The sequence below is a fragment of the Bombyx mori genome, chromosome 18 (genome assembly GCF_030269925.1).
Source record: "Bombyx mori chromosome 18, ASM3026992v2".
NCBI lineage: Eukaryota > Metazoa > Arthropoda > Insecta > Lepidoptera > Bombycidae > Bombyx > Bombyx mori.
Window position 1 is genome coordinate 12,087,652 of NC_085124.1, and position 144,179 is coordinate 12,231,830.

The following is a 144,179-nucleotide window of genomic DNA, read 5'->3' on the forward strand; positions in this document are numbered from 1 at the left end:
CGTTCGATGCATTCGCATGTAGCGATGCACCGGTGTTCGAATCCCGCAGGCGGGTACCAATTTTTCTAATGAAATACGTACTCAACAAATGTTCACGATTGACTTCCACGGTGAAGGAATAACATCGTGTAATAAAAACCAAATCCGCAATATTCTCCGCATTCTCTCTATAACATGTCTTTATTATCTCTCATATGTGTCCGAATGTGGCACGATTCTAACAAACATTTAACTCTAAATTGCGTCCACTTCTGCATGTCTTACCAGTTTCCCTTCGAAAACAATAAGCGAAAAAGGAAACACTTTACATGCTGGCCTTACTGGTGGTAGGACCTCTTGTGAGTCCGCGCGGGTAGGTACCGCTGCCCTGCCTATTTCTGCCGTGAAGCAGTGATGCGTTTCGGAATGAAGGGTAGAGCAGCCGTTGTAACTGAGACTTTAGAACTTATATCTCAAGGGGGGTGGCGCATTTACGTTGTAGATGTCTATGGGCTCCAGTAACCACTTAACACCAGGTGGGCTGTGAGCTCGTCGACCCATCTAAGCAATAAAAAAAAATGCGATGCTTATATCCCATGGTAAACCAATCACATATTTTTTCATTTGCTTGCATACCTGCACAGCGGCTATAAGCGGCTTTTGTCATTAACAATGTTCATAGCCTACATTTCTATGTATGAGCGGATCGTCCTTCGTCAGACATCTTATCTTACCAACTACCAAATAACCGATGATCTTAGTAAATATTCGTATTTTTAAGAGGTTTAATGTAATTTCGCGAAAGTATCAATTTTACTAAAATCTCACAGTAAACTTAATACACGTGCATTAAGCATTTAAGCTTTTTGTGACAATACTATTCGCTCACATTGCACGTTCAAATATTATGTTGATTTAGTTTCAAAGCAAACCTTTTTCCTTCGTTGAAAAAGATATTTCGTAAAATTTAGTCTGCCACAACTTTTTACTATATTATACTGTATTTATTTCTAATTTGAGTAAATAAATGTCTAATTTCTTTTTCTAATAGTTTATTCAAAAAAGTTACTAATAAGAAATATTAAGTAGGTTATTAGAGAGTAAACTGATCTTGAATTGAGATCAAAGTTTGCTTAAAAGCTTTCGAAAATAGATTGGGGACTGGTGGAAAAATAATTACACGGATAAAATTGTTTACATACGAACCTTGATTTTTAGCATCGACATTTAATTAAAGCAGAAAAAAAAATTACCTGAAAGATTTTATCTTACGAAGCGGAAAAGTCAACTGGGAAAATTTCCCGAAGCGTCCTAGATAATTTTTAAGCCGGCCGGCTTTAGGAGCCTCTCATTCGAAATGTCTCCCGAATAACGCATTCACTTAATCTACAGAGGATTTTCCATTACATACAATTTATCTTTATAAATTCAATTTATCCTTAAACAATATATTCACAACAAACATCGATTCAGTTTTAGATTATTACTAGCTGACCCGGCAAACATTGTTTTGCCATATATAAGATTTCTAGGGAATTTCTAGTGTAGAAAAAAAACTAACTTATTGTAAGTGTGTAAGGATGTGGTAAATGAGTGAAAGAGGTATGTAGTGCTGTGAACGATGAGGGAATATATAATAAAAATAACAAAACCTCATTCAACCACATAATACCTCATCATAACAAAAACGTGTCCGAATAAAAAAAAAAATGTTAGGGGTGGACAACCCTAATCACTTAGGGGTATGAAAAATATGATAGTAGCCGATTCTCAGGCTTACTGAATATGCATACAAATTTCATTGATTTGAGTATCGGTCAAGCGGTTTCGGAGGAGTATGGGAACGAACATTGTGACACGAGAATTTTATATATTAGATTCAATGATAAAATTTTCCGATTTAATATTTGAGTTAGCGATAGGTATTTACACGTTTTTATTTTATTTTAAATCTAATATCACAAATACTATCATTTATATCAAAGTTTTTAGAGAAACAATAGCGGTAATGCGATCAAGAGCGAACGATGGTAGAGAAAGCTGCCGCCAGAGAATGCCTTAAGCCTTATCTCATTTTGCACGGGATGTCCGTACGATTCCTCTACCGACTGCAACAAATCTTTAGGGCACGGCAACGTATCTAATGGAATATCTAACAATTTGACGGCATTATTCGTTTTAAATTTATTCCTTTGGCCGTAGTCGTCGTTTCTGTCATAATAATCGTAATTCTCATCGGCCAAGACGTTATCTTTAGCGTTAGTCGCTTCGACGTGGTCGTTGAGATGTCTATCGCTCTCTGGATCCTGGATACACGAGACTTTTTCGAGGGCGTGTCGTAGAGTGCTCTCCTGGGTCTCGTTACGTAAAACGTATATCCAGGACAACCGGCAATTACAGTCGAGCGGATTACCTGAAATTAGAACAATAATTAGATTGCGTGTTTTGGTTTACGTTTTTTTTTTTTTTTCGAACGCGAGCCTTACAATTCAAAAGCGCTAAACATTACGCTTTTATAGTTGTTTCCTTACAATGCCCCTCTGATTTGTAACGCTCTATTGTTTTGTTGTTAATAAAACTAAAGTATAATTGTTATGCAGTCATGAAAAGTGTAGTAGTAGGACCTCTTATAAGTCTGCACGGGTAGGTACCACCACCCCGCCTATTTCTGCCGTGAAGCAGCAATGCGTTTCGGTTTGAAGGGTAGGGTAGCCGTTGTAACTATACTGAGACCTTAGAACTTATATCTCAAGGTGGGTGGCGCATTTACGTTGTAGATGTCTATGGGCTCCAGTGACCACTTAACACCAGATGAGCTATGAGCTCGTTCACCCATCTAAGCAAAAAAAAAAAGATGTGTGGTGTCGTGGGACACCGGATAGAAACGAAGTTCCTTATTATAAAAATATTAATTTTAAGTTCTATTCGAGGTATAAAGAAAATAAAACTGGAGGTTTCGCAACAACCCACGGTCATTCAGTAACGCGCGAACTTATTGTGGTACACTTCATTCACAGCTGTTTGCATAAGAGTTAGTGTATTGCGCAAACGAACGCTCTGAGATCGTGGTCAATGAAGGATAAAAAAATATGTTATTTTTTGTACGTTATTACAAAGTTAAGTCGTACACTGTGTGCATTACTAATTTGTACGTTATTACAAAGTTAAGTCGTAGCACAGTGTACTAATTACTAATAAAAATCTTACGTTACGGACGTTTTTTCCCGGTTAGGGTACCCCTCCGCATCGTCCCATAAGAAACTTCGTTCCAAAAAGCAGGCGGTAATTGTTTTGATTGCACGAACAATAACGGTAAAGTGTAATGCTTAAGTATGGCGGGCACGTTCATGCGATATCACACAGTGCTGATCCATTTTATTTGCATTCGCGCGGCGTCGGGATTATCAGAGAGTAGCCAGCAGCGCAACCTGCCGCGGGGAGATAGTTGGAGCTGGCGTGAACTAAGAAAAATGGCGTTTATCCGAACTTGGCACGTACTGGACACTTATTCTGCGCAAACCAGACCGCCGCTGTGCGGAATTAAGGATATTTCTCTAATCGGAGTTAATTTATTTTTATATTGATCGAGTCGATCGATTCAGTGAATTTTCCACTAAGTTTAGTTTGATTGGGTTTGTCGAAAATGATTTTCATAATAACGCGGCAAAGTTAAATTTTTCCTCGCTCCGTTAATAAAAAAGTCGAAATTTAAAGGCATATTTACCTACAATGTGACTGTAATTAAAAGATTGCATTAAGTAAGCCGATAACATGTAACATTAATTTTAACAGTATAATTGGTAAAGCAGATGTGTTTTAAAGGGAAAAGTATTATTTTAAAATGCAACAAAGCATCAGGTCGTTTTTCGAATGGATGAACGAGCTCAAGGCTCTCTGATATTAAGTGTTAACCCACCTTGAAAGATGAGGACAGAGTCCCATTTGTTATGCAAAACGGCTATCTCACCCCTCAAGCTAGAACTTGATTGGTGACAGCTTTGGGGCAGAAATAGGAGGGTTGGTTGCGCTTACAATATCCACACCATTAGCTATAACTGGTGACTAAATGTATTGATAATAGATTTAGTAGTAAAATGTTCTATTACGTTATCGTTCGTTTGTGGAATTTAAATTCAATAAATTTTCAGTTTCGGATAGCGTGGTATGGACATGTGATGCGTAGAGGGGAGATGCACGTGACTAGGAGATGTATGGAAATGGTAGGGGGGGAAGAAGGCATGGATGGAGTGTGTGAATTACGATATGAGAGAAAGAGGAGTGAGTGTAACGTCTGATAGAAGAGAATGGAATAGAAAAATTCGCTGTGCCGACCTCACCTAGTGGGACAGTGAAGGTCTTGGGTCGCGGGTTCGAATCCCGCCAAAGGAAGATATCTGTATGATAAATATAAAAATATCTTTTCCAGGTATATTAAATATATGTAAGTGTATAATAAAAATCTTACATTTATTTCCGTTATCTTGTACCTGTAACACAAGTTCTTTACGAACTTAGCACGGGACCAGTTAACGTGGCGTGATTGTTAGTAAATATTTATTATTATTATTATTGAAGGAGAATAAATTTTTCAGTGAATTTAAAGTATCTCAATAAACAAAGTCGGTTAAAGTCGGACTAAAATGAACGGGAAGACAAAAGATATCGAGTGGCGTATTCAGTTCTTCGGGACCTACCTATTACGTTCAATGAACGGCTAGCACAGTAAATAACATTATGTAACAAAATCAAATACCCAAAACTTGTAGGATAATTCGAAAGCTTTCATCAGCTCCGAACGGAAAGCGCAGTCCCCGTTTATTTATTTATTTTATTTATTACACTTCATGTAGAATTTACATTGGCGAACTTAATGCCTAAGGCATTCTCTACCAGTCAACCAAAGGTAGTGCAGAGTAAATAGTGGTAGGTGCAATGAAATTTATATTAAGTTAATAATACATACAAAAAAAGTATATATATACATATATACAAAATCACATATACATATACATACATATATACACACATGCATACATATAATAGATTATACAGTATTAAGAGGAATATATTAATAAATTTACTTAACAAATAACTTCATCTCAATAAGTTCATGACGATTCCGCTAACTTTTAGAAACCCGTTTAGAAAACAAATGATACTTTCAACTCACGATGGGTAGTGTTTCACAACAGATATGCCTTTAGCTTGTCTAAACTGGTGGTAGGACCTCTGTGAGTTCGCACGGGTAGGTACCACCACCCTGACTATTTCTGCCGTGAAGCAGTAATGCGTTTCGGTTTGAAGGGTGGGGCAGCCGTTGTAATACTGAGATCTTAGAACATATATCTCAAGGTAGGTGGTGCATTTACGTTGTACTTAACCCCAGGTGGGCTGTGAGCTCGTCCACCCAACAAAGCAATAAAAAAAAATAAAAAATATATATGAAGAACACAATTGTGTAACAACACATTTTGAATAAGCAGCTTAAGTTATCGATCGAGTGATCTTTATTGCTAATAGTCAACATTCGGAGATTAGCTATATTTATTCCTCTTTGATATGTGTGTTTCCGGTTACCATGACATAGGGAGATATCGTATCTAAAAAATAATAATGTTACGTTACAAAGAAAAGAATGTAACAAAGGAAAAAAAAATACTAAGACTAAACTAAACTAAACTAAACTCTCATGTTAGTGGCAGATATTAAATATTTGACGTAATATTATAAGAAATATTTGGTGTTACATTCAATAAGCTATAATTTAAGTCCAGGTTGGCTGTAAATCATGCTTCCTACGTCACAGTCTGGTTTGCGCTAGCGGGTTCACCGCTGAATCCATAATAAGTTTCTGAATACAATTTCGCTATGTAATTTTAAATTTTTAACACCACGCTCATACTTATCTACGTTCTTTTGTTTTATTTATGATTAGGTGACCCGAAATAAATAAATGGATAAATAAAAACAATGTTTTCGTTTATAGTTTAAAAAAATTTAAGGATTTATTCCTATTTACTGGTGGTAGGACCTCTTCTGGGTCCGCACGGGTAGGTACTACGACACCGTCTATTTCTGCCGTGAAGCAGTAATGCGTTTCGGCTTAAAGGGTGGGGCAGCCGTTGTAACTATTCTTGAGACCTTAGAACTTATATCTCAAGGTGGGTGGCGCATTTACGTTATAGATGGGCTCCAGTAACTACTTAATTACCAGGTTAATACCAATAATAGTTATTCTTTCCCGTAGTCAAATCGGTCCGGAAGAGTAATAAGTTATTATTTAAAAAAACGCTGTATATCTTAAGATAAGCTACACGCTAATAAATTGCAGGCTCAAGTGCCCATATTTCTACATCAATGAAAACGGATAGAATACGAAAATAGTCGTCTTTTGTTTTCATTTCATTTCACTCCGATTGGTACACCCAATTAGTTAGTCTAGACTAACTTATTTATCTTCTAATTATCTATTTCTCAATTTCGTCCGCGACTGTCCAATTTATCTCATTTTAAGACTCCTCATTGTAGTAAACCAGAGTTAGGGCAGAGAACATTATTAATAAGAGCATTCGTCGTGGCCTAAAGGATAAGACGTCCGGTGCATTCGTATGTAGCGATGCACCGGCGTTCGAATCCCGCAAGCGGGTACCAATTTTTCTAATGAAATACGTACTCAACAAATGTTCACGATTGACTTCCACGGTGAAGGAATAACATCGTGTAATAAAAACCAAACCCGCAAAATTATAATTTGCGTAATCACTGGTGGTAGGACCTCTTGTGAGTCCGCACGGGTAGGTACCACCACCCCGCCTATTTCCGCCGTGAAGCAGTAATGCGTTTCGGTTCGAAGGGTGGGGTAGCCGTTGTAACTATACTGAGACCTTAGAACTTATATCTCGAGGTGGGTGGCGCATTTACGTTGTAGATGTCTATGGGCTCCAGTAACCACTTAACACCAGGTGGGCTGTGAGCTCGTCCATCCACCTAAGCAATAAAAAAATAAAAAAAAAATTTAAATTCTAACGGAATCTATATATTAATACGTGACGCAAAAACTTTGTATCCCTTTTTACAAAAATTGCGCGGACGGAGGAGTATGAAATTTTCCACACTTATAGAGAATATAGAGAAGAAGCGCACAATGCTAATATTTTTTTAAAATAATGCATAAAAGATACATTAAATCAATAAAGAAAACATTACTAACACCACATACCATGTATTTGACGCACACACACATACATACTATTTACTGTCAAACTTTTGTTCTTGACGTCTGTGGTTAAATTGAGAATAGATTAAATATTGTTTGTCTTTATTAATATATTTTTATAGTGTAGCCTCAGCGAAATTTGTGATTATAGTATGTGTACAAACTTACAATTCCAATTAATTATAGTCGAATTTCGACTACTGTGGACCTCTAGTTCTTGTTAAAACGTAATTGAGGCTTGCCTTTATATAAGTTTCAAGAAAATTTCAGGTCACGGGCGTCCTTTAGTTCGAATAAATTTATTCCTTGGAAGCGCACTCTGTCAAACACAAGTTTCGAGGGGTCTAATTCACTTATTTAATATAAGGAGAAAATTAATATTATCTGATATCGCTCATCGCGTTTTCTGTGTAGGGTTGAACGGAAATATTCAACTGCAATACCGTTCGTAATAAATTGAATTAGCCGGGAACGCTGTAATTAAATTATCTAATTTCCAAGCTTTAATTTTATGTTCACTCGATTGGTGAAGTTTTATGGAAGCTTACCGTTTTTCAAGTGATTCAATTAGTTTCGCGGTTTTTGTTCCTCTTAATTCGTTGCCACTTGGCTATGTATAATCTACATATTTTTATAGTTTTTATGTTTTGAACAAATTTCTTTTGTCTATTAAAATAGTAAATATTATGTGTGTAAAGAAATACGTCTTCAGAAGAAATAATTCAATCTTACACAGTATTATAAATAATATTGTTTAAAATATAAATTTAAATAGAGATATTAAGGACTTTGGATGTTGTTTTCGTATTTATTTAAGTATAATACTTTTAATTTAATATTGTCAAGAAATTCGTATTTATATTAAATACAGGAAAGGCAGTTAGGTATTTTATTGTCTGAAGTATTGGATATCACTATATGACACTAAACCTTTTATTCAACATTTTAAATTATGGAATGTGCATTCTATATACAGAATTCGTTTTATTGTATTGTGTTATGTATACAAAAAACGCAAAACGTTTCCAACAACAAAGAAATTACAGCAAACGCAAACAAAAAAAAAAAAAAACAATATAGACTTGTAACATATTGCAAAAAGCGAGACAAACGCGACTCGATGAAAGTACAATTTTTCAGAACAACGCGCGTAACAGTCGTGAATAATCAAATGAGTATTGTGTAGGAAACAAAACGCGTTACAAACAGCGTAGGCATGTGGAAATAAAAACGGCTACTCCTCGACGAGAATGAGGGAGGGGAATTTTATCGGTCTCCTCAACAAAATATAGGTGCAGTCGTAGCGTACCGAACACGTGATTTATCGGCAATGTGCGCGAGATATAAACCGATTATTATACGTATCGAGTACCGGAATATCGAGTTTATCGACATATTAGCGTCGTTTGCAACCGACTCGGGATCCTTGACGGAGCCGAGGGCTTTGCACACATCGTTAGGCCATTGTTTGTACAATATCGAATTTGCTGAAATGTCTTCGGCTTCAGAGCCTCCCCTGACATGTGAATTCCGGTCTAACATTACTACGTATTCAAAATGTTATTGTTCAATTCATGTGTTTTCATAAAGGTAGCGTTGGGTTATTAGAAAAACTTTTAGATCGTTATTTCTTATGACCATGTTGTTTCTTTATATTAATATGATGATAGTCTTATCTTGTTTTCCATGGGAATATGTTTCGTAGGAAATAGTTTTGTAATTATATGTTTCCTTGCGGCTCTGATTGTTAATTTTATTTTTCAGTTTAAATGAATTTTTATATTTTAGATTTATTAATCGGAAATTATTAATTTCGATCGATGGAGAATATGTAGATTTCATATTTATAACATCTTAGTAGCAGCGTTATTAGTACATTTCATAGATGACCAAGGGCAACGCCAAAGACGAAATTGTAGTCCATTAAATTCAGAGTGATCACGACCGCCTACGAATGACGGTACAGTCACGATCGTACCTATAATAGAACTAAGGGGAATATAAACAATAGGGAAAATATACTATGAAAACGTGGGCTGCGTTTAACTTAGACAAACGTATTTTTCTGATTATTTTCTGAATAATAGCACTAACGCAAACATTTATATACTGCACCATCTTGAATTGGACTACGGAACTTATATGGAAATTTTTTTATTACCTAAATTTCGATAAACTGCTAATATGAATACATCTTTTTTTTTTTATTGCTTAGATGGGTGGACGAGCTCACAGCCCACCTGATGTTAAGTGGTTACTGGAGCCCATAGACATCTACAACGTAAATGCGCCACCCACCTTGAGATATAAGTTCTAAGGTTTCGAGTATAGTTACAACGGCTGCCCCACCGTTCAAACCGAAACGCATTACTGCTTCACGGCAGAAATAGGCAGGGTGGTGGTACCCACCCGCGCGGACTCACAAGAGGTCCTACTACCAGTAATTACGCAAATTATAATTTTGCGGGTTTCATTTTTATTACACGATGTTATTCCTTCACCGTGGAAGTCAATCGTGAAGATTTGTTGAGTACGTATTTCATTAGAAAAATTGGTACCTGCCTGAGATTCGAACACCGGTGTATCGCTCAACACGAATGCACCGGACGTCTTATCCGTTAGGCCACGACGACTTCAAACATCTGCTATGCTATATACGTTGAAATATCAAAATCATATCACACGTGCCCCATATATTTTAGCACATGCATTTTCCAATTTGCACATGCAATAGCTGGTACAGCTTAACAAATCCATCTCACACGACTCCCTCTTTAGATTTGAGTTGGACAAAAACGAATTTACATATCAATGACGTGAAAGTATTTATTAGCATCGTTCAAATACCTTTCTACTTGCAGGGTAATACTTAGTATGATTGATTGAATACGCTTCATATTTCTGTGAAGGCTCTTTGTACTTTGATTGATAAATAGCTGCGATTCTATTTACCTATGCAACGAAGTATAAATTATTTGCAGTTGTTTTCATTTTGTTTAGGGCAACCCTAAACATAATTTTTTTTAAGATGGTTTTTAAATCTGGGAACACAATAATAAGTATGGCAACACAGTTAGTTGCAGTTGCACGAAAAATTCTGGTTGTACGTGCACGTGTTTTACATCAAGAAATAAAAGTCCTTCGCACTTAATCTAGTTTTTATTGGAGCTGGTGGTAGGACTTCTTGTGAGTCCGCGCGGGTAGGTACCATCACCCTGCCTATTTCTGCCGTGAAGCAGTAATGCGTTTCGGTTTGAAGGGTGGAGCAGCCATTGTAAGTATACTTGAGACCTTAGAACTGATATCTCAAGGTGGGTGGCGCATTTACGTTGTAAATCTCTATGGGCTCCAGTAACCACTTAACACCAGGTGGGCTGTAAAGAAAAAAAAAGCTAGCACACAAAGATCACTCCACGCTCTAATCACATTTAACTGCACACGTTGAATTACTTGTGTCCGGTACTAACAGGGCCGCAGGCTACGGTCTGTGCTGCTATTAATTGTGACCTAGAACTTGGCCTTCTCAAACTACCACTGCAATTTCTCCAAAGTCGGTCCACGATAGATCAAATATATCAAGTCTTCACCATATTTTTGTAATATAAATTCTTCTATTGCTCTCTCTAAAGTTTAGCACCATTACTGTGAGCCATTCCACATGTAATTCCCCTAAAAGTATTTCAGATATGAACGTCTTATAGCCTTATTAACTTATATAGGCTGCTATACTTAGCAGCCTATACTTAGCCAATAATATACAGTACTGTACAGTGTGCACGTGTCCATAACAATGTATACTGTACGATATTGTTGTGCTATGAGCTACATACTATGTGCTATTATATTATAGCGTAGTCTGAAAACGGCTTAGCTGCTTGGGTTCTTTTGTCCATTTCTCGCATTTACCTACGCTTAAGACCATGGCTTTTAAACTTTATAAATATAAATATTTACTAACAATCACGCCACGTTAACTAGTCCTGTGATAAGTTCGTAAAGAACTTGTGTTACAGGTACCAGATAACGGATATAAATGTAAGATTTTTATTATACACATACATATATTTAATAGACATCCATAACCCTGGAAAAAACATTTATATTTATTATACAAATATCTTCCCTTGGCGGGATTCGAACCCGCGACCCCCTTGTGTAGTGACCATCACTACACCAGACGGCCGTTTTGGCCGGCTTGGTTCGTCGTGCGCTTTAGTGTTAGTAGCTATTCTCCCGTACCACGGCCGTCGTGAAATTATGTTAGTGACGTCACTCATTCCTGGATGGTGTGGTTGTAAGGGGTTGATGCGCTTACATTTTCAAGCAAAGCGAAGTTAAGTATACCAAGCGTAGTATGTACTCAATTGCAAAGTGCCGGTATGCGCAATGGAACCACGGTTCGATGAGTACTTCGGGGTATATTAACAACTTCCGATATATTTTTACTGCAATCAGTCTTGCGTTCTGATAAGCATATTATTCTGAGAAAATGTTCATTATTAGCATTGGCGTGACCCGTGAGCCCGACTGCTCATCTTGCGTAAAAAAAAGCTACCTTGACAGCAAATTTAATGGAAAAGCTTAAATATTTTTACCTTCATCTGAGACATTTAAAATTTATTATCTAAAACATTCATTTTACATGTCAGGACGTAACTAGATTCATTCGTTTAGTTTGATACTATGCATGATTACGTGGAACGACCCAGCTTTCTTGAACGTAATGGATAGTCTGTCAGAGGACCACTAATTTATGGTTCAGAGGTGAAGCAAGATGGTCACAGATTCGGCCAGTTTGATTTCGGAGGTTTGCGAAAATTCATCGGCGCTTCGCCCGAAAAGGGTTCCAGTATTGACAACGCGTAACAAGGGTACAAATATTCTGTTCAAGCTTTGTTTTTTCAGCTTTTCGTGTCATGTAGAGCTTTATTTAAGTGGTTTTATTCAGATTAACTCAATTTTTTTTGAAACTGACTTTGTTTACGAGACGCTTTTATTTATTTATTTTTTAATGCAGAATCACCGTCACTGACGAACGAACGCTATTTATTTAATAATTACAATTTTCTTTTGCAAAAATAAAATTTGAAATTGAAGTAATCTCTACGATAAACTTGCTGTTTACTTAAGAAAAAACTTTCTTTACAATCTAAATGATTTCACGAAAATAGCTTGTTTTAAAGAGACCTAAGGTATTCATTACACGTCAGTAATTTTTGGGGCATAGCTTTTTTTTTCTTCCTTTTTTATTGCTTAGATGAGTGGACGAGCTCATAGCCCACCTGTTGTTAAGTTGTTACTGGTGCCCATAGACATCTATAACGTAAATACGCCCACCCACCTTGAGATATAAGTTCTAAGGTCTCAAGTATAGTTACAATGGCTGCCCCACCCTTCAAACCGAAACGCATTACTGCTTCACGGCAGAAATAGGCGGGGTGGTGATACCTACCCGCGCAAATTCACAACAGGTCCTACCGCCACCAGTAATTACGCAAGTTATAAATTTGCGGGTTTGATTTTTATTACACGATGTTATTCCTTCACCGTGGAAGTCAAACGTGAACATTTGTTGAGTACGTATTTCATTAGAAAAATTGGTATCCGCCTCAGATTCGAACACCGGTGCATCGCTCACGGACGTCTTATCCTTTAGGCCACGACGACATCACAGCATTCCTAAGCCAGGGAAGTAGCCCTGAGAGGCTAAGCCAGCATGGTCTAACAAGTAGATGAGCTCTCAGGGCTCTAACCTGGGGGCGTTGCTAACACTAACTCTAGCAATGGCAGGTTTTCGCAGAATCTACCACCGGGTCCGAAACGCGACTCTCCGAGAAAACCCGGCGAGAAACTCAGTGGGCTGTGGCTATGGGAGGGGCATAGTTAAGCCGTTAGTCGCTACTGCTCAAAGACCTTTTTAAACCTCGTTTGAAGGGGAGGTCGTAGCGTTCGGTGAGCATTGGGGAAGGGGGGTCAGTTCCAGAGCCAGATAATTAATTAGCTACGACCTCTGAAAATGCTTTGTCAATGAGCACAATGGTTCCTGGTAACACAGATAAACTGTTCCAATAGTAGGTGGCGTAATAAATAGAAGAAAGGTAACTTCCTTATATTCCTTAGCGTAATTCCATGGAGTGGTATAATAAAATGAGAAAATCGAAGAGCCTCCATAAAATGTTGTAGATGTATATTAAGATCCATTTTGTTTAGTATTCGTATAAAAGGTTAGATATTTATAGGGTTGTCCCACGCAATCGTGGTTTATATCACATAAACTAGTAAATTTAGTGATTCTTTTTTTGTTCTACCTATTTTCAATGCTGTCGATGTGTAAACCAAACGATCCAAGTAGGATCAACTCACTGCGTGTTCTCCTTCCACCTCACGCACGTCCTCTCGGGACACGGCTGGTTCGGGAGTTACCTATGGAAGGTCTGCAAGAGAGAGCCGCATCCGGGCTGCCACCAGTGCGGGCATTTGGACGATGACGCTCAGCACACGCTTGAAGTGTCACCGCGTTGAGATCACTCGCGGCTAGTTCTCGAGTTCTCTTCTTTCTTAGTCGCCCGCATGTTAGAAGACCAGAGTTCCTGGGAGGCTACGATAGGTTTTGCGACCTGGTCATGCGCCCCGTGAGGCTGAGGAACGCAAAAGAGAGTGAGATCCCTCTCGGCTCCTCAGTGAAGAAAGCGAAGTAAACGGCGCAGGCGCGAAGGCCCCGTTCAGCTCCCGTAGGGGCAGACGGATGTCGGTCCAGTGGTGAGGCGGTCGCAAGGTGGCTCTTATATGCCGCTCACGGTGTGTCTCCTTAGATGACGTCCTGCGATTCCAATTCCGATTCCGATCCGGTAGTAGATTCATTCGCGAAGCAATTGCTCTTGAGTTGTTAGGTCTCCTTCGGAGGCGCTCGGGCAGCTGCTAGCTGAGCCCCCCTCCTGGCTGAGCCTTTGCTCGCCCATCTGTTCTGGTGAAACTGGAAAGGTCTCCGGGCCACTAGTAATCCTTCAATCATAAAATAAAACGACGTCTTGCGGGATCTTCCCGGAGATGAAATTTTGTCCTATTATCAGAATGGGTATCGGCGAAGGCGATGGGGCTTAGTCGATAGTCTGAATTGCGGGGTGGGTCTTGCGTAGCCCACGACACGCAGTGCTTCTTGAGGCGTAGTCTTTTAGAAGAAATTAGAAGAAGATACCTCAGTCTTACTCTTCTCCCTCTTCTTCTCTGGAGGCGCCGGAGTCCGACATAACCTGGTCTATTACCTCCCTCGATCGGGTATCGGTAAGCCTATTCCCAAGCGTTAAAAGGATCAACTGTAGACTGTAGCTCACGGAACTATTTAGGTAATAGCTTGTACATACTTTGTAATTGATTAAAATGATGATTAAATTATCTAATATCGTCAATTTAATTCCATTTGATATTCAAAGTAAAATTATGATTAAAGACACGCTACCACCACGCCTTTCTACATAGATTGGCTTACCGGCTTTATTGTGCTTCAGGGATACACAAACATTTGTGTTCACAAAAAAAAGGATTCATTATCAGTGCGATTCCTTGTTAATTCGACAGATCGTTTTAGTGAGGCAAATAAAAAGGGAAAGTGAAGGGAAAAGATTAGCAAACGCGTTCATACATACTATTTTATACGAGTATGCGCGTGAACTTTCATAACAATAATCACATGTTTTTTAGAATTGATATACACATAAGTTTTGTTATTAATTAGCTAACTCGGCAGACTTTATAGTGCCTCAATCGATAAATAAAAAACCTAAACTTGTGTATAAAATAAACTTAAAACAAACACAAGGAATCTGTCCGACGGGGGACACATCAAAGGATAAACTAAATTGTTCTTTTTATTTAATTCCGAGCATTTTAAATTTATCCTTTATCAATTTATTATTATTAACCTTTTAAACTTTCCCTGGACTTCCATAAATAATTCAAGACCAAAATTAGCCAAATCGGTCCAGCCGCTCTCGAGTTTTAGCGAGACTAACGAACAGCAATTCATTTTTATATATGAGTCCTCTATTATCAAAGGTGGAAATCTGTGCATTTGGACAAAAAAATGTTATTGATATGTCAATACAGATTGATTTGAATATAATCGTCTCCTTCAAAGAATACGGTTCAAAACCTGCATTAAATAAAGTATTAACTTAACCTGTTATTTATCTAAGATGTCGTTCAGAAGAGTTTTGTGACTGTCAATGGAATACAAAGTCAATAATTTGTTTTTCTGATTTACCAATAATTGTCCAAAAGTCACATTGCCGGCTTTGATAATAGTCGACTCATATATAGATAGAAGATAGATTTGAATGTAACTTCATTAAACTTACCCAATCTAACTTGTTTTAACATATATAAATTCACGAAGGTGCAAAATGTCTTAAGATATCGTGTCTAGAGGAGCCGGTACTAAAGTCACGAAGGCCGAAAAATTGTTTCCTGCACGTAAGTAGAAAATAATTTTTATACTATAATCTTCAATGCTTCTAGAATGTTGTTAATTGTAAATTTAAATAAAACGTTATAGAGTCAATGAATTTTTAGTTAAATAAGGCAATTTGCGTCACACAATCACATGTTGATCTGTATGATTTCCTATTCTCAATGTAGCTACGGATTGCGGATTTAAAATCTTGTCACAAAGCAAAACGCAAAAGGCAAATAATATCACGTCGACAATCCTCTCCGAACGGATCAAAAAGACCGTTCACATTGATTTTTTGTCACTGACAGAGAAATTTATAGCAACATTGATCCCTCCATTACCCATAAATCCCCCATACGTCATAGTATCTTTGTAGGGTGCAAATTGAATCCGTTTTATTACAGGAAAGAAACTATAAAACTCAGTAAATCGATCCACTTTATTTGTAAAGTATTGATGCGCTGGAAACAGAGGACGCGGAAGGAAGAACGGATAAAAGATAAAATAAAATAGGACGCTTTTTTGTTTCATTAAATCCCGGCAACAAGAAATCTCATCGTTTTTTTTTTGTTTTTTTTTCATTGCTTAGATGGGTGGACGAGCTCACAGCCCACCTTTTGTTAAGTGGTTACTGGAGCCCATAGACATCCACATCGGAAATACGCCACCCACCTTGAAATATAAGTTCTAAGGTCTCAAGTATAGTCACAATGGCTGCCCCGCCCTTCAAACCGAAACTCATTACTGCTTCACGGCAGAAATAGCCAGAGTGGTGGAACCTATCCGAGCGGACTCACAAGAGGTCCTACAACCAGTAAAAAGATACATACATACATACATAAATGAGCTTAGATTTATTATTGTCTTTCATTTGAGTCATTTTTCTATTGTCATTATAGGAAGAAAAGCATATGTTCACCTAACAGTGAATGATCACCATCGCTTAGGGGCACCAGCAAACCGTTGTTTATTCACGAGCAAAAAAGCTTCTAGAATGAAATCTGCTATTGATTGATCTAAAAGAGTAGCATTAGTAGATGAGCAACTTATAAGCTGACCACATGAAATTGCGAAAGACTACCTCGTGGCAGTAATAGGCTCTACCACCGGTAATAATGGAAATTTAATTTTTTTTCAGATTGAGTTTTTACTACACGACTTTTTTCCTTGACCGTGGAAGTTTTTCGTGAGGACACACGTTATGTACGTATTTCATTACAGTTATTGGTATCCGGTAACTTATCAATGTAGCCGCATTGCTTGCTGGTAAATTGCGCGTTTTTTTTTCTTTAGAGCGCAATGACTTTTGATTATTTTCAAAAAAGACTATCAACAGGGTGATACAGCGTATTTAACATGAGGCTACAGTCTTATTTTTACAAAAATAGGTTGGATCGAGTCATTGATTCTATTGCTGTCAGTTAATTGATTTAAATTACGAATAATATGACCGTAATATATTTACATAAAATTCCGTGTTTGGTTTATTATATAAGTATGTTTTTCCGGAAATATTCACATAGTTTTGCTCTGTCAGATAACAATTACTAATAACAGTAGTCATTAAATGAAATGTGTTTGGATCAGGACTAACAATAGCCATTGCCAATATTCCCACTGATCGTATTTGCCTTGAGTAATGTAAGCGAATTGGCTCTCCCTGTAATAGTTCATTCTAAATGGGCCGGATGTGGGTGAATGCTTTTGTTATTTCAGATTTAAAGTCAAACGTTTGAAAGCGCAGCCAAAATTGTTGTGTATTTGCCAAATTATTTAGGTTTATACATGAATAGGTGTTGATTGCCATTTCTTTTAATAATATCGGTGGGGATTTTTTTAAATATAAATTCACCTTGATTATTTTTCTGGAATTTTCTAAAGAACACGCATTTAGCTACAACACTTACACTAATAAGAAATACGATAAAAGATTCGTGTATCTTATTAAAGCCCTCAAAATTAATTAATTTGCGTTATTACTCGTGATAGGACACATTGTGAGTTTGCAAAGTGAGATACTATGATTTGATAATTTCGGTCGCGTAGACATCACGCGTTACAGTCTGAAGAGAAGTTCACGCCAATTACATAATCTATATATTAATACGTGAAGTAAAAACTTTGTACCTTTTTTTACGAAAATTGCGGGGACGGAGGAGTATGAAATTTTCCACACTTATAGAGAATATAGAGAAGGAGTCCAGATTGCTAATATTTTTTTGTAAATTATGCATTATAAATACATTAAATCGATAAAAAAAAACATTACACACTCTACCACATATTTGACACACACACACACACGCGCGCACATATGCTCTTTGTTTATTGTCAAACTTTTGCTATAGCTTAAAGTCTGTGGTCAAATTGAGAATATATATTGAATATTGTTTGTTAATATTTGTCTATATTTGTAGTATTGGCGAAATTTGTGATTATAGAAGTATAAATAGTCTGTAACAATAGAATCATAATAGTGTACAAATTTATAATTTCAATTAATTATAGTCGAATTTCGACTAGCAGGGCATCACTAGTAAATGAGAATTATACCTCATATCTTAAGGTACGGCAATAACGTTGAAAACTCTATAGATTTATTTAACCATTTCATGCATCTGTCGGTAGACGGGACCTTGTTGTAGACAACAATAAAAATTCAATGTTCAGGAGTTCGTTTATGACTTTTTTGAACTAAGCTCGACGATGTTATCGCAATGTTAGTTTAAGAGTTTTTTTTTTATTGCTTACATGGATGGACGAGCTCACAGCCCACCTGGTGTTAAGTGGTTACTGGAGCCCATAGACATCTACAACGTAAATGCGCCACCCACCTCGAGATATAAGTTCTAAGATCTCAGTATAGTTACAACGGCTACCCCACCTTTCGAACCGAAACGCGTTACTGCTTCACGGTAGAAATAGACGGGGCGGTGGTACCTACCCGTGCGGACTCCCAAGAGGTCCTACCACCAGTGATTATGCAAATTATAATTTTGCGGGTTTGATTTTTATTACACGATGTTATTCCTTCACCGTGGAAGTCAATCGTGAACATTTGTTGAGTACGTATTTCATGAGACCCGCCTGCGGGATTCGAACACCGGTGCATCGCTACATACGAATGCTCCGAACGTCTTATCCTTTAGGCCACAACGACTTCGAACTATGCAAAGATTATATATTAAAATCACTTAAGCTAAACTGAACATAAGCCATACACTATTACGTAACATATTCTGGAACATTACGTGAACAGTATATTGAGGTTTCGACGAAAAGGGTAACATGACGCCCGGACAACAACTTATTCTGTACAAAGCACAGGTTCCGCCTAGCGCGCAGAACTTTTCCAATCTTTGGGCCGGCGCTTCTAAGTAATAGCTACTTCTCTATGACTTCACAGAGAAAGAGGCCATTCGGATGGTCAATAATTCTGATCTTAGTGCTTGATTAGAAACCAGAAGAATTTTCGTTCTCTCTCTCTCTCTCTCTGAAGGTTTTTTTGGAGAACGGGTGTGGTATCTTAGTAGAGGCAGTTCTTTAGTTGCTCTTGGTTGACGTACCAGCCCAATTAACAACGCGTTTGCGTATTAATTGGACAATTATGTTCGTCAGCAAATGCTTGTTAAATAAATTCACGAAAAAATACAAAAGGGACCTACACTTCTAGCTATCCAACGGAAGATCGAACGATACGGAAAAGGGACTAAAGGTTCTAACAGCGACCATGGTAGACTATCCACTTCGACTGTTCCAATTAGTAGCTATAACGCGTGGGCATTGTATAAAGAGATGTCTCTAGAAAAGCGCCGGCAATTTAACTCAAAGTCCGCAAACTTAATTTCTTTTTGAAACAAAAAATATTTTAATTGTAGTGCTTACCTAAAGCGTTCTAATTCTATTTTAACTTTTGTAATTAGAGGTAGTTAAGCATTCACAAATATGTTTTAGTTCGAGTTTTTGATCTTGTTCTATTTAGAAAAAAAATTTTAGACTCTTTTAGAAAATCAGCTCACGGAAGTATTTAGATAAGACTTCAAATTCACAAAAAGACCTTTTAAATAATTTTGCTTCTAGAAATCGGTCTAGGTAAAACTGTACACTAATTTAGGTCTCATATGATACTATGAAGTTAGTGTATGCTGTTACTGCAACCTGGAGACGTCATTCAAAGATTAATTTCCTTGGCAAAAATGTCCACCCTTCAAACTCGAACACAATTTTGCTTCATGTTAATTTTTATCAGGATATAGAATTGTACGAATTCAAATCATGTCTATTACCAGATATTTGTCCAAAACATTGTTTTTTTTTATTCCTTAGATGGGGACGAACTCACAGCCCACCTGATATTAAGTGGTTACTGAAGCCCATAGACATCTACAACGTAAATGTGTCACCCACCTTGTGATATAAGTTCTATAGTATAGTTACAACGGCTGCCTCACCCTGTATAATGAAACACATTACTGCTTCACGGCAGAAGTAGGCGGGGTGGTGGTACCCACCCGTGCAGACTCACAAGAGGTCCTACCACCAGTCAATGGTTTATATTAAAATGGTTTCATTCTCCTTAAGTCATAATAAACTGTAAGAAGTAAGGTCTATCTATCTATCTACGTATAAACAATGAAAATAATGAGTAATACACAATTAAATATTGAGCGGTATAAACGAACGTTATAAGTTATAGTTTGAGTATTGCAACTCACCCTCTAAGTAGACTGCAGCCGAACTTGATTTAACATTCTCGACCAGTGGTCGAATCGCCTCGTAAGATATCGTTTCCAACAGATTATTTCTTAAATCCAACACTACCAGACTCCGCATATCTTCGAGAGCGTCCTCGTAAAATGTCGTCAACCTATTCCCCGATAGCCACAATTTTCTCAATTGAGCCAGACCGCCAAAAGCTCTCTCCGATATGTATTCTATAGCATTGTTATCGAGCATCAGCTCTTTCAGGCCCCACAGTTCAGTGAACGCCAAATTTCCGATCATCGTTAACTTATTGTGTCTCAAGTTCAATTTCGAGAGGTTTTCCAGTCCCTCGAACATCTCCCGCGTCACTACTGATATGTAGTTGTAATCTAGTCTTAATTCTATTAAGTTGTTCAGGTGTTTGAAGCAGCCTTCGTGTATCAAACTAATGTTATTGTTCGACAAGTGGAGTATGTGTAAATTCGGTAGGTTGTAGAACGATTCTCGTTTCAATTCCTCTATTTGATTGTCATCCAAACTCAGGTTTGACAGCATCATCAGCCGCGAGAAAGCGTGCTTCTCGAGTTTCGTTATCTTCGTTGATTTCAATACAATCTGTCGTAATGTTGATGAATTTGTGAAAGCGTACGGTGGAATACGTTTGATAGTACCGAACTGTATGGTTACATGTTTTAGTTTATCTAATCTGACAATGGCTTTCGCTGGAATAAAGGTGAGAGCGTCATCAGATCTAGCGTTGAAGATAAGATGCTCCAATTCGCTTTGTGAGGAAAAATTAGGCCATATTGGATCATCTTCAGTTATTCCGCCTCCAAACACCCAGCAGTCGGCTCGAGTGGCCATTTTAGGTTTGTTGTTATCGCAGTAGCAATGCACTTTGGATCTGCGGTCTTCTATATCACAGATGTTAACAAACATGGGCACGTGAAAGTACCTTCTATCTATTCTGGGCTTGGTATCATTCTTACTTTCGGTAACAGTAAGCTTAACAGTCATCACGGAAGCTATGATGATCAGGTACTTGGTGACTTGTTCCATTATTTCTTAAATTTATACCTGCAACAAAGAAACAAAACCGAGTAAGTCTAAATTCATATACACAGTCGTAATATTTGTGTGGAAGAACATTTAGTATTTTCGCATTTTGAGATTGCTATTGTAATACTTCGGTGGACCTTAATTTCGAAGGCATCGTGGCTTGACAGGTGTCTCAATGTCTTGTAAGTTGGACATGACACGTAATTATTTCAAACTTGTCCAATTTGTTAGCGTGAAAATAGATATTTCGAGGGCGTCCCGCAGTTGCGTGACAGCTTCGCCCCGAACTATTCACAAAAGTCAAAGTGGAATAGACAAGATGCTAAAGTTCACTATATAAAAGATCTACTTAATGTCTGAAGTTTTCAGCAAACTATCACAACCATTTTTCAAGCTCTAATGATTCTTTTGACGTTATTCTTGGTGAACGATAAAAATATCGTGGCTGGTAGCTTAATAGTCGTTATTTTAACAGCTTTTCTATGTTTTATTACTACAAATGGTATTATTTTTTAGTGCCTTTGTTTGATTTCTTTAGCTTACAAAGAAAAATAAATGTGTACTGTTTTAACATTAATTTAAGTAGAAGCGGTCTACAATAAAACATTCTAAGGATTAATTGCTCTACGTGACCAAAAAATAAAAGATTACCTTGATCTAAAAAAATAATTATGAAAACATTTTTATCTAGTGTAATATTTTTCGGAGTTTAACCCCAGAAGTCTGTTTTTCCACCCTTCTGATGTATGACCCTCATAAATATTCGTAAGCGTACATTTTCACACATATTCGAGTCACGAAATGCTTAAAAATTAGCCTCCATTAATTAGTTTTAACCTAATTAACCGAAATGTTTTGTATCCGTTTACATGAGCCGTAATATAAATGTTAATATGACTTGAAATAAAAAAAATTCACTAAATTTAGTTCATTTTAACGGCTTTTAGTTTTAACGGCCGTCTGGTGTAGTGGTAAGTGACATGGTCACTACACAAGGGGGTCGCGGGTTCGAATCCCGCCAAGGGAAGATATTTGTATGATAAATATAAATGTATTTCCAGGGTTATGGATGTGTATTAAATATATGTATGTGTATAATAAAAATCTTATATTTATTTCCGTTATCTGGTACCTGTAACACAAGTTCTTTACGAACTTATCACGGGACCAGTTAACGTGGCGTGATTGTTAGTAAATATTTATATATTTATTTATATATATATATATTATTTCTACTCGGCGTTTTTTTCTTACATTATTGTGTTTTACTCTGATATTTTATGATTGTTCAGGGAAAATTTGGTACTAATTTACTCCTTCGATGTGTAATGCCGCTTTGATATCTTAATCGCCAAAAAACCCTGTTTTGTTCGAACCCTCTTTACACCTTTAAATGAAACTTTATCATTACATTCAAGCTGTTTTTTTGGTCTATCTAGATTGTAGACGACGTTAAATCAATAGTGGTACAAATATCCGAACATGATAAAACGTAAAAAGGCTACCATTTAACATCTTAATAATAAAGCATTACTTTGCAATTACAATGACTGTGGCGTGGCCTAAAATAGCATCACCCCATCTCTTCCAGTGCGTGTCGTAAAAGTCGTCAAAGGGATTCACAGGAGAATAGTCGGTAGCGTTCTCTGAGTATTTATTATACCATTACCCTTTTGTACCATGTACCAATAAAAATTAGGAAATAAATTGTTATCGCACAAAAGCGCTGTAATAGCACATGGTGAGTTTTGTCCATTTCTTCAAGAAAAATCTGAAGGAGTCATAAAGATTAGCCGAAATATTTCCGTATCAACAGATAGTACAAAGTTATAACGTCCAGTATTTATTAGTGCTATAACGAACTCACCAGATTTGCAGCCTGCTCCGTGTATAAAACTATAAAGTAACTTTTAGGACAAACTTCGGCTGGCGGATTAAAAGTTAAGCTTGGAGTTTCATAGTTGAAACTATTTTTAAAGCCGTTGCAGTGTTTTCGTTAAAGCTTTTTATGGTTATGAACTTGCAGTTTAATTTTTATCAGCGGTACCCTGAAATCGATTTTGAATAGCTTGTTCATTAATATTTACGTATAAAGGCTAAAAAATGCATTTAAAAAAACAAATCAAAATTACGCGCTGGGGTTTGGGACAAATAAAAATTATACCAAAGTGTAAATTAAGACTGTATTAACCCTTAGAAACTTATTATTAACGAGCACTTTAAAATTCTTAATTCGTTTCTTCCGCTTCGCTTCAGGTTATTCATTCGATGTTTCGCTTCGAGTAGTTTCGATTACTAACTGACTTCGTGCTATCTCTGCAACGCTTTTATAGACGATACGACATCCCTAGAATTATCGGGAACATTCCTCGCAAGTCGAGTATTTTCGATATGCGTTCCCGCCATTTGACAACAGATGGCGTTGTAGTTTTCGAACGTTCTTGATCTCACTAGATCTTTTGATATTCTTCTCTGCTATTCGGGGATAGATGGCGTTACTCTAACCGGCGTAACATTATTATAGTAGTACATATATTATACTGACTATCTGATAGTTTGTTTCATTTGATTGTTTGCTTATAACACGAATTTTTGTTATTTGATTATCAATAAAATAAATTAATAAAAATCGAGGATGGAAGTCCAAACAAAGTAGATGATATTTTTGGCAAGTTCAATTTTCAACTGTAGAATAGCAAAAATAAAAAATGTGCCGACCTATTCGATCAAAATCGAACAACCTTAGCCACGAATTGATATGTATACTTTAATTTAGGTAAAAACTAGTTTGTACCCGGAGGCCATAAACCAAATGGAAGAACACAGTAATAAAGTTATACAAATGATTTTCCATCCGAAAACCTTATTAAAGACAAACGTTGGGCATGGGTGGGCAAGAAAACGCTCATATGATAGATTATAACGCTCCGGGACTCTTCGTGTTATCTTAACATTATCATATATCAAATGTGATTTTTGTACATTTTCTTGTAAAATCGAAACGCTCTACCGATTCAGCGTTTTCATGTACTTCTGCAAGGGGTCACAATGAATATGGTTCTTAGCAGCCTTAATTTTTTTGGGATGGTGGAATTGCGGTTGGCACGGAAACCTTTTCCAATTAATTAGTCAGGGTGAGAGGGTTGGCTAAAAATTACCCAAGTGCCCTTGAAATAGACCTATTAAAAGCCCGTTGCTATACGAGCGCATGTACCACCGGATCAGACCGACCTCAACAATTACGACTATTGCTTTGCTTTGCTAGCGTTAGTGCGATAACACAGTGAAGCATTTGTCTAGAAAAAAGGTCTTCCACCTTCAGACCGGAATTAATGCCTGCTTCACGATATAACCAGACAAGATCTTTAGACGTGCAGAAAACCATTCAGTTAGCCACTAATTTGATATACATTGAAGGATCCTATACTAAATTTGTAACTGTATTATGGGTGTCGAAAACCGAACAATTGGACCCAAAACTCGGAGATCGATCATTCGCTAAGATACTCCAAACTTCGTTAATGGCCAAGTTCCCCAATTTACCAATGACCTAGCCTGTCGTCATAAACGTGATACCTGTCCTGTTAAAATAAGCACTCCTCACAACACACCGCGCCATCAAATATACACGAATTATCGTGGCTTGTAAACTAGGCTATAAAGTTTGGACAAAGGCGGTACATAGTTAAAATAATGCAGGCCTTATTTGAAGCGGTCTGTCATCATGTCCGAAATGAACCGTCCAATAAAACCGAATGCGAGTCGTGCCCCGAAAGTTCTTTTGAAAGCAAATTTTCCGGTTCTGGTACGTGAACTAAATAATCCGACAGGTAATATTTTTTTGTGAAACGTTTCGGGCAGACAATACTGACCTCTCGGGACGTACGGATGTACTGTCGACCTGTCGGAGCATCAGATTCACCCACATCAACGCAAATGCAGGACCGCATTTAGGGTGTAACGAAACTATAGAACGGATTGCCATTTTCTGTGATCATTGGGCGTTATCAGATGTGTATCTGGCATCAAAATTCGGGAAGATTTTCGAATAACGACAATAAAAGCAGCTCAATCCATCAACTGCTTTCCAAGATTTGCAGACAGACAAAGTCATAGTAGTTTAACTGTATATTATAGAATTTTTGTATTTTCATATGTATGTAAGTTTATTCCTTAAAAATATTTCTATATAAAATACATAATAATATAATATCGCAAACGACTATCCTTTCTGCGATAGTTTAATTATATGCTTAAAGACTAAAGTGTTTATACGAAAATCGAGGTCATTAGTTTAGTGAAAGGAAAAATAAGGATTAGTAATAACCAGCATGCTCCAAGACGTATTCATCACTTGTGGCATCGATTTCTGGCTCATAAGCTGGTTAGTAGAAATTCGCAGATACTAATAATATGAGATACTATTAAAATTCGAGAAGCTGACTTCAGCATCAGCCCTGCAGCTCTGCGGTCTTTGGTAAAAAATTGCATTAAGCTAAGCAAATACTTATCTGAGCAATGTTTTCTTACTTCTCACAATTAAAGCATTTGATCCTAGCTAGTTCGTATTTCGTAAAGTCACAAAGTTTTCCTGTTAAGATTACGTAGATGTAGTTTTATGTTTGTATATTTTGAAAGGTTCAACTTTTTTAGCTGAAATATTCTTGTATCCCCCCATCCATTAGCTAGTAAAGTCTCGAAAATCTTCCAAAAATCACTCAATGTGTTCAATCAATGTGAGTCCTTTCTACAACTCTTATGACGACAATTGTCTCTCTTCTTCAACCCGTGTCCACCCAATGCTGAGTGTAGGTCTTTTCGAATGCACCCTATTCTCTTCGGTCTCTTGCCTTTTTCATACAGTCCCTATAAGCTACTTTGGACAGGTCATCGGTCACCTCGTTGGCTGTCAGCCCACGTTACGACGTCCAGTGCGAGGTCCTCCCTCCAGTACTGTTGTACCCCACCGATTGTCAGTGCGACGGCACATGTGGCCGACCCACTTCCGACTTCCAAGGACAATTGAGTTACTAGTAAATAAAACCATTACATGCAATAAAATAATATTTTTTATTCCCAAAAATGGAATGGAATATGTAAAATAAAATATATATATATGTATATATATAATAATAATAATAATATATATTCTAAACTAATTTAATACTGGCCACACTCGAAATACCCTTTAATGTGATTAGAGATGTGATTGTTCAAAATAACATTAATAAGATAGCAAAATCCACTTAACCCATTTATTCCTGACCACACTCCTGCTATAAATACGAATAACATGTCAGACTTCCGAAAACGTATTAAAACTTATCCCCTACTGTTTATTGGACAATATTTCTGTTATTATCGGCGCTCAGAGATTTGTGATCTGATTTCGATAATGGTTTAAAGCTCAATCGATAGATGTGATCACAATCGATACAAATAGTCTCTGCATAATGTAGAAATTATTTTGAATCTTATTAGTTTAAAAAATTATTTGAAGAACTTTTTCGTGAATCCTACTACGGGACTATTTCATTTTATTTCAATGTAACAATTTGCTGTATACCATTATTGGAGCTTTCTGTATGAACTAAAATAACATGAAAGAGGTTAAAGTATGAAATTGCCGATTCGTACTAAAAAATTGAAATTAGTTTTTTTTTCATTTACCTAGCATACTTATATAGATTTAATCAAAATATCTACCATTATTATCTATACATTGCTGCCATCTAATAGGAAGGTCATTTATGCCTTTGCGATAGAACTCTGGTGATCTAGATCCTACAAACTGTGTGAAAGCATTTTCTACTGCCGCCTGGGAAAACATTAGAACAATAAAGACTCACTCAACTCAAAGGCTCTGCATCGAATATTACGTATAAGAACACCCGAGTCTTTACTCAAGAAAATTTTCTAGTGATGAAAAAGCAGAAATTCGATATTCCTATGTAACGATCGGCGTTTGTCGCAGATTGTGAGCTGAGTTAGTAATTTGTACTTGAAATGTTCGGCCTGATTCTGTAAACACAGTGCGAACTAAGCTTTAAATATTGCTACATCAGCTATTTCATTTGAGTAAGGTTTGTCTGGTCTAGAAACGGCAACCTTAATTTGATGTTTTTGTGATTTCATGGTTTTCAACAACTTGGACATTGTAAGCCTGTTTTTAAGAAACTTAAAAAAATATTATGCTTTAAATTTCGAAGGTCGAAGATCAGATTTGACCTTGTTACTTTCCAATTATACTTTTCATACATCGTTGAGGTGATTTTATCACTGTCTATAGACAATAATAGAAATATTGTCTATAGGTAGTATCACTATAGTAAGACGCATCTTTTAATGGGATATTTATAGGCGAAGCACGAAGTGAATGTGAATTACAAGGCATGTGAATTACTTTATTACAAAACAAATTGGTTCAACAAACAAAGCAAAGTAGGCTCTTCAGAAAATCCATAGAATATTCAGTAAATTCTCACCCTTTTACTGAGAGCTTATTATTTCATTTCATCTCATCCAACATCTACGCTATTGTCTAATGTCACGTTATTTAATTCCATTTTATTTCATACCCTATTATTTCCACAATCAGTTTTCATACTTTCATACAAAGGATTTAGCTTTTAGGGCTTCCCTTTAGTTGTCCTATGGATGTTTTTTTTTCCCTACCTATGCTGATAGATTTGAGAGGCTATTTCAGCTTCATCCTAACGTTCGTAGGTGAGCTCATGAGGTTCAAACCGGAGAGTTGCTAACACTGACCCTAGCAAGAGCAGTGCTCCGCAGAATCTACCACCGGATCGGAAACGCGACCCACTGAGAAGATCCGGCGAGAAACTCAGTGGGCTGTGTCTATGGGTTAATTCGCTCTACGAGCCCTTCGTCGCAAGCGACGGTTTCGACGAGGACGGTGACCGGCCCTATGGATGAAGGACACAAAAAAAAGTACGTAGTTCAAACTAGTTACGCGTTGCTCTTAAATAATGTTGTGATTGGAATGTAGGTGTTTTGGTTTATCGAGGTGAAGTAGAGGGTCGTCCCAGTAGGCCGTTTAGAAAACCCGGATCAGAAGGCTTAAAAATTACTCCAAAGTATATTTGTGGAAAACGTAACTAATGGATTTTATCTTTGTTAAGAATGTCTTCAAATTTTGAAAATTCAAATTTTAATTTAGAAGATTCCTACTACAAAGTGCTGTTACGGTACATTTTATGGGTCGGGCAGTTCTGCGACCCCGCTTTGCTTTACTTTATTATTTTAGTCGCAGAACCTGTCCCTTATTATCTAAACCTCATTTCTTCGGCTTAATTTTGCCTGTTTTGTCCACTAGCGCAGTTTGGTATAGTTTTCTAAATTCCTAACGATTGAATATTTTATGCGAGGCTGTTTTGGGGAATTAAGACCCCTTCTGTCCTATTAACGGTGTAGTTAGGGGAAGGGGAGCTTGTGTACTCTTTTCCTGTAGCTATAACTGCTGATACCACTTAGCTTCAGTTATTTATAATGTAAAATGAAAAGGTTGGTAACATAGATGCTGATGACGTTATAGAATGATTATTTTAACGAATACAGATGTGGCGGTAGTCATCATACAACACAAAATATTTGAGAGATGCCTGAATTTCGCTTACGACATTTTCAAGATACACTTGCATATATACAAGTTCCAAATAAAAACATTCGGGCTGGCGAGCTAAATTAAGTTATTTATTGTCTTAGAGGGCAAACGAATATATGTCCCATTTGATCTCATGGTCCTTATCAATACCAGGCATGGTCTTTAGCAATACTTAGTGTGCGGTTGAATCTAGTTTGAAAAAAGGCAGACAGATTACATCCAAGAAGGAAAAAATCTCAGGAAACATTTTACAATGGAGTGTCGTCATTGTGACAATAACAAACACAGTCTGGCTAGAAGGCCCACATATAATTCGATCAGTTAACCATTCTGGCCATGAGAATAAATATAGATAAGACGTGGTTCCGCAGCCAAGACATCACTTTCATTGAATGGAATAATAAATTATGTTACGTAAAGACTATACGTTAGGGACTGCTTACTCTTCAATTTATTTATATTGTTTGATTTAAGGGGTATGTTTAACATGTGGAATTATCCGGTTTTAGTTGTGGCTTGATAAGAGATTGGCTATAAAGCAGTGACTAAGTTACATTTTTCTGAAAAAGATACCAACGTCGGCCCATCAAAATTATGACCTGGTTATGGATGTCGAAAAAATTACGCGTGACTGGAAATAATTGTTTCTGATTTCATAGGAGCTGGAATAGTTGTCGTCTGGTCCTAGTTTTAATCGATTCGATTATGATATATGGTTTTATTTAGAGCATTTCAAAATATACTCTAAATGTTATTATAAAGCATATCATAAGATTGGTATTAACTATTTTTCCCATGGAGAATGTGCGTTTTCCAATCGAGAACTGATTACAACGTTTAAAGGATTGTATTCAAGGAGATAATTTTGTTTGAGATTAAAAAATTTTTTTAAAGTTAATACAATATGCTACTAGGCTAAAACGTCCACCTTGCTGACCGATCTTGGATTTGGAATTTCAAAGAATCACCCCTTAAGCAAATTTAGGAAGGAAGATTTCCAAAAAAATCATCGAAATCGCTACAATTGTGTAGGAGTCTACAGGGAAAATATTATTATATTCAAACAAACATACGCTTTAATATATTTAGATTATTATTAAATAAACTAACGAATACTATAATAGTTTATTGTGGAATCGAAAAAAAAAATCGTTGTAATAATTTTATGTTAAGACTAAATATTAATCTTTGTATGTGAAAAAGCTTTCAAAAGTACTTAAGTTCACACAGGCACAATCTTGTAGGATAAAAGCACGAAAATAGTCTCTTGTCAGTCATATATCACGACGTCAATTATAATAACAGAGAGAGAAGTGAATATTCGTGTATATTTTTTCACGTTATTTTGATAGAACTGTAAACACGAAGATGCGTGTGCATCTTTCGCATATACCTAGATTCAGAAGCTTTGGTGTGTTCTATATATTATATAAGAGACAACGCCATTAGGGGAAATCTGCATGATAATAAGTTCACTAATGTAAACGTAATATAATTAATTTATTAAGCCCACATCAATACTGTTTTAGTTGGTCAGTTTTGATCTATCGATGTTAATATTTTGATATATCTTTGATATTATATTCATGTTTTTTATGGTTCGAATGTAGGAGCAACAATGCCAGTCGGGTCAGAGTGTGTATCATGATGACTTTAATGACGTCATTCCTCTCCAACCTGTTTCCTGTTCTTTTTCTTAGGGGTTGCTTTTGCGCCTATCTTCACGGACGACCTCTACAATGACGGAATAACATAATGTGATAAAAATTGTACACTCAAGATCTATTAATTTGCAGAATTCACTATCTAAGCCGAACGGTGAGTACCATCATACTTCCTATTTCAAGAGCAATCATATGGTTCAGTTTGAAGGGTGTTTGAATTTGGAACGTCAAAAGTGTCAACGAGCGACGTCCGCTATCACGCTTTACCCCTTTTCATTTCCAACCGCCAAGGGCGACACATCTATTTAATATTTCTTATATTCATTAATTTTAAATTCTTTGCCACTTATGAAACAATAAAAATATCAAACTAATAATACAGTCCACTCTCATTCACCGCAACGCAACATATGGTCCTTCGAGCCGCCAAGGGTGACACATCTATTTCATATTTCTTATATTCATTAATTTTAAATTCTTTGTCACTTATAAACCAATAAAAATATTAAACTAATAATACAGTCCACTTTTATTCATCACAACGCAATAAAGGGTGAAACAATTGTTATACGATTGAGACTTCGAACTCACGTCTCGAGGTGGATGACGGCGTTGGAATGCCAAGAGATGATGCTTATGATCTCCGGTAACCACTTAAAACTTAGTGGGGTAACTCGTTTGCCTTTTAACGCTATAGAAAAAAAAATTAACAAGAAAAATAAAGCGAACGTAGATTGTGTAAATTAGAGTATTAATATGATAATAACATTCAGTGTTTATTCAGGAGAAAGAGTCAAAGGCTGTAATTATCCATTCATAATATTAATCTAGTTTCTATATATTTTTTACCATCTATCAAACTTCGGTCGTAATTCCGTTTTTTTTTTCTCTCCATAATACACAAACCGGATCAAATATTAAACTAGTTGGTCTTGGGTAAGGAAAAATATTCTTCGGACCATTACAAAGTTTTGCGTTCAGATATGTTTCGCGTATAACCGAACTCAATTTATTGCTTACAAAAGTTTCGATGTTCGGAGATTTTTATCAGCGTCTGGTATAACGGACTACAAATATATATATACAATCTATACATTATATCCAAACTATGTATTAATAAGAACAGAAAAGTTCAGTACATTTTCACTAAGCGATTTCATAATTATTTTGGTTCAGTACCTATTGACGAATTTTATTGTTATAAAACAAATTAGCGATGAATTTTGAGAAGGAATGCCTAATCTTTTTTACTATTTATTTTTTGGTTAAATGTCACACACTAATATATTTGTGGCTTTGATGGTGGTTAATAATTATGAAACATTAAACATATAAAAATCCGTATCTATAAATGAAAAAAAATCATTCATTCATGATGAACAAAGATTGCGTTAATAGTGTAGGTAACTCTCGATTATATATGCTGGAAATTATGTTCAAATTAGATCAAATTACTAGATCACTTAGGTCGTTTTCGAAGACAATCATTCTAATTTTACCTCTATAATATCCGAAATCAATGTGCTTAGTACGAGTTTTTTAACGTTCTCGATAGCGTAGAAGTTAACTCATATTTGTATGGAATGGGATCGTCTGCCTACGTTTGCCGCTAGGGGCGCTGTTCGAACTGCATACAAAATTGAGTTGAGCACACAGAACTCATTTCCTTCACTCATTTCGTCTTCAGTTCCTTCACTTTTATTCAATCAATGTCATCAAACTCCACTCCATAAAGTCTTGGCTTTGCAGATTGTAGATCAAGAGGAGTTTAAAGAGCGTTCTTATTTATTTAGCTTTTGTTCTCCTTATTGATGCACTATATGTATAGTCATACATAGAGTACATACTCAGTCTAGGTATTGGGTATCTCGGTATAGGACAAAACTTATCTGTGCATAATGTGCGAAACAATAATTCGTCATAAGTCTGTGGACTGCTTTAACTCTTCATTACACGGGAGCATTGAATACCGCAACGACGCACGTGACCGTGTTCCTCAAATAAACGAGCGACTATAACACTAGTGATGTTGAGAGCATCGTTAATTTTATCGATGTTCTCAAACATTGCTGACGTAATCAGTACTTCTTAGCCATCTGAAGTTGATGCAAGTTGACTCACTCTTTTGCTTTTATCATCAAGCTCTCCATCTAATATCGTTAGTAGAAATCAATTTAAAATTAACACGGTAAAAAAAAAATAACTGCAGCTAAAATGGTGGTGTATGACGTAACCACTAGTGCGGGTGCGAGAGAGATAACGATAATATGATTGTTATTCCCATTTCATATGTTGTAATAGTTATATGATTTTATTATTTTCAACTTATTATTGATACAAATGATTTAATAAAAGTAATACTGTGTACTGCGTATTGTGTTAGTATACTAGTAAGTAATAAAATAATAATAAAAAAAACATTCTAATTATGGGACGCATAACAATTTCTGTTAAGTTAGTTGAGATGCTTTTTTTTAATCAGAGATTCCCAAAGGCGTCTATTTCTGCCATTTACATTTACGATAACTTAACCACCGCATAATAACCGAAAAGTTTTAAATTATTAAGCAATAATTGAAAATCAGGAGCGTAAAGCTAGAGATAGGATTTTTAAAGCAATTTGATTAAGGAGGTCTGAGGTTTCAGTTAATTTCGGACGAGAAGACTCTTCCCGAAATAGTTTGGGAATCGCTGCCGTAGACAGTGGGAAGAGGGATCTATTGTCATCAGTCGGAATTTAAGTGAAACTTTGGCCTTATGTTTCGAGGTGGGTGACAATATTCACGTTGTGTTATCTATGTCACGTTGTGTTATTTCGGTAACCATTTAGAATCACGTTTACCCTATTATGGAACAAAAAAGTATTAGTGAGAAAGTTAAGTTACAAAAGGTCTTCAGATAATTATATCAAAAATATTGGAATGTCATAATAAAGACGATTTAAAAATAATTATCAAAATTATTATATAATCAATTATAAAATAATAATCAATACCAGTGTCCCGGGCGCCATTAAGTAGGCCGAATGCAGGCAGCATTGGAGGAAGCTGGTGCAAAAACTGGACCAAGGTGGTCACGACCCTCAGTAATGAGGAAACGACAAAGAAGAAGAAGAAGAATCAAAATTCATATCTTAATACTGACAAAGATATTTTATTATAATGAATTTAATATAATGAAGCGAAACAATTCGGAACTCGAGTCGCGAAACATTAATGAATTAATGGCGAACGCTGTTAAAGTTATCGGTAATGTATCGATAACGGCGGCACGTGCCAGCGACTTGCCGATAAATTATTCCGTGAGAGAGCTTGTCTTTGCTTTTAGTATAAGCGTTGTTACTTAAGCACGTGTGACGTCACATATGAACTCGCCTCGTTCTGAAATGTGAAAGTTATGAGGAGTTATATTTTTAACTTTAGTGGTTCGGTAATTTTGTTTTCCTACCTATGCTGATAGCCTTGAGAGGCTATATCAGCTTCTCCTTAACGTCTAGGTGAGCTCATGGGGCTCAAACCGAGTGTGTTGCTAACACTGGCCCTAGCAAGAGCAGTGCTTCGCAGAATCTACCACCAGATCGGAAACGCGACCCACTGAGAAGATCCGGCGAGAAACTCAGTGGGCAGTGTCTATGGCTTAATTCACTCGTCGAGCCCTTCGTCGCAAGCGACGGGTTCGACGAGGACGGTGATCGGTGCCTGTGGTACTTAAAAGCAACGTTTATGGATCGGGAGGATCCGTAATGACTTGTTTAAGGCGACGGCGACAGGTTCGGTAATGATTCGGCATGTATGTCATGCCAGAAGTTTTTGCCGTTGAAAATTCAGTCTATAGACAGCCAGCAAGAACATATTTTTCTATCTACAGAAATAATAAAATCATCTAGACTTGGTATAATTATTCGTAAATATAAACAAAAAGTCTCTTTGAGTTCGCTGTTAAGTCACTCCGTCTTCGTATAAACGAAATATTGTTTCAGACATTTATATAAAACTGTTTGTATTTAATGTCAACATTGTCAAAGAGAAGATAGGTACAGCTGTAAAGCTCTTTGTACAATAATTGAAAAATATTAGTACGAGTATATTTGTAGCTACAGACATGAAACGTGACTCAAAAAGAATTATTGATAGCGAAACAAAAACTAATAACTAAACTAAATACTACCAATTTGGCTAATTTTGGTCTTTAATTATTTGTGGTAGTCCAGAAAAGGTTTAAAAGGTAGATAAATATGAAAATGCTCGGAATTACATAAAAATAACAATTTTGTTTTTCCTTTGATGTGTCCCCCGTCGGACGGATTGCTTTTGTTTGTTTTAAGTGTATTTTATACAAAAATTTAGGTTTTTTATTAATCGATATTAAGGCACTACGAAGTCTGCCGGGTCAGCTAGTCACTAATAAAGATATATTTATAGATCTATGCGGACAATGAATGACGATCAGTTTATTATTCACTGACACTGCGTCAGCACATGCTACGTATAAGTTACTGGATCCTCGGAATGTCATACAAAATACATACATCATAGAGGTATTTTTAATCTGCATAAGCTTTGAGAATGCAGACCCTCCGATGTTGAGGCAACAAGCTAAATATTTTAATATAATAAATGTAAAAAGGTATCCATTAGCAGGGCTCACTACTTCAACTTGATAAAAGGAAAACAATCCATCATTTCAGTCTTTTCAACGAATAATGGATTATTTTGGCTTCTTTGTGCCTTGGACCTTGGCTCGTGAAATGTTTCAGTTCAGTTTTGCGTTTTTCTTAATGTCTTGAATTTTTTCGATTTATGTACCTTAAATTACGGTGAGGATGAGCCATCGAATTCATCTTAGTCAAAGGGAATGGATCTGATGAAATGCAGGAGACAAGTCTTAAGTAAGATAAACAGGAAAGTAAACTTCCATATACCTACATAGTTCTTTAGAGATTTTATGATGTGTTTCGATTTTCAGGATGAGACGGCTATTAAACAATCCAGTTTTAAACCTTACGCCTCAAGGCTTGATATGTCAGGTGACATGACCCAGTGTTATGAGTTTCGTTTTTATTCCACGACTAGCTTTTGCCCGCGACTTCGTCCGTGTGGTATAGTTACTTTGGCATAACGCTAAATTTTAGTCGCGACTTCATTTACATAGAAAGTCATTGATGTAGGGTTTTTATATATCAATGTACAAAGTGAAAATATTTTTGAACAAAAGAGTGTTAAGGTGTTATTTAAGTAACCAAAATCACGCTTTTTAACCGACTTCAAAAGAGAGGGTTATCAATTCGGAGTAAAAATCCCCGATTTTGAACATTCTTTATTGGTGCTTTGCTTTTGTATTGGTCTTAACGTGATGTTATATAGCTTATAGCTTTCCTCAATAAATAGGCTATATAACACTGTATGAATTTTTCAAATCGGACCAGTAGTTCCTGAGGTTAGTGCGTTCAACCAAACGAACTCTTCACCTTTATAATATTAACTAGAGGTCACGCAGTAGTCGAAATTCGACTATAATTAATTGGGATTGTAAGTTTGTACACTATTATGATTGTATTTTATACTTCTATAATCACAAATTTCGCCAAGACTACACTATAAATAATATTAACAAAGACAAACAATATTTAATCTATTCTCAATTTGACAACGGACGTCAAGAACAAAAGTTTGACAATAAATAGTATGCATGTGTGTGTGCGTCAAATACATGGCATGTAGTGTGTGTAATGTTTTCTTTATTAATTTAACGTCTCTTTTATGCATGATTTAAAAAAAATATTAGTATTGTGCACTTCTTCTCTATATTCTCTATAAGTGTCGAAAATTTCATACTCCTCCGTCCGCGCAATTTTCGTAAAAAGGGATACAAAGTTTTTGCTTCACGTATTAATATATAGATAAGTATAGATAGTGTTTTCATTGGTCTCCAGACCAAAGCATTTGACAAATAATACTGAGCGTTTTACCGATCACGTCACGGACGTTAATTTACATTATAGTGTTTTCGATTTATACCCGCTCGATCGGCAAGTTTTGTAACGCTAAGTCAAAATGTAGCACCAGGAATCGTGTCAAACAAGTTTGTTGCTACAAAATGTATGTCTAGTCAACTTTGTGTTGCTCGCGTGCCAATCGGCACTGTAAGTTTCAGTTAAGCTTTCTATCTAACGCTGAGAGCTTTTTTTTGTTTCAATTTGAGCTGGTTCGCGTGCGAACCAACGCTTTAGGTTGTTAAGCTCGCACCTCGTTCACGATCTGAAGATAATTTCTGCAAACGCTACAGTTGAAGTGGTACAATTTATCCAATATTGAAGGCTGTCTCTAAATTTCTAGAATAAATTAAGTCTGAGAAAAATATTTCATCAAAATGCTCTATATTGCTGCAGTATTCATATTTTGTTATTTTTTATCGAAGGAGACGTCTTTATGTTATCTAGTGTTCTAATCTAGAATTATAGATACTCCAGCGTGACTGTCTCCAATCTTCAGACACAGGGTGACATTGTCCATTGTATTGAATTGACTGATAAAGACCAGACGATGCTACCAAACTCGTGCGCCCTGAATCCATTCTGCCATTAGTATTGTATAATTTGAATCTGTTTATCTGAAGTCCGAACTCAAGTACATCGCTCAAGAAACTCGGTTGCAACTTTTTTAAATTTCACGCCCTTTGATTAATTAGAACCAAATATTTTAGCTTTCACAACTACGAGTCATTATGAGTCGTGCTTAAACATTATCCTTGAATTATATTAGGCGAGGCGACAATGATGCAGAGCGTCAGGCTGCGTAATAAGGCACTGAGAAGGCTCAGCTCTGGTGTCATTTAACGGTTTATCTCCGGCGGGACGATTCAGCAGATGTCTAGCTCGGGCTGCAGAAATGTCGGGCTCTGGTGTAATGGAAAAGATATAGCGGTGGTAGAATAATTTTAATTTACTTATTTATACTTATTTATTTATTTATACTTATTGCACACAAAAAGTAAATACAATAAAAACAGATTTAAAGAATGTCTAAATACTATGTACAAAGGCGAGCTTAAGTCATTCATGAGTTTTCTTCTAGCAAACCATTAGCAGAGAGAAATACGATGTATAAGAGGGGAATGGTGTACAATATTAAAGGTATTAGAGTATAACTGTTAAACTAAGCTTAAAAAAAAAGTCTTAAATAAAAGTCTTAAAAGCTTAAATAAAATGAAAAATACATATAAATAAACATACATAAAACAATAACTTTAATGCAATTAAATTTACTTTTTATTTTTATGTATTTAACAAAGGGAAATTCTGATTTTGGTAGTGGATGGACAGCAGAACTAAAAGCCCACTGCAATGTGAATGTCATATCTAACATAATATGCGAAAATACGTTCTGCCGCCCCAGTTGTAAAGAAGCGTCAGAATGAAATAATAAACAGATGTGTCGGAACATCTTTTGATAGCTTGCAGGATCATAATTATAATAGAGCATTATAATAATATTTAAATGAAACTATTATCCATAGAATTAATATAGTTTTTTAATTTCTAGGAAATTGTTTTATTGAAAAGTTTAAACAAAGTAGATAAAAGCACACTCTCGAATCGGTCGACTTTCTCAAATGGGAGGAACTCGACTTGACTTGCATAGGACCATAAGCACCGCAAGCTACCCGTGTGAAGTCGTCGTGGCCTGAAGGATAAGACGTCCGGTGCCGAATGCACCTAGTGAATACATCAAGTGATGCAACGGTGTTCGAATCCCGCAGGCGGATACCAATTTTTTTAATGAAATAGGGAACTTAACAAATGTTCACGATTGACTTCCACGGTGAAGGAATAACATCGTGTAATAAAAATCAAACCCGCAAAATTATAATTTGCGTAATTACTGGTGGTAGGACTTCTTGTGAGTCCGCACGGGTAGGTACCACCACCTCGCCTATTTCTGCCGTGAAGCAGTAATGCGTTTCGGTTTGAAGGGCGGGGCGGCCGTTGTAACCATACTGAGACCTTAGAACTTATATCTCAAGGTGGGTGGCGCATTTACGTTGTAGATGCCTATAGGTTCCAGTAACCACTTAACACCGGGTGGGCTGTGAGCTTGTTCATCAATTAAAGCAATAAAAAAAATGAAAACACTATGCTTAAGAATGAAAACCTTATTACCATACAACGGCAGGTTACTAGTCGTAAGTAGGTTAATACTGATTTCAAACAAAAATCAGAAATCGAATCCGAAACGAACGAGGTCAAGATTAGCTAATTTGGAACGAGAATTGAAAACGAAAAACTTCGATTGAACTTGTTTATTTTTCTATACGAAAGCAAAAAAAAACTTTTCAATATTCGTTTCTTTTTTAAAGAAAAATCTAGAACTTTAGATGTAAATTCAAAAACTTCCATTCAATACTATTATGAGCATGCAAACTTATTAAGTTAGCGATGACATCAAAAAGTGGAAAAACATTACTAATGCATTGTAATGTATCAGCGCCTCTGCCATTAGAATTATTTTGATTAGATCTTAAAACATTAGCCATTGAATTTACAATCCTTAATATTAGAACCGTAATTTCAGAGCATAAGTAGTATGTTTAAAAATTTTATTGCTGTGAATTTAATTCGTGAATAGACATCAAAGCGTATCAGTAGATACGATTTTTTTTAAATAAGTCATCTAAATTTATAACTCTCTGCATATTTAAAAATTTTAAAAGAACAAAAGAATATTTATGGACAAGGCAAACAGAAGAATAAGAGATAAGATAAGAGAAGAATAAGCTTAAGAAGTCGTCGTGGCCTAACGGATAAGACGTCCGATGTATTCGTGTTGAGCGATGCACCGGTGTTCGAATCTCAGGCGGGTACCAATTTTTCTAATGAAATACGTACTCAACAATTGTTTACGATTGATTTTCACGGTGAAGGAATAACATCGTGTAATAAAAATCAAACCCGCAAAATTATAATTTGCGTAATTACTGGTGGTAGGACCTCTTGTGAGTCCGCGCGGATGGGTACCACCACCCTGCCTATTTCTGCCGTGAAGCAGTAATGCGTTTCGGTTTGAAGGGTAGGGCAGCCGTTGTAACTATACTTGAGACCTTAGAACTTATATCTCAAGGTGGGTGGCGCATTTACGTTGTAGATGTCTATGGGCTCCAGTAACCACTTAACACCAGGTGGGCTGTGAGCTCGTCCACCCATCGAAGCAATAAAAAAAAAAAAAAAAAGAATAAAAGCGTTAATAACTATATTATTGTTGACTTTATTAAAACGTGGTGTTAAACTTCAGATTGTATGTTCAATTCAACCACTGAAAAAAAGAAAGAAAATAAAACACATCGCTTACTAATATTACACTAGATGATGATTTTTTGATAACGCCATCTTATTGTGTCTTTAAAAGCAGCTAGTTGTTGTATTATTATTCGCCAATAGATGGCGGGAAGAGTTGATTATTGAAAACATGAATAAAACAATATTTTCTGAAAATAAATCGTAGCTAGATCGATTTATCGCCCCCGAAATCCCCTGTATACTAAATTTTATGAAAATCGTTGGAGCCGTTTCCGAGATTCAGATTATATATATTATATATTAATATACAAGATTTGCTCGTTTAAAGGTATAAAATTACTAATCATAAAAGCTCACTAATCTTAAACAAGTGATTCCCCAACACACATTGAGGAAGAATTTCCTAATTTTAAAGTAATTATTAAATGTCTTAGTCTCAACAATATTGTTAGTATAACCTTTGGCCGCCTCTCCAAAATCAAAGGTCTGTTTGTGTTTGATAAAATACCGCACGCTCTATAATCTTTATCCATTAAAGCATGTTTTTAAATTGGTCGTCATGGTCACGTTACACCACAGAAGATTTAACATAACGTCTGTTTGATTTTCAAGGGCCTCTATCAGAGAAACATTTGCTGTAACTTCCCCTGTAGCTTGTACTACTCCTAACCAGCTCTTAGCTCAACTCAACCACTCTATGCATTATTCACGTCGTTGCTGTTCGGTTAAATACATTACTTCCCACAGCTGGCCTCACACACGGCTAACTTCGCCAAGCGAACTGGTTACATTAGACCGCCTGTTTGTTCTCATATGAGCTAATCCGTAAGAATTTTAATTGTTGTAACCTTTTTACAGTCCAGTCGATCAGAGCGTTCTATGGCATATTAGAATTAGTAGAAGCCAAGTCAAAGAGTTGTTCTCATATAGTCTAATCCGTAAGAATTTTAATTGTTGCAACCTTTTTACAGTTCAGTCGATTAGAGCGTTCTATGGCGTATTAGAATTAGTAGAAGCCAAGTCAAAGAGTTGTTCTCATATTATAGTCTAATCCGTAAGAATTTTGATTGTTGTAACCTTTTTACAGTCCAGTCGATCAGAGCGTTCTATGGCATATTAGAATTAGTAGAAGCCAAGTCAAAGAGTTGTTCTCATATAGTCTAATCCGTAAGAATTTTAATTGTTGTAACCTTTTTACTGTCCAGTCGATCAGAGCGTTCTATGGCGTATTAGAATTAGTAGAAGCCAAGTCAAAGAGTTGTTCTCTGGTCTAATCCGTATATCCGTATATCTGGTCCTGGTGTATATGGTCTAATCCGTAAGAATATTAATTGTTGTAACCTTTTTACAGTCCAGTCGATTAGAGCGTTCTATGGCGTATTACAATTAGTAGACGCGTAGTCAAAGAGTTGTTCTCATATGGTTTAATCCGTAATAATTTTAATTGTTGTAATCTTTTTACAGTCCAATCGATCAGAGCTTTCTATGGCGTATTAGAATTAGGGGAGGCGTAGTCAAAGAGTTTTATAGCAGATGAGTTATAAATCCTTACATTGGGCTCCACCAAAACGTCAAAAATTTAAGACTGAAGGGTGGGGCAGCCGTTGTAACTATACTTGAGACCTTAGAACTTATATCTCGAGGTGGGTGGCGCATTTACGTTGTAGATGATTATGGGCTCCAGTAACCACTTAACATCAGGTGGGTTGTGAGCTCGTCCACCCATCTACGCAAATAAAAATAAAAAAATGACTTGAATTTGTTCAAACACATTATAATGACTCTTTGGTACTTTATGTTCGGAGGGTGCTTAGTCGTAAGTTAAAATACTCACTTTGGCAAAACGATTGTTCGTAAAAACCACTTACCTTTGTAACCAGAAATGCTCAAATCCAAAGAGTATCTTTTTAGAAGATACTTATTGCTATAAAACCAACAAAGAAAAAACTTATGAGTCTTAAATTTGAAGTCATCAAAAATGTTTCTATTTGGAGTAATACGGATTTCTTTCATTGCTTGATCATTTTTTATTCAGTTTATTCAGCTCATATGTTATATGTTTTTGTATTTCATAGTCTATTTTATAGATAATTTACATTTTCTGCTATGTTTGGTAATAGAGTAGTTTTGTCCTAAGATAAATCCGTTGTAACTATACTGAGACCTTAGAACTTATATCTCGAGGTGGGTGGCGCATTTACGTTGTAGATGTCTATGGGTTCCAGTAACCACTTAACACCAGGTGGGCTGTGAGCTCGTCCACCCATCTAAGCAATAAAAAAAATTAAACGTTAGTGTTCGGTAAGCTTAGCACCGAAATCTGTGAATATCACAACATCTCTTAATAACGCCACCAACAGAGACTTAATGATATTCTAGTTACGTTTTGAATAATCAGACTGAATTCTCAAGAGCGGTGAATTCCGTGAAAGCCAACCAGACCTATCATTATGTATCCATTTCAATGACTGTTTCAAGGTTGTTTCAGCACCCTGTTTATGATAAGCTGACAAGTAAGTACTTACTTGGTCTTGTTTTGCGAAGGCTGAGCTTTTCATAAAGCCAAGTGCGTAGAAATGATAATTATGGTTCGAGGAGTTTTCAGATCACGGAATCTAAATGATAATGTTGTGTATAATTAATATTTAAGTATGCGACTCGAGATTCTTCGAGCTTATGCAACAATTAACTTGTCATCTGACCTTCGTTGTGGAGTTGCATTTTATGGCACAAGATATTCAAACGAGGATTCAGCTGATGTTGTTATTTTAATCCACAGACGCGTTGGCTGTTGAGCTCAGAAAAACTTGTTGACAAAATTAGTTGAAAAAATTTAAGCTGCTTTCAGACACGGATGACTACGATGTCACTCGCCGGCATTTAAAGATCGTGTTAGCTACTGTTTTTTTTTTTAATTTGATAAACTCTGAATGGTCGTACTATTATTGGATAACTGAATTACGTGAAACCAAAAACACTTCGACCACATTAAGCCGGCTTATACTAAGAGTAACAAACAATATAGCCACACATTAGCCTTGCTTGACCACATGTTTAACCATGTTAGCTAACTCGTAGCTTATACAAGTGTACTCAGAGAATTACCGAATAAAATTTACCTACTAACGGTATACGCCAAGTGTCCATTAAGCTTAGCTGGGAAATTTGAGTGGAGCTGAGAGTAGCGTTTCTATGCAGGATGGTAGTGAGGATAAAAGTTTGGGGGACTATTTGTACGAATATAATAATTTGTTAAATCGATTTTCGTGTTTGTTTCGGTTCGAAGGGTTGCTGACTTTGATTGGAATCGAATTTTAACCATAGGCCAAATCAATTTGGTTACTAGGCTCTGGACCCATGAAACTATTGAGGCCCATGGGTCGTCAGCAAACACTCTCTATAAAAAAAATGGAATCAACAAATATGTACGACGAATAGAAATAATACTTTTTTTTTCTAAAGTCAACGCATGACGCTCTCCCTAATCACAAATATTATAAAATTTAAGAATACGGTAGAATTGCTCACTAAATACAAAATATTTATGATTATTTTAATAGTTATTTTCCATTAATAAATTTAATATAACGCAAAATTAATAAAATAAATTCGTTTGGACAAAGAGGTCTCTTTTTACAAAATTAAAGAAAATAGTTCTTATTATGATGTTATTGAATTCATACTCGCGACCTTGCAATATCCAGCACACCTCGATACCTAATTTTTCTGTTTTATTCGACTCGTCTAGACTGGAATCCGTCTACACAATGAGGTCTATAATTTAATAAAAACAAAACAAAATGAAATATGGTCCCATTAAATACATGCTTGTGACTTTGCCATATTCAGGGTACCTCGAATGCCAGTTGAGGGTTCAGTCGCTCAACGTTTGTGATCTCATGTTTTTGTCCAAGTTCCCGGGGAGGTATTAGCGACGGTAATGCGTGTTCGTATTCGATCTTACATAAGCCTGCGGCAAATCTTTTCTGTGTTCCAGTCTGAAGGGTAGGATAACCGTACTGATGCGATTGATGATACTGATGTGACATCCACCTCATGGTATCAGACGGTGGCGGCATTTTCTTTATGATCTCCTGCAGTAACCTTTTAGCATTACTTATGCAATCTTAAAAAACTAATGCATTTCTGCATGAGCGTAAGCAATTAGCCTATTATTGTATTCTTTATCGAAAAAAAATATCCCAATAAAATGCACTGTAATTTTTAATATCCTGCCGAGAAATTCGTGTTCAATTAACCTTAAAGCATAAAAGCAGTTTTCACGCTAATCTAATCAATAGCGGTAACTATAAATCTGGAAAAGCCTTTTTGCAGTAAATTCCTGAATAAATTTGAGGAAAAGTGGTTCAAACAGGAAGGAGTATTTAAAGAATGGGTATCTAACCCAACGATTTTTTTTTTCTGTTTGTCTGTTTGTTCTTGTACGTCTCTGGAACTAATAAGCGGATTTTCGTTTAGATTTTAGTGCTAGAAGAAGATTAAATTGTTTCAGCAAAATCGGATGTTGCAGAAAGGTAGCGGTTTTTCAAAAATTGTTGGAATCCACTATAGTATTGTTGAATGTTAGAAATTACATGGCATAAAATAATATTGGGTATTTTTTGTCTTCCCGCCTTTACAGAATTGACTTTTTGTAAACAGAAATATAAACTCATGTTCTTTATAAACATTTGTTATTGTTGAAATTTATGTTCAATTAACTTTAAAGCAATAAAGAACTTTCCAGGCTAATCTAATACAAACTAATAACTATACATCTGGATAGATACGGTGCTGCGAACCTTGAAACATGTCAATGGTACATGTCAATTTTTTATTTTTACTTTTTGCTTAGACGGGTGGACGAGCTCACAGCCCACCTGGTGTTAAGTGGTTACTGGAGCCCATAGACATCCACAACGTAAATGCGCCACCCACCTTGAGATATAAGTTCTAAGGTCTCACGTATAGTTACAACGGCTGCCCCACCCTTCAAACCGAAACGCATTACTGCTTCACGGCAGAAATAGGCATATTAAAGGAATATACATCGTTGTCACTGTTCCAGTAGCTGTCTTGGATTTTAATTAAATTTGTTAAGTTAAACAACAAAAGGAAATTAATAAACAAACAACGCAACTTCGATCAATAATACTATTATTGATCGAAGCAACGCAACGAAATTTTATTTGAATACGAATAATTAATTTTTAATTCAAGTGTATGTATTTACATGTTTAATTTAGTATTTGCTTACTTTATTTTATTATTTGAGTCGACTATTATCAAAGCCGGCAATGTGACTTTTGGACAATTATTGGTAAATCAGAAAAACGAATTATTGACTTTGTATTCCATTGGCAGTCACAAAACTCTTCTGAACGACATCTTAGATAAATAACAGGTTAAGTATTAACCTTTATTTGATGCAGGTTTTGAACCGTATTCTTTGAAGGAGACGATTATATTCAAATCAATCTGTATGGACATATCAATAACATTTTTTTGTCCAAATGCACAGATTGCCACCTTTGATAATAGACGACTCATTTGAATGTTTTTATATCGCATACATATGTAAACTAAAATAACTTAACTGATTTGTCATTGAGAGACCCAGACGTACATCTTAAACTGGTAATTAGAGATTTACGGGTCAGGAGGAATAATTACTCGAGGACCCTAGAGGTTCACTCAATAGAACTTCGGTTCTTAAAGGAATTATAACGATGGGCAATTTAGCGTGACGTAACCTTTTTGTATGTTACGATGATAGTAATTACATAAATTAAAGTCATCTTGGTCAAAAGGATAAGATGAGAGTTGTACTTGTAAAGATCGATGCAAAACACTGGTATTTAATTTATTCTCTATATATAAAAATTAATTGCTGTTCGTTAGTCTCGCTAAAACTCGAGAACGGCTGGACCGATTTGGCTAATTTTGGTCTTGAATTATTTGTGGAAGTCTAGAGAACGTTTAAAAGGTGGGTAAATATGAAAATGCTCGGAATTAAACAGAAATAACAATTTTGTTTTTCCTTTGATCTGTCCTCCGTCGGACGCATTCCTTTTGTTTGTTTTAAGTTTATTTTATACAAAAGTTTAGGTATTTTATTTATCGATTGAGGCACAACGAAGTATGCTGGGTCAGCTAGTTTCTAATAAAACATGTACTTAATGACTTCCGCCGATGAAGTAATAATATTGCGTAATAAAACAAAACTCACATTTCAAAAATACCTTCTGATACATATGAAAATGCCTTCTGGCGTGTAACGTAGCAGATAATAAGTAAAAAAGTAATAATAGCAAAATTCATAATTTTCGTAAAACACAAAATAACTTACCTCTTTGCATTTATAATGAATATCATTCGTTTGAAAATATTCTAATTCTAAAAACAAATTTTGTGAAGTTACGACCTAACTTTTTTGTTTCTTGAAATTTCATTCGCCGTAATGATATCAAACTTTACTAGTTAGGGCCTGAGATATCGTTTATCTGAATGCTTTTGTTGCTTTCTCTCGTGAAAATAGAAAATCATTATTTTCTTTGTTTTGTTTTCGGTAAAGGATGAAAGCCTGCAGAGTATCAAAGCCTGCATTTAATAACAGGAGGGCGTGCCCATTTCGCTTTTTTAGCTTTACTTTTCACTACTTGTACTCGTAATACAAGCGTCGACTTTTCTTTGTGTTAGCTAGGCGACTGTTAATTAAAAAAAATGTAATATGCATTTTTTTTAATTTCAACAGCATATTGTTCAATCATATTGTTTTTGATGAATGTTTTTAATGCACGTTTTTTTTATTGCTTAGATTGGTGGATAAGCTGACAGCCCACCTGGTGTTAAGTTGTTACTGGAGCCCATAGACATCTACAACGTAAATGCCGCCACCCACCTTGAGATGTGAGTTCTAAGATCTCAAGTATAGTTACAACGGCTGCTCTACCCTTCAAACCGAAACGCATTACTGCTTCACGGCAAAAACAAGCGGGGTGGTGGTACCTACCAGTGCGGACTCACAAGAGGTCCCACCACCAGTTTATTGTAGCACTTGTAGGTAGGCGAGCATACGGCCCACCTGATGGTGAATGGTTACCGTCGCTCATGGATGTTAAGAATGCTAGGGGCACAACCAAAGTGCCCGCTTATAAATAGTAATGTAGCATCTGTTTTTGTAGATTTAATTATGCCAAATACCTAATGGCTAGTTGTTAACGCCTACGAAATTATAAGGAGCAATATTGAAATTTTTATTTATGTTTACCTACACCATTCATTACCTACACACTTCATTAAAAATCGCCGTGCCAAGCTAACTTGTTCGCAACGTAAAAATTAAGAAATAGCCTGTATAAAGAAAATACAAGCTCCAGATCGATTTGGAAGTTTTATTCAAGAAACCCAAGCATCCAACACTAGTAGAAGCATTGAGTTGGAATTTGCGTTATGAGAGTCTAGCATTTATTATGAATTTGCTTTATGGTTTACATAAACGAAATATCAATTTTAGAAAGGTCGCAAAAATATGTAACTTAGAATTTTTATTAAAAAATCACCTTCAGATACCGTATTTCTAATAACAGTTAAATATAGGACACTGTTTATTAAAGCTACGATACGAATTAGCTATAATTATAAGTTAGTTATAATTATAACTAACTCGTGCTTTTGTAATGTTGGCAACCCCCAAATACATCATATGTAACAGCTGTCAAATTTTAAGAAATAAACATTGTTGCCAGCATCCCCATTTACCTAAGCAATACATAACAAATACAGTTACGTATTTAAGACATTATTGGTTATGAACTGGCAAACTTAAAAACAGAATTTATTAAGATTTTAACCAAAACAAAGCCGGAGTGTTTTCTGGATAATTCCCTGTTTACATTCGGAAGCTCAATTTTACGTCAATTAAACTTTACGAACGAGCTTTCTCTAGAATGTTTGAATGCGCTGAGCTTATTAAATTTCTCTTTAGCGGTGAACGGGTCATCCAAATCTGAAATACGCTTGCCTTCAGGAGCCTAATGCGGTAGACTGGGAGTCGCTTTTTCATGGCAACACCTGTTGATTTTAAATTTCATTGTGTTCGACACTATTGAACATAAATTAAAGGTACAATCGATTTTTATATATGGTGAGGCATTTAATAGCGCAGGCAAAGTATATCACGCATAGAACAGAAGGTCGCTAGAGCTAAAACATTTTTTGAGTGGCGACGCTGCTGGAAATGCAGGGAAAATTCTCCCGCAAAGAGGACATCAGATTGTATGTCTGATGTTAACTTTTTTTATATGATTGAGAGATTACTGGTGGCCCGAAGGCCTATCCAGTTTCACCAGGACAGGTGGGCGAGCAAGGGCTCAGCCAGGAGGGGTGGGATTTGCTAACAGCTGCCCGAGCGCCTCCGAAGGAGACTTAACAGCTCAAGAGTAGCTGCTTCGCGAATGAATCTACTACCGGATCGGAATCACGACCCGCTGAGAAGATCCGGCGAGAAACTCACCGAGCTGATTCATGGGTTAGGTTGCACGGCGAACTCTTTGTCGAGTTCGACGAGTACGGTTACCGAGGTCCCTAAGCCTGCTCCTAGTGTTAGAGCTGAAGGCGTCTAATGCAAAGGTTATTGGACACATCTGATGTTAACTGCGAACACGGCAGCAATGGTCATTGTGAACAACCTTGAGGAAGCCCACCCACATACAGGTCCTCGTCCTTGTATCAGCTTGCAGTGCTAGGGGTCATGACCTTTACGGAGTACTTTTGTAGACTTATTTTCTCATTGTAGACAATATCAAAACATAGCATAGTATAATTTTATTTATAGTTTACTAGCGACCCGCCCTCGCTTCGCTTCGGAAACTGTAGTTTATTATTGATTTCTCCACTGTTTAATGGATGTTATTATACATATAAACCATCCCCTTCAATCACTTTATCTACTAAAAAAAAACACATCAAAATCCGCTGCGTAGTTTTAAAGGTTTAAGCATTCACAGGGATATAGGGACGGAGAAAGCGACTTTGTTTTATACTATGTAGTGAAAAGCTAACTTTTTTTTGAGTTCTCTGGATTATTGCTCTGTTGGTGTTGAAAGCTGCTTGCATTAGAAAATTATAACTGCACTAGACGAGATGCATAGATACCATGGATGCATACTTTGATTGTTTCATTCGCGAAGCAACTACTATTGAGTTGTTATGTCTCCTTTGAAGGCGCTTGGGTAGTTGTTAGCAAATCGCACCCGTCCTCGCTGAACCTTTGCTCGCCCTCCTAGTGTCCTGTCCTAGTGAAACTGGAAAGGCCTCTAGGCCAACAGTGATCCCTCAAAAACTTTGTTACAAATAACAGAACATTTATAAAGAAAATGAGTCACACTCGAAGCAGTAATGCGTTTCGGTTTGAAGGGTGGGGCAGCCGTTGTGACTATACTGAGATCCTAGAACTTATATCTCAAGGTGGGTGGCACATTTGCGTCGTAGATCTCTATGGGCTCCAGTAACCACTTAACACCAGGTGGACTGTGAACTCGTCCACCTATCTAAGCAATAAAAAAAAAAAACATTCTGTTCATAAAAAGGCAATTCTGTAAAGGCGGAAAGATTAAAAAGATCTAATATTTTATGCCATATAATTTCTAACATTCAACAGTACAATAGTGAATTCCAACAATTTTTGAAAAACGGCTACTTTTTGCAACATTCGATTTCACTGAAACAATTTAATCTCCTTCTAGCACGAAAATTTAAACGAATGTCCGCTTATTCGTTCCTGAGACGTGCGCGAACAAACAGACATACAGAAAAAAAGAAATCCTTGGGTTAGGTACCCATTCTTTAGATACTCCTTCCTGTCTGAACTACTTTTCTTCAAACTTTACTCAGGAATTTACTGCAAAAAGATTTTTCCAGATTTCTAGTTACCGCTATTGATTAGATTAGCGTGAAAAGTGCTTTTTTGCTTTAAGGTTAATTGAACGCAAATTTCTCGGCAGGATATTAAAAATTACGGTCCGTTTTACTGGGTGTTATTTTTTTCGATGAATAATACAGTAATAGGCTCATGCTGAAATGCATTCGCTTTTTGGGATTTCCTAAGTAATGCTAAAAGGTTGCCGGAATTCGAGGAGATCACAAAGAAAACGCCGCTACCGTCTGATGTCATGAGGTGGATGTCACATCAGTATCATTAGTCGCATCCAGTACGGCTATCGTACCCTTCAGATACAGGAATAATTTGCTGCAGAAATAGGCAGGATCGAATATGAACACGCATTACCGTCGCTAATACCTCCCCGGGAACTTGGACAAAAACATGAGATCACAAACGTCGAGCGACTGAACCCTCAGGTGACATTCGAGGTGCCTTGAATATGGCAAAGTCACAAGAATGGGACCATATTTCATTTTGTTTTGTTTTTGCTAAAATATAGACCTCATTGTGTAGACGGATTCCAGTCTAGACGAGTCGAAAAAAAAAACAGAAAAATTAGGGAGAATTAAAAAAATGTCTTTGTTGTTAGTCGAGCAGAGTTTATTTATTTTTATAAAAATAAACATATTTTAATTGTAACTTTATTTAATTGATTTATAGTATTAATGTAATATATTTAATACTTTAATTACTTAGCTTTAAGCTTAGATAGGCCGCAGATCGACCAGGCAATTGTGGTTAAGCATGTGGTCCAGCATAGCTTAATTTGGGCGAAGCATTTCTGATTTCACGTAATTTAATTATTATTACCACTATTCCCATTAATTATTACCAGAAGCCATACTCGCGTACTCCATTACCACACCGCTAATTACAAATTGAATAAGCTAATTATTATCAGTAAAATGTACAGCCATTGAAATTAAGCATGATTGCAATTCTAATTGTCAGATATTTTGTGAAATACATACATACATCTATAATATTTCATATACCTTATATCTCAATAAATGTTTTAGTAGAAAAATCTAGAAATAATGAATAACGTTAAGATCTAAAAATATATTTAGGTGGTTTCTTTCAAGGATTTTTTCTCCTTTATACGTTTATAAAAGTTCTTAAAAAAAAATTTTCTTCATGACTTTTTACTTTTAAACTTTGATTTTACAATAATAAAGTAAAAAGTCTAATTTTATCAGACTATCAGACTACTTTGAACCTCCTAAAGAATGACTACTGAACCTCGTTAACCCTGACCTTGAAATATAAGGTCGAATACTTAATTGTCAGTAACATCAAAACCAAGACTTCAGTGATAGTAGCAGTTTTCCTAGTAAATTCGTTAGCGTGTACAAAGTAATTCTTTAAATTGAATCTTTCTTGTGGTTTGTTTGTGTTTTATGCTTATCATTGTCGTTTTTTCGAGTTGATTCTTTTATAGTTGTTGGTGACACTTCGTGTAAGTTTTTTATCAGAGCTACAATAACTTACCGTGTTTAGTGTGGGAGTTATAAAATGTTTTGAAGGTCATACATTAGGCGGTAGCTACAGTAAGAGCACGGCATGAATTCACTAGTCTATCTATATATATATATATAAAAATGAATTGCTGTTCGTTAGTCTCGCTAAACCGAATTGGCTAATTTTGGTCTTGAATTATTTGTGTAAGACCAGAGAAGGTTTAAAAGGTCGATAAATATGCTGGGAAATAAATAAAAATAACAATTTTGTTTTTCCTTTGATGTGTCCCCTGTCGGACGGATTCCTTTTGTTTGTTTTAAGTTTATTTTATACAAAAGTTTAGCTCTTTTATATATCGATTAAGGCACTACGAAGTCTGCCGGGTCAGCTAGTACTAATATATAAATCTACAGTGGTTTTTATGGATGTTCCGTTATAACTACTGAACCATGCATCCGATTGACTTGAAACTTGGTATCCATGTAGAAAACACATGTACTTAATGGATAGGCTAATATTTATATGAGTGTTGGACTCCCTACACCAGTTGCGGGAGCGTTAATGATGAGAATCTTTGTGGGGGTGAGAAATAATAATGTTAATTTTAAACGCCCAGCGAAGCGGACGGGTACGGCTAGTCAATTATAAAATTAAAATTTGAGTTCTTTAACCTACATTACCTACCTTGAGCAAGCAGGTTTTACTTGGTTCAATTTCCATATATGTATGTTACCAGGTGTCAGGAGTTTTCTGCGAGCCACAAAAAAATATAAAAAACACTTTCATATCGTATAGCGAAAATCTCAATCGAAACCTAATATGTATCATTGTATTGAGGTGTATTGTAGTATAACACTGCCCCATCATTGCCCCATTACGTGGGTGGTGTGAAAATTAACTATAGGAGTTCTTTGAATATTATGCCACAGTATTGCGATTATAAACCGGCATTTACTCGTGGTGAAGCATACAATGGGCCCCCAGAGATGGGCACCACTATTTTACCGAATTCTGTCGCAAAGCAATAAATACATTCAGGTTCAAAGGGTGCGACAGTCGTTATACAATATAATCGAGATCATATGAGCTACGGAAATGCATTTGAATGAATTGGGCATGAGTTTCTCCATCATACACCACAAAAAAACTTCTTTTTATTTTTTGAGTTTGAGAATTTTCGTATCTAGCACTCAAAAAATAAGGTTTCCAACATAAAGTCAAATTATTAGTCAGCCAGTGCTCGCCTCGGTACTTACAATCTAGGCTACGTCTCAGGTAATCCCGTTGACGGTGTTGTAAAAATGAAATAAAATAAATACGATCTGTCCAGTTTATACCTGAACAAGTGGGCTTCAGAAATGAGGGTAAGTAAGATTTGTGACGTGAGAATTATGTGAGGGTTCATGTTTACGAGTGTGAATCATGTTAGCCAGTTCTGCGGAAAACAGGACTGGGAAAATATGTAAATGTTAGATTAGGTTCTTAATTTTAATGGGCTGGATGGTACCACACAATCTGGCTGGGAAGCGATCCTGAGATCTGGGATAGCGCAGGGACTCCCCTCTTGATTTTGACTATCATGGCGACCTACAAGAGATGAACTCACGATAATCTCATCGAGGCGACCTGTGAAACGTTAATTCACTACCTGGTACATTTCCCATGAAAGTCAAGGGTGGTAGATAGCGGTTGTTAGCCAATACAACAATTTGGTCACCCATCATAACCACAGTGTGCAGAGCGAAATCGAATTGTCTTTGTGGTCCTCTCTTACCAGTCCAAAGTTCGAATAGACTGACTGAAACAGTGCTACAATTAAAACAACAGGGCGGGAGCCAGGCGAAATCCTGATTCTTTCCCTAGCTCTGTGATAGCAGTGAACGGAAACGATAACAGAGAAAATGTTACAATTTTGTGATGCTTAGTCTTCTTTTTCAGCAATCGTTGTCTTCTAGAACCCGTCACTGTCAAGCGTCTAGTATTGAATTCGCCAGTGAGAAAACATTTCCTTATTGTACGTGATCACAATTTGTCTTTATCCCGCAAATAAGCGATCATCCCGCAAATACAATTTTCTTATTATTTAAAGCAATAAAAAATTGATCGCATCTATGTATCTATGTATCTATCTATCTACGTTCGAGTCTATGATTCAGTACGACACTTTTGAGCTCAGTGTCATTTGAGTATTTTCTCGGGACTGTAGCAATAGGGTTGGTTTTAGGCGTACTTTTTCTTGTTGGCTTGTATATTCCTCACGCTAACAAGATAAGAAATCCTATCTTAAAGCAATTTAACGTCGAATGTTTAATCTCAACTTCAATTACGAAAGTGCCTGCTTTTAAAGGGTTAGATTGGACACCTTCACACACAACTTTAGACACCTTCTATCCTAATGAAATTTAAACTTCCACAGTATGTTTCAGGGTGGTATGTTTCATCCTGAGACTTTGACTTTGCTGTTTAATATGGTAGTTATTTATTTAGTCATTTTAGTCTATTTAATCTTTGTCTTCATCCTTAAAATGTTGAGAAATAGGCGACAGATATGTGATAAATCAGAGATTATTTTGGAAATAGAAAGTACATACTGCAAGTAAAATTTTCAGATCCTAACTAGTTAAAGCTTGGAACGAGGTTCTTTGCATCTCAAGAACACAAATCACTTCCACCATCTTTGGTGGACCAATTTTTCGCTTAAAAAGTCGTGCTTTATTATATACTAAGTTATCAATGGAAACATCAAAACATCTAACTCCGCCTCCTCAACTAAAGCCAAATCGACCTTAACTAAATGGACACTTAAGAACGCCTGGGCGTAAATTCTTAGGACGCGTACAAGTACATAGAGTGCGCAGTTAAGTAAATATTTAATGTGCCGGGTCTAATTTACATATTACGTGGTCTCTAGGCAAAAGGCCTTTGGATCCCTGTTGCTTTGCTCGACATTAATAGGTAATGGCTCCAAAGTAGGAAGAGCTTTACGTTCACCAATGTTATATGTCAACTTGATAGATATTCGCATTATACTTGCCATATGAGACTCTGTAAGAAGATCTGGTTAGTGTCAAAAAGCCTCCTGTGTGCGTATTTTTGCGAAATGAGAAATAACGTTGAGAATAATGTAAGTTGATTATCTGGATATCTTATACCTTAAACGACTCGGAAACGGCTCCAACGATTTTCATAAAATTTAGTATACAGGAGATTAAATTTAGTATACAGGAGATTTCGGGGGCGATAAATCGATCTAGCTACGATTTATTTTCAGAAAATGTTGTTTTATTCAATAATCAACTTTATCGATAATCAACTTTACTCTTCCCGACATCTATTGGCTAATAATAATACTATTTTTCTTAATTGAAGGCAAATAACCGCTTTAAAGACAAAAAAGATGGCGTTATCAAAAAAAAAAAAATAACCGGTCATCGTCTAGTGGTATTAAAATGTTCTTGTTACATTTATTACTGAACGATAAGAAAGAATTTCTGTCCCACGGTTTCACTGCACGTAAATTATGAAGACCTTGATATTTTTGGAATGCGAGCTGCGTACGTGCGATACTGCATTGTTTTTATCACTTAGGTGGGCTCCCTCCTTGAGAATTCAGTTCTATGTCTCAGTTTTATATAATAGTACAACGGCTGCCTCGACCTTCAAATCGAAACGCATTACTAATTCATGGCAGAAATAGATAGGGTGATGGTGGTGTCTACCCGTGCGGGCTAACAAAACGCCCAATCACCAGTATTTAACCTAATTATATGTTATGTGGGTTTGATTTAAAAAAACACGATGTTATTCTTACGTCGTTGGAGCCTTTCGTAGGCATTTGTTAAGTACGTATAATAATACATTAGAAATCTTGGTACCTGCTTGCGGGATTCGAACATCGGTACAGTTGCATCGCTTGATATGAATAAACCAGGCGTCTTATCCTTTAAGCCACGAAAATTTAAAAATTATAGATTCTCTTTTCAAATTATAATTTTCATCACTTGCTCCATTGTTACGCAAAAGATGCAGACCAAACATTAACAGCGTTGTAACATTTGTGATTATGATAATTTCAATTATAAAATTAAATTTTATTCAATTTAATTTGGAATTTGTGAAAATAATTTTCAACTTTTTGCAAAGCATTTTCAACGGAAACTTTGCATATTTTCAGTAGTTAGACTAAATTTGGAATACATAATGAATTGCTTTGAGCTAAAATTAAATCACATTTATCAATTTGTGAAATTTTGTCAATTCTCTGTAATTTTATCAATCAAACCCAACTAATCCGGTACGAAGCCCCTTTCACATGTGTCGTTATCATAATAGTGGCTTAACAATTGTTCCTAACAAAGGGGACATCGCGTGGGTGTCACACGGTGACTCACAAACTTTATAATTATGCCTCCCTTTCAGTCCTCTAGTTAAGGAAATTTAGTAAAACTTAATTTTTTTATCAGCTTAGAGTCGTCAGCTGTTATTAAATGGCTTAAAAATACTATAAAGCGATTGACACTCCCCATCTCGTGACGTGGGATTGAGAAAAATTTGAATTACATTGGTGAATTACAACTATTTTTCTGCCCTTCAAAATGGAACGTATGCTTACTTTTTTATTTTTTTATTGCTTAGATGGGTGGAGGAGCTCACAGCCTACCTGGTGTTAAATGGTTACTGGAGCCTATAGACATCTACAACGTAAATGCGCTATCCACCTTGAGGTATAAGGTCTAAGATCTCAGTATAGTTACAACGGCTGCCCCACCCTTCAGACCGAAACGCATTACTGCTTCACGTCAGAAATAGGCAGGGCGGTGGTACCTACCCGCGCGAACTTACAAGATGTCCTTCCACCAGTAAAAGTTACTGTAAACCTATAAGACTTGACAAAGTAATCTTATTCCTATCTTATCCTATTCTATATATCCTAGCGAACTATATTTGAATTCCAATCGGCATGGCAGGATTGCCATATCGAAATATTACAAAGACGTGCTATATTTCATATAATGTTTTAAAGTTGTTTCAAGATTTTTCCAGAATAGGCTCTGATAACTATTTAAGACGCGTCAAAAAAAAAGCCCATAAATTCAATAGAAAATGCCTGTGGGTTTTGAAATCTCCGGCGCATAGCAGCCAGAAAAGAATGTAAGAACACAATCTTACCCAGATAACATACTTGGACCTTTAAGTTGAAACTATGCTTAAATAAAATCATCCATTCGCTACTAAATTTAAACGAGTTTGTATTTCTAATTCCCTTTTAAAACTTGAGAATTCGTGTGTGTATTTGTAACACTGCGGCTTTCAAACTTTACAAGTCCCCTACTTGATTTAATGTGAGTTCTTATGTAGATTGTTTGTGTTGAGGAAAGGATCAAGTTAATTAGATTTTCATTTACGATTGAAGTTAGGACTCTTGAGTTTCCGTTTGTATAAGACAGAAGTGGAATAAGATAGTTGTTGTTGTCGTAAAGTTGACACTTCGCTGCGTTTGTTTTATGATTTCTATAGGCCCCAATATACACGGAAAACGAGGTAAGATCTATGAGTTCATCCACTCATATTTTTTTATTAGCACACTAAAAATTATTATAACATGCGTGCTTACGGTCGTGTATGAATGGTGTTATGGGATTTTTTTTCCCTAAAGACAATAAGTGAACAAATTTTAAGTGAATAAACCCATAAATATAATAAACAAGCGACCACATAGAACATGAGAAAACAAATACACAAATGGATTGATAAATGTCTTTATTTTAAAGTGTAACAGGAGTGTATCTGTTTATCAGAGTAATAAGGGTGGCTACGTTTATTTAAGCTTTTTGGGAAAATTAAAGATTTTATTATTGAAATACGGACGAAGCTATCATGAAGAAAAGCTACCGAAAACTTATATGAGAGAACATTCCGTTCTCATTTGTCGGGAATCAAATCATCGAAGTCACAGATATTTTTTTCCTACCTATGCCGATAGCCGATTGAGAGGCTATTTCAGCTTCACCCTAGCGTGTGTAGGTAAGCTCACGGGGCTCAAACCGGAGTGTTGCTAACATTAACTGTAGCAAGAGCAGTGCTTCGCAGAATCTACCACCGGATCGGAAACGCGACCCACTGAGAAGACCCGGCGAGAAACTCAGTGGGCTAGTCACAGAAGAATGAATCGAAGAATTCGTGAGTATTTCTTAAAGTAAGACAGCTTAAGAACGCTTCTTCGAGAAGGAAGCACATCACGATAATCCAATCATCGGTAGATGCCGAAAACTATTGACCCAGATGACGTTACTAGTTCTTTTCTCTCGATTCACTCGGAGGGCTTTTAAACATTTCAAGCACCAATTACCAGTCGATGAGCAACTTAATCTTTTTTTTTATTGCTTTAATGGGTGGACGAGCTCACAGCCCACCTGGTGTTAAGTAGTTACTGGAGCCCATGGACATCTACGACGTAAATGCGCCACCCACCTTGAGATATAAGTTCTAAGGTCTCAAGTATAGTTACAACGGCTGCCCCACCTTTCAAACCGAAACGCATTACTGCTTCACGGCAGAAATAGGCAGGGTGTTTGTACCTACCTGCGCGGACTCACAAGACGTCCTACCACCAGTTATTACGCAAATTATAATTTTGTGGGTTTGATTGTTATTTAGAAAATAATGATTAATATTAATTTTTGGAATTCGTTTATAAATCTATTTTTGAACATGAATATTTATGATAAAATTTAAAAATAATCATAATATGATGTCGCTCAAATGACACGAGCCCCGGCTACAAAATAAGGTACGATGACGCTTATGAAATCGTTAAAACACTTTTGATATGGATAAAGTTCAAGCTACGGTAAAAGATTGAGTAACATACCTGAAATGTATGAAGAACAGTAAAACGTTCTTTGAGACTATCGAGCGGTGAACAAACACTAGTACATATAAAACAAAGGAACGATTATATTAAACCTGCCTTTGTACCGACTCACTTCTGTGTAAGGATATACTGTTTGTACTTCAAACGTGTGCAAATACATAATATATATTTAAAGTATTTTCATTGGTACATTCTTGTAACAAAGATTGCGACTAAAACGATTGAGGCATACATTTATTGAGCAATAATCTTTTTGTCGAATAACCTAATGTTATACATATTATATAACTGAAGTCGTCGTGGCCTATAAGATAAGACGTCCGGTGCATTCGTGTTGAAGCGATGCAATGGTGTACGAATCCCGCAGGCGGGTACCAATTTTTCTAATGAAATACGTACTCAACAAATGTTCACGATTGACTTCCACGGTGAAGGAATAACATCGTGTAATAAAAGTGAAACCCGCAAAATTATAATTTGCGTAATTACTGGTGGTAGGACCTGTTGTGAGTCCGCGCGGGTAGGTACCACCGCCCTGCCTATTTCTGCCGTGAAGCAGTAATGCGTTTCGGTTTGAAGGGTGCGGCAGCCGTTGTAACTATACTGAGACCTTACAACTTATATCTCAAGGTGGGTGGCGCATTTACGTTGTAGATGTCTATGGGCTCCAATAACCACTTAACACAAGGTGGGCTGTGAGCTCGTCAACCCATCTAAGCAATAAAAAATAAATTAAAAAAAGTAGTTACCTAACGAAATGACACTAAAAATCATATTTTGTATTTTAATTAAAACAAAACGCGATTATATTTCTAATCCGGTATAAATAACTGCTTCGCGGTAAAAACAGGCAGGTGGGTGTTAAAAACCCACATGGATACGATGTACGGGCTTTCAATACCCTACCCAATACTAAATAAATTGCCACTATCAGTAAACAAATAAAACGGATGCTGAAATGCAACCGTCGCCAGTATCATTCGCAATCTAAAATTTCCAAGATATAGCCCACCATGAATATCATATACATATGCATGTATACTATGTATGTACGAGTACATGACGAAGCGAGTAGCGCCACGTTGTTGTTAAAAATGATTGAATGATTATCTTCATTGTTATCATTGATTTTTATAGTGACAGTTATTAAGACTCACTTTTCCAATGAATTCCATTTATTGCGTTTTAAGTGTACAACAATAACAACAAATAGCTTCACCCCTCTCGGTTTCTCGAGCCGAAAGTATGCGGTTATTTTCCTATCTAAGCTGATAGCCTTGAGAGGCTTTGTAAACGTAACCTTAAGGTGCAGGTGAGCGCTCCGGACTCAAACCAGGAGGCGTTGCTAACACTAGCCCTATAATAGCAAGAACAGTGCTTCTCAAAATCTACCAGTGAATCTAAAACGCGACCCACTGAGAAGATCAGGCGACATTAATCATTCGTATTTACAATAGAAAAATGGCGGTAGTTTAGTCATTAATTCTCTTGAATACGTCTTAAACAATTGTTTACACGCGTTGGACTTAAAATGGTTAAGCAACAATGTCAACATTAAAAGAGTAATTAACTTTAACTAATCTTAGTTAACTAAATGGTAATGTTACGCCGATATACCTAATATTTAAAATGTGCCACAAAAAGTCTTGCAAAAGACGCATCTAGTCAAATACTTCCACGAATTTTCACAAGAGGCACGCGTGATTTCACCACATTCGCAATAACTCTAATTTAATAACGAAAGTCACATTAGCACGAATCTCGAAATAGGTGACCCCGTAATTTGAGAATCGTCGGCTCAGTTAAATGTGTACTTAGGTGATTTATTACGCCAAAGGAAGTAGCGGGAATTAGACACAATTGCGTTCAAGATTAATGACTACAAGAGGATACAACAAATTTTAAGCTTAAGGTCTTCTACGACGGTTTAGGGTCAGCAACTTTCAATGGACGCCCAAACGCTGCCGCTGTGTTAAATGGAGCGGTGAAGCGTGAAATGAAAATCGTTCCAAAGGCTGAGAAAATAGTTTACGATAATGCCGAAGGAAATGTTATGAGTGTTCGTCGAGAGATGATTTTAGGATTTGTTATATCCTGTGTTAGTTGGTTTGAAATCTCTGTGAGCTCATAGTGATTTTTGTTGTGTTGTGTTGCAGTTTCTCGTGAATATTGAATACCAATAAACAGATCTTATGTAGCATGTACCGGTTTTATTTCAATTTATTGAGTGCATATAATAAATTCTCGTTTTTACCATCGCACCGCCCGCCACCGGAGTGGAGTTCATCCATACTACCTGGAGCCACTGCGGTCATCCACAGTGCGTTTCCAGAGATCTTTTTTGCCACGTACCATCCGGCTATGGAACGAGCTCCCCTCCACGGTGTTTCCCGAGCGCTATGACATGTCCTTCTTCAAACGAGGCTTGTGGAGAGTATTAAGCGGTAGGCAGCGGCTTGGCTCAGCCCCTGGCATTGCTGAAGTTCATGGGCGACGGTAACCACTCACCATTAGGTGGGCCGTATGCTCGTCTGCCTAAAAGGGAAATAAAAAAAAAATCTCAGTACAAAGTTCAGTTAAAGTTTTTCATTAAATCTAAAAGCTATTAATAGCTTCAAGCTTCTGAGGTCATTTCTATAAATCGCACACGTGATTATTTAAACGCTTTCGTTACATAATTCAACGGGAATTTTTTAAGCGATAGTGGACAAACCATTTCATTACTCACTTGGCATTAAAATAATGCTGGGGTCCGTGTATTAGTAAATTTTTATTTTTTAATGTGGAACGCCATTATGAACGTCATTTAGGTGATAAAATATTTATAAATTTTTGAATGGGCCTTAACGTTTCAGAATCTCAGGCGAAATATCAACAAAAATTAAAAAGTCAAATCTAGCTATCCCTCAAATGTTCAGATTGCTACTGAGCGGTAGGCAGCGGCTTGGCTCTGCCCCTGGCATTGCTGAAGTCCATGGGCGACGGTAACCACTCACCATCAGCCGTATGTATGCTCGTCTTCTTACACGGGCAATAGTAAAAAAAAGCAACATAGACAGACAATGTAGACTGCTACAGAGCGTGCTATAAGGAAAACTATAAATTGACCGACATTACCATATTACAAAAAATTCGGGGCAGTTGGATAAAGATATAATCATAAAACATACAGTAAGTCCATTGTGATGCGGACACTTTTTTGTAACTGTTTTTATAATAATAGTACTATTGATATTGCCAAATACAAGTAGTACTGGATGAGTGCCTTGGTAAGATCAACACAGTTTTGAATTTAAAGTTTAGACGCATGTGACGTCGTCTCTTCGGGATCCAGTGAAACCTCTTTGAAGGCATAAGAATTTAAACAATGCATCACCAAAATGTGATTTTGAATTTCAAGGAACTCAGGAACGTATCTTCATATGCTTTTCCGCTATTTTACGCGCAACACGCAATATAGATCTAAATTGAAACCGATTTTTACACCACTATCGCACCATACCAGAACTGTCTATAATGCTGTGAAGTGTCCGCCTTCTATTCGCCGCTGAGAAATTACGGAATCCTACCGACTTGGAGAACATTAGGTGAGAAATGAGTTTGTATTCTCACATTTTTTATTTATTGCTTAGATGGGTTTTTTTTTTTTTTTTTTATTGCTTAGATGAGTGGACGAGCTCACAGCCCACCTGGTGTTAAGTGGTTACTGGAGCCCATAGACATCTAAAACGTACATGCGCCACTCACTCAGTATAGTTACAACGGCTGTCCCACCCTTCAAACCGAAGCGAATAGGCAGAGTGGTGGTACCTACCCGTGCGGACTCATAAGAGGCCCTACCACTAGTAGCTCCTACCACATTCAGACAGTGTGTCACAACTTCGACGCACGGCTGAAATATCCGTACCACGTGTGCATCAGATAACGTAATTAGGACCATTTTCCAATCGCAAACAAGATGCATCACGCCACACCAAGTACTTATTACCATAAAAGTAATTTAAAACTCAACCAATATGATAAACTTTAATCCACATTAAATCATAATTGTTATGCAGCGTTCGAAGTGTTAATAAATGTTACTGTATTTCCGACACAAAGTTCACTCGATCACATTTAACTTCGGGGTCCAATGTTGATTGAAATTAAATTTAATTTCTGCTCCATAATGCGTTATTACGGGGTTTATCATATTGCGGCAGGATCCTCGTTGTATAAGGTCGGAGCTTTTTTCGTAGCGATAAATGAAATGGAGCAAATGACGAGTTTATTTATTTTTTAATTATTAATAAATAAATAAAGGGTACTGTGGCGGGTAGCCAACATACAACGCAAGATAATTGACAGATGCCTGAATCTCGCTTACGACATTTTTAAGATAAAGCGCTTATATACAAGTTCCGGACAATAACATTCGGACCGTCGGTCTACCGAGCAATATCATCCGCTCGGTGGAAGATCTTCCCTTTGTCGTATATCTCTACAGTACTATTAAAGTAAGGAGAAAATTATCAACATAACCGGAAAACAACCTTGATTTGCTAAGTCAATAAGGTTGCAATGCAAGAGTTTGTGCCTTATTCCCAGCTTTACGTTAATTAGTTCGTTGACCGGAAAAGACAGCTTAATACTATGCGTGCCGCGAATATGATTAACGCTTATGTGATACTTATTTTTACTATTACTACATAATTATATTTTTTTATTTTTTTTTTATTGCCTTGGTAGGCAGACGAGCATACAGCCCACCTGATGGTGAGTGGTTACCGTCGCCCATGGACTTCAGCAATGCCAAGGGCAGAGCCAAGCCGCTGCCTACCGCTTAATACTCTCCACAAGCCTCGTTTGAAGAAGGATATATATATACATATTATGTATACTGATAAACCGATTATTCACTTGTCCGATTTCCGCATTTCTTTTCTTAAATTTCTGATTTTCGAATAATTTGTACTTTCCGTCGATAATATATAAATAGTATAACAAATTCACAAGCTATAATATATTAAAATAAGGACTTCAATACGGCACTGAGCAATAAAAACAGTTTAAAAGTTATATCTCGCATATTTTTCTGAAATCCATGTATGTGTTCGTCAGGGTCAGTTCATAAATGCTCACGGGCAGCTTCTAAATGTGCAAAATTTCCAGATTGAAAACGCTTAAACCAAATTTGTGCTACTCTTACAGACACTGCACTAGTCTTTGAAGTCGTCGTGGCCTAAAGGATAAGACGTCCAGTGCATTCGTATCTAACAATGCAGCGATGTTCGAATCCCGCAGGCGGGTACCAATTTTCCTAATGAAATACGTACTTAACAAATGTTCACGATTGACTTCCACGGTGAAGGAATAACATCGTGTAATAAAAATCAAACCCGCAAAATTATAATTTGCGTAATTACTGGTGGTAGGACCTCTTGTGAGTCCGCACGGGTGGGTATCACCGCCCTGCCTATTTCTGCCGTGAAACAGTAATGCGTTTCGGTTTGAAGGGTGGGGTAGCCGTTGTAACTATACTGAGACCTTAGAACTTATATCTCAAGGTGTGTGGCGCATTTACGTTGTAGATGTATATGGGCTCCAGTAACCACTTAACACCAGGTGGGATGTGAGCTCATCCACACATCTAAGCAAAAAAAAATAGGTCCATAAACATCGCAAATTTTTTTGTACTAAAAGTATAAAATGTATCGAATTTCTTCATTAGATTCACTCATCTTCACAGTACGAAAAATAGATAAAAATCACACATTTTCCTAATTTGAATTTGGAATTGTCTTCTTTACAATTTAAACTTTTAATGATAGCAAAACCAGCCAGATACTAATAGTATAGCCAAAGAGATTTTATTACAAGTTCTTACATACTATAATGGGAAAAGACTTTTTCCCCAACCTTTATTATATACTTTATAGCATTAGTATGCAAACGATCACTCGTTCCATCTGGTGAATGGTGGTCGTTCATGGACGTCAGGAATTCCAGGGGCACAGCCAAGCCGCTGCTCACCGCTGAGTACTATCCACTAAAGATGTGTAGCTCTTGAATGAGTGATATAAAAGCTATATATCACTCACACCAATATAATGTATCACTACCTCCAAATGTATCAGTAACTCAGTTCTACCTCACTAGATCACTAACTCATTTGTCTCACGACATGTATCTTGAATTGCTGAGTGAACCAACAGTTACAAACTGAACTGACTATTGTAAATATTCCAAGAATATTCCAAAAAATACAAAGTGAGTGATATAATAAATGAGCTTAATGATCAAGACGAAGAAATGAATTAATTGAGAGACCAATCAATTGAATTAGATTGAACTGAAATGAAAAATGAACTGAAATGAAAAAACTGAACTGAAAAGAAATCAATTGAACCGAACTAGTGATTTAAATGAGATAGAGAGCTAAATGAGTGATATTTATGTTTAGGGCGAAATGATATGTATCTATATTTTCAGCTCAGTGATACATTTTGCGCATCACTACTCTTCACAAACCTGTTTTGAAAAAGGATATATCATAGCGCGCAGGACCCCTTTGTCCAAGCCTGAAGTACCTTTTCGCTTTAGCAAAGACTACCAACATTTTAAATACCAACTTAGGTCTAAAATATTAAAACGACATTGAATTCATTTCATTGAAAGTGGCCTAAACGCTAATAATGATTCACGTAAATTATAACGTGGCGTACGAAATTTCGAAGCATTAACAACGCCTCCAATCTTGTTAACAATCAATTAACATTTTGATGTCACTCACCAAACGAGTTTTGGGTTCCTAACCTAAATTTAATAAGTCGCGTCTCAAGTGATTTTCGGGTTTTTACAAGTGTATATTGTCGAACGCTTTTACGAAACCGCGTCCCGGGAACACGTTTTGCGTTGCCGAAAAACCAATTTACACATATAAGAGGTATTATGTATGTATCGTGTCAACTCAAATTTCATTAATTTACGAAATAAGGAAAAAAAACGTGTACGTAACATATGTTGCAATACATATACGCAAACATATTTTTATGAAATAAAACTTTCAGCCGTGAAGCAGTAATGCGTTTCGGTTTGAAGGGTGGGACAGCCGTTGTAACTATACTGAGATCTTAGAACTTATATCTCAAGGTGGGTGGCGCATTTACGTTGTAGATGTCCATGGGCTCCAGTAACCACTTAACACCAGGTGGGCTGTGAGCTCGCCCACCCATCGAAGCAATAAAAAAAAAGATAAAATTGGGTTTTTCTGTTTTGTAAAATTTCGTACAATAACGTTGAATTATCAATAGGTTTGTAAAGTACCTACCCTGGCTACCCTACTTATCATCATCATCATCATTTTAGGCTTTACAGCTCGGGGTGGGCCTTAGCCTGATCTAGTATGTCTCTCCAGACTGCTCTGCTTAAAACTTTCTCCTTCCAGTTCTTGACACCGATAGCTTTGAGGTCCTGCTCTACACCGTTCCTATACATCTACTTTATATCTCTCTATACCCTACTCCCTCCTTTAAATTGGCATTACCGCTCCATTGGCGACATGGATGGATAAAAGAATAATTTTCATGAGTGTGGTTTCACGATACGACCCACCACACGATTTAGATGCCTTTTTGAAATATACGTCTTAACACGAGTCGAATTTACTTTGTATTATCTATCCAACTATCAGAAGATACCGGCATGCAACTTCTGCCCCTTGAAGATTCATGCTAATAGTATCCTCATTATATTTTTCTACCTCGTCTAAGTCGTCGTGGCCTAATGGATAAGACGTCCGGTGCATTCGTTGTTGCGATGTACCGGTGTTCGAATCCCGCAGGCGGGTACCAATTTTTCTAATGAAATACGTACTTAATAAATGTTCACGATTGACTTCCACGGTGAAGGAATAATATCGTGTAATAAAAATCAAACCCGCAAAATTATAATTTGCGTAATCACTGGTGGTAGGACCTATTGTGAGTCCGCACGGGTAGATACCACCGCCCTGCCTATTTCTGCCGTGAAGCAGTAATGCGTTTCGGTTTGAAGGGTGGGGTAGCCGTTGTAACTATACTGAGACCTTAGAACTCTTTTTTTTTTTTATTGCCCTTGTAGGCAGACAAGCATACGGCCCACCTGATGGTGAGTGGTTACCGTCGCCCATGGACTTCAGCAATGCCAGGGGCAGAGCCAAGCCGCTGCCTACCGCTTAATACTCTCCACAAGCCTCGTTTGAAGAAGAACATGTCATATCTCAAGGTGGGTGGCGCATTTACGTTGTAGATGTCTATGGGCTCCAGTAACCACTTAACACCAGGTGGGCTGTGAGCTCGTCCACCCATCTAAGCAATAAAAAAAAAAAACCTAATGCCCCCTATTTTTGACGGAACACGAGACGAGGTTCGTGTGTAAATTCATTTACGCCGACAAAAGATAAGTAAATAAAGTAACAAAGTAACCAATTACTTAGCGCGACACGAAAAGTGTTAAGTAACATCTTTCCCAAATCGTAAACAGGTCATTCGAATGTTTGTTGTATTCGTGAATTTAACTCAATTACTCTTTTACGCTACGGATCTGTTCGTACCTAATCCCCCTTCTGTTTGTGGCCGACATCTCCATCAATCGCTAAACAAATTTTAACTCGATTTTTCCACAGTAAAAGACGTTTACGACGCCCCAGGGAAGAATTCAGGATTCCCGGCTTTTTTTTTGTTGCTAGAATCCACACGGGACTTGTTGATCCTCAGTCTAATTTGATCGCCGGTTTATTTATTGACAGACCGAATTTGACTAGGAACGCATTTGTTGGTCTCGAATCTATATAATGAACAGGCGAAGTCTGAAATGTTCTTTTGACGCTACTTTCTCAGCAATAAACATGTTTTGCTACGGCGATAATCTTTTGTATAAAGATTATGCGCTTGGGAGCATTCGTTTTACCGTCGTCCGCCATTTCTATTTCGGATTTCCCTTTTGATTTCTCGAATACTTTTCAAAATGTCAAAGTGAAGATTTGTTATGAAAACAGTCTTTGTGATTAATCTCAGGGGAGAGATGTTTATATTTCTTTCAGGAATTTAGTACTGTAATCCTTAAATTCACGATACAGTCAACAAATTTTATATTATACATATGTTTTTTTTATTGCTTAGATGGATGGATGAGCTCACAGCCCACATGATGTTAAGTGGTTACTTGAGCCTATAGACATATACAACGTAAATGCGCCACCCAACTTGAGATATAAGTTCTAAGGTCTCAAATATAGTTACAACGGCTGCCCCACCCTTCAAACCGAAACGCATTACTACTTCACGGCAGAAATAAGCAGGGCGGTGGTACCTACCCGCGCGGACTCACAACAGGTCCTACCACCAATACCACCAGTAATATGTGCATAGCTGAAGTAGAATGTTTGGTATAAAAAGTGCGTGCTAGATTGATTGCTAGAAACCCTAATCAGTAAATCAAATATGCATAGCTGCCCTTGTCATCTATGGTCTAATATTGTTGATTAATTAAATTATTAGTTTAGAAACACTGAGCTAATGTTTATATATTATTAACAGATAGTTAAACAAATAAAATTTTATTGCGGAGTGTATCATGTTTTTTATATTATATATAAAGTAAAAATAAAATACATACTATAATACATTTAATTTTATAAGGCACGGCAATAAAATAATCTTTTATATAAATCATGAGTATACAAAAGAATAGAGTTTTATTCATAGAATTGTGTGGCGACTGAATAGGCCGTAACATTTGCCCGGAGCTAAATCCTCTTAAGAGATATTAAAATTTAAGTGTAACAAATTACACAAAAGGTTCTATACTTGTATTTATTTATCCTATGAGTTTTTTTGTGAATCAAGAAATATAGTGTTTTTATAAGTTAATAATCTAATATATAAAATTCTCGTGTCACAATGTTCGTTCCCATACTCCTCCGAAACCGCTCGACCGATTCTCATGAAATTTTTTATGCATATTCAGTAAGCCTGAGAATCGGCTACTATCTATTTTTCATACCCCTAAGTGATTAGGGCTGTCCACCCCTAACATATTTTTTTTTATTTGGACATTTTTTTTTGTTATAATGAGGTATTATGTGGTTGAATGAGGTTTTGTTATTTTTATTATATATTCCCTCATCGTTCACAGCACTACATACCTCTTTCACTCATTTACCACATCCTTACACACTTACAATAAGTTAGTTTTTTTTCTACACTAGAAATTCCCTAGAAATCTTATATAAGGCAAAACAATGTTTGCCGGGTCAGCTAGTATTATTATATAAATAGTACTTGTGGTTTGTAAATATAAATGATTTAATCTTTCATGTTCCATTCAGATCTAAAGACGGTAAATTTTATGACTGGATATTTACTAGTTGGAAAACATGAATGTTACTCTGAATGAAATGTAGCAAATTCTTGTTGAATTTCAGTAATATATAAAATATGACTGATAAATAAAAATTGTTACTTTGTCGCACCCGCTGAAGAAAAGATATTTGAATCGCGTTCAGGGTATTGTCAAGAATAGTTTGCAAATAATATAAGAGGTGAACATCAGCTTGCGAAGAGTACAGCCGCGGTTTTCCGAAGGATGATCTCGATGAGGAACACCTTCCGCATCAGGCGAAGAAACCTCAGTCCCCCTGATCTTAGGCCCATCAATAACCCGGAAAAGGAAGGTCAAGTATGTGTTTATCAGGATATATCCATGAAAACTCCTTCCGTGACCTTTCTGCGTATTTTCTCGGCCTATTTTATAATCTGTAAGCGGAGTAAAATTTGCCTTCGTAGCTGGTGGTAGGTGAGAGCTGTTGCAGCGTCGTACGTGAGGAATATTTTTATGACGATCTTGGTCTTAAATTTATTCATAAATGTATAAAAAAGCGCGCAGCAGTCAAACATCGTCAACTTCAGTCCGCTGAGATTTTCTTCAGATCTACGCAGCGAGTTGATATTCTGAACCGGTAGTAGATACACTAGCGAAGCAATTATCTTTGAGGCTGCCCTTGTTAGGTCTCCTTCAGAGCCGTTCGGGCTGTTAGCAAATCCACCCACCCCTCCTGGCTGAGCCCTTAAGTCCACTTATTCATGCCAAATAAGGGGTTTGGTCTTAGAACTATTCCGAAAAAAGTTCTCAACCCGGCAGATAATGTAGACTGTCGTTGGCCCAAACATTATATCCAGAGGTATAGAGCGCGGCGGTCATTTCATAAATTTTGTTCGGAACATATCGACAATATAAAACATACATATTTATTTGACATTCTCGTCACCTTGACACAGTTTTTAGTCAGATTTATATATTCATTAGTGTATAATGCGACACGCGGATTATTACAATGCGATCTTTCCTTTCACGCAAGTTGAAACTCTGAATAGGACTCCCTCCTCCTCCCTCCCTCCCGGAGCGCTACGACATTAAATGAGGCTTAAGAAGAGTACTTTATGGTAGGCAGCGGCACAGCGGTGCTCCTAGCGTTGCTAGTGCCCATATACACCATTGACCACTTTCTATGACGATTTGGCTACTAAAACAATAAAATATATACTTTGAAGTTCTGGACCTAGCCAACTTTTTATTTATTTTAGAAGTCATTCACTGTCCACTCTTTTAGATAGATAACTCACGCGCAAATTATCGTTGATATACGTTGATGGGTACCATGCATAAAATTTTAACGTATATATACTTATCATTTATGATTATGATTTATGTTCAGTTTTAGAGAGTACGGCTTGCTCTAAACGCCATGATAATTTGGAGTCCCTAAAACAATCCGTACGATTGGCAGTGAAAAATTTTCCCATGGAAAGAGTGCGTGCTTCTATTGATAACTGGCCTCAACGTTTAAAGTACTGTATTGCAGCCAATGGAGACCACTTCGAATAAGCTTTTTGTACTTTAAATTGTTTTATATTTATGTATTAAACTAACACACAAAGTAATAAATGCTATTTGCAATAGATTTTTTTTCCTTTGTCTCAGTATTTATGGCAAGACTAGGTATAATAACTAATATTATAAAACTGAAGAGTTTGTTTGTTTGTTTGTTTGAACGCACTAATCTCAGGAACTACTGCTCCGATTTGAAAAAATCTTTCAGTGTCAGATAGCTCATTTATTGAGGAAGACTATAGGTTATATAACATCACGCTAAGATCAATACAAGCGGAGCACATCGGGTCCCATCATAAGGTCTTAATGATTATAGGACAATTCGGGAAGTCTACCCTTTCGAACAAAAAACAGAAAAGAGAATTATCAGAATCGGTTCAAGCATTCTCGAGAAATCGGTGAACATACATAGATAAAAAATGGTGGTCGAATTGATAGCCTTCTCTTTTGAAGTCGATTAAAAAGCGTAATTTTGGTACCATAAATAGCTTTAACATTCCATTACTCAAAAATATTTTCACTTTCTACGTAAATGAAGAGGCGGGTAAAATTTAGCGGTATGCCAAAGTAGCTATTCCACGCGGACGAAGACGCGGCCAAAAGCTAGTGTATAAAACAAGTAATAATTTAAAAAGATTTGAACAATGTGGCAGGCCATGAAATACGAACCAACAAACATTGATTGTTATCTTCTACATAATAGCAGATGAATTTGAAATCTTGATAAGAACTTATGACAGCGGTCCGTGAACCTCTATAATATTATTAGTACAATCGTATCATTTGCCTAAATCGCTACATACTATAAACCAAAGTCGCTTTCTCTGTCCCTATATCCCTATGTATGCTTAAATCTTTAAAACTACGCAACGGATTTTGATTCGGTTTTTTTTACTAGATAGATTGATTGAAGAGGAAGGTTTATATGTATAATAATATCCATTAAATAGTGGAGAAATCAATAATAAATTACAGTTTCCGAAGCGAAGCGAGGGCGGGTCGCTAGTAAATAAAAAATTGCTTAAACCTCGTTGAAAGAAAGATGTATGATAAGTCATAGTGTACGGCGAATAATGCGAAAGAATGAAAGCTTTCCAATACTCCAAAATGAAATCTTAATCAACTTGTAGACAACTTGTCAGAAAATGCCAATATTAAAACAGTCATAAACCACACTCGTGTTATTTCCGCCGTGAAGCAGTAATGCGTTTCGGTTCGAAGGGTGGGGCAGCCGTTGTAACTATACTGAGACCTTAGAACTTACATCTCGAGGTGGGTGGCGCATTTACGTTGTAGATGTCTATGGGCTCCAGTAACCACTTAACACCAGGTGGGCTGTGAGCTCGTCCACCCATCTAAGCAATAAAAAAAATAAAAATTTACGATATTTATTTTGCAGGGGAACATCAATGAGTTCTACCAATAGTCTTAAGACTTTGACGTCACGTATCGGCCATTATCATTGTGATGTCACAACTTTGTTAGATACTGGCTTCCTGTAACATTCTTCTAGCAGTAAAATTCGATATGCTTAGTAATCATCGGTTAGTAAGATCGGTATAAGATTTTTTATTGTGTGTGCGGTTTAAGTCTTTGATTTAAACACTTTTCTCTATCACAGATTCCAAATCTGAATTACTTTCTTTTATACCTATCAAATGTGAAAACCCAATTTGGTGTAGATAATTTTACGTAACCCGTGCAATTTATCTTCTGAAAAGTGTTATTACTGTTGTGAATAGATTAATAATGTTTTCAATAATGTTAAACTCAATAAAAGCTTGACAATGGAAAGGTTAAGTTTGCCAACACTTGATGCAATGCACTAATTAGGGTTTTCGAGCTTTTAATTAAAAATATATATGCTGTCAAACAACAATAATAAATAGGAACAATAATAAATGAAATGTTCAAGTATTGTTGGAACAATGTTCTTGCTAATGGACCTCTGATATATCGCGCGAGAGGCAGATACAACAATGACAGGTAGATGAGCGTGTTTATAGAAAAAAAATCATTTAAATTACTGACGAATAAATATATATTTTTTTATTGCCCCATGTAGGCAGACGAGCATACGGCCCACCTGATGGTTTTTTTTTTTCTTAAGTGGGTGGACGAGGTCACAGCCCACCTGGTGTTGAGTAGTTACTGGAGCCCATAGACATCTACAACGTAAATGCGCCACCCACCTTGAGACATAAGTTCTAAGGTCTCAGTATAGTTACAACGGCTGCCCCACCCTTCAAACCGAAACGCATTATTGCTTCACGGCAGAAATAGGCGGGGCGGTGGTACCTACCCATGCGGACTCACAACAGGTCCTACCACCAGTAGAAGTGAGTGGTTACCGTCGCCCATGGACTTCAGCAATGCCAGGGGCAGAGCCAAGCCGCTGCCTACCGTTTAATACTCTCCACAAGCCTCGTTTGAAGAAGGACATGTCATAGCGCTCGGGAAAAACCGTGGAGGGGAGCTCATACCATAGCCGGATGGTACGTGGCAAAAAAGTCCTCTGGAAACGCACTGTGGATGACCGCAGTGGCTCCAGGTATTATGGATGAACTCTACGCCGGTGGCGGGCGGTGCGATGGTAAAAACGAGATGCCGGTATTATCTCGAACAATTCCTCAGAGCACTCCCTCCTAATCGTCTTTATATTATATTATTTTTTCTAAATGAATTTATTTTTTATTATTAATTAATCACTCTAGGTTTGTAAGTAAGAATTTAATGCTCATTTCTTTTTGGGTATTTACCAAAGTCCTTAGATAACACAGCGCGAACCATGTCGCTCACTTTTCACATAAACTAGAATACTTCCTATCTAATTCGCAGTCACGAACAGACGCTTTGAACCAAAAAAAGTATATAATTAATTATGTATTTTAATGCTTGCTCTTTTTTCTTCGTAAAATATTTCAATTTGAATTTAACCTAAATGTAAGTTAGTATTGAATTTCCCAAACTTATATAAGTAAGTGCCATTTAAACAACACACAATACGACACATTAACTACGACATTTTATTTCAGACAAAATCTTAAAACTGACATTTTCAACAGTAGGGGGGAAGGTAAGACTAATAACAAAGTACATACTCATTGGAATCAAATGTTTTTCAATTCAAAGGCTTTAATTGAAGGCACTCAATTAGGATCTCAATTTAGATGGATGAAACCGCGCTGTATCTAGTCTGTGCCACTTCAAGATGGAAAGATGGAATCGTAACTGTGTTGGTACAAATATAATTCGATTTTTTTTTAATTAGATAATTAATATTTTTTCATATTAAAAAAAATACATGCTGAAAATATTTAGAAATAAATGTAGAAAATATGTATGTTTATATTATCATTTTTATGCCGACTAACTATACCAAAAAAAAGTTGGCATATCAACGGATTAAAAACAGATTTTACTTATCTAATTCAGTTATTTATTTTAAAAGTATTTGCTTAGGTTTAGAAATTAACAATTTAGTTAAAATAAATATACCTAAATGTATATTATTGTTTGCAAATTATTAAATAATACATAAAAATACGTACCTTATAAGAAACAAGATGATGAACAAAATAATCACTGCAAGAAAATTCCGAGATTAGTTTTTTCCGTAACACTGACGGGCAAAGGAAACTTCCCCACGAGGCCTCGAGGGCGCGTCTTGTTTCCACGAAGCCTCCAAACCGACTGAATTTGAGGCATTTCAGGAATATTATCTGTTGCACCGCGGTATATACATGCGCAAAACAATACGTTATTCCGAAACTGTTCGAAGTCCATTTCTCGTTATTCTCACAATCACAGAACTATTGTAGTACAAAAAACACATTGGATGATTTACTAAAATTTTGCATCGAGTATTTCAAGTTAAATTAAATTATTTTTCGCTTTGTTGTCGTATATTTCGTGTAAAAGAGTTTATGCTTTCTTTGACAAGAGGCGCCTTTTGAAATATTACTTCTTAGTATTTCAAGTTTGTGGGAGTGATGGTGGGAAGAGTTCTGTGCTTAGTTAGATGTGTATTCTGGTGAATTTTCTAATTTCATTATTTTAAAATGTATATTTATAGATTTATATTAAATTTATTCAATCTAATTTAGTCTTTTGTTCTTGTTCAAGTATTATAAAGTACTGAAGTTTAGGTCTTTTTTGAGGCACTACGAAGTCTGCCGGGTCAGCTGGTATCTATATATTAATACGTGAAGCAAAAACTTTGTATCCCTTTTTACGAAAATTGCGCGGACGGAGGAGTATGAAATTTTCCACACTTATAGAGAATATAGAGAAGAAGTGCACAATGCAATTTTTTTTTTAAAATAATGCATAAAAGATACATTAAATCAATAAAGAAAACATTACACATACTACATACCATGTATTTGACGCACACACGCATGCATACTATTTATTGTCAAACTTTTGTTCTTGACGTCTGTTGTCAAATTGAGAATAGAATATGATTTGTCTTTGTTAATATTTTTTATAGTGTAGTCTTGGCGAAATTTGTGATTATAGAAGTATAAAATACAATCATAATAGTGTACAAACTTACATTCCAATAAATTATAGACGAATTTCGACTACTGCGGGACCTCTAGTCTTTATAAATGTATTTCTTCAGTGCGTGTGTTTGTCACTGAACTCCTAAACGGCTGGACCGATTTGAATAATTTCTTTTATATGCGTATGGGTGGCACCCTTGATGCTTCAAATTCACAAATCAGCCCGGAAGATGGCGCTGCAGTCGGTATCTAGGTTATTTATCTTTCCTAGAAATATTTTATATGGCAAAACAACGTTTGCCGGGTCAGCTAGTCCCGTTATATTTATAAAGCGTAATTACTGATGGTAAGGAGTACTATAAGCTCACACGGATAGATACTACCCTCTCTCAGTCACCCTCTTCGGCCTACCTATACCCTGGGCCAGGAAGATAAAGTACCTGGGAGTCACCATGGATGAATCCATGACATTCCGCCCGCATATAAAAACAGTCCGCGATCGTGCCACATTTATTCTCGGCAGACTCTACCCCATGATCTGTAAGCGGAGTAAAATGTCCCTTCGGAACAAGGTGACACTTTACAAAACTTGCATAAGGCCCGTCATGACTTACGCGAGTGTGGTGTTCGCTCACGCGGCTCGCACATACATAGACACCCTCCAATCCCTACAATCCCGCTTTTGCAGGTTAGCTGTCGGGGCTCGGTGGTTCGTGAGGAACGCTGACCTACAAGACGACCTGGGCCTCGAATCAATTCGAAAATACATGAAGTCAGCGTCGGAACGGTACTTCGATAAGACTATATGCGTCATGATAATCGCCTTATCGTTGCCGCCGCTGACTACTTCCCGAATCCTGATCATGCAGGAGCTAGTCACCGTCGACGCCCTAGATGCGTCCTTACGGATCCATCAGATCCAATAACCTTTGCATTAGACGCCTCCAACTCTAATACTAGGAGCAGGCTTAGGGACCCCGGTAACCGTACTCGTCGAACTCGACAAAGAGGTCGACGTGCAACCTAACCCATGCATCAGCCCGCTGAGTTTCTCGCCGGATCTTCTCAGCGGGTTGCGATTTCGATCCGGTAGTAAATTCATTCGCGAAGCAATTGCTCTTGAGTTGTTAGGTCTCCTTCGGAGGCGCTCGGGCAGTTGTTAGCAAATCCCAATCCCTCCTGGCTGAGCCTTTGCTCGCCCACCTGTCCTGATGAAACTGGAAAGGCCTTCGGGCAACCAGTAATCTTTCAATCATAAAAAAAAACTACCCTCTTGTTTATTTATTTATTTATAACTATAGGCAAAACTCATTCTTTTTACGTGTTGGTGGTGACCTCAACAGACTTGGCAGGTTCTTAGATATTGACCCATTTTATTCCTCTATCACAGGACTTGGACGTCAGCTTAGTGCCCGATTTTTCGTGGGCGATGAGGGGGCAGAGGGTGCGGGGTCATGTGCCGGTGATGTGTAGCACAACAGTTTTTAATTAATTTGTGACATTTATACATAAGTGTACATTTAAATTAGTCTGGTGTTTTCCTCCATTCCTTATGTTGTTTCTTGCTTGCTGATTGTTTTTAATATATTTTTTTTGTTTCTATGCTTTTGTTTCTCTAGTGTTTTTAATTTGTTTATATTGGTGAGAACCTTTAATTGGCTTTTTGTTTCTATTATTTGTTATATTATTATACTTTGTTAGTTGGCTGTTGGTTCTCCTTGTATTAAATAAATAAATAAATAAATAAATAAACTTCTTATACTATAAAGTATAAAGGCGGACTTAATGCCATAGGCATTCTCTAACAGTCTACCTTAGGGGAGTGCAGAGATGAAGCTTGGTAGGTGTAGTGTGAAGGTGATATTATTGAAACATAATAATATGTGTATATATAACATACATAATATTTATAGATACAAATACTCGTACTTAAATAAATACATATACATAAATATATAGATATACATAAATATATACATATACGTATCATAAATATATACATATAAAAACATATATAAACAAATATTATCAATTAAATGACTCTGCTAACTCTCTGAGAAACAGTTCTCGAACCTTCGTCTTAAACGCTTCACGTGTAGTGGCCGACCTTATTTTGAGTGGGAGCGCATTCCATAGAAGAATAGACTGAATAGTGAATGAAGAGTGTAAAAAGTCAGAACTATGTGGAGGACAGCGAAGAAGAAGATGTTTATGTCTGCCACGGAGCAGTCATTTTTTTTGGACGTAAGAAACCAGACAGACAGTCCATCTCAGGTTGAATAATGACGTTTTCAGAAGAACGCAGGTTCAAATATAAAAAAATCTATTGACTATAAATTACAAAGGTAGGCAACGTCTTGGCTGTGCCTCTGACATTGTTAAAATCGTCTGCCTATACAAAAAAATCTTCGGTCACAACTTAGCTCAGTTGAGACTTATGGGAGATTTGATTTCACGAATAAATATATTGGTACATTGATACTATCGAATAGAATTGTGTATGTAGCTTAAAATCAGAAAGACGTGGCGTGGGTAGGCCTCCCACAAGATGGACTGATTTGAAGTTCACGGGGATCCGTTGGATGCAAGCAGCGTAGGACTGATCATTGTGGTGAGGCTTGGGGGAGGCCTATTTCCGTTCGTGGGCAGATAGAAGATTTAGTTTAATATCTAAAAACACGCTCAAAAAGCAAACCAAACTAACAATTAATTTCATCTAAATTTTTTTGTATCCCGTTAATATTGGTCAGCCAATTAAAGTGAAGGTATAAAATTATCGTATTGTAATTCGTGTCTAAATTGTCAAACGAAGTCTTTCGACGTACAAACAATCTTAAAATATATACACAGCTAATGAGATCGTTTTAAAAACAACATACTCACACCTCACACGTTTGTCTACACAATTAAAACATCGCATGGAAACATAGTCGTTGAATAGTGCCCACCGTTCCGTGATGGCGTCGTGAAAACGAAATCAGCCCTAATTAATTCTATGCTAATTAAATAATTACGGTAATTAGTGCGGGAATACGAAGTACTGAACGGGGGTCTCCGGGGGTGCGAGGTTCGGTTTCACGTTCGGAGCGCGACACCTAATCCTCTGAACGTGGTAATTCTCAAAGTCCAAGAGAATGAGGTCAAATCCTTACATGTATTTACTTCTAACTAATCATTCCCGTAAGCCGAGCGCCGAGCTCCTTGTCGCACCACATATAAGTAACAGAGGACAAATGGAGCTCACGGTGAATAATTTAAATAGACAATTTGAAGTAAATAGAATACATCATTCATACTGCGCTGCGTTCATCCACAGTACGTTTCCAGAGATATTTTCTGTCACTTATCGTCCGGCTCTAGAATTAACTCCCCTCCAGTGTTTCTCGAGCGTTATTTTTTTCCTCACCTAAGGCTACCTATACACTGGAGCGGAGTGAGGCAGTGGAGCGAAGAAACGGAGAAATATTAACCAATAAGATTGCACAAAATCATTTTGAAAATGATTGAAACAATAAGATTGCACAAAATCATTTTGAAATGATTTTGAAAATGATTGAACCAATAGTGATTAATATTTCTCCATTTCTCCGCTCCGCTGCCTCGCTCCGCTCCGGTGGACAGGCACCTTAATCACTGGTAACCTAAGGGACTATTCCAGTTATTTACGGATTAGAGAACGCTCTGTCATCCTTCTTCAAACCAGACTTAAACTGTACTCATCGTAGGCAGTGGCTTGGTTTATCCCCTGGCATTGCTGATTTCTATGAACGACGGTAATCACTCAACCGGTACCATATATTTGCCTGCTCATAAGAGCAATAAAAATTAGATTCTCTCATTCAGGTGATCATTTTTATGGCAATGTTAAATTATTACAACGTAATTAACTTTCAAGTCACCTGGGACGTTTAAATATTGTTAATATCTATTGCGTAATATTATTTTTTTATGGAATAGCGTAATAAAATGTTTACGATTCAAGATTAATACTAACATACTATAGCGGGTCAAATGACCCATTTTGAACTTTTGCATTGAAAATGCACGTATCATCATCTTATTGCCTTTGCACATCTAACTTCAAGAATTTTTATTACCAATTAATCTAAGATTTGTTTTGTGTATTCTGAGTAATACTTGTCTTATACCGTTATCTGTCCGCTATGGTAGAAATAGGTACCAGTATATTATGATTAGTGTTAACATATTAGTATTACAATTTTTTTAAGACACTCGCGAGTTTACATAATACAAAAACAAATATAAATATATTCCCCAATACCACTGATAGCGTACATTAAGAAGACTTTTTATCAGACACCCTTCTACTTTATGGCCTCATTCAAGATGTTTCGTACAGTAATCATACGTACTGTGCGTATATTTGAGTAACATTCAATCATCATCACACCCTTGTACAAGCATATCGACGCTTGAAAGGCAAAGTGACTAAGCGACAATAACTGCTTTGTACATAAATGATAGGCAATAACCGTATTCGATGCGCAAAAAATATATATTTCTAGGTCTATTAAAATCATTTCAATCCTACAGCTAGATTCGTTAAAATAGATTTTTTTTTCAGTTATTTCAACTTTAAATTAGTCTACTGTAAAGTTCACGCATTGTCGCTTAGTCATGTTTGCCTTTCAAGCGTCGATATGCATATTTGAATTTGATTCGTAAAACATTTACTCATTATTTTTAATACTACAGTTTCTCATATATTAGGGGTTTAAAGTATGGAATTGCCGATTGGTACTGAAAATTTGATATTCGTTTTCATTTTCATTTAACATCTTTATTTAATCAAAATATCTACCATTATTATCTACACATTGCTGCCATCTAATAGAAAGTTATCTTATGCCTTTGCGATAGAACTCTGGTGATCTAGATTCTGCAAGCTGTGTGAAAGCATTGTTCTGCCTCCTGGGAAGAACACTTTTTATCACGTAGAAAATTGTCGAAATCACGAAAAAATTGTAGTCCGTTGGAGCAAGGTCTGGCGAATACGGAGGGTGATGAATGGTTTCTAATTGCAGTTCCTGTAGAATTAAAACCGTTTCTGGTCTCGCGTTATCATGGAGTAATAATGGTGTAGATCGATTCACAAAATTGAATTAAAAATAGTGTAAGAAAAAATGATTTTATTGTAAAAAAAGCGTTTTAGTTTTTTTAAACTATTATTTATTTTTCATTTTTAGTTGACTTTAAATTTTTTCTTTTTAAATATTGAATTGTCATCGGTCCTTATTAAGTATGCCAAATTTCTAGTAAATCCGACGTTTTGAAGGGGGTCAAAATCATGTTCAAAAATTTCGTTACATACTAACATACATACGTCTGAAGCTAATAAAAGCGTATTAAAAAGGAAAGGGTCTGGTTATGTGTAAAGCAGGTTTGTTTCTGAATTCGTTGACCTTCTTGACTTCCGTGATTTGTCCCTTCAGAAATAATTAAAACTTACTTTCTTCGATTGGAAGTCTTGAATGACAATAAAAAACGCAGAATAAAATCATAAAAAAAAATATTACTTAAAAACTTTATTTGCGTGTTCATTGTAGTGGTACCAATATTTTGTTAATAATAAAAACAATATATTTCTTAAAATCTATCATTTAACATATAATACTAATTACAATTTAAGCAATAAATAAAGAGCTTATAATAACAACAATTCACCGGTTGCTGCGGCTCTAGATAAACCTCACTTTACACGCCGTATCACAACCGTTTTTTGTACCGGCCACTTAATCCAGCCGGATAGCGAAAGCTTCTAAAGGTATCGGTCCAAGCTTTTCGTTGCCAATCGTTCATCGACATATTGGAAATATGATTAATGTAACATGCCACGTGGTGGTATCTAAATAAATAAACAATGACATTATCTTTTTTTAATAGTCGGATCTCACTACTCATCTGAAGTTAAGTTGCCATTCGAGGCCATTAATAAATCAACGTGAATTTCACCGTTGAGTTTGAAATATCGTCTAAGTCTTTGCGGTATAATATAACGCCCTTTATTACTCTACAAAATAGAACACATTACTGCTTCGCAGCAGAAATAAGCAGGGCAGTGGTACCTCAGTGGTGCGGGCTAACCTAACTTAATAAAAGCAGATCTTTTCAAACCAAGCTACCTTAGCTAGCATAGATAAGTCAATATAGCTTTTGGTGTTACCATCACGTATAAATCTACTTTCGACGTAATCCCAAATATATACTTAGTCTGGCCATAAATACTGTTACAATTAAAAATAAACAAAATATTACATTTGAATTTGGAATCTGTAATTTTTATATGATTGCTCATTGAGTTTTCTCATTTTGGCGCCAATAGTTTAAAGGACTGTATTGCAGCCAATGTAGACCACTTCGAATAAGCTTTTTATACTTTAAATTGTTGTTTATGTATTAAACTAACACAGTGTAAAAGTAATAAATGTTATCTGCAATATAAATAATTTTTTCTTCTTTTGTCTCAGTATTTATGGCAAGACTAGGTATATGCGAAAGATGCACACGCATCTTCGTGTTTACAGTTCTATCAAAATAACGTGAAAATATATACACGAATATTCAACACAATGTGTATAACATAATGTTTATATAAGCAGTTCTACATGGGTGGTGCTAGAATTTTGAGATTAAAATTCAAAATAGGTAAGAAAGGCCTTAGATTCAATTACTTTGCTACTGAAGAAATTACCTACCGTTCTAATTTATTCTACTTCAGCAAATGGCTCATTTGTATTACGCGGCTTATTTGTTCACGAGATTAAAGTGGGAGTTTGTCTTAAACAATTGGCAAATCCCGAATCAGCTTCTAACGCGTTGAAAATAATTTGAACAGGGCATTCGGCTTCCGGGCAAAAATGACTTGATCCGTTGTAAAAAAAATGTTCCGTTTGCATTTGGGCTCTCACGAAAGTATCATTTCGTTAGAGATCACGTGTTAATAATTGTCAGTACGAAGATTAGGTAGGGAAGTGTAAATGGCAGAAGAGCCATTGTTTTAATTGGGCCTTCGACTTTCTGTTGAGCATTGGTGTTGGAGGAATTGTTCGAGATGATACCAGCATCTCGTTTTAACCATCGCACCACCCGCTACCGGAGTAGAGTTGATCCATACTACCTGGAGCCACTGCGGTCATCCACAGTGCGTTTCCAGAGGTCTATTTTGCCACGTACCATCCGGCTATGGAATGAGCTCCCCTCCACGGTGTTTCCCGAGGGCTATGACATGTCCTTCTTCAAACGAGGCTTGTGGAGAGTTTTAAGCGGTAGGCAGCGGCTTGGCTCTGCCCCTGGCATTGCTGAAGTCCATGGACGACGGTTACCACTCACCAACAGGTGGGCCGTATGCTCGTCTGTGTACAAAGGCAATAAAAAAAAATTATGTCTACCGAGTGCATTCGCAATTTAACTCAAGGAAGACGATCTGAGCATATCTATCTATTATAAGTACTTTGATGTTAGTTCATTTAAATTTACATTCCAAAGTTATGTAACAAAATTTAAATGAATTTTTTTAAAGCGGTACGGAAGCACGCTGCTTCGCCGCGAAATTTATAATGCAATTTGAAAATTTACTAGGATACCTGGTAAGCTTAAAATTTTACGTGTAGTTTCCTTAATTAAATTCGTATTTAATTAAGACCGGCGACTCTAGGTTTGTGGTTGCACTTCGTTTTAAATTCCGAAGACATCTCGCAATGAGTTTATTTTCTGTAAGCCACTAACTAAAATCGGTTAAGCTTTGCTGTGACTGTCGTGCCATATTAGAACACATTTGTTGACATTTCGCGCGTCACAACAGTGCTAGCCTGGTCTATCAATGCATAGAACACGTACATAAGTTAATTTAGAAAGCCGAGTACGTTTCTTCAATAAGCTATTACTGTCGGAGGTATATTAAAAAGAAATTTGCTTAATACTAATGCGCTATCTATTGCTCGTTGAGGGCACTGGTGAAGTCCTATGTTTTTTTTCTACACATAATTAATTATACATAGCCCGGAACAACTAGATATGCTTGTATATAAATGATACCTATAGATAAGTTTCAACAGAATACAAGATAGGTCAAATCTATAGCGGTGTTAAAATGGTAATTTTTTCGTTGGAATGCTTAATCTAAATTGTATATTTGTAGTTTCTACAGACGCTGCTTTGAAACAACTTTTTGCCAACAATAAATACATAAAGTTTTTTTTTTATTTGTCAATTACACTTCGCTCTAGATGAAAAAAAAATGGTTATGTGAAAGATAATTTAAGCTCAGTCGGTAGCGCGTACAAATGGCGGCAAATATCCTAAAATTTGTGCCATATATTATAGAACACATATTTTAAAGCCTTAATGATTCACTCCAAATTATGTAGTGTTGTCCATGCACTTCATATGGTTACGCGACCATTTTAATACACCGTTTAATAACAATGTAAGCGTACTGTACATGTAGGATCCTACTACACATATTGTAGTAATCTATAATTAACATAGTATACTTAGCAAATAATATATTATGTCCCTATAAGAGTTTGGATCTATGAGTATATCAGAGGAAGAGTTAAAGTAGCCCCGGTAATTTACAAAATAGGGAGTGGACAGTTAGCATGGTATGGCCAGTTGATGGACATGTGATGCGTAGAGAAAAGATGCATTTGACTAGGAGATGTATGGAAATGGTAGTGCAAGGTAGAGGGGGAAGAGGTTGACCGAAGAAGACATGGATGGAGGGTGTGAATGACGATATGAGAGAGAGAGAGAGAGGAGTGAGTGTTGAGCTGACAACTGATAGAAGAGAATGGAAGAGAAAAATTAGCTGTGCCAACCCCGCCTCAGTTGAAGAAAAAGAAGAAGAATAGTTTGAATCTATTTGCATTTCATTTTTTTAAGTACAATACCCTGTAATTTGTCTCCCCATCCTTTTTTCATAACTACCTTTTTTTGTCTCACGGTTTTTACGAATACATTGCTTTGAGCGATTTTTCTCCTACCTATTTGCTGGTAGTGTAAAGGATTTTCAGCTATACAAGGACGTATAGGTGAGCTCACGGGTTCAACCTGAGAGAATTTTCTAACATTAGCCCTAGCAAGAGCAGTGCTTCACAGAATCTACCACCGGATCGAAAACGCGACCCACTGAGAAGAACCGGCGAGAAACTCAGTGGGCTCTGTCTGTGGGTTAGTTCACTCATCGAGCTTTTTGTCATAATCGACGAGTTTGACGAGCACGGTGATTGGTGCTTTAAGAGCCTAAAGGTATCGATTTTCCAGCAATCTACATTAATCTGAGTTTAATGTATTGATATGTTTTCAAGAACAGAGCACACCTAAATACATCACTCAATTATTTTTTGTACAAAATCCACATTAATTATTCTATTATTTATAGCGACCTTGACATGTTTTTGATAGCCGGTCGTTCTCCCTCACACGAAAATCTAGTTACAACATAATATAATTAAGTTAAGCTGAGTCATCTATTTGTTAGGCAAATAGTATTAACATTATGCGAGGCGGCAAAGCAATTAGTTAATAAGATTATATTTTGTAAGGAATAAATTTCGTTAAACAATCTTATTTCGCTGTGTGTGTGTGTGTGTGTGTGTGTGTGTGTGTTTATTGCTTATGTAATTTATGTATATATACATGAATCTGCATTCATATCTGCATTTATATATATATATATATATATTTTTATGACGCAGTTAAAAACGATTCAATTTTCCAATTGAATTAGTTGTTTTAGCTAACTTGGTATTTACGTGGCATCTTCAGAAATCAGGATGCAAATCTCGATTGCATCGAACTCGCTGCCATACGAAAAAAACAGCTTTATTGTGAATGTCTCGAAGCGTATTCTCTCACTAAATTCCTTAAGATAGGAATTAGGAGGAGCACGAAGTCTATTCGGTTAGTAATTGAAGGTAAAGATAAAATTACTGTTCATGAAAGATTTGCTTTTGAAAACAGATCAGCATGGTTATAAGTTTCCATACTCTCTAATTTTCCTGATGAAATACGTATTTGGCAATTGTTCACGAATTACTTCAACGGTAAAGGGATAACATAAGGAATAACAAATCAAACCTGTAAACATTTTATTTTGCATAATTGCTGGTGGTACCTCCCTATATATTTTTGTCATGAAGCAGTAATGCGTTCTGGTACGGAGGGCTGGGCAGCCGTTCTACTCTAAATAATAAGACACATGGCATTTTCGTTGTTGATGAGCTCGGGTGATCACTTAATATCAGATGGGCCGTGAGCTCGTCCACTTATCTAAGCAGTTAAAAACATTAAAATATTAACTATTTCAACTGTAAACAGAAGCGCGATCACATCAAACTCAGTGCTCACAACTAACTCACTGACTAAATCAGCGGCTGTTGCCGGAATATTCTCGGTAATCAAAAAAACGAACTTCTTACATTAAACTTTGCAAAAGTTTCCAGAACGTTCCAACTACAGCTCGATAAATTGGATTTAACTTCCTTACTATCTGTTTTGTTGCGGGAAATATCGGCTTGTCACCCCCCTGAATACGAGGGTCTCACTCAGTACGTAATGTATACTGCAGACAGTCGATGCGTGCAGTGCAGAGTCGGGCGGTCTGATGTGCTACCGTCTTTGAAGACATCGCCCAGTAAATACATCTACCTACCTACTTTATTTCGAGGCTGCAATCCATAGCTCCGACCTTCGGGAATCCCAAACATTCTTACTACCTACTTCCTTTACTCTCGATTATTAATAATAATAATAAAGCTATTCTGAATAAACCTTTTCTAGAGAATTGAACATGCATACAAAAAAATATAATTTGAACATAAATTTCTTTTTCCTCTTTTTTTTTATTGCTTACCCATCTAAGCAATAAAAAAAAACACGAGGACGAGCTCACAGCCCACCTGGTGTTAAGTGGTTACTGGAGCCCATAGACATCTACAACGTAAATGCGCCACCAACTTGAGATACAAGTTCTAAGGTCTCAAGTATAGTAACATTATTTGAATAAACATACATTAATTGATTAAAAGTTAGTTTATTATATTCATTTATTATTGGTTATTATCGATCTCGATCATTACAAAGGTATGCAATGAAATACTCCTCTAACATTTTTTGTCAAAAATCTGACGATTCACATGTTCTGAATCTATTATCCCCGTTGGCTGATTTTTTCCATCACGTCCAGATTTTTTGATATGTTTTTTTTTATTTCTACAAAGTATCGAATTCAAAATACTTATGGAATATTTATGCTGATTTAAAAGTTGTCGCTATACTCACTGGATTACAAGGAGGATACACAAAGTTTCGCTGTTTTCTTTGTGAGTGGGACAGTCGCGCAAAAGAAAAAACATTACAGAATAAAAACTTGGCCACTAAGAAAAAGTTTAACTCCTAGGCTTAAAAATGTGTTTCAGAAACCTTTAGTGTCAAGTGAGAAAATTTTTCTGCCACCACTTCACATAAAGTTACTCATAAGGGACTCAAGAAAAACTGTACCTAAAATCAATATCAATCAATAATTTCAATATCTAAAAACAAAATTTCCTCGAATCAGTGACGCAAAATTGAAAGAAGGAATTTTTGTAAGTCCGCAGATACGTGAGCTAATGAAAGAAGAAGCTTTTGATTCGAAGTTGAGCAAAGCAGAAAAAAGAGCTTGGGTGGCTTTTGTGGAAGTTTGTCATAATTTTCTTGGGAATACAAAAAGTGAAAACTACCGACACATCATTCGGGAGCTTCTTTTTGCTCTTTAGGATGCATTCATTTTTTTGATTCTTATTTAGATTTCTTTCCTGGAAATCTTGGAGCCGTATCATTTGACTCACTGTTTTCCTACCTAAGACAAACATTGGGAGTATTTCTGAGCGGAAAACTTTACTATAGTAATGCTCCTGTGGAAGGAAGATGGCGAAGTGCTAACTTTATTTTCTTATTAACGGAACAAATTAATCATGATTTAAGGTCCTCTAGTAATTCAATCTAAATGTCACAAAATTATAATTATCAAACTAAATAAATATGCCTTTTTAGATCGACGTGTTTGGTATCTCATTTTTATCTCATAAAATTCAAGAAATACGTCTACCCTTATTCAGGTCGCGTTATCAGATTTTTAATTGAATCCATCATGCGGCCAATATACTCGCGGAGTATAATTAAGTGCGCGCAGAGTGACGTCACGGAGCGTCGTGCCGGTACAAAAGGGATCTTGTGTGGTTGTTTTAAAGAGACACTGCTTCCTGGGTCTCTCCACGTGAATGTTTGGAGTACGAACTGCAAGAGGCTAGCGATATTGTGTCGACGAGCTCTCATTGACTCGGTTTTGTTTTACTCCATATCAACTTAATTATTGTAGTTGGAATCGAAATTTCGATGATTATTCAGAGATAAAAAAATATGAGAAAATAATTCTGATTTATTTTTGAAACGTTTTCAATTTCATATTAAATCTCTTGTGTATAAATGAACGGTCAAAGCCATTAAATTAGCGTTACTAACGTAAGACAGAAGTTGTTTGACATATGTCTGAATCACCTTAATGATGTTTTCAGGATAAGTTTAAAAATTCAATGATTTGGACAATCGCATCGGTCTACCGAGCAATTTTACCCGGTCGATGGAATAACTTACCTTTGCCGATTTTTTTCTTAACCACATTCTTAACGTTTTTTTATTGGAGTTTTTCGCTAGAATTACTCATTCTTTGTTCATTTAACAAAATTTCTAAGATTCGATTACTTAACAGTTTTAATAATCATCATGCATAATTATATCTGTTCTTTTAATATAGTCATCATCAGCCTGCGGCAGTCCACTGCTGGACATAGGCCTCCCCCAAAGCTCGCCACTGAACCCGATCTTCGGTTCTACGCATCCAGTTACTGCCAGCTGCCTTGCGCAGGTCGTCGCTCCATCTAGCAGGAGGGCGTCCTACACTACATTTGCCGGTTCGCGGTCTCCACTCCAGAACATTAATATAGTATGACAGTTAAACTAAAAGGCTGTTCGAAAATCGAAAGAATTCAATCTAGGCTTATTATTTTAAATCTTTACTAGCAATTCTGTTTCATCCAGGTTCTACATCGGCCCAGCCCAAAGGTGCCTCATTATTTTGTTGTCATCAAAACTACACTCGCTAAGCAAGATGCAGGTGAAAATTTAATAAAAAACCAGTACATTCGCGCAATCAAACACATACCCACTAGTGACGTAAATATAGCAGAAAACGCGTAAATAAATGTAAAACAAAACAAAAACGCTCGCCTTCTGTGACTTGTCACAGCAATAAAAGAAACATCACCAACAGCGTACAGAACAAAGGCAGTCTCGACACTCGAGGGCTCAGCACTCCACTTGCTTTGTCCCGCCTAACATTGTTTAATTTTCGTCTAAGGCTTCCCGCACACCTTTACAGATCAAGCGGTAACTTTATAACGGAGATATGTGGAGTACATGCAGACGTTAAATTACTTATATTAACTTGACTTAGATTATTTGGCTTGCGTGTGGAAATAATGATATGTAATCAAAGCTGTTTACGTGGGAGTTCTCGAAAGCTTAAGCGTCAAATGATTTGATGTTGATGAGTAGTTTTGCAATTTTGAATGTTGTTGAAAGTAGAGGAGAAGATATTTATTTATCTATGTTTTCGAGATCAAAGTGACTAGTGGTTTATTGGTTTTAGATATAACGCTTAGGGAACATCATTTTGCTTATTTCTGTGGTAAGCCAGTTATGAGTTCCAGTTTGAATAGTAGAACAGTCACCGTGACTGCGATCTGAAGCCTCATGGTGGTTTCAGCCGGTATTTCCATATTTATTTCCCATCAAGAGAACATCAGAGCACATAACTAATTATTTTAGTAGGTGAAAAATCTTTCAAACACGTTGGAATTTCTAAAACCACACGCGGATAACCAAAAAGCTGATGCGGTTCGCAAAAATTCCAGAAAATACCATGGTCATATAATATTAAAAATCCTTAAATTTTTTGATGATCATGAATTTTTTTTTATGGTCATAACAATATATATTTATAACGGATTTTTTTATCCTTCGTACATTACATATAATATTAATGCTTTACCTTGATCCACAGTTTCATCAAAATAAATGATTCATTTTATCAGAAACTTGTCTTGACACTTAACTTTCCATGTATTTAATTTACCATTAAGCCAATTAGGCCATCAAAATAAGTCTATTAAATAAAATTCTTTCAATTTTGTTTTACTCCCACCACTTTTCTAGCGCATAATTTCAATGAACATTAATTTCTCACTCATCTTTCATTTAATTTAATTAAGGCAACATGTCTTTACATGGGGATTGACAAATAAGAACATAAAATCTTTAGAAATTTGTCAACACCGAATGGAAAGAAGTATGTTAAACATGAAATTAAAAGATAAAATACGGTTAACAAAAATAAGAAAACAAACAAAAATCATAGATATAAAATACCAAATACAACAACTGAAATGGAAATGAGCTGGACATTTAATTCGAGATAAAACAGAAAAATGGGCCAAAGGAGTGATAGAATGGTGTCCAAGATATAAAAAGCGAAATAGAGGAAGACAGTAACGTAGATGAGAAGATGACATCAAAAAAGGAACGACTTGGATGAGAAAAACGCAGGATAGAATTTTATGGAGAACCCTTGGGGAGGCCTATGCTGTACAGGATGGGTACCGGCGACGGCGAGCCTGCGGCGCGCATTGTGCGGTACCGTAGGTTTCGTGAAGTCGGAGTGGTGGAGCTCGATGGGGTTTAGTCGGTAGTCGGTTTTGCGGGGCGGGTCCTGCGTGGTAGACGCCGCGCAGCGCCTCGCGCGCCTTTCTCAAGGCGTAGTCTCCCGGTAGGAATTGGAAGAAGAGGAGGACTTTGGTCTTCCTCTTCTCCCTCTTCTTCTCTGGAGGCGCCGGAGTCCGACATAACCCGGTCTATTACCCCTCTCGACCGGGTATCCGTAAATGGATTCCCCAGCGTAAAAAAAAAAAAAAAAAGGCCTATGCTGTACAGCAAGACGATCAAGAAACCGGTGTCGAATAATAAAACTAGATAATAAGTGTATTAAAAATGTAACTTAAATGAGATTGTTAATAAAGGCTTATCTTATCTTATCTTAACATGTCTTTATACAAAGTAATCGTTCTCGGGATGTCGCTTCATTTATCGTTTGATCTTCGTTACTAGTTTGGCTCATCAAAAACTCAATGACCCTTGGTTTCGCAGGCTCTTAAATATGCCGACGAGGTTTTAAATTTGGTTCTATTAGAGAAATACGTTTCGCAGGATCGCGGGACTGATTGTTGAATGACAATTATACTGACTATAGAAAAGCTCGTTTTGAGTGGTTCTAAATATAAAAATCCAAGCATAGAAGTCGTGCCGATTCCATTATTATTTTTAAGGGCTGAATCGGCTGATTTCTTTAAATTAATGTTGGCTCATTTTTATTCATTTATTTGATAGATGGATGAGATCGCACCGTAAGTGATCGTAAGTAGTTAATGGAGCCAGTAAACGTCGCAACGTTAATATTACCTTGAGGTATGGGCCGAAGTCTGAACTGTATTGTATAATGACTCATTAAAACAGAAGGCATAATTGCATCATAACATAAATATGATATAGCGGTAGGTAGCGGCTTGGCTCTGCCCCTGGCATTGCTGAAGTCCATGGGCGACGGTAACCGCTCACGATCAGGTGGGCCGTATGCTCGTCTGCCTACAAGGGCAACAAAAAAAAAAGATAGGCTGTGAATGTTCGTAATACACACTGCTTCCACTTAGTATGGTCATAGTTGATAGCTCGATACAATGGGGAATGGTCTGATGAATTGATTAGGATGATTGGATCATTTCGTCTTTACTATCACATCCCCCGTCGCTGGAGTAAAGTTTATTCACAGTGCGTATTTCCAGAAATCTTTTCTGCCACATACCATTCGGCTTTGGACTGAACTTCTCTCCGCTTTGTTTTCTCAGCACTATAACATTTCTTTATTTAAACGAGGTTTAGAGGAAGTACTTAGCGAGCTTTTTTTTAATTTTTTTTTTATTGCTTACATGTTTGGACGAGCTCACAGCCCACCTGGTGTTAAGTGGTTACTGGAGCCCATAAACATCCACAGCGTAAATGCGCCACCCACCTTGAGATACAAGTTTCTAAGGTCTCAAGTATAGTTACAACGGCTACTCCACCCTTCAAACCGAAAGGCATTGGCAACGATTAGGCTTTGTATAGCAACGGTCACCGCCAAACATAAGGTGGATCGGTGGATCGAATGTTAAATAAAAATACAAACATATACTTGCTAAATGCTTGCTATAAAATCTGATGGCAAATTTACCGTTTTTCTGATGTTTTTATCGAGACATTTGTGACATATTACAAAATTTATACACAATTATATAAAACATAATTGTGGATAACACCCACTTTAATCAAAATACACGAGGCTATAATTCACTCAAGGCTTAAGACGAGGTCTCTCAACAAAACCAGCATAAACGAATTGTCTAGATAATAAGGTTAATTCTATTTGCTTAGTGCGTGAAATAACATTGTTTGAAGGTAGTAATAGTTATTTGGTTCTACGTCGGTGACCTTTGTACGTGCCTTCAGGTCATTAGTGGGTTTAATGTTGAAAGAAACTGGTGATTTAATTCAATATTTACTTAGCACGCAATAATAAATGCGACAAATTACGCATCTGGTGTTTATCAGAGCTAGGAGACATCATTAAATTAAGTCCGCTTGAGGCATGAGGCGTGAGGTATGAGGTTTGAGACTTTTTATTGGAATCTGAATCGCTATAGAGCTGACTAATAGAATGATCATAAGCCAGATATAATTATATTAATATACTTACTGGTTCTGGTACTTTTACTGGTAGTAGGACCTCTTGTGAGTTCGCGCGGGTAGGTACTACCACCCTGTCTATTTATGCCGTAAAGCAGTAATGCGTTTCGGTTTGAAGGGTGGGGCAGCCGTTGTAACTATACTTGAGACCTTAGAACTTATATCTCAAGGTCGGTGGCGCATTTGCGTGATGTCTATGGGCTCCAGTAACCACTTAACACCAGGTGGGCTGTGAGCTCGTCCAACCATCTAAGCAATAAAAAAATAAAAAACTATATTTTAATTGAACATGGGAACGTATTGATGGAGGGGAGCTCTTATTTATCACAATGGACGCCACCACTTAGCTTGTGAAATGAAATAGAATTCTGAGTTCGAAGCTCGAAATAAAATAAATTAACGTAAATTAACAAAATAGATTCTTCATAATTAAAAAAAAAATGTAAATTCTTGGCATCGGGAAAACAATATTGTTTAAAGTCGAAATTTAAAAAAAAAGTTGCTTATAAGTTATACAATTTTTTTTTTCTTCAGAAAATTTTACATTCAAATTAGCTATCAAAGAAATCGTATCGCGGTTTGCGTTGTTGATAAATCGAATTGACTGACTTAATTAGAATAAATAAAATTAATTGAATTATTAAACAGTTTATTTGAATAGAGTCTCAACTTTGTCATACTTTTTTTTTTCAACTTAATATAATACGGACACATTTCAATTTCATTGCAATGAAACATGTCACATTGTGGCGGAAGCATTGATGAAATGAGAAACTTATTCAAAAGATCAGTAGAGCGTTTTAGTATACAACAAACTCTTTAAGTTTGAAGTAATTAGGTGTTTTTTTTATTCTGAGTTTAAAAGACGAACGAAATTAAATAAGTTGGTCTTATACAGTCATTCGATCAGAAATCATTTTGAACGAAGATCTTTTATTCCCGATTCTGACGGAACTAAATTCCGAATCAGTGATAAGATCGTGACTATTTAAAAGCATCCGTGAAGACTTGTTTGTATTGAAAACGTTTTCATAGACTAAGATACTGAAATTTTCGGAGATCAGTATTAACTGACTGGTGGTAGGACTTCTTATGAATCCGCACGGGTAGGTACCACCGCCCTGCCTATTTCTGCCGTGAAGCAGTAATGCGTTTCGTTTCGTAAAAAAAAACTTATTAAAGCCGATCACATATTTTCAACTAACTGTATCTTTATAAATGTACTTACTGATTACGATGTAAAATTTGTAAAGTAATCAAATTGAAGTTTTCACTTACAATGTAGTCTATGAGATGAAATCAGACAATGTATAAAACTGAGGCCGATTGAATTTATTTGCAAAGTATTACCATGCCTCCTAGCGTCTCCGAAGGAGATTTAGCAGCTGCTGCTTCACGAATGCATCGGCATGTGACAGTTAGCCCATAGCATTAGCCCGCTAGGTTTCTTGCCAGACCTTCTGAGTGGATCGCCATTTCGATCATTCGATGTAGATTCTACATAGCACTGCTCTGTCTAGGGCCTGTGCTAGCAAGCTCTCTCAGGTTGAGCCCGTGAGCTCACCTATCAGTCCATGAGTAGCTGGAATCCTTAGGAAAAAAAACCAGACAATTACAACAACAAAAAAATAAATTAAAAAACACGGATCCGAATACAAATCTCGTTATAATATCTTTATGTACCAAAGCAAAATGTAATATTGTACAAACAGAATTGCTCGGTACATCCAATTCCGACGAAGTGCTCCGTACAAACGTTTCCCGACAGTTTTCCAATTAAAAGACCATAACTGGACATTTAGCTGGGTATTATTAACCTAAAGGCCCAGAATTGTGAAATTTGAACTATTTCGATATCTATGTTACCGGAAATGTATGAAATCAAGGAATTGTATACAAATCCTAGGAAATGTGTACAATTCCGATACTATTTAGGAAATGTATAAAATATTGTTTGAAAAACTATTTAATGCATAGATATCCTAGGAAATGTATAAATTTCCTCGGAATTGTATATAATTCCAATATCGTATTAGGAAATGTATAAAGTAAATGCTTTCTGTAATAAAACACGTTGTTAATAATATTTTTTTAATATAACACTTATTGAGACAATCGGGTAACAGTCATACCGTAAAATAATAATAATATATTCAGATTATCTTAATAATTAAAACTTCTAAAATCAACTATCTATTAACTTTTATCGTATCACAAAATAAACTTATATTTATTCTTATAAAATCAAATTTTCATTTGGCAAGTAATCAGTCTGATAATTAAATAATTATAAATGTCAAAGTATAAAAGTAAATCTTTATATGATAATACTTTGTCAGTTCATATAGCTATTTATTTTTGCAGGGTAAGCTCGAATGGCATTTGGAAGTACATAATACTTTATTTTTAAAACACAGACATCTTGAAGTAGCACAGTTTTTCTTGCAAAGGCACTTCTTAAATCCCTGGTCGGTTCCAGTGGATTGCAAGTTGGCAACTGACCGTAGTGCAAGACTCGTCCCGCTGTCCCCGCGTACCCACCAATATCTTAAATGTTTTACATTTCCGATTGCTATTTAGGAAATGTATAGATTTCCTAGGAAATGTGTAATGTGTAAGTATAATATAATTTATTTCACACATTTCCGTGCGATTTTAGGAATTACATACATTTCCTAGGAATTGTATACAATGACGGATTACATACATTTCCGTTAACATCTATACTAAAAATGAGATTAGCCTTTATTTAGTTCTTTCTTCGGTTTTCGCGATTCGTAAGCATAACTAAAATCTTATACCTTTAAACGAGCAATTCTTGTATATACTTATTATGTACATATTATATATATAATCTGAATCTCGGAAACGGCTCCAACGATTTTCATAAAATTTTGTATACAGGGGATTTCGGGGGCGATAAATCGATCTAGCTACGATTTATTTTCAGAAAATGTTGTTTTATTCGTGTTTTCAATAATCAACTCTTCCCGACATCTATTGGCGAATAATAATACTATTTTTCTTAATTGAGAGCAACTAACCGCTTTAAAGACACAACAAGATGGCGTTATCAAAAAAAAAACCGAGCAAGGCTCGGTCATCGTCTAGTTACTTTTATGGCTTATTTTGGCGTTGTTGATTGTGATATTATTGTCTTAAATGTACAGCTTAACGACTGTTACCATCCTTCAAATTGCAAAACTGTTCAAACCGTTTCGCGAAAGAAATAAGCAGGGTTGTGGTATCTACCAATACGGCCTACCAAGAGATAGACCGTCAGAAAACTGGTCTTTGACAGACGAATTCATATTGTGATTTCAATGGGCTATATCTTAATACTAGGTAGGATGTGAGCTACTTCTCTCATCTAATAATCATTAGAGAGATATGTTGTTGTGTATTATTTTATTGCAACATTGTTTGAAAACTTTTCGATATATTTTTTTCAATATAATATCTAATTTTTCCAACGAATAGTAGGTTTTAGTTTTAATAGTGTAATTAAGTAGTCGGTCTGCTGTCATTTAACGATGTCGGGTCGTAAATGAATGGTTCTCTGACCCTTCTCCGAATTCCCATCAAAGTTTCCATTACGAATATTGCAAATCTATCTGACTATTGAAGCGTTGCTAACCGCAAACCTCACATGGTTTTAATTGCAAATCACTACTGAACAAATCCGTTACGTCACATACATCGATGGCTTCGTACGTGAGCATAAAACGAAGGTAGCTTTTGGACTGGTAATGTATTCCACACAATGGTTTCTGGCCTTCATATAAGGGTCGTAGGTCGCTCAGTGGAAGACGGGTTTGGATCTCGGAATAGCTTACATATTAACTGGAATTCCTTTCAGATTGGCCGCGGGGTTAACCCTTATCAGATTGGACACTGTCATTACACGTTGGATAATTTCGAGATTCTAGTGTTACGTATTGTAATGGAATATAGGAATGAAATTGAGGATCGACATTAGATTTGATTTTACACAACCTGACTTTCTAGTGGAAAGCCGCAGTTTTGAATTTCACTAGCGTTAAAATAATTTAGTGCTCTTAAGGCGAGGTTAACTTTGGCCATTTACCCTTATAGCTTTTTCATTAATGGATACGGAGAACGAGCCCGCGTACTGACAGAGTTAAGGCGTGGATGCCGCCGCCTTATCCAGGACATGAGATCGAAGTTTCAATTTTATTGTGATAGCGGTTAGTCTCAAAACTGCAACATAGAACCCCTTTTTGGCAGAATTAGAAGCATGCTGTTATATACCCAAAATACTCCTCGTCCAAATTGGTGTGAAGAGAAAAGAGCTATGATTCTTAATCCCCGACAAATCAATTTACGAAAACTACTCCGCAGTAGTCGAAATTCGACTATAATTAATTGACATTATAAGTTTGAACATTCTATTGGGTTCTATTGTCAAAGACTATTATACTTCTATAATCACAGATTTCGCCAAGACTGCACCATAGATTATACACTTAATATTTGAGAGACTGCACTATAGACAAATAATATTAAAGACAAACAATACTAATCTATTCTCAATTTGATCACAGACTTTAAAGAATAACAAAAGTTTCACAATTGACAATTTACAAACAGTATATTTATACGTATGTGTTGTATCAAATACACGTTAGTGTGTGTAATGTTTTCTTTATGGATTTAATGTATTTTTAATGCATAACTTTAAAATTTTTTAGCATTCTGCACTTCTTCTCTATATTCTCTATAAGTATGGGAAATTTCATACTCCTCCGTCCGCGCAATTTTCGTAAAAAGGGATACAAAGTTTTTGCTTCACGTATTAATATATAGATGATTAACTTTTTGGGGATATACGACGAAAGGAAGATCTTCCACCGAGCGGGTGATATTACTCGGTAGACCGACGGTCCGAATGTTTTTTTTTTTTTTTTTTTTCCTACCTATGCTGATAGCCTTGAGAGGCTATTTCAGCTTCACCCTAACGTTAGTAGGTGAGCTCGCGGGGCTCAACCGGAGAGTTGCTAACACTAACCCTAGCAAGAGCAGTGCTTCGCAGAATCTACCACCGGATCGGAAACGCGACCCACTGAGAAGATCCGGCGAGAAACTCAGTGGGCTGTGTCTATGGGTTAGTTCGCTCGTCGAGCCCTTCGTCGCAAGCGACGGGTTCGACGAGGACGGTGACCGGTGCTTGTGGTGCCTAAAAGCACCGTTAATGGATCAGGAGGATCCGTAATGACGTGCTTTGGGCGACGTCGACGGTTTACCATTCGGTCTACTGGGTCGGGTATGTAATTTCCAGCGGCTACGATGAGAGGGTTCTCATGTCGTGCCGCCTTCTCAAAATGGCGCAGCGATGCCGACTGTAGATACTTACTAAAAGAGTCGAGCTCCAGGTCGTCGTGGAGATCCACATTCCTAAGGAACCAAGGCGCTCCGACGGCTATCCTGCAGAATCGTGATTGAATAACCTGAAGGGATTTCAAGTGGGTGCGGGCTGCGTGAGCGAACACTACGCTTGCATACGTCATGACGGGGCGTATACAAGTTTTGTAGAGTTACCTTATTGCGGAGGGACAGTTTGCTTCGACTACAAAGCATTGGATAGAGTCGTCCTAGAATAAACGCGGCGCGGTCGCGTACCGTTTTTATATGGGGACGGAATGTCATCCCTCTGTCGAGGTTGACGCCTAGATATTTGACCTTCGAGACCCACGGTATGGGCTGGCCAAAGAGAGTGATGGGACTAACGGCGGAGGTGTTTGCGCGCCTACTACGGAGTGGGATGCTCGAAGTGATGTTCGGAGGGCGACCCCTTTTGAAGAGCACCGCTGCGCTTTTCGTGGGGTTAATGTCTATTCGCCACTTCCGGAACCACTGTCCCATGGTGGCTACTGCGATCTGGAGTCGCCGATGAAGCAGCGACATCTTCCTACACGAGTAGTAGATAGCCGTGTCATCGGCGAAGAGCGCTAGATGGGTCTCCGGAGACCGGGGTATATCATTGATATACAAACTAAATAATAACGGGGAGAGCGCGGAGCCTTGCGGGACTCCGGCAGTCAGTTGACGGGGACGAGAACGAGTTCCCTCTACTCGATATCGAAACGAACGGTTCGACAAGAAGTCTCGTATGATGAGCACGAGTCTGTCTGGCACTCCCATGTTGTACAGTTTGTAAATTAAACCGTTGTGCCAGACTTTGTCGAACGCCTTCGCGATGTCGAAGAAGAGGGCGCCGGTCGGGATTTGTTTACGCCTATTTAGCCCTATCAGAATGTGCTCCGTGAGGCGGTGCACTTGTTGTACGCACGAGTGTTTTGAGCGGAATCCGAACTGTTCTTCTATGAGAATTTTGTTCGCGGTAACAAAATCCCAGAGGCGTTTTCTAAGGAGACGTTCGTAAATTTTTCCTATCGTCGAGAGGAGACTAATCGGACGGTAACTAGAAGTTTCGTTTCTCGGTTTGCCCGGCTTATGTATACCGATAACGTCCGCTTCTTTCCACACCGCGGGAAAGATGCAGTGCGTCATAGCGGCATTTAAAATTGTAGCCAACATTGCTATCAGTTGGACTGGCAAAAATTTTAGCGCGCGGTTGTGGATGCCGTCGGAGCCTGGTGCCTTCCTAGGTTGGAGGTTGTGGATCGCGTCTCTAACTTCGTCAGCGGTAATGGGGGGTAACGTGTCCGAGGGCGGCAGGGAAGCTCTGCGCTCGACCTCCCTGTCGACTAACTCGGTGTGTTCGGGGTCCGCGTGTTGAGTGCTGGTGGTGCACTGCTCTTGCAGTGCATCGGCCAGCAGCTCAGCCTTGTCATCGTCATCGAATGCCGGTGGTTGGCCTGAAGGGCGTAAGAGGGGAGGCATAGTAGCGGTAGTTTCGGATTTGAGAGTCCTAGCTAGTCGCCAGTATGCTTGGTGGGAGGGCGCGAGTTGTTCTAAATAACTATGCCAATTATCGTTACGCGCGTCGCTTAAGCGGGAGTGGACTTCGCGTTGTAGACGACGCATCTGAATCCGGTTTGAATGCGTGGGAAGACGATCGTAGGCCCGGATTGCCGCGTTCCTAACTCTTAAGAGATTCCTAAGATCGGGGGACAGTCTGATGCGGTGGAAGCTGTCCTCCACATCGACTTCTTTAGAAGATCTAATGATCGCGGAAGAGATGTGATCGGTAATGATGTTTATGGATTCGACGGTGTCCTCGGGGGATGGATTCGAATCCGGGCCGTAAGGGAGGATTGGCGGAGCGGCGTCGGCTAGGCACGTGCCCAGCTTATTCCAATCCACCATGGTCCTCGTAACAGTGACTGGGTTGTGAGGGCGACCGAGCTGCATAACGACACGTCGGTGGTCTGAGTCGAGCTCTGACATTGCTTCGATGGAACGTAAGCGCAGAGTTACGTTCCTAAGCAATGCCAGGTCTATAGTGCTCGGACGGAGCGCGATGTTGGAGTTGGGGGACCGACTATTTCAAAGGTGAGGTCGTCTATAAACGCGTCGAGACGCCTACCGTTGACGTTTGTACGATGGCAGTTCCACCTAGTGTGGTGGCAATTTAGATCGCCTGCCAGGATGACAGAGTCTCCCATGCCGAACAGTGACTCGATGTCACTGCTCAGAAGGGGCTTGTCCGGGGGGAGATAAACGGATGTGATGACGATCGGCTGGTGTCCCGTCAGCGAGATACGGCACACTGACGCCTCGATATGTAAGAGCGAGGGAGTATCGAGAGGGACAACGTGCAGGGCCCGTCTATAGTAAATGGCAGTCCCGCCTTTGGAGGCGGTGAGTCTGTCATTCCTAACCATGACGTAGTTCGCGACTTTCGGGTCGCGACGCGAGGGCTTCAGACAGGTTTCCTGCACTAATAGAATATCTACAAGATTATCGCGGAGGAATTCAAAAATTTGATCGCGTTGCCGCGCGAGTCCGTTAGCATTATATAATGCTAACGTAAGGGAATACGGTTTTTCTCTACCTTTTTGCGCCATTGATTATCGGTAAAGATTTTATAACGTACGCGACACGGACTCGTAGACGTCCATGTGATCGAAAGCAGCCGCGAGCCGCTGTTCGGGGGTTACCGACCTACGTATCGCGTCTGCGAACGATCGCAGACGGTCGAAGTTGACTGCGGTGACGAAGTCACGCACGAGCGCGAAGTCGTTGACGGCAGAGGGTTGAGGGGGACGGAACGCGGGCGCGGGGCGAGGTGCGAGCAGGGGCTGGGGCGCGGGGCGTGTCACGAGCGGGGGCGGGGGTGCGGTTTCCGTTCCCGCCTTCGTATACGGCAGCGGTTTTTTCCACGCCGACACCGTGGGAACTGCAGCCGGCACGAAGGCGGGTTTCGGCACTGAAGGCGCCGAAGTCTTTGGGCCGACGGTTCGGGGGGCTAGGTGGGTCGGACGTTTTCGCGGAGCCCTAGGACATCCACGGTAGTTCGCGGGGTGCCCTTGCTTAAGGCATAGGACACAGCTTGGAGGTTCGGTCGCGGTTTCCCTAACACGCGAGCAATCTAGTGTGGCGTGGTCGCCGAGGCACTTTACGCAGCGGGGGCGCGCGTGGCAATTACGAGCCGAGTGGCCGTAAAGCTGACATCTGTAGCACTGCCCGGGAGTGCCACGTTTATGGGGGGCTTCGATGGAGACCCCGGATAGGCCGCAGACTGTCGAGAGGCATGAGATCTTTTTGTTGGCCTCCGGGGTTGGCTCCAACGCGACGAGTATCATGTTGTAGGGCTGCTTGCCCCGCCCGCTGTGCATCCGATGCACACTAACTATAGGGAGTGCCTGAGCGATCAGGTCCTCCTTAACGTAGTCTATGTCTAGCTCTTTCGGTACTCCGCGTATTACTACACGGAGCTCGCGGTCCTCCTGAAGAGCATAGGTGTGGAAACCTATGTTCTCCTTTCGGAGGTATGCTGAGAGGGCCCTATGGTCGCCCGGCGTTGCGACCTTGATCTGAATCCCATGCGCGACGTTACGCGCATGGGTGTAGTTGATTTTATTTGCCTGAAGGGCCTGGGAAACGCGGTTCCACGCAGTTTTTTCCTGGAGAATCAGCGGGGGCGGGGCAGCTGCTTTAGGAGCGGGCGCGGGCTTGGGACGCGGCGGCGGGGTTACGCGGCGAGCGGAGTCCGACTCCGGTGTCACGACTACCTGCGGGCGGGAGGCGGTCGCGGATTTTGTCTGCTTCGTCGTGGAGCTCCGGGACTCCATGGCGCGAGTACGCTTTTTACCGCGCGTTACGGTTTGGAACCCATCCGAAGTTCCAGGCTGAGGGCTTGACGCGGATTCGAAATCCATCTCCGATTCGGTATCGGAGCCTGAACTCGAAATGATCGAGGTCGCGACGGACGAGACGCGCGATGACGTAGTCGACGCGGGCGCGGGGGTGGGGGTAGCGCTAGGCGCTTCGTGAGTCGCATCGTCGGAACGTGCGCTCGAACTTAACGCGGCGGCGGGGGGCGCGCGGCGTGCCTCCGAGGCACGTTTGAGATACGCGGCGACGGACGCGGGGGGGGAGGGATTGCCACGGGCGGCCCTAAACTCTAGGTACTCGGCCCTAATTGACGGGTACCTATCCCGGAGGAACCCGACAATATCACTAACGTCTTCTTGCTCCATTCTTCGGTCTTCTTGCCCGGGGGGGGCGGCCCCGGGACTTTTGTTGAACTCGCCGAAAGGCGAGGCCCCGGATAGGATTTGTAACCCCCCTGTGCTGCAGGACAGCAAGGAGCAGGGGGGGGGGAATGCCTATGCCGTGAAAACGGCAATCGGCGGGGAAAAGGAAAGGAACCCGCTCGGGCTGTATAGTGCTACAGCAGGCAGAATCGCGAGCGGGGGTCTAGTCTTGAAAAAGACTGTTGTTTTGGGAAGGGTTAGGAAATCGCTAGCCTGTGAGTGCCACAGGAAGCCTGATCGTAGCGATTGGTTGCCTTGAAAAAGACAGTTGGTATGAGGTGGGTATTCACGGTCACAACACTATCACGCACAAATGTGTATTCCGATGCGTAGGTCGCAAGCGACCAACGGATTGGAAGGCACGTTCACACACAACCGAGTCGTAAACGAGAATGTATTCACGGTCACTAAACTGTCGAGCACAACTGTGAGTTCAGAGACGTAGCTCGCAAGCGGGCCACGGATCGGAAAGCACGTCCGCGCACGACCGAGTCGTGAGCGAGAATGTCCGAATGTTGTTGTTCGGAACTTGTATATATGCGCTTTATCTTGAAAATGTCGTAAGCGAGATTCAGGCATCTGTCAATTATCTTGCTTTGTATGATGGCTACCCGCCACAAACTTTAAGATCACCTAATAGTTTGTAAGTAAACTATTCTTTATTTAATTAATCGATAAAATATTCTGTATTCGTAACGTTTTAAGGTGCAATTTCGTGGGCTATTTTCTGAGACGGTAGGTACATACCAACTTAAATTACGCTATTACGTGAAACGCCGCGGTAATACTTAACAATGGATCGCATTAGACAGCCCGCCCGCTTGTTATAGCGCAAAAATCTTTCAGCTAGTCAAGTATGTTTAGTCAAGTATATTTTAAACTGGTGGTAGGACCTGTTGTGAGTCCGCGCGGGTGGGTACCACCACCTTGCCTACTTCTGCCGTAAAGCAGTAATGCGTTTCGGTTTGAAGGGTGGGGCAGCCGTTGTAACTATACTTGAGACCTTAGAACTTATATCTCAAGGTGGGTAGCGCATTTGCGTGATGTGTATGGGCTCCAGTAACCAATTAACACCAGGTGGGCTGTGAGTTCATCCACCCATCCAAGCAATAAAAAAAAAAAGTAGGATGCTCTTCTGCGAGTCTTCGCTAAAAAATCTAATCAGTAATAGCTACAGTATTTTTTACAGCTTTGGTGGGCTCTAGATATAATTAAAACTAATTTTACGGTTTAATCACAATTTTTTTATTGTCGTTATATAATTTCCAACATCTCGAATACTTTATAGCTTTAGTGGGCATGAACGTCTGGCGCAGTTAATATAAAATAATGGCAATAAAAATGCGAAATTATACCATATGAGTAGTTTTCATTAAGCAGCCATAATTCTCTGTAATTTAGTGTAAGCAAATTCGCGACTTTTATTACTGGCAAATTGAGCACATGTATGCTTAATCATGTTTAGGTAGATATCACTTTACCAAACCTCTATTAAGTACAAATATGATGATATTTTCATGCAGGTATCGCCTATATAATCTGCCGTATATAATCGCCATATTTCAAAGAAGAGCCGATCAGAATGTAATTTTTATATGGATTCTTCATCATTTACCTTATCCTTTTTTTCTATTGCTTATTTGGGTGGACGAGCTCATAACCCACCTGGTGTTAAGTGGTTACTGGAGCCCATGGACATCTACAACGTAAATGCGCCACCCACCTTGAGATATAAGTTCTAAGGTCTCAGTATAGTTACAACGGCTGCCCCACCCTTCAAACCGAAACGCATTACTGCTTCACGGCAGAAATAGGTAAGGCGGTGGTACCCACCGCGGCGGTGGTTCAATTTTTTTTATTTTTTTTTTAAATATTGAATTATCATCGTTCCTTAATAAGTATACCAAATTTCGAGTTAATCAGACGTTTTGAAGGGGGTCAAAATCATATTCAAAGTTTCCGTTACAAATATACAAACGTCTGAAACTAATAAAAGCGTATTAAATACGTTAAGGCTCACAACCTTTCCATACTAAACGTACTTAGTTACTGATTCACTATGGCCTATGTAGAGGGTTACACTCAATGAAGCGTGGCCCGTCGTGGCGTGGATCACTTGATTTCCCCTCAGGCCAGATCTGTCCGGAATTTTACCCTTCTCTTGTTGTGTGCGATTTGCTTAACAGATTGCTTTTGAAATTACGATTAAGTGTTGCTCATTATGTAAAAATATTTCGGATTTTATTTATTAGTTAGTCCTCGGTATTTTTATGATTAAAGTGGATTAATTGTTTACAGGCTACATCTCGCCCAACTACAGGAGGACAGGAATGCGATTGGGCGATGGCTGTCCCATCTGGCAATATACGACGGAAATGCCTCACGGCTGAATAATAGCACCTACGATCCAAAATGACGTCATATCACAAGTAAAATGTTTTGTAAGCTCCCAATGTGAAATTTTAGATACACACTGTCAACTAGACAAAAAGTAACTTTGGTGCAAGTGAAAACGCGGGAAAAGTTAGTATTATAAGAATATAAAAAATAAAAATTTAAAACTTTACGGGTTGTAACTAATTCTTAGGTTCTTTACTTAAATTTCTAGATTACAAATTTGTTTATTTAATAAATGTTAAATAAAGAATGCCTCGGAATGTAAATCGCGTAACTTTTCAAAAATTTTTGATTTAATTCAACCGAATCGACTGGATAACGCCAGTTGTGAATACGACCGTTATATCTACGATTTAATAATAACATTAATACTTAACTTACCAAAATAATCATTTAATAAGTACGTAACACAAGTTACGGATACGTAAAAACATATTATAATACTTATTGTTAAGTGTACATATACACGAGACTATAAAAGAATTCGGCGGTAAGTTATAACGATATTGGCGAAGCTTTCAATCTTAATAACGGACGGTAACTTTACCGAACTAAGACCAATCCATTACTTTTTCATCGGCTCGTATCCTGAATGTTATATTAAGAAAAATATTTTATTTCTCATACTTTTTTTTGGCTTTCAATCTATATCTATACTAATATTATAAAGAGGAAAGATTTGTTTGTTTGTTTGTATTGAATAGGCTCCGAAACTACTGAACCGATTTGAAAAATTCTTTCACTGTTTGGAAACTACACTATCCCAGAGTGACATAGGCGAAAATCTTTTTTGAAAAAAATTAGGGATCCTTACTAAGACTCCAATAATGTAACCCAAGGTGTAAGAAAATTACCTACATTTTTTGTTAAAGACTCGCGCGAAGCCGGAGCGGGCTGCTAGTAGAAAATATATTAGTACACATCCACCCTCAGCTTGGCTTGCGTGGACTACGCTTTATATCGTGTGGGTAGCAGTACAATGGCAGCCTAAATTCTGTCTCAAGTCACGTTTTTTTTTATTGCTTAGTTTGGTGGACGAGCTCACAGCTCACCTGGTGTTAAGTGGTTACTGGAGCCTATAGACATCTACAACGTAAATGCGCCACCCACCTTGAGATATAAGTTCTAAGGTCTCAGTATAGTTACAACGGCTGCCCCACCCTTCAAACCGAAACACATTACTGCTTCACGGCAGGAATAGGTGGTACCCACCGTGCGGACTCACAAGAGGTCCTACCACCAGTAAAACTTTCACTGTCACTTTTGCCATATCGAGTTTCGTTAAAATAGGTTCCGTGGTTTGAGCATGAAATCATAACAGACGGCCCAAGTAAGTTAAGTTACAAATTACTACACACATTACCGCCTGTATAATTCCTATCATCTAAGAGATATAAAAGTGAAATCCAAAAATCTTTTAATGGCAATAGCTTCTTTAAATGACTTACGAATAGATATCGGTCCATTTGTACCCGTAAAATCATACGATAATCTATTCAGCGGCTTGGTAGATGTACTGAACAAACAAACAGAGAATTTATTTTTATACAATTTTTTTTTTATTGCTTAGATGAGTGGACGAGCTCACAGCCCACCTGGTGTTAAGTGGTTACTGGAGCCCATAGACATCTACAACGTAAATGCGCCACCCATCTTGAGATATAAGTTCTAAGGTCTCAATTATAGTTACAACGGCTGCCCCGCCCTTCAAACCGAAACGCATTACTGCTTCACGGCAGAAATAGGCAGGGTGGTGGTACCTACCCGTGCGGACTCACAAGAGGTCCTACCACCAGTAATTACGCAAATTATAATTTTGCGGGTTTCATTTTTATTACGCAATGTTATTCCTTCACCGTGGAAGTCAATCGTGAACATCTGTTGAGTACGTATTTCATTACAAAAATTGGTACCCCCCTGAGATTCGAACACCGGTGCATCGCTCAACACGAATACACCGGACGTCTTATCCGTTAGGCCACGACGACTTCAAATTACTGTTCTATGTTTTATTACTTGTCTATTTACTTTTCTTCATTGTGTCTGTACACTGGGTCCGATATTTTATCATATATATTGATTTGTTGTTAGCCGATTTCGTGAAAGGTCGTTTTTAATTCCACTCCACAATTTTGGGGACTAAGCTTACGTTATTCGAATATACGAGTAGTGTTGCGATAAATGGATTGTCTAATTACCATTAGGCGTATTTCGGCCGTAAAACAACAATGCGTTCCACCTCAAACTTTGACCTCATGTCTCAAAGCAGCCTCAAAGTAGTTTTAACCTTATGCAGTCTTCAATTTGTATGTCTAACTGTCTAAATTTACTTTTATCAAATAAGATAGTCCCAATGATAATCTAGGACAGTGTTACAAATAGTTGCAGTTTTCGATTTAAAGGGCGCTGCCACTATGAAATATCATTGAGACTTGGACCTCATGTCTCAAGAAGACAGGTAGCGTCCACGTCTATGAACTTCAGTGATCAGTTCGTGATTTCGACAATCCATCTAAGCAATAAAAAAAAAGTCCAGAAAGTGTTTTCGACATCTACCCCATAAATACAACAAAAACTTAACTCATTTTAAAATCGAAATTAAATTTCGCTGATCGAAGTCTGACCGCACAAATATTGGATCGGAAATTTCATAAAGTAAACGTAGTCAAAGTATTGTAATATCCTCTCGATTTACCAATAAATTGAAAGGTAAACATTTTTGCGTTTTACATTAAGCAAACTAGCTGATGATGAATCAGGGTTGGCGGAGAGTTTTGACTTTTGCATACAAATTTATTTCTGTCTTTCTCATCTATATATTTAAACATGTTTAAGTAGGTATATCGGTCTCTGGTTTCCATAGCACAGTGAATACCAGGCCAGACTGTGCGTCGTTACCCAATTACCATTATTATATTAAAAAATAATGCCAAAAATTCATATTAGTGTAGCACGGTTTTCCAATTACAAAACATTTCGTAAAAGATCCTTAATTCGAAAAAATTAATAGCGTCATCTTTATACCATGTAATGTTTTGTTTTAATCCATTAGATAGCTGAAAAAACTCACTGGCTACTTATCTTAAGTCGTTACCGAAGTCTACAGATATCGTGACGCAAACTGCCTTACGCCATTAGGTTAAAGTTTCAATATTATTGTTTAATGCCTAACCGGATTCAAAGTGAAACTCGTGGCTGCTATAACACCGAAACAGACAAGATAGCAGCGCAAGCACAATAAAACCCACCACAACTAATTACGTGTGTGATAAATGTTATTGAATGGAAAATTGATGATTGTCTGGAAATTTCTAACCCAGGCTTAATATATATAGATATTATCGTTTGATACCAATACACCCGGTGTCTTATCCATTAGATCACAACAGCTTTGAAAAGGCTCGCTCTGGTATTTTTAACGTTACATTCAGTTACATTGTTTGCTATAAAGTATTTTCCAGAGTTTGTATTATTTGTGTACCTACTGTTAAGCGAATTTAGTTATAAAAATGCATTTTTAAAAATTTGATATTTATATTCCTAGGACTATCCGTCTTAGCATTCCCTATGGCGTCATCGGTTAGTTTTGCCTCTTCCCCAATCAAATGAAGATCTAATAATAATGTTCGAAACCAATCTGTCTATATTTGCTTATGGCGTGAGTCGACGAGATCATTGGTTCCGGTGAGTGATTAGATAATATCTTTGTCTACGGCGCCGCGGATCGCGGCACGTGCTCGAAGGACACCTCGTGCTGCTTTCCGGAGCCCTAGGCTGCCACGAGGGCGCTGGGTTCGGATCGAACAATCGATCGAATTAAAGAAGGCCCTAAAATTACAGCGCGAAAAAAACTACAACGCGAGACCTATTACAGGGTGAGGCCCACTACAACGCGAGACCTACTGCAACGTGAGGCCCACTACAACGCGAGACCCAATACAACCCGAGACTACGTCAACGCGAGACCTACTACAACGCGAGGCCCACTATTACGCGATACCTACTACAACGCGAGACCTATTACAGGGTGAGGCCCACTACAACGCGAGACCTACTGCAACGTGAGGCCCACTACAACGCGAGACCCAATACAACCCGAGACTACGTCAACGCGAGATCTACTACAACGCGAGGCCCACTACAACGCGAGGTCTACTACAACGCGAGACCTACTATAACCCGAGAACCACTACAACACGAGACCCACTATAACGCATGACCCACTACAACGCGATGCCTACTATAACGCTAGACCAACTACAACGCGAGACCTACTACAACGCGAGATCTACTACAACGGGACACCTACTACAACGCGAGACCTACTACAACCCGAGACCTACTACAACGCGTGACCCACTACAACGCGAGGCCTTACTACAATGCGAGGTCTACTACAACGCGATGCGAAGCGATCGAACAAAGCATATATTTTTATTTCAAGCCAACTGCGGAGCGATTTTTTGCAAATATACACATGCTCACAGTTAACTAATTAACAGAGTCCAAATGTATCAAATTTTATATAATATTGTGGAAGCTTCTAATAAAAAACACTTTTTTGTTTGCAACAAGGTCTTAGAAGTCTTAAACACTATGCAGGGAATCACCTACGTTCCTGGTATCACTGATGTCATTGCGCATCAGTGGCTGTTAATCATCATTTGTTTATTTATTGCTTATGCGGGTGGACGAACTCATGGCTCACCTGGTGCTTAGTGGTTAACGGAGCCAAAAGAAATCAACAACTAAAATGCCGCCACCAACTTTCTGATGTGAATTCGAAGCCACAATTCTACATTACGACGGCTGCCCCACTCTTCAAAACGAAACGAATTACTGCTTCACGGCAGAATGGCGGTACCTTCCTGTGGGAGCTCACAGGTCGTCCTATCATCGAAAAGCTACATGCAAAATATGAAACACCCTAAAAGACATTTTATATTTATTTTTACTTATTACTGTTACGCGCTGGGGTTCGGGATAAATAAAATTCCAGCAAAGTACAACTATAAACTGTATTCAACACTTAGAACACTTAATATACTTCACAAATACTTTAAAATTCTCAATCCGTTTCTTCCGCTTCGCTTCAGGTGATCCGTTCGCTGTTTCGCTTCGAGTAGTTCCGATTATTGACTGATTGTGTGCCATCTCTGCAACGCTTTTATAGCCAATACCACATCCCTAGAATTATCGAGAATATTCCACACATTTCTAGTATTGTGTTTCCGCTATCTGACAATAGATAGCGTTGTACTTCTCGAGCGTTCTAGGTGCTACTAGATCCTTTGATATTCGGCGATAGATGGCGTTAGTCTTACCGGCGTAACATTACTATAACTAAAACTTCTTTTACGGATTAATTTCGAGCAAAGCGAATTTAAATACTAACTTATTAATAGAATAAAAAACATGAAAACTTTTGTCATCCTTGTAAAACCTCAAAGGCAATGAATGATATTCCGAAAATCTGTCAGGATCCAATATTATAGGGCGGGGTCGGTGCTATGGTACCCGACAAAGGAAATTACCCGACTGTATTTGAGCTTTGATCGCTCAATAGATAACAATAGCCTTTGTAGAATTTTGATATGAAATTAGTAAATAAACCCAAGTTTATGTTTTAATTTTGTCCGAGTGCCCCTAATTAGGTGCTGTAGTTTTAAAGTATGGCTCCGTAGGCATCGTGGGCGTAACTACATCGCAGACAGGCTGAGCGTAAACTCTGAATTTTATTAACACGGATTTATGATTTGACTGGAAATGAATTTGTATCGCGTCCGTCTTCATAACTGTTTTTATCGTTTTGTTTTCCGAATCGATTAATTTTCGGTGTGGGTCAATACCGTATATCAATTTTATACGGTTTTTGATATACAAAGTCCGAATGTTCTGATTGTGTCTGGTGATTCTATAACCGCTTTTGGACTGGTTCTGTCGTTAAATGTGAAATTATTAGTTACCCTAAACCATCCTTGAGATTTGAAAGTCGTAAGAAATAAATACATACAAATATAGGATTTAATTTACGAGGGCTTTATATATAGAATACTTTTGAATATTTCTATGTGTGAATTGTAGCCATATTTTTTTAAGTAATTCTTCTTTGTCCCACTAAGCTTGAGAAAAGAAGCATTTTCACGATAAGATCCGCTTATTGTGGTATTCTTTGTAGTAATCCTGGAGTACCCCTTTGGTACATAGGGCCCTCACAAATTGCCTCCAATTCACCCTGTCTTATGTTATATTTTTAGTAAACAATAATGTTCCCTAATTACTATTAATTTATGAATCAAAATACCATGCATTATCTAAAGCGCATAATTCAACCCTATCTTGTACCTGTAGCTGGTCCCGCGTCCATAGATCTTCAGTCGATAAAGCCTGTCAAATGCCATAAGGTAGTCCATTAATCCGGAAGATTTCATTTTGAGGCACATCCAGCATAATTTAGATCCTCATATTTTTATACCGCGGCGTTTTTTAATTGTATCCAATTAACTTTATTTCTGCCCTTAGCAAGCAAAGCCAATTACATTAGCGAAAATATCAAACCGAAAAAGTAAAAATAAAAACAATTTTACACCATTTTCGCACTTAAGTCTTTGTTTAATGTTGGAAGAGTTTACGATTAGCCCTAAGCTATTCGATTTAGGCAAATTAAGGATTGTATTTTTTTCAAGGAAACTTAAAAAGTTTTATCATAATTTTAAACTTAAATGCTCGCTTTGTTTAGTGCTTCTTGTTCAGTGTTGAGAATAGTATGTTTTTCGTAGAATATGATAATAGATAAGCTCTTAAATGTCAAGTATTTTTCGAAGTCCGTAGACATTACAACGTGAACACCACCTTGAGATATAAGATCGAAGATTCATTGTATAATAGAGATGCTTTGTTAATTACGTACCATCTGGTATTGGAATAAATTCCCTTTCACGATGCTCCCTGAGTACTATGACATGTCTTTCTTTATACAAGACTAGCTGACCCGGCAGACTTCGTAATGCCTCAGTCGTTACATAAAATACCAAACTTTTGTATAAAAAAACTTATAACAAACAAAAGGAATCCGTCCGACGGAAGACACATCAAAAGAAAATCAAAATTGTTATTTTTATTTAATTCCGAGTATTTTCATATTTATCTATCTTTGAAATCTTCTCTGGACTTCCACAAATAATTCAAGACCAAAATTAACCAAATCGGTCTAGCTGTTCTCGAGTTTTAGCGAGACTAACGAACAGCAATTCATGATTATATAATATAAGATTTGCGGAGAGTACTTAGTGGTAGGCAGCGACTTGGCTGTACCCTGGCATTGCTGACGGCCACGAGAGGTAGTAATTACTCACTATCAATTAGGCCTTATGCTCAAACTTTACCTATTATAATTATAGTCTTGGAGCAGAAATCTGCATGTAAAACCTGGGTTTAACGCGTTTTTTCTGCAAAAAGTAGATAATAATATGGTTATGACTTAACATTACTTTGATATTTCCTGTACACCACTGTGCTATTTTATAATAAAATTTTATAATCAATATGTTCCAAACAGAAATAAATGGCTACACCTCTTTTATTATAAACTTCAGATTTGGGGTAAAAGAGGTTATTTAAATCGCTACCGACCCTAAAATAATTTTTACTTATAATGAAGCGAAAACTTATTTAGCATCTTTATGGTTTGAAACTACATGAAACGAAAAAAGGGACACTAACACAAACATACATAATAGGAATTATCATGCGAGAGAACGAGATAGAATAGTACTGAAGGCGAATAGTTCTAATGTGGATGCACAGCACAAATATCATTAGCCATCACTGTAGTAAAATATATAAATATATTACAAAAATACATAAAATTCCTACGCTCGCTCACAGAGACTGAAAATTCTACATTCGTACTTGTCATGATCGCCTGAGATGAAATTAATTAAGCGTGTGGTTCGTGACAAGGGGACCAAATTTAAATTAGTCCTCGCGTTTAGTACCCTGAGTAAAAACAGATGATGTCACACCATCGAATGGAAATCTGGAGGATATTTAATTGCGAATGTCCTATTGTTCGAATTAAAAAGCATAACTGCTTAGGAACAGAGCAAGATAACCATCGTGTAACTTAACGATTAGTAAATAAGTTATACCTCCCAGACTTTTTAGTATTACGAACTTGTAGGCGTTTTCTAATAGACCAACATTACGCCCTAGAGCCCTATTAATCTTATGTGTACCGGTGTAGACGAATATTTTAATAGTAATATATTCGTAGCACGGTATATTGCGTTACCTTGGATTTATACAAACTTCTACTTTTAAATTGAGCGTTGTAATTATTGTAATCTGTATGTTTAATAGATTGTAGAGGTAATTGTTCTTTAGCAGTTACGAACTGGGGTTGTTTTCTTTTTTAATTGGAAAATAGCATGTACTTCGTACACGCAAAATAGATATTTTTAATATTTTTTATTAGGACGCTTCTAATTTGAATTGCTTAGTGTTGTAGATGGACAAACTAGCTGACTACAGATGTTAAATAATTACTGTAGCCGGCTTTAGTAGCAACAAGGTCAGTGCAATAAAAACAACTTTTGACTCTGTCTTAAATTTGTCGGAACATTTGTTAAGGATGGGAAGATGCAATTTCCCCACTTTCAGGGGTGGGAAAAGGACTATTTTTTTTTTCCTGTCGATCAAAAAATTCAACAGTGTTTCTCAGAAATATCTTCAAAGGAGATTATCTTGGGATCTTTTTGCGTAATCTAAGATTGACTGGCCTTTTAACCACATGTTCTAGAATATATTGCGATTTTATGTTCGTGAGATATATTGTAAGTCCGAACGGGTAATCACCAATTATGCTGTGTATTTCTGTCTTGAAACAGTTATGTGTTTCAGTATGAAGATTGAAGCAGTCGTTGTACTGTAAAACTGGGATTTAAAAGTCATGTCTTAAGGTGATTGGACCATTTACGTTGTTGATGTCTGCGGGTTGCGGTAACTACTAATAAAAAGGGTATTCTCACTACGATAAAGCCAAAAGATTGAAGTTTTCAATAATGACTTCTAAGATGGACTTATCAAAGTCTACCATCTCAAAAAATCATTTGTTCCGTCCACAGGATCACTGAATTTTAAAGCCTGTAGTAAAGAACTAGTAGTAAAGAAATCAATCTCACAAATTCCCAAGAGGCACTTGTAAATAAATTTGGGTAAGCTAGAAAAAATGTACTTGAACGGTGTTAAGGTCGATGCAGACGCGACCCTGAATTCGTTTAGAAATTATTTAATTTTTGGGGAGTTTACCGACGACCCGCGGCCTACACAATCGTGATATTAATAAATAGATTTTTTTTTCGCCGGCGAAACAAATGCAGTGCCCGACTCGGAATATTAATAATTTATGGCGAAACTTGGGGCCACGTTCGTGTTGCTTACTTTTCTCATTATCATAATTTTCAGGTTGTCATGTCGGCGGTAAGGGGAGGGCTTCTGAGTCTCGCTATATTATTTCGCCAACGTTTTTTTTTTACGTCTTCTTTTTATTTCGATGTCAAAGGAGACGTAATAAATCTTTGATAAAAGTCTTGGAGTTGACAAATCTGTCAGTATTAATCGGGATCAAAAGTACCACTAGGGAAAAGGTACCGTTGAAAAAAAAAATTTTTTTTGTTGCTTAGTTGGGTGAATAAGCTTACAGCCCACCTGGTGTTAAGTGGTTGCTGAAGCCCATAGACACCTACAACGTAAATGCGTCACCTACCTTGAGATATAAGTTCTAAGGTCTCAGTATAGTGACAACGGCAATATAGTTCTATACAACCAATCTCTTTTGGAACACTACACTATTTTGGTTTAATTTAAACAATAAATTATTTAATATATTGATTATCGGTCGATTATAGTGACTAATCTGTCTAATATAAAAATAAAATAAAATTTAAGTTCTATTCGAGGTATAAAGAAAATAATTATTCGGGTATACATTTTTTATTATGATATTTTTATTGATAAAAATAAAAAAAAAACTTTACAAAGTTAGCAACTTTATTTTATTCACAATGATTTATAAAAAAATATATAATAAAAATATACAAAGAAACAGCTATTTATATTAATAATAATAATGAAGCCTAATTATATTCTATCATAGAAATAATAATAACCGTCATCACGTAGCCTATACATTAGACACTTTTTTTTTTTTTTTTTTTATGATTGAAGGATTACTGGTGGCCCGGAGGCCTTTCCAGTTTCACCAGGACAGGTGGGCGAGCAAAGGCTCAGCCAGGAGGGGTGGGATTTGCTAACAGCTACCCGAGCGCCTCCGAAGGAGACCTAACAGCTCAAGAGCAGCTGCTTCGCGAATGAATCTACTACCGGATCGGAATCGCGACCCGCTGAGAAGATCCGGCGAGAAACTCAGCGAGCTGATTCATGGGTTAGGTTGCACGGCGAACTCTTTGTCGAGTTCGACGAGTACGGTTACCGAGGTCCCTAAGCCTGCTCCTAGAGCTGAAGGCGTCTAGTGCGAAGGTTATTGGATCTGATGGATCCGTAAGGACGTGTCTAGGGCGTCGACGGTGACTGGCTCCTGCATGATCAGGATTCGGGGAGTAGTCAGCGGCGGCTACGATAAGGCGATTATCATGACGCATAGCTTATCGAAGTACCGTTCCGACGCTGACTTCATGTATTTCTGTATAGATTCGAGGCCCAGGTCGTCGTGTAGGTCAACGTTCCTCACGAACCACGGAGCTCCGACGGCTAACCTGCAAAAGCGGGATTGTAGAGATTGAAGGGTGTCTATGTCATGACGGGCCTTATGCAAGTTTTGTAAAGTGTCACCTTGTTCCGAAGGGACATTTTACTCCGCTTACAAATCATGGGGTAGAGTCTACCGAGAATAAACGCGGCACGGTCACGGACTGATTTTATATGCGGGCGGAATGTCATCGATGCATCCAGGGTAACGCCCAGGTACTTGACCTTCCTGGCCCAGGGTATGGATTGACTAAAGAGAGTAATCGGGGGTGTGAGATTCCTCCTCCTAATACGGGAGGAAATCCGTGCGGAGCTTCCCCTCTGAAAGAGCACCGCAGTACTTTTTGCTGGGTTGATGTCTATGCGCCATTTTCGGAACCACTGTCCTAGGGCTAGGGCTGCGCTCTGAAGCTTCTTCGCGATTAGGGACTTGTTTCTACTGGAATAGTAAACAGTCGTGTCGTCGGCGAATAAAGCTAAATGGGTCGGCGGCGACCGGGGAATATCGTTAACGAATAAGCTAAATAGGAGGGGTGAGAGGACAGAGCCTTGCGGGACTCCAGCTGTGAGAGGTCGTGGGGAGGAGCGGGTTCCCTCGACTCGATATCGAAAAGAGCGGTTCGACAAGAAGTCCCGTATGATGAGCACGAGACTATCCGGCACACCCATGTTGAATAGTTTGAAAATCAAACCGTTGTGCCAGACTTTGTCGAACGCTTTTGCGACGTCGAAGAAGAGAGCTCCCGTGTATAACGGTTTTGGTCGATTAAGCCCCACAAGAATGTGCTCCGTGAGGCGGTGCACCTGTTGAACGCATGAGTGATTTGTACGGAATCCGAATTGTTCATCGATGAGAATGCCCTTGGATGAGACGAAGTCTCTGAGGCGTTTGTAGAGCAGACGCTCATACAGTTTGCCTAGAGACATGAGGAGGCTAATCGGGCGGTAGCTCGTCGGATGATTTTTTGGTTTACCGGGTTTATGTATGCCGATAACGTCCGCTTCTTTCCACACCGCGGGAAAGATACAGTTCGCCATAGCGGCATTGAAAATAGATGCCAACATCACGATGAGTTGGACGGGTAGAAGTTTAATAACGCGGTTGGATATACCGTCGGAACCGGGAGCCTTGCGAGGACGTAGGTCTTTGATCAAGTCTTTAACTTCCATCGGGGTGACGGGTGGTAACACATCAGAGGGTGGCAAGGAGGCTCTGCGTTCTTCCTCACTGTCTACTAATTCTACATGCACAGGGTCCACGGAATGAGTGCTGGGCGTGCACTGGGTTTGCAATGTATCGGCCAGCAGCTCTGCTTTTTCGTCATCATCGAACGCCGTGAGTCGGCCTGAGGGGCCTACGAGGGGGGCATAGTTACTACCGTATCCGATTTGAGAGTACGAGCTAAGCGGTAGTAAGACCTTTGGGAGGGCGCGAGTCCTTCTAAGAAATCAGACCATCTGGCATCTCGGACTTCGGCGATGCGAGACTTTACGTCGCGTTGTAGGGCACGCATTCGAATACGATTTTCCGCGGTAGGATACCTGTCGTAGGCGCGTATCGAGGCGTTCTTAGCTCTAAGGAGTTCCCTAATATCGTCGGACAATTTGAAGCGGTGAAGGAAGTCCTCCGCTACAACTTGTTTCGATGACCTATCTAATGTCGAGGTGATGTGTGACGTTAAGATGTCTATGGCTTCAGCGGTATCCTGAGGAGACGGGGTAGAGTCCGGGCTAAACGGTAGCGATGGTGGATCAGATTCAGCCAGGCTGATGCCCAGCGTGTGCCAATCCACCACAGTCCTCGTGACGGGAACGGAATCGGAAGCGCGACCGAGCTTCATAACGACGGGACGGTGGTCTGAATCTAACTCTGAAACTACTTCGATCGAGTGTAAGCGCAGAGTTACGTTTTTTAATAACGCTATGTCGAGTATATCCGGGCGATGCGCGATATTTAGCGGGTAGTGAGTCGGGATTAGCGGAGCGACGATATCGAAGGCGAGAGACTATCGACTAACGCGTCAAGCCGCCTGCCATTCGGGGTTGTGGTGTGTGAGTTCCACCTAATGTGTTTACAATTTAGGTCGCCCGCCAGAATGACAGAGCTCCCCATGCCGAGCAGCGCCTCGATATCACTGCTTAGAACGATCTTATCCGGTGGAAGATAAACGGACGCGATAACGATCGGCGCGTGTCCCGTCAGTGAGATTCGGCACACTGATGCTTCGATATTAGCGAGCGCGGGAGGATCGAGTGGGACGCAATGCAGGGCTCTTCTATAGTAAATGACGGTACCACCACCACGAGCAGAGAGCCTGTCGTTCCTGACCATGTTATAGTTCGCGATTTTAGGGTCACGGCGCGCGGGCTTAAGTAGGGTCTCCTGCACTAAAAAGATATCAATTTGATGGTCACGCAAAAAGTCAGAAACCTGATCACGCTGATTTGCGAGACCGTAAGCGTTAAAAAATCCTATCGTTACGGATAGGGGCTTTATTCTTCTTATATACGCCATTGATTACCGGCGGAGTGAGGGGAGGACGTACGTATTTAATGACGCGTATACGTCGGCGTATTCTTGCACAACGGCGATAAAGTGTTGTGCAGTGGAGGCAGAGCGAATGGCGTCGCCCAAAGCGTTAACGCGCTCAAAGTTGATCGACTGAAAGAAGTCGATCGCTAAAGCGAGATTTTCGGACGCGGTCGGAGGGCAAGTCGCGGGAGAGGGACGAGTCGCGGGGGCGGGACGAATCGCGGAGGAGGGAGTTGTAGCCGTGTTCATGTACGGCAGCGGTTTCGCCCAGGCCGAGACACTGGGCACCGGCGCCGGAACGAACGCTGGCTTAGCCTGCGACACAGAGGGTGCCGAGGCTTTGATGTCTGGGCCGGAAGCTCGGAGGCGGTTTTGGCGGGCGACGCGGCGATTTATTTTCGGGGCTCGGGGGCATCCGCGGTAATTTGCGGGGTGACCCTGTGTTCGACACAGGACGCAGCTAGGCGGTTCTGTCGCGGTTTTTTGATCGCGAGTGCATAGGGCCGTGGCGTGATCGCCTAAGCACTTGACGCATCGGGGGCGCGCGTGACAGTTACGGGAAGAATGCCCGTATAATTGGCAGTTATGGCACTGGCTAGGTGTGCTTTTCTTGTGTGGGGTTTCGACTGCGATTCCGGAAAGGCTACAGACCGTTCGGATGTTGAATATTTGCTTACCCTCGGGGGTAGGCTGGAGGGCGACGAGAACCATATTATATGGCTCCCTTCCGCGGCCTGTGTGCATGCGGTGTACGGAGTTAACCGGTAGGCCTTGTTCGAAAAGGTCGGCCTTGACGAGCTCGGCATCCAACTCTTTAGGGATGCCACGTATAACGGCACGGAGTTCGCGCTCCTCCTGGAGCGTATATGTGTGGAAACTTATACGCTCCTTACGGAGGTAAGAAGAGAGGGCCCTATGGTCGTCGGATGTTCGAACCTTAATTTGAATGCCGTTCGCGAGGTTACGGGCATTCGTAAAATTGATATTTTTGGCCTTAAGGGCCAGGGAAACTCGTTCCCAAGCTGCCTTCTCTTGAAGGATTACCGGGGGAGGGGTCTGGGCTTTATTTTGTGCCACCGGACGCGGCGACGGAGTGGCATGGGCTGGAGGCGCAACGGGAGTCTGAGGGCGGGGGCGCGACGCGTTCGCGGCTTTGCTAATTTTAGCGGCCGCGGGAGCTCGAGACTCCGCGGCACGCTTCTTACCCTTTTGCACCAGGGTGAATCCATCCGTCGATGAGGCGGGAGCGAGGTCGACCTCCATCTCCGAGTCAGAGTCGGAGAACGAGGAGGCGGGCGCAGGTGACCTACGAGTAGGTGTTTTGGACGGCGCGACGGAGGCCACGGATGATCGCGCTGCTGGAACGGTGACCACGGCGGACGACGCAGCAGTTTTACTCGCCAGTATAGGCGACGCGGGAACAGCAGGCACGACGGAGGCTGCGGTGCTCGATGCAGAAGCTTTGCACGCAGGTACAGGCGACGCAGGAGCAGTGAGCTCGGTGGAGTCCACGAGAGGGCTCGCAGTGTGATCGGCCTTGAAGGCCTGAAACTCGGAAGTGAGCTTTGGGTAGCGAAGCCGGAGAAATTCCGCAAATACAGCGTCCATGATGTACATTAGACACTGTATAGCCATCATACTAAGACTATACATAAATATTAAAAATCTTACGTTACGGACGTTTTTTCCCGGTTAGGGTACCCCTCCGCATCGTCCCATAAGGAACTTCGTTCCAATAACACTAAATTTTCGTTTTAATTGTCAAAATTGTTGTAAAATTTAAAAACAATTCAAGTGACTTACTCACAAGATAATCAAGACAAGACAACGTCTGTCTAGACGTGTCGATCTTGGATTGATTTTTCGCACAATGGCAGTTAGTGTAATTATGCCTTAACCATAGTCTTGAGGCTTTCAGCTTCGGTGAATACTTTGAAGATGTTCGACCAAGCTCAAAGGGACTATTTCCATGTAGCCAAGGACAGGCTAAGAGCATTCCTGGTGTAGAGAGATCCAAATTGTAATTCGTGATTTAAATTTTCCCATAAATATAAATATTATTACATTACTAGACTACTAGCTCTTTGTTTTAGTTTCGTACTAAAATAACTAGCAATACGATGTATTAAAACAATATATTATGTTATTCATTGATGGCACAAAAAACGGCCTTTGCTTCAGAGTAGTGAAAAAATAAATATTTTTGTCCCTAAAATACCAATTAATTAAATTTCGAGTGGGTATTTGTTTTAAGGTCCTTTCAATCAATCAACAGTTTAAGTGGTTTTAGGCCACATAAAATATAAATAGCTATAATTTATAACGCATAGAAATTAAGGTTTGTTTTTTTTATGCTGTGACCTAAAAGCTCGTTTACTTCATTAAGCCAGCAATTATTTATGATTTTGCAGCGGAAAGTGGCTTTGTTCCGGACAGACGAACAATTAAATAACAAAAGGGCCCTAATTGTCCAATTTAGATAGCGAATGCCGAAGCGAACGGGTGCCTTTTGTGTTGTTTTGACTCTGAAGGGTTGGCGAAGATTATCGCACCTCAAAGCTTTAATGTTCGGAATGCGTTGATTTGTGTATTCCTAATGTTACTGTTTGTATTTGTAATGGAGGCTTACGGTTTTTGCAGGCTCGGACAGACGTGAGCGAGTACCCGAGAATTTCAAGGAATATCAGAACTGTGGTTTTAAGGCAATGGACATGTAAGTAAGTAGATTGGTAGTTTTTGGGAATCTATACTATATTATTATATTATAAAGCTGAAGAGTTTGTTTGTTTGAATGCACTAATTTCAGGAACTACTGGTCCGATTTGAAAATTTTCTTTCGGTGTTAGATAGCCTTAGATAGATTAGATTTATTGAGGAAGGCTATATAACATCACGGTCGCACCAATACAAGTGGAGCACCAATAAAGAATGTTTCAAAATAGGGGCTTAAATAGCTCCATAGCATTCTATAATTCAAAAATATTTTCACTTCCTACCTAAATGAAGTGGGAGTAAAATTTAGTGTTATGCCAAAGTAACTATTCCACGAGGACGGAGTCGCGGGCAAAAGCTAGTGCTTAAATATAGGTAAACTATTTCTCGCTTAATATGGATACCATCTTGCGATATTTGCACCAGAACAACTGCTAACTTAACCTTCCAACGAAAATGCTTAGCGGCTGAAATAAGTGGGCTGGTGGTACCTAACCAGATTTTTCCGAATTCTGATTCCTTCAGCATTATACCGGCTTTCCACGTAAGCCAGAGGGCTGATCGGAGAGATTGAGGAATAAGTGTTATCCAAAAAATGTTTTTGGAATTATTCATTTTCAAAAGAAATCTTCAAATTCGGGTTATCTGTTCGTAATTTTACAAATTTATTATAGATAAATATAAACTAGATGATGACCGAGCTTAGCTCGTTTTTTTTTTTTGATAACGCCATCTTGTTGTGTCTTTAAAGCGGTTAGTCGCCCTCAATTAAGAAAAATAGTATTATTATCCGCCAATAGATGTCGGGAAGAGTTGATTATTGAAAACACGAATAAAACAACATTTTCTGAAAATAAATCGTAGCTAGATCGATTTATCGCCCCCGAAATCCCCTGTATACTAAATTTTATGAAAATCGTCGGAGCCGTTTCCGAGATTCAGATTATATATGTATGTATACAAGAATTGCTCGTTTAAAGGTATAATAAGATATAAGCAAAGGTAAATAAATACTTCAAAAAGCGCAAAATTTTAACGCGTAAAATTGAGTGATGGTTTGACATTTATTTCGTAAATACATCAGTTCACCATTGTTGGTTTTCTTTATGAAGGAAGATAAAATATTTCCCTAAAGGCAGGGCATTGTCGGGGAAAATGTCGTGGGGGGGGAACTGAAGGTTCACCGCTCGTTGTGGACTAAAGTAAAAGAAAAAGCGGTTTGTAATACTCTAATAGTCATATGCTTTTCCCACAGCAATCGCTTCGTCCATTACCGACGGTGATCATCCGACGTGGGCGGTATTATTGTCTGTCTCATCATCATCACCAACCAGTTCATATAGTAGTTCATTGCTGAACTTAGACCTCTCCATTTGCAGGTCACCGAAAACGATCCTCGGCTTCTCTCATTCCACTCCTGTCTGTATACAACAGAAATAATGTAATATCTTTAACACTTCGGTGGATATATGAACTGTACAGACTCCTGGTAGGGACATTGCGCATTTGGCATTGGGCATTGCGGTGCGCATGCGCTTCGACTGTAAAAAAATATGTAAATTATTCACCATACAAATATACCGCATTTGGTATAGGATTATATGTGATCATTATTATAATTTTTATATGTAAACGGTGTATATTTTGTTTATTGTATGTATATATTTTCTATAATAATGTATTATCTATAGTACACCGTAATATACCTGCTATATTTTTATATTTTCCAGAATTTCTGTAAATTAAACGGTTGTCTGGAAGAGATCGCTTTTAGCGATAAGACCGCCTATTGTACAAATGTATCTGCTTTTATGATTGTTTTTTCATTGTAAATTGTGTTTTGGTGTGCAATAAAGTGTATTCTCTCTCTCTCTCTCTCGGTCCCTCTTACAACTTAAGGCACACGTCCGTTCCGCTGAACCTTAACAAAAGCAGACGCCGACGTCAGTAAATTGACGGATATTTATGTTGTAAATTCTAGTACGTTGTGTATTGAAAACCCGTCAGCAGCATCGCGCTGTTAATGTGACGTTTTAAAATAACTAAAATGTTGTTTTTTTTTTCTTATTTCTTAGTTTGGTGGACGACGGCCCACCTGGTCTTAAGCGGTTACCAGAGCCAGTAAACATATACAACGTAAATGATGCCACCCACCTTGAGATATAAGTTCTAAGGTCTCAGTATAATTACAACGGCTGCCCCACCCTTCAAACCGAAACGCATTACTGCTTCACGGCAGAAATAGGCAGATTGGCGGTACCTGCCCATGCGGACTCACAAGAGGTTCTCACGGCCCACCTGGTGTTAAGCGGCTACCGGAGCCCATAAACATCTACAATGTAAATGCCGCCACCCACCTCGAGACATGTGTTGTAAGGTCTCAGTTTTAACAGTACAACGGTTGCCCCACCATTCAAACTGAAACGCATTACTGCTTCAAGACATGAATAGGTGGGGTGGTGGTACCTACCCGCGCGGACTCACAAGACGTCTTAAAACCAGTAAAAATTAAGTGTATTGCTAAAATATGCTATAGTGTTATACTATGCTATAGTAATGCATTTGAATATAGCTGTGACTTTTCAAGTAAAGATTATTCACTTTTGCATAATAGCAGCGTAGACAAATTTAGTAATCCAAGCAAACATTACATATTATTTGAAATTAAAACACAAAAGAGCCCCTTATCTTCTATTAACAGCCCTACATTATTCTAAACTTTCTTAGTAAACATAATTTTACAACTAAAAGATATGCTCAAATAAAATACGTTTTGGATGAAAGTTTTGGAAGATTTTGACAAGTTAGCAGATTTGAATTTTACAAAGCTAGAGACGTGTCTTGACATTTTCGTTGTTAAATATTTGTTCTCAATAGGTGGAAAACTCAAATACCAGTTAAGTCAGATGGCACTCGCAGAAGGAGGCGGCGGGGCACGTTAGAGACGCGCAAGCCCGCCGCCGTCGAGCGGGGGCCAGGGAGGCGGATCTCGCCCAAGCCCTGGCCCTCTAAGTGTTTCGGGTCCCCCTCATATGTCGGTCTGGGGACCGGCGAGGGGGACCTAAGAAGACGTCGTGCAAGCTGCTCTTCACGCGTTTTACGCAAGAGCATCCGGGTGATGGAAGGCCGGCTATCCTCGACCCACGCTGGTTCTGACCCAGCGGGGTATTCCGTAGGATAGCTCACTCTAACCGGCGCCATCTAGGCGGGCTCCGGATAGCCTGCCGACCGAGAGGGCTGGTGGTCGTGGCGCCGACGACCGCCAGTCCGGCGTCCCGAGGGGGAACGATGGGAGAGATGTGCTCCGCACTAAACACTTCACTTTCCCCCCTTTGCCTTTTCATGAGTTCTGTCTCATGTGAGGTTTGGACGTTGGTTGTTGAGCGACAGGAGGTTTTAGTCGGTTCGACTCCGACATGCTCTGCCCACCGTCCCCAGTGGAGGGCGGAAGTCCGGCGATTTCCTCCTGACCAAAAAAAAAAGAAGAAAAAAAAAAAAAAAAAATTTTATTCAGATGGCACTAGTAATATACTAGTCACAATCGTACTGTCTAACGATTGATCAACCCTTCAAATCGAAGCATATGGCGCATGAACCAAACGAGTATGGTACCTGTGAGTATTAATAAGTAATATAATACTAACTCATTATATCATACTAATAATACTAACCTCATTCGCGGAGCAGTTGCTCTTGAGTTGTTAGGTCTCCTTCGGAAGCGCTCGGGCAGTTGTTAGCAAATCCCACCCCTCCTGGCCGAGCCTTTGCTCGCCCACCTGTCCTGGTGAAACTGGAAAGGCCTCCGGGCCACCAGTAATATTTAAATCATAAAAAAAATACAATACAAATAATTACGAAAGTATACCAAATTTGTGTGCATTAATAAATAAATAATAAATAAATATTTACTAACAATCACGCCACGTTAACTGGTCCCGTGATAAGTTCGTAAAGAACTTGTGTTACAGGTACCAGATAACGGAAATAAATGTAAGATTTTTATTATTCACATACATATATTTAATATACATCCATAACCCTGGAAAAGACATTTATATTTATCATATAATATCGAACCCGCGACCCCCTAGTGTAGTGACCATGTCACTTACCACTACACCAGACGGCCGTTATTAAATTTATAATAAACAATTCTTGTTCAATCATCTGAGAAGTAATTCGAAGATGGGGATTGTGTAATTATTTCCTTTGTAAATTTGGTATTTTTCGCCGAATTAACTAAAAACCAGTAGAAAAGTCGCATCGCTCAACATGAGTGCACCGGACTTAACCCTTAGCGTACGATATCTTATTTTTCTCTGGCACCGATAACGCCAATGACGTCATTAAGTGAAGCTTTTAAATGAGTATTTGAAAATAAATTTCAATTCTTCGTGTGAAAACATTGAAAAGCGGCGACGGGTAACAAAACTCTTAACTTTACGCCCACATTCCTAAATTCGACCAAACCGATTAAGATAAAGTTTCGTTGCTAAAGAATAAATCGTGACTTTTATTTTAATCTCCCGAAATCTAAAATTAGTATGAATTCATTAAATATTAATTCTTGTTTCAACAGAATTAATTATTTTAAGAAATTACACAGACTACTATCGAGGTAGTCTTTTAGTGAAAGGTGTTTTTTATTTATTGCCTTTGTATACGGACGAGCATACCTGATGATGAGTGTTTGTAATCGCTCATGGACCTCAGCAATGTTAACTGGACTGCCGAGTCGTTGCCTACTCTCCGCAAACCTCACTTTAAGAAGGACATTGTTACGGATGTTCCAGAAAGAATTTGATTTCCGGTACCAACGATTACTATCACTAGTTAAAGCGCGCGGTTTTCATTCATTGTAACAACTAAAATATGTTGTTTGTTTGTATCTAATAATTTTTTGTATTAATTTTATATCTTAGAATTTTGTTACGACGTAACAACATGTCTTAATGTTCGCAAAATGCGGTTGAGGGGAGTTATTCCAGAGCCAGATGACACGTGACAAAAGATATCTCTGTAAACGGATTGTCGATAATCGCAGCCGTTCCAAATATTATTGATTAACTATGCTCCGAAGACGGAGGATTCAAGTGAATATTAGGATAATAACGATTTTTTTATTGCAATCGATGGAAAAGATAGCTTACCTTTTTTTTTATTGCTTAGATGGGTGGACGAGCTCACAGGCCACGTGGTGTTAAGTGGTTACTGGAGCCCATGGACATCTACAACGTAAATGCGCCACCCACCTTGAGATATAAGTTCTAAGATCTCAGTATAGTTACAACGGCTGCCCCACCCTTCAGACCGAAACGCATTACTGCTTCAAGGCAGAAATAGGCAAGGTGGTGGTACCTACCCGCGCGGACTCACAAGAGGTCCTACCACCAGTACCACATGATAGGTTATCATAAGCGCATTGCTCATTGTAGTGAATAGACCACATCAACTTGAATCCAATACAGGCATTACAAATACATATTATTTGAGCCTCATCTATCTAATGCCATCGACCCACATGTCTAGAAAATTCACTTTAGGCTTTCGCTTTGGTAAAATAGCTACAGGGCATAACCTTATCAAATTAATGCCTTGTAATAATTTAATTAGTGTATTAGAAATAATTATTAACCACGATTTCGAGTAGACTTTGTCTGAGAATGTATTTGCTCGAAATTAATCTTAATAATTAGTTGGTATAATTTGTATTAGATTTGTATTAAGTTACTTTAAATTTGCGTGAGTTTTATTTTATTTTTAACTTTATGATATGAAATTTAGATTAAATGTGGTGGTAGGGCGTGTATTGTTGGTAAGGTGTGTTGCGAATCCCCACGGATAGATAGATACCACTGCCCTGCCTATTTCTGCCGTGAAGCAGTAATGCGATTCGGTTTGGTGGGGCAGCCGTTGTACTGTTACAACTGAGACCTTAGAGCTCTTGTCTCAAGGTGAATGGCAGTATTTACGCTGTAGATGTCTATGGGCTCCGGTGACCACTTAACACCGGACTGTGAGCCTGCCCACCCATCTAAGCAATAAAAAAGTATAGTTGAGATACCAATAAAAATATCGGCTTATAATTTAGTTTGTTCAATTTTTTTAACGATTTCATCTACTTTTTTTATATTTTGGAATATAATAGTACCAAAATGTAGCTAAGCATTTCTTTTTTTTTGTTAGACGGATTACTGGTCGTCCGGGAGCCTTTCCAGTTTCACCAGGACAAGTGGGCGAGCAAGGGCTCAGTCAGGAGAAACGCTTTTCTCTAAATATCCTGACTTATATGTAAATTCAATGTTGTTTGAATTAATTCGCGCGTCGGTGATCATATTATATGAAAGCCTGAAACTTTCCCTAAAATATTGACAACGCTTAAACCTCAATCGTAATCAATTAGTCATTATCGTAAATTCAATAGCTTCACTACATAGTATAAAACAAAGTCGATTTCTCTGTCCCTATATCTGTCTGTGCCTACGTATGCTTAAATCTTTCAAACTACGCAACGGATTTTGATGCGGTTTTTTTTAATAGATAGAGTGATTGAAGAGGAAGGTTTATATGTATAATAACATCCATTAAATAGTGGAGAAGTCAATAATAAAATATAGTTTCCGAAGCGAAGCTAGGGCGGGTCGCTAGTACGTAAATAAAGTACGTCAATTTAAGAAAAATAATAATTACAAATCTCAGATCCTTCTTTAGAGTCTATTACGAACATCAGGTTTCCGTTTTAGGTCATTGCATTTGTATTTCTTTTTATTTATTTAATTTCTTGAACTCAGAATTTGTATTTTTGTATTGTGCGCTATTTTTTATTCGAATGCTACATGGCAACAAGTTAATTGGCCAATCTTCACCTCTGCATCAGCTTATTATAGTAGAATCTAAGACAAGGGCCGTTTATTTGTTTGTTTTTATATATATGAAAAAAAGTGGAATGCCGTTTTTTTTGTTGTTTGTATATATAAGAAAAAGTGGAATGCACCGACGGAAGCAACGCCGGTGGGATATAAATGATGCATTCCCACAGCAATAATAAAGGTTCTATAGAAAAGAAATCACTCAAACGAAATTTTGCTGTATACAAACTTTTAATTCACTACTACAGAATGTAATCAAACCAGAATCTCATAATCTCCGTTTCGATTTAATATAAATCATAAGCCTCAATTAATTATCGCGGAAAGCGTCCTCCGAATTTACGCATTCAAAGTATCAAGATCACTTAGAGTTGGTTTGCGGATCGTTTTTTCCACCAAAACGTCTCGATAGAACGAACTTCCGATGGAGTTTTCGGGAGCGTTCCAAATTTTGACAGAACTTAGCGATTAGATAAGAAACGAAGTTAAATCCGATTGAAAAGTTTTCAGTCGACACTCCCGTGAAAAGATTACTTTCGGTACAACGATGGAGCGTACGTACAGATGGTTTAGGTTTTAATTGTCGAAATTAATAAATAAAAAACCATAAAGGGTATAAATATTTTGTATGAATTCAATAGGACTGTACGTTTCAGTTGTGGCATCGAGCTCGTATCTATGGACACAATACCGCTCATGAGACGAGCTTCCTCTTATTTTTATCCATACTAATCTATACTAATATTATAAAGAGGAAAGATTTGTTTGTATTGAATAGGCTCCGAAACTACTGAACCGATTTGAAAAATTCTTTCACTGTTTGGAAGCTACACTAGGCTATAAACTTTTTTGAAAAAAATTAGAGATCTTTACTAAAACTCTAATAATGTAAGCCAAGGTGTAAAAAAATTACCTAAAATATTATTTACATCGCGTGTCCTGCGAAAACTATTGATGATAGAATAAAATAATGTACTACGACTTTGTAGAACACATTTTTAATTACAAAAAGTGCCGCGATAGCATATTATGTCTAGCTATAGTAGTTATGCCGCAATAAGTGTTCTTTTATATAAAAAAATAAAACAACGTCAAATAACGTTGGATTTTTTGTTAAAGACCCGAGCGGAGCCGGAGCGGGCCGCTAGTATGTAAATAAAATGGTAAGAACAGAAAACTTCATTTTATGAAGTAGCGATTTTATGAAGAAGTGTTCCACGGACTATGACCAGATTTCTTGGCATATGAGAAAAAAAACCAAGACTCCATGCAAAAAGCATGTAAAATACGCGCTAGTAATACATTTAAATACACACAAATACATTTAATTACAACTTTAATATTTGGTCTTAGGTTATGAACCCTAGTTTTGCAGGCTTCGAATTGAACACCACCTTTACGAGAAGACATGTCATTTTGCTGATACGTTTTTATTCTCTAGAGTTTGAATAGAGTCCACACCAGTTTGGCTGGGTCAAATCCAAAATCGACAAAAACTACTAACCATGTTATTATGTCGTACTAACCAATTGCTATTATATGTACTTAGGCTAAAAAATCCGTGTTATTCGATACGACTACACAGCGGGATTTACTTACAGACGGTGTTGACAGCTTGTCTCCTCAAACTCTAGACTAATGTGAATACTTTTAACGCCAGGTCTTCTGTACATATTAGTATTTGTGTACCTAACAAACAGCGTTGAGCTCCGTGAGAGAACAACAAGTGAATATTTCGCATTATGAGAAATAGTATGTCTCTTCATTACCTACTTTAAGAGTGTTTTTATGTCCCCGACAAAGGGAAATAAAGTTATGAAATTGCTTCATTCGAAGAATGATTCAGTCATATTATATTGTTCGTCAGCTTTTGTATTGTAAGCATATTGAAATATATTATTCACGCTGTTAGAAAATTGCGCGTTCTGGAGGAAGATCGGCTTGGTTAGAATCAGGTGGTAGTATACATTTTATTGCAAAGTATTCAGTGATCTAGTGCAGTGAAGACTTTGACTTCGTGTACCAAGATTGACCATTTCAAAAAGGCATCACAAACCAACGATTTCTGTTTAGAAATGAACTTTTTTTGTTGACCAAGGTACAAATAAAATTTAATAAATTTGAATTAAAAAATAGTGTACGAAAAATGATTTTATTGTAAAAAAAGCGTGGGGTGCTTTTCAGGATATTATCAAAATAACCCTTCTACTCATATCTGTTCACAAAATATTTATAACTACTGATACTATGCACCCCACGCTTTTTTTACAATAAAATCATTTTTCTCTTACACTATATTTTTAATTAAAATTTATTTTCTATTTTTTAGTTGGATTTTCTATAAAAGCGTATTTTGTTAGTTTTTTTAAAGTTTTATTTATTTTTCATTTTTTAGTTGAATTTAAAATTTTTAATTTTTTTTTTAAATATTGAATTGTCATCGGTCCTTAATAAGTATACCAAATTTCGAGTTAATCTGACATTTTGAAGGGGTCAAAATCATGTTGAAAGATTCCGTTACAAACTTAATATCTGAAGCTAATAAAAGCGTATTAAAAAAACGTCCCATCATGATAATAAAAATACAGTGAGATTCTCCGTTCTTTTTTTTTATCTTTTATCATCGAACTTACCACAAGCTACCCCCTCGGACGATTAAAGTTTGTCATCACCAATAAGCATTAATGTACATTATCGAATATTTAAATAAGCATATTATTATAATAAGATACAAGTTCAGTAGTAAAACAAAGAATCTACAATTGCGATGCCCTAGATCGATGAACAGATAGGAACAGATTTTTTTTTATATTTATTAAAACTTCTTATCTTTATATGGTATTCGAGGAACTGTAAACGAGTTTAAAAGCCCGAATAGAATTATAGCATCGTTTCGCATTGCTCGAGAGCTAAGTCATTAATTATGTTTAGTAAGCTCTGAAAGCTTAATATGTTTGCCTATATATATATATATATAAGCTAAACTTATTCCTTGACATTAAATTCAATGAACCTTATCAGAATGCTCAAAGTCACCATAGAAAATGGATAGGGCTATGCTCGGAGTTTTCTTACCAAATCGCAGAAGAATGAAGGTAACTGACATAGCTCGGTTGGACAGCCGGTGGACTTTTCGTGTTCACTTTGCGGAGCTGGTCCCCCAATTAATGAGTACAGCCGGTTCTTTGAGCCGACTGCTCCCGCATATTGGGGAGCCGGATCAGGTTGTGTGCCGCCTCTACGCGGGGATAGTGCGATCGATGGCCCTGTACAGCGCGCCTGTATGGGCTATGGCTCGGTTCCTGCGCCGGCCGCAGCGTACCGTTGCCATCAGGGTCATCCGCGGATATCGCACCGTCTCCTTCGAGCCAGCGTGTTTGTTGGCGGGGACGCCGCCATGGGAGCTGGAGGCGGAGTTGCTCGCTTCCGATTATCGGTGGCGCAGCGAGCTTCGTGCTCTGGGCGTGGCGCGTCTCCCCGAAAGTGAGCTGCGGGCACGGAAGGCCCATTCTTGGCGGTCCGTGCTCGAGTCGTGGTCCGGCGTCTGTGGGACGGCGGAATGAATGTAAAATGCTCTGCGTTAACCCTGTCCCGCCGTCTTAATAGCCCCGACTGGGCTCCGGCCCGGTCTGGGGTAGAGCTCCAGCTGTAGCGGCAGGAGTTTTTAGTGAGGTTCAACTCCCACATCCGGCAATTTTCTCCTGTGGAAAAAAAACTGACATAGCTGACATAGCAAGCTTCAACTGGCAGTGCAGTAGGCATTGCTCATAGAAGATATGGCCGCTGGGACCGAAAATTTCTGAATTATCCGAATATTCCGAAGGGTGACTGCATACCGGAAAGCGCAGCGTGGGCAGGCCTCTTTTGAGGGGGATAGACGATTCAAAAGGTCACGGGAATCCGCTTATGTCGAGCAACGGGCATGGATACTGAAATATATTAGCTAAGCAGCATCTCTGATTTTAACTTTTTTAACTTCGAATTTTTTTAATTCTTATTTCCATTATATTTATTTGATATTTATGTGTAATTTATTGATGTTCTTCGTATTATGATGCATCTTCGATGAAAAATCAACTATAATCTAGCAATATTTTCTAAATTTAATATACTACATAGTGAAAAATCATCGTTTAGGGAAAATGTATTCAAAGGAAAAGGTATACATTAACTACGAGCAAATATTAAATAAATATTTGTGCTTCTAAATAACTTTTGGAGATTTTTTTTGGTAGTAATGTTTGTGGTGGCTCGAAGACCTCTTGCTTCCCCAGGATAGGGCGTGAGACTGAGCAAACGTGAGGTCAGCCAGGAGGGATGGAAGAATTGTTCCTGTAGAAGGCCTAACAGATTTAGAGGGAGCTGCTACGAAATTGCATCTACTACTAAAATGGGAATCGCGACCCGCTAAGAAGACTCGGTGAGAAACTCAGCGGCCCAATGTCTAAACGCGACGAGCACGGTCATCTATGCTACGGCTATAGCTAGTGTTAGAACTAGAAGCATTAATATTGTCATCATATATATTTTGGAGTGAAACTTTTTAGGCGCGTTGAGAGTAAAATCTAACTCGCGACAGATTCGTTACGGCTAGAGAGAAAAGATACAATTCAGGAAGAGCGAGAGTGAGAAAATAGACAGAGCGTCTCACGAACCACACGATTGTGGAGAGAGGGAAAGGACAAAATATCGAGTTAGGTCGTTTCTCTTGTACACAGCGTTCCCTATTTCAAGAGAAATTTGATTTAAGGATGAAAAATGAAGAAGACCACCATGCTACACTCCGCAAAAGAATTTTCACTTCTTAAACGTGCACCAAGTTGCACGAGCACCATCTTTTTTTATCGCGTTTTAACAATCTTCCTTTATTTTCGGGTGTATGCACCCTGTATTTAACCCCATTACGGAATTCGTCGACATCCAACCATTGGCAGCGTTTCAAAAATTTCAGTAATGGAAAACTTTAGTTTGAAATTGTACAGTGAAACGTCATCGGGACCTACATTCTGTTAATGCCGGAATTTTTCCGAAACTTCAAAACTGATGCGCTCCACTTTAGTACCTAGTTCCGCTCTGAAACCGATTTCGGGCTTACAGTTTTGTTTGAGTGGATTCAGTTTGTTGCGTTGTCGAGTGGTCTTTTAGTGTGTACGTGAAAAATGTTATTTGAAACTCTACATCGAATATTCGTTTGTTTTTCTCTTGCATTAATCACTGCAATATCGTAAGCACGGGTAGGTTTTTTTGTATTTTGTTTTCGATCCTCATGTGAGTTTTTTGGGTCTAGGGAGCGTGCGGGGTTTGTGGGTTTGACTTTCTGCAGATGTTGGGCCCAACGATGTTTTTAGGGCTCTACTCACAATTTCCCTTGCACTCTCTCACCCAACGTCCTATCTTCGCCCGAGACCCGTGCAGAGTATGGTCAACACTACAAACAGACCGGCACGGCGGCGTCACCTCTAAGACGGCCTATTTCTGCCATGATGCACTCGTGCCCCGGGGTGAGTGACTGCATTTACGTTGCGTTGCTATAGGCTCGGGTAAACCTTTAACACAATGCTGGACGTTCAGCTATTTAGTGGAAAAAATCACGCATTCCCAGCCTTCTGAGAGGGATTTTTGGCAAAGAATATTCAATCTGCTGTAACATCTTCATTACGTATCTAGTCGTATATGGTATTTAAATGAATTTCAAGCTAAAAAAGGAACACAAGATTAAACGGTAAATGCAGTTTTAATTTTGTCTAAGACTCTCAAAAAAAGACTATTCGTTGAATTTTTCTAAAAAACAATTCCCTGATATGTATATACCACGGATTTTTATGGAGCCCATTATTTCATGTCCAAACAACATAAATATATACACAAGCACAAACAAACATATTTCCTCTAAAATTTGAATGAAAAAATTTAATTCCTTTAAATTTGATACCCTTAAGTATTCCTGTGTGACCCCAGGTACGAGGAACGTGACCAAGAATAATTATTTCATCCGCCCCAATTAAGAACTGCTAAGTATCTTCTGGTATATTCATGCAATTTGCGGAATATATTTATCTCACTCTTGAAATGGGCACGCATGAGTGTATCACGGTTGAAATAGACAAAATAGTGGTATTTACCCGTGCTTTGGATCCGCTAAACAGCATATAGGAATAACGTAAATAACTAGTCAGGTCATAAGTATTGTCACACAGTAAAAACTTTTCTTTTAGAATGCTGGCCACAAAAAAGTTTATTGAATTCGAATTTCGAATTGTTCATGAAAATAAAAATGTATACTTTTAGAATTTTACTCATTTTTAAATATGGAGTGGACGCTTAAAGAAGACCGTGTTGCAGTTATTGCGTTGCATCGTTGCGGTTACGCGCCAATTCAAATTTTTTACATACTGAAAAATTTGAATACAACCAAAAGATTCGTTTATCGTACCATCAAACGATACAATGAAGACTCTAGTGTAGATGACAGGTCAAGAAGTGGTCGCCCTCGGTCTGTTAGGACTCCAGCAGTGATAAAAGCTGTGAAGGCGCGAATTCAAAGAAATCCCAAACGTAAGCAGAAACTGTTGGCCTTTCAGATGGGGTTAAGCAGAACCACGGTGAAAAGGGTGTTAAATGAAGACTTAGGGCTTCGGGCATATCGAAGAAAAACAGGACATCGTTTGAATGCTCGTCTAATGGACCTGAGACTGAAGAGATGCCGCGCTTTGTTGAAGCGGTACGCCGGAAAAAAATATCGGGAAATTCTTTTTTCGGATGAAAAAATTTTTACCGTAGAAGAGAGCTACAACAAACAAAATGATAAGGTGTACGCACACAGTAATGAAGAAGCGAGCAACCTTATTCCGCGTGTCCAACGAGGTCATTTTCCATCCTCGCTCATGGTATGGTTGGGAGTTTCTTATTGGGGCTTAACAGAGGTACATTTTTGTGAGAAAGGTGTAAAAACGAATGCAGTTGTGTATCAAAATACAGTCCTGACGAACCTTGTAGAACCTGTTTCTCATACCACGTTCAATAACAGGCACTGGGTATTCCAACAAGATTCGGCGCCAGCTCATAGAGCGAAGAGCACACAAGACTGGCTGGCGGCGCGTGAAGTCGACTTCATCCGGCACGAAGACTGGCCCTCCTCCAGTCCAGATTTGAATCCGTTAGATTACAAGATATGGCAACACTTGGAGGAAAAGGCGTGCTCAAAGCCTCATCCCAATTTGGAGTCACTCAAGACATCCTTGATTAAGGCAGCCGCCGATATTGACATGGACCTCGTGCGTGCTGCGATAGACGACTTGCCGCGCAGATTGAAGGCCTGTATTCAAAATCACGGAGGTCATTTTGAATAAACTTTAGTGTCATAAGAATCTATGTTTTGTTAAGTTCATTTTGGTATATGAATGGTTACATAATGAATAAACTTGTTTCAATTATTTTACATTAAACATGTGACAGAATTTATGACCTGACTAGGTATAAAAATTTTGCGGGTTTGGTTTTTTTTTGTAATTCATTATTGTTTCTTTATTGTGAAAGCCAATATGTGTTAAATGCATATAAATAGCCTTTATACTAAACAATTAAGGTTTAGGCCTAATATCACGATCATCGTTCTCGTCGAACCCACGGACACAGCCTACTGAGTTTCTCGCCGGATCTTTTCAGTGGGTCGCGTTTCCGATCCGGTGGTAGATTCTGGGAAGCACGGCTCTTGCTAAAGTTCGTGTTAGCAACTTTATTAAGTGTGAGCCCCGTGAGCTCACCTAGTAATTCGGCGAATCTAGAATAACCCCTAGAGGTTACTAGAATAGGTAGGAAAAAAAAAGCCTAATGTCTCAAGGTGGATAGTGGAACTCACATTGTGATATCTATTTTTCCGGTGATCGTTTAACACCGGGCGGACCTTGAGCCTATGAACCGGTCGAAGCAATAAATAAAATCAGAGATTTTTTGAATTTTTAATAGAAATTCACGAGAATAGCTAATAAAAGAATTTATGCATTAACTTTATCCAAGCGGGCGATTCTACAGAGAACCCTCGACAGATTTACGGTAATCGGTAAACACGGACTACCGATTCATTATTATTAGCCGAAGGAAATACTTAAATATTGAGAAATCTTCCGCTTTTTTTTTCTGATTGCGTAGCGACAGTTTGCTTTGTTAATATTCCGAATTTTGTGTATTGTTTGCTTTTTTTGTTATTGCCATTGTAGGCAGACGGGCGTACAGCCCACCTGATGGTAAGTGGTCACTGTCGCTCATGGACGTCAGCAATGCCAGGGGCAGAGCCAAGCCGCTGCCTTAAAGCCTTGCTTCGTGTAAAATATATTGGGAATAAGCATGCAATGAAAAATAAAGTAATAAGACGGTGTTCTGATTCTTAGAATTATTGATGTATTTACTTCCGATTGTACAAATATATTATAAAATTCGACATTATGTTTCTATTCTTATTCTATACATGTTTCTATTTATATTTTAATCATGTTCTATTTTTATTAATCATAGCTGTACCCGTCCGCTTCGCTGGGCATTTCAAATTAACGTTATTATTTCTCACTCCCACAAAGATTCTCATAATTAACAACTGGTGTAGGGAGTCCAATACTTATATAAATATAAATATTATATAATATAAAATATATAAACTTATATACATGGATACCAAGTTTCAAGTCAATCGGATGCACGGTTCGGTAGTTATAATGGAACATTCATAAAAACCACTGTAGATTTATATACTTAGTCTGGCCATAAATACTGTTACAATTAAAAATAAACAAAATATTACATTTGAATTTGGAATCTGTCATTTTTATATGATTGCTCATTGAGTTTTCTCATTTTGGCGCCAATACATTGTACAATATTTTGCGATATTAAAATGGAATGGGGTGATAAAGAGAACCGAATCACTGTGATTGCATTACACAAAGTAGGTATGGAGCCAAATGCAATTTTTAAAACTCTCCATACGCTTGGTATTAGGAAAATGTTTGTGTACCGGGCTATTAATAGATGCAATGAGACCTCCTCTGTTTGTGACAGAAAAAGATCTGGCCGTCCACGTAGTGTTCGTACGAAAAAGGTTGTCAAAGCAGTAAGGGAAAGATTTCGAAGAAATCCTGTCCGAAAGCAAAAGATTTTATCTCGGGAGATGAAGATAGCACCTAGAACCATGTCACGTATTTTAAAAGATGACTTAGGACTTGCAGCCTATAAGAGACGTACTGGTCATTTCTTAACTGATCATTTAAAAGAGAATGGGGTGGTAAAATCGAAACAACTACTGCAGCGGTACGTAAAGGGAGGTCATAGAAAAATTTTGTTTACGGATGAGAAATTTTTTACAACTGAGCAACATTTTAACAAACAAAATGACCGTATTTATGCTCAAAGCTTTAAGGAATCTTCCTAATTAGTCGACAGAGTGCAACGTGGGCACTATCCGACTTCAGTGATGGTTTGGTGGGGTATTAGCTATGAAGGAGTGACTGGGCCATACTTTTTGTGAAAAACGTATCAAAACATCGGCACAAGTGTATTAAGATACCATTCTTGAGAAGGTAGTGAAGCCCCTTAACAACACCATGTTCAATAATCAAGAATGGTCCTTCCAGCAAGACTCGGCGACAGGTCATAAAGCTCGGTCTACGCAGTCTTGGTTGGAAACGAACGTTTCGGACTTCATCAGAGCTGAAGTCTGGCCGTCGTCGAGTCCCGATCTTAATCCACTAGATTATGATTTATGGTCAGTTTTAGAGAGTACGGCTTGCTCCAAACGCCATGATAATTTGGAGTCCCTAAAACAATCCGTACGATTGGCAGTGAAAAATTTTCCCATGGAAAGAGTGCGTGCTTCTATTGATAACTGGCCTCAACGTTTAAAGGACTGTATTGCAGCCAATGGAGACCACTTCGAATAAGCTTTTTATACCTTTAATTGTTTTATATTTATGTATTAAACTACTAACACACTGTTAAAGTAATAAATGTTATTTGCCATAGATTTTTTTTTGTTTTTTTTTGTAACAGTTTTTATGGCCAGACGTATTAGTATATACTATGACTATCAATGGCTTTTAATTATTGTCATCTGTCAAGTAGTGACAGCTTCACCCATGAAAATTATTAAAATGACGGGCTATTCAAAACGAAAAGTTTTATTGGAACTAATGCATATCCATATCTCTATGACAGTTACTCACCAAGAGAATCTGTCTGAACCTTTATGGCATTAAAAATAATCTCTTACAGTACTACTACTTGTTTAAACAATTCACTAGTTAACGACCACGAAAATTGTAGAACACGAAATACGTTTACACGTATAAAATTAATATTCTTAATCACAAAATTGTCAAAACCAAAACGGCTTGGAAACATCAACATCACTACATAGTATAAAACAAAGTCGCTTTCTCTGTCCCTATATCTGTCTGTCCCTATGTATGCTTAAATCTTTAAAACTACGCAACGGATTTTGATGCGGTTTTCTTATAATAGATAGAGTGATTGAAAAGGAAGGTTTATATGTATGATAACATCCATTAAATAGTGGAGAAATCAATAATAAGTAACAGTTTCCAAAGCAAAGGGAGGGCGGGTCGCTAGTAAATACATAAAACATATCTTTAACTCTGAACGTTTGAAGTTACTTGACAACCAAACGGTATTGACCCAAACTCAATCGTTAAGCCCAGAAAAACGACAACCGCGTGAGTACGTACACCGAAAAATAAACAAGTACCCGAACCAAAATAAACATTTCGCCCGCTATTTTATCGCATTCGAGCAGACAAAATAACCCGAAAGAAATCGCAAACAAAATAAAGTTTACGTCCACCGAAAGCTGTACTATCATTGCTTCGCAACTACGCGCCGGCGTTGGATTTTATTATGTTTATTTATATATTTTATTGAATAAAAGGGTACATTGTTGTGAGATTATCGTATCGGGATAGCGATAGACGCAAATTACATTCGATTTTGAAACGAGAATCGAGTTAAGCCTATATTCTTTTTTTAAATTGTTCTATCTGGATGGGTGTACCAAACTGGTTGGTAGTAATCGGTAATTGGTTGGTAGTAGCTTATCGGAATTCAGATACTTTTTTACTTATTACTGTAATCAATGGGTAGATTAGTACATAAACAAAGTCTTGGGATGGGGCGGTATTCAATATAATTTTATATTGGTTATGGAGGATAACTCCAAATTTTTTTTACATATCTAATATTTTCTTATTTTTGGTTTACTGGATGCAAGCTAGTAACACAAATATCTTTCTAAGTTTTCAGAGTGGTAAGTAAGATAGTAATGTTAAGTAGAAAAACGATATGCTTAAACGTTCAAAATTCAGTCTATTAACTGTATACACATAAATAAATTTTAACACTGGTGGGACTGTTACTGGTGGTAGGACCTCTTGTGAGTCCGCAAGGATAGGTACCACCACCCCGCCTATTTCTGCTGTGAAGCAGTAATGTTTTTCGGCTTGAAGAGTGGGGCAGCCGTTGTAAAGACCTTAGAACTTATATCTCAATATGGGTGGCGCATTTACGTTGTAAAAGTCTATGCGGAGCGCATTAACGCAGTAACCACTTAACACTAGGTGGGCTGTGAGCTCGTCCACCCATTTAAGCAATAAAATAATAATAATAATAATGTTTTAAAAAACACCGCGCCCTCTCGATCCTGCTTCATCACAAGAAAGATCCTTTTACAATCCTAATGCTAATACGTTCATAAAGCTAAACTTCTAAGCATTGATCTTCGATACTCGTAAACTAGATAGGAATCGACGCTCGGCGCGCAAAGAACAGACCATCGTAATTTTCGACTTCAAGACTGTCGTAAAATTTCAATTCAGTTTGTAAATAAATAAGATTTTCAGCTTCGGTAATGTTTTTTTTTTTTTTGGAACGAATTTCCTTATGGAACGAAGCGGAGGGGTACACTAACCGGGAAAGAACGTCCGTAACGTAATATTTTTATTATTTATGTATAGTCTTAGTATGATGGCTATACAGTGTCTAATGTATAGTCTACGTGATGACGGTTATTATTATCATTCATATAAATAGCTGTTTCTTTGTATATTATTATTATATCTTTTTTATAAATAATTGTGAATAAAATAAAGTTGATAACTTTGTAAAGTTTTTTTTTTTATCAATACAAAAATCATAATAGAAAATGTATACCCGAATGATTATTTTCATTATACCTCGAATAGAACTTAAAATTTATTATTCCGGACGGCCACCGCTCAGATTTCGGCCACCACGTGTGATTTTTAGACTTCTTACGTGTTGAAACGTGGCAGCTCGAGTATTGCCGCAGTGGCTGTCGCGGAACGGGTGCTGGGATTAGTTCGAGGAAAATAACGAAGGCTTCAGTATGGCGTTCACACGGTCCTCGTGGCTTGACCGGCGCAGGGCGTAGGAGCGAGTCTCTTCTTGTCGGTTGGTTCTCTCCTCTTCTTCCGGAGAGGTCTTGACTCGTCGGCTCGCTGTCTCGAACTGAATTTGCAGAGAAGAGACGGAGGGTCGTCGTATCCTTTTGCGGGGGCACGGAGCGGGCCTCGGGGAAACCCCTCTGCCCGTGCTGAATCTCCCTACCTAATGAGGCAGGGGTGATGCACTGCTGGCTGGACTCGCTCCTGCGTTCCTACGCCAAATTAAAGACCACGAGGACCAATCTTTATTTTCAAACAAAATATATTTACAAGATTTACTTATTTCTACGTTTAACTATTTCTATTCTAACATACTATCTATTTACGGACATTTTCTATTCTATTTTTACAACTATCTATGTCCGTCGCGAACATTTATATTATTATAATAAGAAACTTCGATCCTATCCGATGTCCCACGACACCACCCATCTTTTATTGTGTTGGTTCATCGATATATTTTTCTTAATCTTTTGAATTTAGTGTTTTTTTTTTTTTTTTTTTTTTATTGCTTAGATGAGTGGACGAGCTCACAGCCCACCTGATGTTAAGTGGTTACTGGAGCCCATAGACATCTACAAAGTAAATGCGCCACCCACCTTGAGATATAAGTTCTAAGGTCTCAATTATAGTTACAACGGCTGCCCCACCCTTCAAACCGAAACGCATTACTGCTTCACGGCAGAAATAGGCAGGGTGGTGGTACCTACCCGTGCGGACTCACAAGAGGTCCTACCACCAGTAAAAAAGTGTCCGATGAAATAGTCATTGCTTCTAATGAAATATCAGCTGGGTATTTTTTTTGTTATTACTAGACTTTTTACTGGGGGTAGGACCTCTTGTGTGTCCGCACGGGTAGGTACCGCCACCCTGCCTATTTCTGCTCTGAAGCAGTAATGCGTGGGTGGTGGTAGTGGCGGTGGGTAGGTGGGGCTTGGCATTTACGTTGCAGATGTCTATGGGCTCCAGTAACCACTTAACATCAAGTGGGCTGTGAGCTCGTCCACCAAGCTAAGCATTAAAAAAATTACCAGTTTTGTTCTTAGGTTTTTTTATTGCCTTTGTAAGTATACGAGCATACGGCCCACCTGATGTTGAGTGGTTACTGTCGCCCATGGACATCAGCAATACCAGGGGCAGAGCCAAACCGCTGTATACCGTACCTTATTTTTGACGTCACAGTTCGTCTATTGAATAGATTCTCATTTTGAAATTCGCATATACATAATAGTGAATTCTCGACCGGTTTCCCGAATTCAAACAAAACGTTCCGTCAGTTAGATTGATGCGGAACAGCGACAGAGTGGCGCGGTCGAGTGAATGATCCGTACCCCGTAACGTATGCGCGTCCGTATTTACAATGCTCTTAATCGGAGTCAGTTAACCGACTATAGCTCAGATAAAACCGTCGAAAATACCCACCACCATTTATAATAAATAACGAGGAAAAAAATTCTGGGAAACGGTGTTTTTGGAAGCGACGTGAATAGCAAGGCCGTTCTATTCACGTGAATAGGAACGTTGATATGACGTAGAGAGAACTGAAATGTTAAGACCCAAAATAAGCTAAACCAATTATGGTCTTGAAGTATATGAAGAAGTTATACGTTAGGGAGATTATAGCACGTATGTAACTTTGATATAAACTAATAAGCGATAGAATAATGATAGTAAAAACATGCGAGTAATCATTGTTGAATGTGGGTGATAGAGTGAGTGAATCAGTCAGAGCGTTTGACCGCATTACACTACGCACCCATTCCCTATCCTGCGGACAGAATGGAAGGCAGTCGATGTCGCCCAAAACACGTCGTTTCGGATCCTCCCGATCCACTAACGGTGCTTTTAGGAACCTCAAGCACCGGTCATCGTTCTCGTCGAACCCGTCGCTTGCGACGAAAGGCTCGACGAGTAAATTGACCCATAGACACAGCCCAATGAGTTTCTCGCTGGACTTTCTCAGTGAGTCGCGATTCCGATCCGATGGTAGATTCTGTGAAGCACGACTCTTGCTAGGTTTCGTGTTAGCAACGTCATCAGGTTTGAGCACCGGGAACTCACCTACTAGTTAAGGTTACGCTGAAATAGCCTCTCAATCCTATCAGCTTAGGTATATATAGGTATATATAGGTATAGGTATCACTGGTGGTAGGACCTCTTGGGAGTCCGCACGGGTAGGTATCACCACCCCGCCTATTTCCGCCATGAAGCAGTAATGCGTTTCGGTTCGAAGGGTGGGGTAGCCGTTGTAACTATACTGAGACCTTAGAACTTATATCTTAAGGTGGGTGGCACATTTACGTTGTAGATGTCTATGGGCTCCAGTAACCACTTAACACCAGGTGGGCTGTGAGCTCGTCCATCCATCTAAGCAATAATAAAAAAAAAAAACAAAAAAAAGTACGCACCACCCACTGAGTTTCTCGACGGATCTTCTCAGTGGGTCGTGATTTCGATCCGGTGGTAGACTCTGCGAAACACTGCTCTTGCTAGGGCTAGTGTTAGCAAATTCTCTCAGGTTGAGTCCATGAGCTTAACTACTCGTCTGCGTGAGGCTGGAATAGCCCCTTAGGCTACGACCGAATAGGTAGGGGTGAAAAAGCACCCACATTTGACTCACAGCAATAACGGTTTGTGAATCCCGCATTTCCAGTGATAAGTACACACAATGTATATAATATGTTTTTCTTTTCTTAAACACTTTTAAACGAGCAATAACCGGATTCCACAAGAAAAATTGAGCTTTAAAAGAACCGGTATTCCGAAAGTCGACTCTGACATTTAATTTTTTCGATCTTAAATTCCAAAGACGAAGATGCCCGTTCTGAAGTCATAATAAAATTTTTAGTCCGTTCATACCACAGAGCTGATCATTCTTTAGAATTACGTATTAAATATTTTTTTAATGAGATTCAAGGCAAATATAGTATTTTCTTCGGTATTCGCGACTCGTAGTCAATATTAAAACTAGTTTTACGGTTTAATTTCGGGTTTTTTTTAAACACTCATCATATTATTGTTATATAATATTTCGAAATCTTCAAATACTTAACAGTTTCCGTGGTCACGGTGTGTCACTAACGGGTCATTTCGTCGACATTTGAAAATTTTCCTTTTTTTCTACCTATTTGCTGCATAAGGGGCTATTCCAGCTATGCCTGGACGGGTAGGTAAGCTCACGGGCTCAACCTAAGAGAACTTGCTAATACTAACCCTAAAAAGAGCAGTACGTCACAGAATCTACCAACGGATCGGAATCGCGACCCACTGAGAAGATCCGGCGCGAAACTCAGTGGGCTGTGTCTATTGGAAATTTTTTGCAGTTATATGATATTATATATTATAATTATACAATGACAACAAATGACATTTGACAATAAAAAGCTCGAAACTTCATCGTAAAAGTAGTTTTAATTCTTGGAAAGTTAATAATTCTGAAAAACCTATTGTCATCAGCACAAAAAATGTACGTAGCATACTAATTTCGTATTCTCATCTAATGGCTATCACCAATAATTCATCAATATTTACTAATTATTAAGATGTGGATGGCTCAGAATATACCATCGTACCGCCCGCCACCGGAGTAGAGTTCATCCATACTACCTAAAGCCACTGCGGTCATCCACAATGCGTTTCCAGAGATATTTTTTGCCACGTACCACCATCCGACTTTGGAATGAGCTTCCCTCCACGATGTTTCCCGAGCGCACATGTCCTTCTTCAAGCGAGGCTTGTGGAGAGTATTAAGCGGTAGGCAGCGGCCTGGCTCGGCCCCTGGCATTGCTGAAGTCCATGGGCGACGGTAACCACTCACTACCAAGTGGGCCATATGTTCATATGACTACAAGGGCAATAAAAAAAGGCTATAGAGTTGAATGGTTTTGAATTACCTTACGAGCAAAGTTTTGAGAGCGTTTTTTGTTTCTATAGAAGGCAAATTAGTTCACTTGACCCTTATGAATGTCAACTGTATCTTTATATTTAACAGAAGCCTTATTGCAGGTAAATGATTTCACGGAATAAAATGCCCGGTCAATTAGAAGAAAGGGCAAGTCCATGTTTTAATGGAACTTGATTTACTGTATGTCCGAAATGTAAGAGATTTCCAAATTAAACGCGTCCTTTTTTGGGTCAGGACGAAATCGCCGGAGTTCCGCCTACGAATTGAGGTCATATCGAGCGAGGTATCTTGGAATTGAAGCGACCAGAGTCCTCGGTTGCTCAGACAAGGCAGAACTCAAGCTATTAGATAAAGATAAAGAAGCCTTAATTCATATTTAGGTACATACTATTAATTTTTTTTCTTTGCGTTTGACATTGGCTAAGATTGTTTTGCTTTCACTTTAACTCAGAAGAACATCAAAAAACTGCAGACCTGCCAACATAATATGGAGAGAAGCATGTTAAATGCTAAAAGAAAGGATAAAATAAAATTAAAAGATATCCGTATGAAAACAAAAATAAAGGATGTATCAATTACAATGATCACAATTAAAAAATTAAAATGGAAATGGATAGGTCATTTAATAAGAAGCAAAACAGAAAAATGGGCTAAATTAGTAACTGAATGGTACCCTCGAGAGGGGAAAAGATTAAAAAGACGACCGTTCCAAAGGTGGGTAGACGACATAAAAGCCGTTGCAGGCTCTACGTGGACCGGAACTTATGGCAGGATTTGGGGAAGGCCTATGCGAAAGCAAAACTCAAGCTATTATCAAATTTTTAAATAAAACACGACCCTTCTACGAATTTATACGGCATGTTCCTGCGACCATCCGTCGCGAGTTCTCTTAAAGGCGCTGAAGTAAAATTTGTTTAAGTGCTCGCATTTTCAGGATCGCACCTGACGTTTTTTTTTTATTGCTCAAGTTGAAAACAGTATTAAGCGTTCACGATCAAGAATCAGGATTATGAATATTAAAATTCTAAGAAACGCTGTTAACGGGTAGGTAATTTTTTTGTTTCCTCACATATTTTATTGAAGCTTACGAGCCTTGTGGGGAACACATATTTTCATTAACTTACGCTGGTGCTGCTTTATTTAATCCAATGAAGCGATTATTACATTACATATCGAAAATTATTGTGATATTGACAATCTGTACGTCCGAGTACAGCTAGTCGCTAAATATTCCATTACAGAATCAGTCAGCTGTTTATGTAATTAAGTTC

At 38.1% G+C, this 144,179-nt stretch overlaps 1 protein-coding gene across 1 annotated transcript; it reads right to left on the reverse strand.

The window, feature by feature from the left end:
- Nucleotides 1-1,070: 1,070 nt before the first annotated feature.
- LOC101739410 (connectin) lies at nucleotides 1,071-73,860 on the reverse strand. Its single transcript, XM_004928389.4, has 3 exons — nucleotides 73,727-73,860; nucleotides 20,360-21,425; nucleotides 1,071-2,392 (listed from the first exon to the last, which is right to left on the reverse strand). Exons 2-3 carry the CDS (start codon nucleotides 21,405-21,407, stop codon nucleotides 1,968-1,970), a joined length of 1,473 nt encoding a protein of 490 aa, XP_004928446.1. The 5' UTR covers nucleotides 21,408-21,425; nucleotides 73,727-73,860; the 3' UTR covers nucleotides 1,071-1,967.
- Between the last annotated feature and the right edge of the window lie 70,319 nt (nucleotides 73,861-144,179).

Bases quoted from the DNA above. Each gene is read 5' to 3' on its own strand.
- LOC101739410 (XM_004928389.4), bottom strand. From the start codon at position 21,407: ATGGAACAAGTCACCAAGTACCTGATCATCATAGCTTCCGTGATGACT. The intron at 2,393-20,359 runs GTGAGTTGCAAT...TTCTAATTTCAG, and splicing joins GGCTGCAGTCTACTTAGAGG to GTAATCCGCTCGACTGTAAT.